Genomic DNA, 121,896 nt, shown 5'->3' with positions numbered 1-121,896 from the left:
TACATCTAACACCAATATAATGTTACATGTCACTTATACCCCAATAAAACAATTTTTTTTAAAAAGGCACAATGAGAATAAAATAATCATATTTTACAACAATCAGCTTGAGTGTTATGATACCAACTGAAGAAGCCAGTAGGGACTCTCCTTTATTCTCAGTGTGGATGAAAACCAGCCCAGAACCCGTGGAGGACAACTGGCATAACCCTGTAAAGTTAAAAGCATGACCTTATAAAGCCACCAATACCATTCCTATGCATTTGTCCTGGAAATGATTTAGAACAAGTGCCCAAGGAGACATTTCCAAGAACTTTATGAAGCTCTCCTTGTAAAAGCAGAAGTGTGGAAACAACCAGCAGTACACTAACACAGGAGGATAAATGAATACATTTTCTCATGGTACTGAATGCCATATAGCAGTTAAAACAAATGGATTAGAGCTGCAAATGATAGCACACACCTCGGAAGCACAATGTTAGGCAAATAATAAAAAGAAAGCAAAGCAATTGTCAAATATATGAACCATATGTTATTTATAAAATTTTCAAACATGCAAAATATTAGTAAATTGTTTCTGTATCTGTTCATAGGAACTAAGAAACAATATAGGCATCTTAATAATAAATATCAAATTTAGGCTCATAGCTCCTCCTGTAAAGGGAGAGATGATGGCATTCCAGTAAGGACCCAAGGTTTCAATAGGATCTGTAATGTTTAATAATACAAGGTCAGTGGTAGATATATATATATATATATTTTGTAATTTCTGGAATTCTTACATGCATGAAACAATTCAGAAAGGAAGATAAGGTACAAAAGGGAGTGGCTAATATTAACATATGGCTGTGATTATAATAAAAAAATTTTTTTAATGTTTATTTACTCTTGATAGAGAGTGAGAGAGAGACAGAGCATGAGAAGGTGAGGGGAAAAGGGAGAGAGAGACACAGAATCTGAAGCAGGCTCCAGTCTCTGAGCTGTCAGCACAGAGCCTAATGCCAGCTCAAACCCATGACCCACGAGATCATGACCTGAGACTAAGTCAGATGCTCAACTGACTGAGCCACCCAGGCACCCCCATATGGCTGCGATTACTAGAGAGGAGTGAAATCCTTCCAAATAAATGATTCTGATATTAAATATTTATCTCTGGGAGGAAAATTCTTAAAATACTGCACTTTGAAAGATTTCCTACATCAGCTTAAATCTATTTTTTTTAATCAACATGTCTACAGAGTAAATTAAACATCTAGTAACTTTTTTGGGGGGCATATATCAATAGACTGGCCAGCAAGCTACTGTGTATGTGTGTGTGTGTGTGTGTGTGTGTGCGTGCGTGCGTGTGTGTGTGTGTGTGTGTGTGTGTATGACACAAACGGGAAAATACATAGCCTTTAAAATACTTGAAATAAGGAAGAAAAAGGGGAAAGAGAAAGAGGAAGACAAAGAACAGGAGGATGAGGGAAAAAAAGATAATTATTCCAGGCTGGATAGAGATAACCTGCATAATATGATAATATTGCTATTTTTTTTTATTTATTTGAGTACACTTTATACATAATGTTACATTAGTTTCAGGTGTACAACATAGTGATTCAAGATGTGTGCATGAATAAACACACAGGAATATTATGCAGCCACAAAAAAGGATGACATTGTGGCCTTTGAGACAATGTGGATGAACCTAGGGAGCATATGCCAAGTGAAAAGAGTGATACTTCTATTTTAACAAGCACACTATTTCAAACATAAAAATGAAGGCTATCCCTTTCACAGTAGCCCCCTAATGACTTTTAACATTTATCCTGGAAATGCCACCAATTAGAATATTTTTGGAACTTCTCTTAGAATTACCTCTAGATTATATAGCACTCTAGTTTGAGTTTCTATAATTAGGATGCTATTTTGGAGGAAAATTTGTTTTGGGAGAAGAGCCAAGATAGTGGCCAAATCAGATGATATGATTTCTGGTCAATAACTAGATATGACCATATAGTAGTACTTCTCTTTATTTTTCATACCACAAAATGGTATTTGAATGGCACACTGGCGTAAAATGGACATGGCTGTTTATGACCAGTGTGGGTAACCTGGCAGGGGGGGGATGGTCCTCTCAGCTGCCATAATCTCTGTCTAGCCACCCTGGGAACTGAAGGAATTAGCATCTCTACATACTTATAACTAATGATCGCATACAACTTTGCCTCAGACACTGACTGAAAAGCTTTTTAACACAGGGCAACTGATCTTCCTCACATCCTGCTCCATGACTCTGTGTGGAGTCACTCCACCAATACTATTTCCTCTAGCTAGGCATATAAATTTGCTAGATCCTCAGAGTTAGCTTGGGGTCACTTGATTGGATTTTGGCCAGTGACATATGGAAGCCCCTTCCAGTGCTGATCATAGATCTCCTGGACAGTTGTCCATGCTCTTCTTAGCCCATAACCAAGCATTCCAAGATGGCAGATTCACATAATGGAAAGGGCCTTAATTCCTGGATCACTATTTGGAGCAGAGTCTGCATGAAAGCTCCCTGATTTACACTGGAATATGATGAGTGAAAAATAAGCTTTTGTAACATTAAGCTAATGAGATTTTGGAATATTTTGGTCACGCAACATAGCCTAATGCATTGTGACTAATGCAGAGGCAATTCTAAAGAACAAATTCCAAAACTTTTCTAAGCAATGGAACCAGTGTCATAAACATTGATGGTCAAGTATATTAGTGCTGGAAGTTTTACTTAAAACGTGGTATTATCATTTCGGAGTCACACGATGCAGTGTTGCATGGTAAAGTATGCATGTTCTGAGAGCTACATTTCTTCTGAAAGAGCTGGACCTTGAGGTCAGGTTACAATTTGGGTAAGAAAGACAAGGGAGGGCATTTCACATAGAAGGGAAGTAAAAGCACATGAAGAAAAGTATCTGAGTGAGTGCAGGGGAGACAGAAGCAGCTCATTAAAAAGAGGAAAAAATACTCCGCATTTTTCAACCTACACAAAACAATTAAAAACAGATCATGTAATCATCTCCTGGTTTTGATGAATATAGATTCCAGTATATGTCCATGTACTCCAAAATTCTGAAAGTATTTCAAACTGTTATTCAAAGCAAAGAGGCTTCTGGAAGTCACGATACCAAGAGCTAATGTTTACTATTTAACGTGTTCCAGAATGTAAGCTCAGTGCTTTAAACTGGGACACATTTCATTAGTATTCCCTGGGAGCTTGTTGGAAATGCCAAATGTCAGACCCTGCCTCAGACATACTGGATCAGTATCCGAATTCTAACAAGGTCCTTGGGTGATTTCTACACATGTTCAGGGTTATTTTTTTTAACTTTTAAAAAATGTTTATTTATTTTTGACAGAGAGAGAGAGAGAAAAAGAGTGAGGGAGGGGCAGAGAGAGAGGGAGACACAGAATCCAGAGCAGGCTCCAGGATCTTAGCTCTCAGCACAGAGCCCGATGCGGGGCTCGAACTCAAAGACCATGAGATCATGACCTGAACCAAAGTCAGACACTCAACCAACTGAGCCACCCAGGAGCCTGCATATTCAGGTTTGAAAGCACTGCTTTGAATGCTTTGTTACAAAACCTGCAAAAAGGTTGATTCCATTTATCCTACTTCAAATATCTGCAAGTATTTCACACCATAATTAAAAGCAAAGTACTTCTAGAAGTCATAATACCAGAAGGTAGTATTTTTTAAGTATTTTACATGTTCCTCAAAAAGTCTATGAGGCAAGCACAGGTGTTTTTCAGTAAATAGGAAATAAGGATTTCAGAGATTGTCATTTACTCCCAAATACAAGCTAGCGTAATATTATACATGGGGATGGCATTAAGCCTTGCTCAGCTAACTCCAGAATCTAAGCTTTTACATCTTACACTAGTGGTCTCTTCTTGTGCTGTGAAGAGCATCGTGGCCAGAAATTAGGTTCATCAGTGACCACAAGCCTGACGTGAAGAACATACTTAATTGGGAAGCATGGCAGAATAACCTGAGACATCTGGAAAAGCAAATGTGAAAGGAAATCTTTGCAAAGTGAACAAATGGATAAATACACATTTGCTCATATGAAACAACACACATTCATATACAGGCAGATATACCAGTACTAATATGTAAAAATGTAATTTTAAGTGTTGTCTGAGAGCTGAAGCAAGTAAAGTCTAAAGGATAATTTTGTATTTCTTTCTGAGGGAGAATTCAGTTATTTGGATATCTCCTCATTTAGTAAATTTATTAAGCCAGGAGATTAGAATTAGGAGTTGATTTAACATGACCCAATAGTGAATGGAATGAAAAGTGCTGTGCTCTTACTTATTGCTAACCATTTTTGTTGCTGAGGGCACCTGCTATAGTACTTCAATACAGTGCTTCTCAGATTTTAGGTTGCATCAGAACCACCTGAGAACCTTATAAAACAGGTTGCTGGGCACCATCCCCAAAGTCAGATTCAGTAGATCTGGGGAGGGGCCCCAAGGTTTTGCATTTTTAATTTTTTTTAAGTTTATTTATTTATTTTGAGAGAGACAGAGAAAGCATGAGCAGGGGAAGGGCAGAGAGAGAGAGGGAAGGAAAGAGAATCCCAAGCAGCCTCTACACTGCCAGGGCAAAACAGGACACAGGGCTCAAACTCACAAACCTGTGAGATCATGACCTGAGCTGAAACCGGAAGTCCAACACTTAACCAACTGAGCCACCCAGGTGCCCCAGGTTTTGCATATCTAATAAATCTCCATGGGATACTGCTGCTGTTGATCTGGAGACTACAACTTGAGGAACACTAGGTAGTATAATGTTCTAGAGTAAGCATCAGAGCCCAAGAGCTAGATTTCAGGTTGTGCACAGGTGGTGTATACCTTCCCTTGGTCAAAGAAAATAAAGAAGGGTGATTGGGAGTATTCAGTTTTCTCACATTGTAGACCTTCCTCAGGGTAAAATTTCTCATTCTCTCTAAGCCAACCTTTTGCTTTTAGCTAGATTTCAAGAAAAATATGAGAAACACAAAGCTTTATAAGGTTAAGGCAGGCCTAACTTGGCTTTGTAGGGCTCTCTCCTGCCTCTCTTCTCAGCTCTGGCTTCTTTTCTTCCTCCAGGTCCTCCCTCTGTCTTAGCCCTCATCCTGGCTCTCAGCCATTCCATGAACATTTACTGCAACGGACACCAGGCACTCATGGAGGCATCTTATCTCCAGTAACTCAAAAAGTAGGTGTTATTCTTACTATACATATGGAAAAACTGAACCCCAGAGAAGTCAAATAATTTTCCAAAAATGATGAAGCCAGTATATAGTGGAGTAGGATTCAAATTCAGGTTTACATGCTTCCAAACCTCATTTTCCTTCTCTGCATTGCTCACATAGAGACAGTGGCAGTCCGTGTCAGCTGCCTATTAGGATCATACTGATGCCTGGGCCCTGGGTGGTGGTGGTTTTAAAAGCTCCAAGGTTATTCAAATGTGTTGCCAGTATTGAGACTCACTGCTTTATGAGTATTGGTGTAATACTTATGGTTTATTAGGCATGTGTGTTTGAGTCTGTGTGTGTGTGTGTGTGTGTGTGTGTATGTATATGTATACATATACAGCAAAACCTTGGTTTGCGAGTAACTTGTTCTGTGAGTTTTCCGCAAGATGAGCAAACATTTCTAATAAATTTTAACTTGATAAATGAGTGATGTCTTGCAATATGAGTAGTATGTGATGCTGAATGTCACATGATCACAACTGAGCCCATGGTTCTTCTGTCTCTCTCTCTCTCACATGCACATGCTGCAGGATTGAGGGTGATCATATCCCATTTTTAGTTCAAAGGTCCACCTGAATGTTTTCCTGGAATTCCATACTCAGTGTATTGGAAACATGAATTTACCTTTCTCTTCATTGTTCTTCTCAATGTGTGGCATCACCATCACCTGACCCCCTCAATAGTGAGAGAGCTTGGAGTCAACCTCAATGCCTCCTGCCTTTTTCATGCCCTCTGCCCATCACAGAAGTGTTGTCAGTTCTCTGTCTCCTAGGCCTCTTAAACCCATCTTCTGGTTTCACAGGCAAAGTTTTCACCTTCTTTTACTTGGACAGACAGCAAGGCAGCAGCTAAGGGATACTTTTTCTCTAGCTTCTTTGCCTTTTGCTTAATGAGCCCAACCTATGAGCTGCTGACAAAGATATTTTTTTTTTGGTCACACATCTTTTAAAAAAATTTTTATGTTTATTGATTTTTGAGAAAGAGCATGAGTGGGGAAAGGGCAGAGAGAGAGGGAGACACAATCTGAAGCAGGCTCCAGGCTCTGAGCTATCAGCACAGTGCCCAATGCAGGGGCTCGAACTCATGAGCTGTGAGATCATGACCTGAACCGAAGTCCAACACTTGACTGACTGAGCCACCCAGGTGCCCTTTATCACATATCTTTGATGGATTGCCGTTGCTACAGAATAAAATCTAAACCCCATGCATGGAAATTGAGTAGCCTACAATCTGCCTTCTATTACTTTTAGCCTAATTTCCCATCAATCCCCATTCCTTGTCCTACAGCCATCCAAATACACTTAGTGATTCAGTCCTAAAAAATGAGTCCATATTCTTTCAAGGGACCCTTTAGCATTCTTCTCCACTCCTTTTACATACTTAGAAATTTTTTTCTTCTTCAAATATTCAACACATTCAAGTCCTACAAAGGTCAGTTCCATTACTATGAACTCGATATCTTTTCCCCACAAATTTCTAATCACAATGAATCATTCCATCCTCAATACATCTCTGTCACACTGTTTAACAATTGCCATATAGTGCCTAGCATGAACATTATCTGCACATGTTTATTTGTTCCAGTTTCAAGTTTCTAAAGGATTTTGAAGACCAAGACCTAGGGTTAATTGTCATCTTATTCCAGACATGATGGACTCCATATACTATTGGGATCCCAGAACTGGAATTCTGTCTGCCTTATTCACCCTTGTATCCACAGGGCATAGCACAATGTAAGTGTTCAAAAAACATTAGTTGAGTCAGTGAGTGAATAAATGGGGGAACAAGTCAGAAACTCTATACAATCTAGATGGTATTTACTATTTTCATTTGATTTTTATTGTCATTCCTAATTTTGTACAACATTGAATCTGTCTTCAGCAGAGCTAATGTTACTTTTTATGTCAAAAGCAATAGAATATAAAACCTTCTTCAAAAATTGGAATGCTGGTCATGCTGAAGATAAGGCGGCTAAGATCCAGAGGGATATATACACACACACACAGAGCTGAGCTGTGGTATCCTACAAATTGAAGAAGCTATTTTCCTATAACAAGTGATGAGCAGGAGAGCATTTTGTAAAACCCTTTAGAGAGAAGTTTTCTTAGCAAAAGAGAGGGGAAATTTTATGTGAACTAACAGTGAGAAGTGACACAGAGACTTAGATTTTCCTGTTGACAATATTGCAAGGAAGAAAAATCTCAAGTGAACTGGTGTAGGACATAGAAGCACACGAACAGAACGTGAATCATGAAAGAAGAAAAAAAAATCTCTTTCGTAAATAACTAAAACTATCCCTGGCTATGCTAAAGGTTCTTAAGTTCCTCATTGAGGACCTACTTTAAATTAATATCAGAAATTTGATAATGTCAAATTAAAATGGGATAGGCCCAAGAGGGGCCAGCTCAGAGATACTGGCTAGCTCAACAATATACCTTACCATGGGAACCATTGTCTAAGACTTCCTCTCCCTCACAAAGCACTTAGTGAGAATCACCAAGGTTCATCTCATTGACTCTCTCTCATCTCATTGACTCTCTTTTTGTATTTTAATGGCTGACCAAGTCTCCTTCAGAAGACATATTTTTTCTTTGGATAGTATTAATGCCCTTCAATAGTTTGTTTTTCCTTTTTCTTTTTAACCTAAAGAAACATCTTACTGGCATGTTAGCCTTAATCCAATTTAGTGTACCTTTTTTTCTCATCTCTGATAGACACAGTAGAGTGACATTGATATCCCAGGGGCCGTATCTGTGCTACCACATATTTCCCCTCCATTTGTAGTAACTGACATGACCATAAGGATGGGCACTTGATGCCAGCTAGGTGGGTCATAGTTCCTCACTTCCCTTGCTACAACAATTGGTTGTAGGAGTGAGCATAAAGGGCGATCAGAGTCCTTTCTTGGGCTTTTCAGACTGAGGTAGGAGGAAAAAAGCTCTAGATCAGGATGCTGTATGTCAGGTCAGAGCTGCCAGCATCCACGGTCCTAGTGGTAAGAGAGACTGAATTCAACATTCAAAGATAAGCAGACAAACAGGAGCCAGTAACAGAGTCTGTAGTTCCAGAATCCCCAGATACACCTGTGTCCTTTCTGATTATGAAAACTACTAAATTCCTCTCCCTCTCCCGCAATAAAACTTTTTTCCTCTTAATTTGGTTTCATTTAAAGAGTCCCAATAAATATATGATCCATTATGCATTGATTTCAAAATTTAAATCTCATGGAAAAATTTTATTCTTTTTATGCCCCCAGTCAGCAATGTTTAGAATCAAATACAACTTAACTTCATTCATTACATTGCAACTGCATTGTCCTTCAGTCTGGCCCTCAGACACACCAGACCTCTTTCTTCTCCCAGGCCTTTACGCTTGCTGATCCCTCGAATGACCTTCCCCAGCTACTTTTAGACCTGGTATATTCTCAGTATTTGAGTCTCATTCAGTGCCACTTACTCAGAAATGCTTTCCCTGACTACCTTTAACAAAGCCATCTTCTCCAATAAGCTTATTTCATGACGCTGTTTATTTCCTTGATAATATATATCCTGATGAGTATTAATCTTGTTTGTTATCCTTCTTGCTCCATAGAACACAAGCTTTATGACAGCAGGGCCTCTCTCTAACACTCACTGCCTCATTCCCAGTGCCTGGCATGGTGCCCAGCTCATAGTAGACACTTAAACATTTGTGAAATATTAAATTAAAATGTCATTTCAATTGCTACATAGAACTATTGCTAACAGTATGGCATTAGCTGTATACACTTTATATGCTTTTTATTCCATGGTACGCTTCAGCAATTCTCAACCATACTTTGCTCTCCCGTAAGGTTCTGAGTCAGACCATTCTTTTGGATATTCTTCCATATAGACCAGAGGGACCCTACCCGACTGTGACAGGTGGAATTTTGCTGTTCAAAATGGAGAAGACAGATCAGTAGTATTTTATCGAGAAAACTGCCTGCTATCAAGAAGAGTTTGAAGCTAAGTTCAAAGAGGATTTCAGAGGCAGCCCAAAAGACCTTGTCTAAGTGGATCATTACTGCAGTTTTCTATTAAGACACTAGGTGGCAGGTGACTATGCTCTTGGATACAAACAGGAGTAATTGGCAGGGTAATGCTCACCAAATGCTGGATAACTTTCTCTGTTGACACTAAATGTCAACAGGGATTTTAATCATTTGACAAAAGGGTGAGAATTGTGATAAGGGCTTTGGACTTGGTCTATGAAGCGTGAGATGTATTTTGAAACTTGACTTTCAGACTCACAAAGGATATGTGCAATGTGGGAACATTAAAAAACTAATCTAGTAGAAAAAATTAACATCAGCTCCAGAGCACCACCAAGAGTGATAACTTCTATGCAATGAAACTAAAATCACTATTTTCACTGCAATAACAGCTGTGTACATTTTGGATAAATAATCTAATTTAGTAAATAATTGATTATATACTTTTTTTCTTTTCAGCTTAAACACCAGGCAGATTTAAAAACATTTTTTTACAACTAGAAAGTGACCAGAGAATCTATTGTCTCCTTGGTAACCTTCTATGCAGAGTCCTGGGTTTGGACAGCCTTTATTTTCTGCCAAAGCCACAGAATATTGGAGAAAACAATCAACTGAGGGACACATGCAAAGCAGATTGTTTAGGTATTCCCTTTTGTTTAATAAATGTCGCTTGCTATTAAATAAAGGAAATAGAACATGGGATGTGATAAGCACAATAAATTCTAATGAATATATTTCTTTTCTATCTTGTGGTCTTTAACATATGATAGTAAGGAAAGTAATAAAAGGAGGATGGGAGGAGAGGCAACCAGATAAGGAAAAAAGGGGGAAAAGATGAGTAAGGGAATAAGATACTGAAGGGGAATGGGAGAGAGACATTCACCCAGAAGGGAGAGACCAAGGAAAGAGAAGAAACAGAGAAATCAAGGGAGAATCAAGATAATTATGCTACCATAATCCAAGATAAATGGTAGCGGGGGAGACAGAAAGTGAGTACACAAAAAGAAAAGCAGAAGAAACACAGACCAAAATCTAGAGGAAGAGGAGCAGACAGAGAGGGTTAGTAGTTTAAGATGTTTTCATTGGTGGCTATTTATCTGGGACTGCTTAATCTTCAAACTTCAGAATAAAAGTCTCTTATTTGCTGCCCTTTGAAATGTTTATTAATCTGTGAGTCATAGTTTACTGTTCTTTAAATGATCTAATCTTAAACCTTAGAAGGCTCTTTTCAAATAAATGTGAGTGAGCCTCTTTTAGGTCACCAGGACCAGAGAGTGGCTCAGGTTTGTTCAGAAAATTAGATTAGATTGTGTGGAAAAGATTCTCAGAGAAAGAAGGAAAACAGGAACAATATATAGCCAGGCCTTTCAAAAAAATAGGAACTGGAAGATATTTTAGGTGAGAACTCAGCCCTAGCCACCACCAGGTGTCCTGTCACTAGGTCAGCTCCAGAAATCTACTGTTCTTCCTTTGTTTTCTTTTTTTTTTTCCCATTGCTGTCACTTTACCTTTCATCTCTGCTTCTGCTGATCTTCCAATTATCAATGATTTTCTTCTGTCTCTGAACTCACACTTGGTAATGCAGAGGATCCATGCTTGGTCAATCATCATTTCTTCCCTTACAGGGGAGAGCTCTTGCTTGAGGCCATGTGAGTGACTGGCTAACCTTGAGTTAGTTGCCTACCCATGGTTCAAAGTCTGATCAGGAGTACAATGTGTATATGAGAGATCTTTCCTTTTTAGACCATATATATGGCAGGTATCTAGAAAAAGAGAATAAAACTGAAAGGCACAAAGGTTGGTGGGACCAATGCATTGCACCCTGACCCATTAGGCATATCACACCTTTTCTTCTTGGACATATGCTTTGGTTATAGCCACACAACCTAGTTAAATTACTACATGTATACTCACTTGCCCAAGGTCAAATTTAGTCACTACATCCAGAAGAAATATCAATTACTTCATATTTGCAGTCTGAAGTCAGTGGCCTTTGAGATTCTTTTTTTCTTTTGTTTTTGTTTTCTTATTTTTTGTTTGTTTTTAAACCCAAGCCCAATAAAGCACTAATGCATGATGCTTGGGGTAGAGAGGAAGGGGAAATGAAGGAAATGGGTAAGCTCTATGAGGGAAAGGAAAGAAGGAAAAGGGGAGGCAAAAATATTTCCCTGTGTTGAGAAAGGGAGAGAGGTTTGTGGGGAGTAGATATAACCACACCCAACTCTGTATGGGTGGCAATATATCAAAGATATGATGGTGAGGCACCTAAGGAAGGGGTTTGCAGCCTCTGCAGAACATTTATGTTCCTCCCATGTTACCTGACTTAAAGTTATCAGACTTCAGGGGACTACTGTGGGCTTAGGCAATGTCAGCGGTGTCCTTGACGGATTGAAGAATGGAGAGCCAGAAAGGCAGATGGAGGACAGAAATGTTCCCTGGACATATTGTAAGACTTCAAGGTTCTTATCAGACCTCAACAAGGAGTTCCAATATTACCTCAGATGAATTTCCCAATAATGTGGTTAGATGTATGCTTGAATTTATATTTCATCTGAGTTATAGAAACAGATACTGCTTAAACCTTGAGTTTACAGACTGGAAATCATACACTTGCACTGATTTCAGCACTGGAGACAGCAGTGAATGCAGTCAGCCTGAAGGCATATTGGGACGGTAACCACCCGAGCCCCCTTTTCTTCAACCTCATAAATTTTGTTTCCTGCAGTGCTTAGATGGGAGGAATGTGACTGTCCTTCTTGGTCCTGGTCATAGTAGAGGCTAGGTGCAGGGAACCAGCCAGTCTGTGGACAGATTTGGGGCCCTATTCCAACTTGGATGGAGAGAAGTCTATGAAAAAAAAAAAGGCTTAAAAAGTATCTTTTCATGCATTTGGGATGAAAGGAAATCAACAGCAGAGATAGATGATGTTTTCCTTCGGGGTGACTGTAAGCTCTCATTAGGCATAGGAGCCAGAGCTTATTTATGGAATTATACTACAGTTTTGCTGTCTGGACAGCAAGTTCAACCAATTCTAATCAATCAGGTTATACAAGTTCCTATTACAATAAATTCCCATAAAATTAGTCTCTGGGTATAGAGCCTCTGGGGCATATGAAAGGCCATGTTGATCCTGAGGGATGGCAGATGTAAGGCTCATCTGACTTTACTACTCCTATCCCCCACTCCTTCCCCCATCTCTCTTTCCTGTTTTCCTTCCCCTTCCCTCCGGATGCCCACTGTGATGATTCAATACTGGTGCCAAACCACGTAACTGCTTTGATACTCACTTTACCCACTTATGGAGGGATGATGTCTACTTAGCAGGATCATAATGAGGCCTGAATAAAACAGCATATATGAATATCCTTGCATGACAGAGACACTGAATAATTATCTGGTAGGAATTAGAGAAAGAAGAAAGAAGGCAGTGGTTTAAGTGCCACCCAGTACATGGAAAGATAAATCACTCAATGGAAGGTTTATTGGGTGGGAGACAGTGAGGAGGGTGAGTCAGAGCAGACTAATGAAGAAGTGTGATGTTGGAAGGTGCAGGCTGTCACTGCTGCTGCTGCTGCTGACGTTTATCTGAAAGAGATAGAAGACAAATCTCTAGTTGGTGGTAATTAGAGGAGCTCCCTAGGCACTTTATGTGGCTGGGATGGTAACCTTCGTGTCTTGCTTGAGACCAAATCCACTTTGTATAATTATATCCTGACAGCAGGCACCCAGCTACATGTTTTTTTTTTTTTTTTTGGCAAAAAGATAATATTAAATTCATTGTACTTTCTGTAATTAGCATTTCACATAGGTGAATGAGGAAAAGATGACAGTGTGCAACCTGGTTTCCTTCTCTTTCTTTGGGCAGATGGGCAAATTTCTGGGCAGATTGTGACATTAGGAAAATCTTGAAAATGCATGAAAATTAAAAGGTGTTCTGGAAGTACTTTCATAATGCTTCCTGATATAGTCTTCATAACATGATAAATATGAGGTCATAGAGCCTAAAGTTAAAAGATGGTGCATTCCTAATTGTCATCATCTGGTTTGGACTCAATTGAGTCCTCTCCAAATTCATATGTTGAAGCCTCAACTCCTAATGTGACTGTATTTGGAAATAGTTCTTTAAGGAGGTAATTTAAGTTCAATGATATCATAAGAGTGGTACCCTGATCCAATAGGACTGGTGTCCATATAAGAAGTGGAAGAGATCTCAGAGATCTCTCTCTTCATGGGCACACATAGCGGAAAGGTGAGGACATAATGATAAGAGAGCTGTCTTGTGAGGATACAGTGACAAGGCAGCTATCTCCAAGCCAGGAAGAGAGGCCTCATCCAAAACCAACTTGCCAGCACCTTTATCTTGGCATCTAAGGGCTCTCAACACAGTGTGGTGGGCTGACTGCTTTGGGCCTCCACTCTCCAAAGCTTATTTTTGAGGCACCCCACTGTGATGCATGTGGAGCACAGAAGAAGACAGCATCATGCATCGAGTTCTATCATTTGCTTGGCTACATCTGGTTTTTACTGACACATCCACAGTGGCCACAAATAGCTTTGCAGCTTAGACCATGTTTCCTAGTGCCTCTACAGGTTTCCTACTGCTGCTGCAACAAACCACCACACACCTAGTGGCCTCAAATAACAATTTTAACTCTCACACTTTTAGAGGTCAGAAGTCCAAAATCTTTCTGACTGGGCTTAAGTCAAGATGTTGGTAGGGAGGTTTCCGCAGGGAGGCTCTGAGGAGGAAATCTGTTTCCTTGTCTTTTCCCGTTTTCATGGTCGCTCATATTCCTTGCCTCAGGGCGGCTTCCTCCATCCGCAGACCATGTCACTGCAGTCCCCGCTTCCATTGTCATGTCACCTCTTCTACTGATTCTGACCCTTCCTGCATCTTTTTTTGCAAGGGCCACTGGGATTATAATGGGCCCACCAGGATAATCCAGGATGTGCTCCACACCTCAGTAATTTGCTATCATCTGCAATTCCTTTTGCTATATAAGGTAACATGCACAGGTTCTGGGGAGTAGGACATGGACATATTTTGGGGGGCATTATTCTATCACATTGTTCTGCCTACACACCACATTCCCAGGCACAGACCTCTTATGGAGCCCATTCCCATTTGCAGTATTCTGTAGGCTCATTATTATGACACAAAGTATCTCCTTCTTGAACATCCAGGTCTTATGCCATTTTGTCCAGGAATCCTTTTCACATTTCTCCAACTCACTATGACTCCTCATATTACTTAAAATATGAGCTCCATTATTTGTCTCTTGTATGTCAGGCTAACTTTAGTTCTATTTTGTTTCACAAGTATTTGTCTTGTGACAAAAACTTACAAATTTCCTAAGTTTTGTGTATCTTCCTCTCATTCCTCTGAAATAATTTCTTTGGCTTTGTAGCTCATATTCTTATCTGGACTCACTGATGCCCATGGGGTCTGTGTCACTCCCCAACCAAGTGACTGAGCAGATCGGTGTCCCTGCTTGTTTGTACCCATTCACCCTTGGCCTTGGTTGTGGGTCAGCCTCCTGCTCTCATCCTTTCTGCGGGCTTTTTTTTGAAACTTCTTTTATGCTAATGCCCTCCAGGACTGGGCTTCTTCCCTGGGGCCTGGAGTTCTTCTGATTCCTACTTCACTAATGAGCAGGGCCTAGGTCCATGCACATAAATTCTCCAGATAAGACCTATTTGATAGGAATCTGGGGACCTAGGCCACCTCCTGGCCTTAGGACCTTCCTACCTCACCTTGAGCCATTGGGGTTGTCCATGCAGGAATTTTGCTTTTGCTATCTAGATAAACCTCCAGTTTGGTATCTGTCACAACTCTTCCAGCCCCTGTTATGTCTCAATGCACATGTCTCCTGTGAGCATGAACCATCTTTACCTTTTATCCCGTGTTTCTGTGAGTAAGCAGTCATACCTCACAAATCACTCCAAGATATAATCCCTGTGAATTTCCCACAAAGCCTACTACAGACCTAGCAGGTATTTAAAACCAGTACCAATTGATTGGAGAATTGGTTTTATTCTCCTTACTCCATATTGGCACATTCAAGGCAAATATACTTTGTTAAGGACACAATATGGAGAGAGAACTGCTTCTTTTGTCTCCCTTTTCTGGAAACATGGAAGTCAGCTGCAATTGCCATGTGACATTTATCTTTTGCGAGCCTGCTATATGGAAACAGTAGGGATACAGAGATAAAAAACAAAGTCCCTACCTTTAAGAAACTCCTAATCTAATATGGTACACAGAGAAGTAAAACAAATTATAACTGGAGTGAACCACAAATTTGCAGTCTATTGCAAAATGAAAATGTGGAGCCTCTTGTTAAAAAATATCAGGAAAAAAAGTACCATTAGCAGTGCAAAAATTTTAAACTTTTTTTCTTCCACAAGCTCTCTTGATTTGGCATACTATTTTTTAATGTGATGTTTAATATCATTCTAAGTAAAGGAAAATTAGAAACTTAAATTGTTAGCATAAATTTTGTTATCCATCTTTATATGGTGCAGTACCAGCTTTAAAAAATCCAAATATGAAAGCATTTGACTCACAGGCAGAATCACTAAAATTGCATAATTGTAGTATCTTGTTTTTACCGGGACAGTAGAAACGTTGCACAAAACTAACTCAACTATTTTCATTTCACTTCTTGATATGCATGCATTCCACCAGCCCTTGCCACCTATAGGCTACTAATGAATAAGGAAGGACTAGAATTAAAGTGACTATGACTACTCTATCTTTCCCTTTTTTGTGTGTTATAATTTTCCATGTAAGGGTTTGGCTAACATGGGGAAATAATAAGAATAGGAAAGGATGTTAGGGTTCATTCCTCATTTTTAGAACATTACTGTTCTTTAAGAACATTACTGTCTTCTTCTTGTGTTCCAGGCAAGCTCCAGTTGGAATAGAGAGCATGTTCTTTGGGGTTGTAAATGTTGCTTCCTACTTAGCAGTAGATATAACATGCTTATCTTGTACTTGTTTTCAATCTTCTGGAAATCTCATGCATTGTGGGTCTACTGGAATTCTGTGATCTTGGGGCATTGCAACTGTTTTATGTGAAGGGGGCAGTCACAAATGGCTGACACCATTACTGAAAGTATCTCTTCTGCTCAAGTGCATGCTCTGCTGTCCCAGGTGACTTGATTTGCAAAACCCAAATTCAAAGATAAAATTAAGAATTTCAAGATGGTGACAGCAGAATATTTTTTTTTATGAAATTTATTGACAAATTGGTTTCCATACAACACCCAGTGCTCATCCCAAAAGGTGCCCTACTCAATACCCATCACCCACCCTCTCCTCCCTCCCACCCCCCATCAACCCTCAGTTTGTTCTCAGTTTTTAACAGTCTCTTATGCTTTGGCTCTCTCCCATTCTAACCTCTTTTTTTTTTTCCTTCCCCTCCCCCATGGGTTCCTGTTAAGTTTCTCAGGATCCACATAAGAGTGAAACCATATGGTATCTGTCTTTCTCTGGATGGCTTATTTCACTTAGCATCACACTCTCCAGTTCCATCCACGTTGCTACAAAAGGCCATATTTCATTTTTTCTCATTGCCACGTAATATTCCATTGTGTATATAAACCACAATTTCTTTATCCATTCATCAGTTGATGGACATTTAGGCTCTTTCCATAATTTGGCTATTGTTGAGAGTGCTGTGACAGCAGAATATTAAATAAAGTGTGGGGCCCTTCAGAGCAGAGCTCTATGCAACTGTACTGGTCCTGCATCCATGAATCTGGTCCCGATGACAATACTCAGTGAGAAATTCCATGATAGAGACAACACGGGGTTCCCTGGGAATACATTACTAGAAGGGGGGAAGAGAGGACTTTCTACAGGAGCTGATACTGGAGCTGAAGCTTCAGGAATGAGAAAGGTGTCGCCAAGTCAACAAGGAAGGAAAAGAGCATGATAGCAGGAGAAACAGCAGGTGCAGACAGAGATGTTATAAAGCACTGCATGTTTGGGAAACTACAGCTGTATGATATAGTTGCAATGCAGTTGGGTCTGGAATAGCAAAGGAAGTTGACTCAAGAAGTCCTAAGGGAATGTGAATGACAAATGAAGGAATTTGCTCCGAATCCATTGGAGCAGTATAAGCAGAAAAGTGACATAAAAGGATTTGTATTCTCAAGGGGTCTCTCAGATAATTATGTGAATAATAGGTTTGAAAGAGGGAAACTAGCAAGAGAAACCAATTTGAAGCCATTGCTTTGCTACAAGAGAGAAGCTAAGACTGTGGATTCTCTAATTTTGACCTTTAAAAAATGTTCATTGAGAAAGACAGACCCATATTAAGTAATAAGAGTTAAAATATTAAGTGAAAATTTAACTAAATAACAAGCCCATGTATAACAATAACAATTGCTATAGATTTGGCTTCTCATATCAGCTTCTAAGCCACTCTCTTCAAAGCACTGGACAAATGCTTTAACAAATGTGGATAAGAGAAATGTTTTTTGTTTTTTTTTTTTTCCTAGTTTGGTCTATGTTCCATTATTATTCAGTGATTCTTCTGTTGCCATTGCCAAGGGCTTACTGCTAAACAATTCTGTTCATGTTTTAGGCTATGCTGGTTTATATTAAAGCAAAAACTAAGAAAAAGAAACCTTGCCAGCCAGGAACTATTCTTCCAACATTGCTTGGTTGTTGTATAAACTCTACTTATGTAACTTTGCAAGGAATTGGGGAACTGAAGCAAATATCCAAGCTTATTCTGACTTCCTCACTTTTGATTTGTCTGCGTTCAAGAGCTTTGATTTCCCCTTTCTATTTACTTTCTCTCTTTAATCCTTCCCATCAAAATATACCATTAAATGTAATTCATCAGAGCAGTGCATTGCTACCTTTTTTCATGTAGCAGCCCACATAGAAAATGATGATGTGGATATGGCACACTGGGGTTAATGGATAAGACCACCTGCAACTGTAGCGACTGCTCTGGGGGTTCTGGCTGAGTCAGCCTCCACCCACCTGCTCTGAGGGCTGAGGGCTTGAGTGCACCTGTGATCCATTTCCAGCACAGCGGTCTACATCCGCATACAGACCCACAAACTGTCATGATGAGGTTTTGGCCCTTCCAAGAAGCAATGTTAACTAGTTCAGTGTTTCTTAAACCTTTATATGCTTCTGCAACACCTGGGGATCTCATTGAAAATGAATATTCCGCATCAGGTCTGACATTCAGTATTTCCAACATGACCCCAGACCAATGTCAGTGTGGTTCATGGACCATACTTTGTGTAGCAAGGAACTGGGTGATTCAATAATTTACCTTGCCCTGGAAAAATTACAAAATTCTTCAAAATTAACATAATTTTTAAAAATTATAAAACTCACAAATTTCGTGACTTTTAATATGGGTTACCAGAACACCAGAAACAGTATTAAACAGCCTCTTTCAAATTCCAGGAAAAGTCTGCCATTCTTATTTGACTAAATCTATCTTGTTTCAGTTTTACACTAAATCCAATATATTAGAAGCTTCAAATTGTTGTTCTTGGTAACCCTCTAACACCTATTTTGAAGTGATTATAACTGACAGTTCCTCTTATAAGAAACACGTGCTTGGAGTACAGAGCACTACTAAATTTGGTTTTCTTGTAATCAAAGACAGACCCTTGTAAATAGAGGTGAGAGCTGATGATTTAGCAAGACTTTTGCTCTAGATGGAACATACTCAAGGAAAAGCCATAGTTATGTTAAAAGTTATTATATTCTCCTGGTACTTGAGAAGAGAAGTTATGCTATTAGAATAATTTCTTTGTAGAAGCGCCTGGGTGGCTCAGTCTGTTAGGGGTTAAGCATCCAACTTGCTTTAGGGTCAGGTCATGATCTCAGGTCATGAGATGGAGCCCCCCACCCCCCCCCCCCCCTCCACATTGAGGCTCTGTGCTGGGCCTGCTTGGGATTCATTTTCCCTCCCTCTCTGCCCCTTCTTCCCCTCAAAATGAAAAAATAAAAGAATCACTTAACCTTAAACTAAATATTTTTTTTCCTCTCAGATTGTGACTAAAACTTTTTGCTCTTGAAATTGTTACTGTTTTTTTTCCAGTTGTCAGTATTGCAGACTAAGAGACAATAGGTGTTATGTCCCACTTCTAAGTAGAAAAAAAAATTTAAAGGCAAATGTAAAAATGACTTTCACATAAAGCTGAAAGTGGTATTTAAAATAAGCTCAGTGACATTAAACTTCTTGGAAAGAGAAGGTGAATCTTCAAGATTCAAAACATTTTGAAAATAAAAATTTAAGCTTTCTATTTTTATGTATACCAGTTTTTGAATAAGAGAAACCACAGACAAGATGTGAGATTGATAATGAAACATAGCTCTATTCAGATTATGAAAATTTTGGACATGTTTACACAAATATTTATTTCTATAAGATCCAAATACTTCTATTCAAACTGTTTGAAAATCTTATGTTCAGTAAGATTTTAGTCTAATTCTTGTAACATAAACATCAATGAGACATTTGAATGTAAAGTGATTGGTAGGGAGTGAATTTGGAATTATTTAGAAATCTACTATCTTTAAAGTAGTGTAAATGAAATCATTCTTTTCTGAATGAAAATGACATTGGAAGAAAGGGTGATTGCAGTAATAAGCTTGAAAATCTGGGAAAGTTGTCTAACTTTATAACCCAGGGAAGAAAACAAGATATGTGGAAAGACAAATTCATGATTCTGGAGGCCTAAAAAATTAGTAGGCATTGGAAGGAAATAAATTATGACATGAACTGCAGAATTCCATTAATAATTTATGGAGGTCTCTTTTCCAAGCAGAGTTTAAAAAGGTGGGCAGGGATTCTCTATATGGAGTCAATAGTTGATTAATTTCATATCAATACTTTCTTTGAAGATTGCATAGAGAAATCATGGAGCAAAATGCTTTGACTATGGATGAGTAGTTTTATGGCCAATAAATTGTAGTACATGATGTTTTACATTAGAGAAAAGGGCAATCAGATTTCATGCTTCAGAGTGTAAATTGATTACTCTCTTGGGATCAGAACATATATCATTTTTCTGGCTATCTTACTGTAATTTCATCCAGCTGGTTAAAAGCACCTTTTTTTTCTTCTTATCAGCATCAAAAGGATTAGACTTAGACCATGATAGTTAACAAATGACAAAGCCTGGTGAACTGATATCTTATTTTTTTGAAGGAAATATGAATTTAGCATGGGTTATCACATCTACTTTAATTGTATAGATTTTGGTTAATGAAAGAAACAACAATACCCAGAAGTTATTATTCCCTCTGAAGTGATTACAGTTCAGGTAATAGCACCTAAATGGAGGCTGGATCACGGAACAAGTCTGAACAGCTAGAGTTCCAATAAGGAAAAACAACAGCTGAGCAACACCTATGGCAGGCACAGTGCAAGGCATTTCGTATCTATGATCTCATACGAATGATTATCTGTAATAAAGACTATTTTTCATAAAAATAGCTCATCTGAAACAGCTAAGCAGAGCTTCCAGAAATATTCCTTATTTCAATATTATACACAATTAGAACAAAAATGAAGAATGCTCTCACCTTAGTAGTATTGGGAATTTATCGTCAATGTTTCTCAATCAGCTATTTTCTCCTGACTTGAACATAATTTTTTCTTGAAGTTAAATCTCTTGGACTATGTACACAGAGCTGAAATTGAAGTTGTAATTTATTATGATTATGTTCAAAATTCTTATTTGTTACCCATTTTCTATCCATATTTCTGCTTAAGACACAAATGCCTTTTAGAAATAGAAGAAACCAACATTTTCTTTCTGGGTCCCAACAATTCTTTCCTCACAAAGATGACACTCAGAATATTAATCTACTTACATGAGTAGCAACCAATCAAAAAATAATATTTCTTATTGTTTTCTTCCCTCTATACTTAGCAGAATGACTATCCTTTCGCTAAGTCTTTATCTGTTTTCTCCAGTGAATCACTTTTAATCCTAGCCCTTTACCTGTTGGACAATGAATAATGAATGCATTATTATGATATATGGGATTTGCAAACTCTAGGCACCAGCTATAGACCCTTCTGAGCTCCAGGAGTCAAAACCTCTGGCAGCTGTAATGGGTTACTGTTAAGCACAGGTCAATTTTGCTTTTCATACCTATTTTATATACCTTTCTAGCTGATGTGGTGAACTGAGAATGAGAGTCTTATTTTCTGAAGACAAAACTCTATTGCTTAAATAACCAGAGCACTTCTAGAAACAAATAAGACTCTATGTTCAGTAATAGCTGAATAATCTTCATGAGGTAGAAAGATCACAGGCTTAAACTCTAACCTAAAGTCTAAGCTTGACGGAAGTTTCATCACCTCGGTAATCGTGAGCATGTTACGTGGTCTAATGTAGTTCTATTGCCTCATCCGTAATACGGAGATAACGCTTCAGGGTGTTCTCTTGTGGTTTACATGGCATAACTTATAGACAGTGTTTAACGGAGTCACTGGCTAATACCTAGTAGGTGTCTGATGAATAGTAATATTGTTACTCCTCTTCTCCACCTTTTCTGAATTAATCCCTGATTAACTCTAGTCAGTACGTAATTTTTTTTTTTCTCAACGTTTTTATTTATTTTTGGGACAGAGAGAGACAGAGCATGAACGGGGGAGGGGCAGAGAGAGAGGGAGACACAGAATCGGAAACAGGCTCCAGGCTCTGAGCCATCAGCCCAGAGCCTGACGCGGGGCTCGAACTCACGGACCGCGAGATCGTGACCTGGCTGAAGTCGGACGCTTAACCGACTGCGCCACCCAGGCGCCCCTAGTCAGTACGTAATTTATACTGGAATTACTACTATGGATTTGCAGTCCTTTGTCCTTTACTTTGGTCCTAGTTGCAGGGTCAGAGCTATCACTGACATGGCTGTCTTTAGGAAATGGTTGCTTTTATAAATTATAGTCTTCTTTCAAGTGGTCACTAGATTCCCAATTTCTCAGATAAGCTGCCTTCCTCACCACACTGTTAGTGCATCAAGATCTTGTGTGTTTCCCCTAAGTACCTGGATTCTAATTGACATTGAACTCCCAGGTTAGGAAATGTGACTTTCTCTTCTACACTGTGGATAACTGTTTCTTGTTTAATCAGAGCACATTTTTGACTTATATTATAATAATTAAAAAATGTTTAATGTTTATTTTTTAATAACATTAAAAAATATGTTATTTTTAACATATAAATAGAAAGAGAGAGAGCGCACACGAGCAGGGAAGGGGCAGAGAGAGAGAGAGAGAGAAACACAGAATTTGAGGCAGGCCCCAGGCTCTGAGCTGACAGCATAGATCCCAGCCCAACATGGGGCTCAAACTCATAGACTGTGAGATCATGACTTGAGCTGAAGTCCGACACTTAACCAACTGAGTCACCCAGATGCCCCTTATAATAATTCTTGTCAGCCACTCAATTTAAAAGTCCCCTGCCATTGTTATATTATGGTATGACACAACCCATTGAAAATATTATTTTCTTAGACCTTAAAAAAGCCATTTAAAGAAAAAAAAAATTAAACCAGACATAAAAAATCATTTCCAGACACAGGGAAAAACAAAAGGTACTTCTCAAGAAGTTATGGGCCTGCCTTCTTATTGGCATTTACAGGGTTAGTGGTATTACCACCTGGTAGCTGTGTGAACTTGGGCAAGAAAATTAACCTCATAGTGCCACAAATTTCTCATCTGTCAAATGGGATAATAAAAGTGTCTACAGGGAGCTAGTGAGATATATCTGTTAAAACTGGGGTGATTTTGTTTTGTTTTCCTAACTGATCTCTCTTTGTAAAATCCTTTCCTCTTCTGCTATGCACAGTGTAGGCATTGCCAATGGTCTTACATGTTTACACAAAATAAATATTAGAGGAGTGAATGAATGTCAAGTGCTATCAGAATTCCATATCTACCAAAAATAATGAAGAGAAAAAAAAAATCAGCCACCCATTTAACTTTCACAGCTCTGTCTTGCAGCTATGAAAGAAGGCATACCATAGAAGAAAGGGTACCAGATTTGGATTAAAAATGGTAGACCTAGAATTTGAAACTAGGCAGTCAAACTCTGAATCCTGTGCTAGAAAGTTTCCAAGCTTATTTAATTTCTGAAAACTTGTTTGCAACAGAAGAAGAATTGAGTGTTATAAGAACTCTCTCCCTTGAATAGAAACTATCATTCAAGTCATCACATTAACCCTTATCACCAGCATTCAACTCAACTCTAGTCAGTTCCCAGTACTCACTTGCTCTCTCCACAAAATGACAAAAAAAAAAAATTAAAAAAATGAGGGAAGATGAGCCTGAGATTCTGAAAAGATAAAAATAAATTAAAATGTTTTAAAGTAGAATAAAGAGTTTTGTGTTTAAGGTGGGAAGTTTGAAAGGAGGTGAGGACCAGTTAAAGATTTGAGAAATACAGTAAAACCTTGGTTTGTGAGCATAATTTGTTCTGGAAATGTGCTTTGTCATTCAAAGCGCTTGTATATCAAGCGAATTTCCCCATAATAAATAATGGAAACTCAGATGAGTCATTCCACAACCCCAAAATATTCACATAAAAATGATTAGAATACTGTAATATAAGACAAAATAATAAAGAAAATTAAAAATATAAGAAAAATAAACAGATTAACCTGCACTTACCTTTGAAAACCTTTGTGGTTGGTGTGAGGGAGATGAGAGAGAGGTCATTGTGTAGGACAACTTTCATTATCACTATTGGAATTCACTGCTATCTATTGGCTCAAGGGAATCTTTTTCTGAATGGAGGCCATTTTATATGCTCTCATGGATGTTGACTACAATACAGTATTAATAAACTCTTGTCATATACTGTATTTAATGTAACTGGCAGTAAGGCATCAGAAGAAAGGGTCTATATCTGCAGGCAGCCTGACCTGGAATAAAGCAAAGAATTCCTAAGCTTACTTTTGTATGGAAAAGCAAAGGACTGTCCATAGGTGCTTTGAAGTGACAAAAAATACATAAGTGCCTGTTCTGGGCACCTGCAAGTCTGAAAAATCACTGATGGTTGCCAAACACTATGGCCTGAGACCGAGCATCCAAGCATAGGAGATGATCACCCACAGTCCCTCAGTAAGAGAGAGAGAGAAAACCATTGGCTCGGTTGTGATCATGTGACATTCGGCATCATGTACAATTCATATTGCAAGACATTAGTCAATTATCAAGTTAAAATTTATTAGAAATATTTTCTTGTCTTGTGGAAAACTCACAGAACAAGTTACTCACAATCCAAGGTTTTACTATATATGAATGAGCCATTCTAATAGTAATTTCTCAGGCTTTACCACTCTACATTTACTTTTCTATCTTCGTTAACTTGTGATCTGAGGCAGTGACTATTTTCCAATTGAAATATTATATTGCACTGTAAGACAAGCAAAAATATTTTTATACAAACCTATACACTGACATTTGTAATATTTACTTATTAAACAGACAATGATAATGTACATTAATATTTTGGTGGTTTCCAGTGTGTTAAAATTTTGGCATATATCATATTTTAATATGTTTTCTAGTTCAGTTTTTAATTACAATTTTAAAAATAACTATTTAAACATATTTTAAGCACTTGTAACAAGTGCTTGCTGGGCCCCAGAAGCACCTCTGAGGAAGTGTCACAGTTTGCAAACCACTGATGTAGGGAAATGCAGGCATCCAGCCGCTCACCCCCATCCCAGTACATAATAAGATGCTGTTCTCCCGTCCCTAAGTGCATTTATGCTGGTCCACGCTCCTGGCAAAGAAGCAGGCATCAGGCTCCATTGATTTTAGACACACAGAGAGTCACTTATCCATATGCTCAGGGTGTCTGACGCTGTGTTCTTGCCCAGTCACATATTAGTCACTTTCCGTTAGTGACTATGAATATAAAGGAGGAATTTTCTGAAATATGGATCTTGTTTCAATAACTAGGGATAGAGAACCCAATAACCATTTTTTCTTAATTTATTATGTATTCAAACAGATAACTTCAGTTGCTGGCCTCTATACATGCGAATGAAATACTCCACATCTTAAACCAGCTGCCAAAGTCCCAATTGTAAGCTGAGGAAAGCAGATAAAAATAGGATAGGAAACTTGCCTCCCTTCCTCTTCTTCCTTTCTTTTATTGAGGTTCACTGTACCCAATTTATAGAATCACAGAGTTTTAGAGTCAGAAGGAAACTCTGAAATCATACAGATTGTTGTCTCACCTCTACAAAAATTACACTAATAGTATTTCTGGTGGCCTATGATTGAACATTCTAGTGCAAGGAGCTTACTACCTCATCAGCCCACCCTTGGAAGGTAGGAATTTATAGAAAATTCTCCCTTATGTTGCATATGCCACAATTTGGTCAGTCACTAGTTGAGGACATTCAGGTAGTTTCCAAGCATTTTCCCACAACAACATTGCAGTTAAATATCTTTGTAAGTATATCCGTAATTTCGGATTTATTTCACTAGTGAACATGCCCACAAGTGGAAATGCTAAGTCAAAATATATTCACATTCTTTAGTAAATAATGCTGGATTACTTTTCAAAAAGCTTTTGGTAATTCATATTCCATCAGCGATGTATGACAAACCCTATTTTCCCTCTGGACTACATCAAGCTTTTAAATTTTTGTCTACACTAGCTGAAAAAAAATGGTATCTCATCGTTGTTTTATTTTGCACGCCATAATCATTGCTGAGGCCAAACATCTTTTCAAATGTTAATTGGTTATCCGTGTTTGGTCTTGTGAGATTTTTGTTGTTACTGTTAAATTGTTTGCCTGTTTCTGTGAATGGTTTATATTCTCAATGTGAAAGAGCTCTTACTTGATTAAGGGTTGACCTTTCTACTTTTTCTCATGAACCTTAGTTTCTAACTTCTAACTATCCTGCCTTATCTTCTCTAAGCAAATTTATTCTCAGATTCTCTTAAGATGTGCTGCTTGCCTATAAATTAATATCTCACCCTAGAAATTATCTGCATAGTATAGGGCCTTGCTCCTCAAAGTGTGGTCCACTGACTGACAGAACCAGCAGCACCTGGGGATGGTTAGATCATAGACTCTCAAGCCCTACTCCTGATCTGCTAAATCAGAATCTTCAGTTTTACAAGATACCCAGGTAATCTGCATGCACATTAAAATTGGAGCAATACTACAAAAGAGCTTGAAGGGATTTTAACTCTTGCTCCTGGCTCTGATATATATATATATATATTTTTAATGTTTATTTATTTTTGAGAGAGAGTGAGAGAGAGAGCATGAGTGGGGCAGAGGGGTGGGGGGACAGAGGCTCCAAAGTGGGCTCTGTGCTGAGAGCAGAGAGCCCGATGCAGGGCTTGAACTCAAGAACTGTGAGATCATGACCTGAGCCAAAGTGAGGCGCGTAACCAACAGCCATCCAGGTAACTCTGGCTCTGATATTTATATTATGATTACAATAGCTTTTCAGGTCACAGTAAGTGAGTCCTTTATTCTGCTTTCAAATAAACTGTTGTTGAACTGTTTCCCCATCTACATATTTATTAATGACCATTTTGTACCTAAGTAAAAGGTTTTATCCTTATTCCCAATAAATTTCATCATATTCATTTCAACTCATGATTTTGATTTATGGTTTGCTCTTTGAGTACCAAATCTACATTTTAATAGAGAGGCTCTCACTATTCAGTTTTGGGGGAAATTAATCTAAAACTTTAAATAAAGAGGTATGGTAAGACCCCATATAAGTCCCTTCAAAGTTGCTTTCTTTTGTCTTATGGAAATATTAAATCCAGTTAAGATTAATTTTTAGATAAGCTTTAAGGGGAAAGAGAAGGAAGGAGATTTCATAATATGCAACATTTAACTGAAGATAATTATGCATGTAGTGGTACTTGAGTGACTTTAAAAAAGTGACCTTTTTAAAAAACAATCTCCTGTTGACTGATTATCCTTACCAGTTGTTTCTCTGACAGATGCAGGCATCAAGTCCCAGAAGAAACTTGAGAGTTGTGCCACTGCCTCAGAGCAGCAATGCCTGGGAACTATTCTGCAATGATGACTTTTGCCTCTAGAATGACTAAGTTTCTAAACACACAAAGTAGACATTTGAGAACCAAACACAATTCCTCTGTTAAGAGTATACATAACTTCCAGTCTGGAAAAAATGGTGTAGACCTATTTCTCCTTGCTTATCCCCAGAAAGTGCAACTGTAAGTCCTGGAAATAACTCAACAGACAGCCAAAGGATATTCAGAAAGGTGATAAGAAGAAGGCAAACTGACTTGAGAGAAACAGCACGGTGGCAGGGTATTTTGCAGGCCCTACCCAACAGAAGAAGGTGACCCAGACTTGGTATTTCCTGGATACCAGCTTAGCAATAGAAGGGAGCCCTGGTCAGCTCATTTACTCCACTAGACTGAAGGAAAGTCCCTCTGAAAACATCCTTCTGAAACCAACCCAACTTCATCACAGAAGGAATAGAGCTAGAGGTAACTGCTAACACTAAGTGTCCAACAAGTGCTCTCTCTCCTTACCAGACTGGAGACCACATATGCCCCCCTTCTACCTACCGATACCAAAGCTAGTGGGAGGAACTGGCAAGGAGGACCCCACCAAAACATGTGGCCCAACCAGGAAGCTTCTTTGCTCCTGCCCAGAGACTCCGGGGGGGTATCTGTAGGGAGATTCTGTCACAAGCGCCTGACTAAGAAGCTCTCCACCTTCACATATCATAGACTTCTCTTCCCCACTGGAAGACAATGGGGCAGTTATCAAAATCAGGAATGAAACAGGGTATCACTATAAATCTTGGAATTATTAAAAAGATAATGCAATACTCTGAACAACATTATGATCATAAATTGACAACTTAGGAAAAATTAATTAATCTTCTGAAAAACCACAAATTATCAAAATTCAACTAAGATGAAACAGAAAATCCAAATAGTCCTATAATAATTAAAGGAATTGAGTTCATAATGTAATAGTTTATAAAAAAGAAATCTCCAGACTCAGATGGTTTAGCTGGAGAATTCCAGTGAACACTTAAAGAAAAATTAACATCAATTTTATACAACCTTTTTTTTCTGAAAATAGAAGGCACATTTTCCAACTCATTTTATTGGGATAGTATTATCCTAATACCAAAACCAGACAAAGACAGCACAAACAGGGAGACTTCAGACTAATATTTCTCACGACTTTACACAAAACAACAACATAAACAAAACTCCCAACAAAATCCTAGCACATCAAATCTAAAAATTATTTAAAAGAATTACAGGGGCGCCTGGGTGGCGCAGTCGGTTAAGCGTCCGACTTCAGCCAGGTCACGATCTCGCGGTCCGTGAGTTCGAGCCCCGCGTCAGGCTCTGGGCTGATGGCTCAGAGCCTGGAGCCAGCTTCCGATTCTGTGTCTCCCTCTCTCTCTGCCCCTCCCCCGTTCATGCTCTGTCTCTCTCTGTCCCAAAAATAAATAAATGTTGAAAAAAAAAATTAAAAAAAAAAAAATAAATAAAAAAAAAAAAATAAAAGAATTACATACTATGGTCAAGTGGATTTATCCTGAGTGTGCAAGGCTGATTCATTACTCCAAAATAAATCAAAGTAATCCATCATATCAACAAGGTTGATAAAAATCAAGAAAACTCATATAATCATATCATTTGACACAGAAAAAAACATTTGACAAAATGTAACACCCACTCATGATAAAATCTTTCACTAAGTTAAGGTACTATCCCCCCACAGTAAAAACCTTACATCACAGTTAACGTTGAAGGACTGAATGCTTTTTCCCTAAGATCAGAAACAAGGCAAGTATGTTCACTCTTGCCACTTCTAGCCACTCGCTGGATACTGGAACTTCTAGCTACTGCTATAAGTTGAGAAAACGAAATAAAACATACAAATTAGGAATAAAGGAAACTGTTTTTGCTTGCATATGAAATGATTGTCTATGTCAAAAGTCCCAAGAAATCCACCAAAGAACCTTCCTAGAACTAACAAGTGAGGTCACAGCATACATGGTCAACATACAAAAATCAATCTTATTTTTACATACTAACAATAGCATGTGAAACTGCATACAATACTATTATAATTACTCCAAAAAATAAAATACTTAAGTGTATACTTAACAAAATACGTATAGGATCTATAAGCTGAAAATTACAACTTCTGTGAAAGAAATTTTTAAAAAGACCTAAATAAATGGAGAGATATACCATGTTTTCATATTGGAAGACTCAACAGAGTAAAGATTCCACTTCTCCCTGAAGAGATCTATAGGCTTAATGAAATTTCTGTAAAACTTCCAGCAAGTTTGGCTGGTTATCTCTCTCTCTCTCTCTCTCTCTCTCTCTCTCTCTCTCTCTTTCTCTCTCTCTCTCCCTCTTATCTATCTATCTATCTATCTATCTATCTATCTATCTAACAAGTTTATTCTACCATTTGGAAAGGCACAGGCAGAGTGTAGACACATGTATCAATAGAACATAAGAGAGAACCCAGAAATAGACCTACACAAATATGCTGACCTAGTTTTTGACAAATGTGCAAAAACAATTTAATGGAGGAAGTACAGCCTTTTTAACAAATGATGCCAGAGCAATTGGACATCCACAGGCAAAGGGACAAATCTTGACCTAACCTTCACACCTTATACAAAAATCCACCAAAAATGGATCATGGACATAAATCTAAAATGTAAAATTATAAAAGTTTTAGAAAAAAACAGGAGAAAATTTTGGGAATCTGGGGCTAGGCAGAGTTCCTAGGCTTGACACAGGAAGTACAATCCACACCAGGAAAAACGGGTATGTTGGGCCTCATCAAAATGAACACTATTGCTATGTGGAAGCCATTGTTAAAAAGATGAAAAGATAAGCTTCATAATGGGAGAAAAATTTTGCAAACCCTGTATTCAATAATTGATGAGATAAATTCAACAAATTCTAGTACCTAGAATGTATAAAGAACTAACAAAACCCAACAGGACAAAACCAATCAACCCAATTAGAAAATGGGCAAATATCTTAGACAAAACAACTTGCTCAGGGCCTGGGGCCTACTTAAGATTCTGTGTCTCCCTGTCTCTCTGCCCCTCCCCTACTCGCACTCATGTCTGTCTCTCAAAAATGAATAAATGTTAAAACATAAAATAAAAAAAAGAAGCCAGAAACAGAGTACATACTAGGGGCACAAGGGAACTTTCTAAGCTGGTGTCAATATTTTCTAACCTGTTTGCGGTGTGGGTTACATGGGTATGCACCTTTGTCGACATTCATCAGATTGTGCATTTATGATCTGTGCTTGTTATTTTTATGTAAATTATACCTCATTAAGAAGCATAAAAAGACAAAAAAACAGAAAGAATTAAAATTTCAAGGCAACTGAAGATGTCTTAAAGTTCAAATTTTTGTCTTTCTGGGGACTCCCATAAAGATATAGTAGAAAACCATCTGGCTCTTACCAGTTGAGTCATCACATCCAGTGCACAGCTCAAGGGCATAAACCAGAAAAAGTTAAAAAAGAAAAAAGCACCTGATGGGATAGACTCAGCAACCACAGCAGTTACCCACATCACGTGTTGCTCCACCCTGTCCTTCAGGATCACAGCTTTTGTCCTTCTTCCCAATTAGTCATCAGGTAACCTCGTCTTGTCTCCACTCAACTCCCTACCTGGTTTATTTCTATTTTGTCCTGAATACGCTTGTTATTCATTTAATCCTTCTTCTCGTTGTCTCACCAAGTCCCAGTAGGCTGTGCACGGTGCTGTGAGCTATGGCCCCAAGGTTTGCAGACACTTGGTAGACAAATACAGAACTCCCCTCAGCCCTTGACAGGCTCACAGCTGTTCTTCTGGCTGGCACACAGTGAGGAAAGAATAAAACTGTCCAAGGAGCAGAGACTAGCAGCAGGTAAGCTTTATTTTCAGCCAATGTACCCATGCAAGTCTTGTTTTGATACCCAAGTCAAATGTAGCTGAGGGGATAGGGAAAGAGAAGACCAGATGATCCCAAACTCAACACAAAAGTGTTACTGATAGTCTCCCTTAAAAGCCCTTTCCACAGTTGTTATCTTTCAAGGCTGTGAAGCTACCTGACTATAGCTTTTGAACAAAGTGAAATGTAAAAAAAAAAAAATGGCACAAGTTGTGTAATCAGAAAGAACCAGGTTAAAATCTTGGGTCTGCAGCTTACTTGTGCATGTCTTTTGGGCAAATTATTTAACCTCTCTGAGCCTCAGTTTCCACATGTCAAATCTACAAAAGCAACATTTACCTTACAGGGTTGACCTTGGATTTAAGTGTTAAATATTTTATAAAGCATCTAGCTACAATTGCTGGCACAAGTTAAGTGTCTATTAATTAATTAATTAATTAATTAATTAATTAACTAATTGCATTCAACAATTCATTTACTAACTGATCCTATATTAATATGTTCAAAATACAAATTAAGCACTGAATATATGCTAGGCACTGTTTTAGGATGCATCAGTAAAGATAAAAATTTCTTGCCCTTATGTAATTTAAATTCCATTTGGATAGGCAGAAAATAAACAAGTAAGTGAACAAGAATATAATATGAAAGGGAGGAACAAGAGCTATGAAGGAAAGTAAATGAGGGTAGGGGTATAGAAGCTGGAACAATGCACTATCTTTTACCAATCTAGGCCACAGCTCCGTGATCAGTGAAGAACACTGCCTTCCACACCAGCTAGTGTGATGGGAAAAGCTGTGACTACATGAGTGGTATTATGTTATTGGTCTTGAAATTCATTTAGTAAACTTTTTTGAAGGCCTACTGTGTTTAGCATAGGACATTCAGTGGTGAACAAAACATAAGCCCTTTTCGCAAGGATGTTAAGGATCTCATAGTCTTGTGAGGCAGATGGACAAGTTTATAAACTTGAGGTTCTCGTCCACAGTACTGTTCAACATTCACAAAGGAGCTACTGATTTTAGATCAAGCTATAAATTCATCTTTGTTATATCTGAGGAGACAACCTGTCACTGTGATGTCAGTCAGATGGAATTAGACTTAGAAAGTCTCAGACTAAGAAATATGATTGCGAGCCAGGTGTCACCTGCTTCAGGCGAACAAAACAGGTGAGGTGTAATGTCAAGCCAGGGCCATAATCAGACGTCCAGTTCACCAGCTCATAGGAGAAATTTGTTCTGTGCACATGTAAGAGGGTAGGCAGGCAGTAAACAGTTCTATCCAAATAGTAAAACAGTGCTGAGGGCTGTCCAAATGAAGACTGCACTAACTATAAGTACTTTTACAGATCCAATGGGATATTGTTCCTCTATCCTCAAATGGCTGACCCAGAATTTGCACACAGCACATCTCACTTCCAAGCATGAATACTTGTCACTCGAACAAGAACTGTCTTCCTGATTGCCACATACGTCACATGTTTTGTGGCAGAAACAGATCCATGAGTGAGAAGGTCTCTCATTGTGCTATTTCTTTCGGCAGCAAGAGGGACAGGCACATTATTTAAACGTCTGTTTCTATAAAATGAAGTTTATTTCTATTGTTTGGTACCTAGGAACCCTCAGGGAGTTTCTCCCACTCATTATCCTAAAATGTGTAACAAAAACAGCTGAGGAGGTGGCAGCCAGAGGTCTGTGTTCCCGGTGCGCGGTGTCCAGAGAAGACATGGTCTGCACAGAGCGTAGCTGCTGCTTTGTGGCAGAGCACTCTTCTATTTTTGGCTCTGACACAACATCAAAGGCTGTGCTGATTTCCTGTGCTAATTACTCCTACATATATTATTCTCTTTCCATACAATTTCCACTGTCCCTTCCACTGTCCCTTCCATACAATTTCCACTGTCCCCAATTTCCACTGTCCCTTCCACTGTTAATGATATTCTCCATAGGTATCGATTTAGTTATCATACATGTTGACAGGCATCCATTTTAGTTTCTTCTCCAGTCCTTTCAAATACCTCCTTGTGTGGCAAAGTAAAGAACCTCATGAAAACAAAAGAAATATGCACAGAAAGAAGAGTGAAGAAGGAAGTACTTTACTTTGGGGTGAATGAGGGCAAAATACAATGCCAGAATACTCCCAAACCCTCTTAGTATTAAAGGGATTAATCAACCACCTTTACTTTCTGCCTCTTACTAGCAAACGAATAGTGATAGCACATCTGTCAAAGATGCATGGTGGTGTGAGAGCCTCTAGAGGACTAAGGATCCCTAACTTCCTGGTGTGGATTCAGTCTCTACTCAGAGGCAAAACCTGCTTGTCCCTTTCCATTTAACAATATTAACTGCTCTCCATTACCCAAAAAAGAAGTTTCCAAACTAAGCTCAGTCAAAAAGCGCCCTTTCTTCAGAAGAAATTTTAACCCAAATGCTGAGAAATCTAAATCCATAGGGTGGAGGAAAGCAAAAGTGCTATGGTTAAATCAGGGAAAAAAAAGTCACCCACCACCTTGCTGTCCCCTCCCCTCCATGGGACTCCAAAGCTCTGCCAAAGCAGGGTTTAATATAAATTACAAAATCCTTAGATGACTCTAAAACATCTGTATCAGCTGGGTCCTAACAATCTGTCTGCATCAACCCCTGTCTGTATGCCTGACACTGCATACTCTAAATGTCTACAGAAATTGCCTACAGGTCATTAGCTCTCCCACGGCCTAATGTTCATGGATGTTTATCGAATTAATGCATTATGGCATGACTGACTGTAAATGAATGGAGTATGTACATGAAATAAAGACACAATATAAAGCCTGCTCTCAAAGGGCAAGCAAGCAATTTAGTCAATAGAAAAAATAAGCACGTGTTAAGAAAATGGTGAGCAGTCAACTGAGTGAAAGCCCTGATTTACAAAAGCAAAAGCCAGTAAGAGGATATCCTTATGGAGGAAGTAGCATTTACAGTTTCTCAAAGGATGTGTTAGGATTGGATGTGCAAGGGGAAGACTATGGAGATGAGAACTGGTAATGCCGTTTTGTGGTCAGGGGGTACAGAGTCTGGCAGGAAGGAAGGGCTAGCACTGGTAGGAATAGGAAATATGTGTGGATAGAAATGCTGGGGCAAAACTGTAGAGGGCAAATCAGGGAGCAGAATTAGGTGTGATTCCATTTGCAGTAGGGAACCATCATCTATAAGAGCTAGGAGAGAGTGACATTGTAAAAGTGGTAAATTAAGATCTTGAGGAGAGGAATAACATAATTCAAGTCATAGGCTAAGAAAATTAGTTTAGCAGTGTTATGCTGATGAAAGACTAGCTAGAAGGCTGCTTTAATAATGAATGAGCTCTCCTCTTTCCTGCTGATAAAGAAATGTATATGCCTACACTCAAATTCAGAAACTCCCACATAATTTGCAGCAAATTCTGACACCAGTTCTCTTGGCCCTTCTTGTGCAGATGAAAGCAACTCAATGTTGGGCTTAAAACAGGTTCATATGTTTGCAAACAAGTACATGTGGAAAAAAATACATAAATAAAACATTCTCACTGTTTTACAAACCCAATGACAGTGTCTTGATTCATTTTATTTTTAAACTCCATTTGTATACTCAAAGTTATGGCAGTTGTACATTTTATCAATTTTAAGTTTTCAAACTTGCAAATACAAACATGCTGGTTTGTGTACCAGGTTTTGGGCAGTAGTAGGGGCCATGTGTATTCTATATACTTTTTAAGTTACTAACCCTTTCCACCCCTCCTTTAGTTTTAAACTTTAAATGACTTGAGGATATCTTTTGTAACACCCCGTGGTGCCTAGCTCAGTGCTCTGAATATAGTGACTAATAAGAGAATATGGATCACGAAACTCTCAGACCATATTTCCAGAAGATCCTCTCTGTCTTTGCAGAGGATGCCAGCTTTTTCGCTTAAATGCCTGTGGTTCATCCTGTTTGAAGAAGGAGCAGAAGCTAGTAGCCATAGTTGTGGCGAACATAGCATAACCAGAGAGTTGTTGAGTAACTCTTATATAGCTGAAACTAGTGTAACGTTGTGTGTCAACAATACTTCAATTAAAAAAAAAATAAAAAGAAAGAATAAGTACAGGAAAAAAAAAAAGAAGGGGCTTCTGGTTGTTTTCTCCAATTTCGTGTCACCAGTGATGGATTAGCACCACCCTGTCATGTCTTCTCACTAATTTTTGCCCTTCCTGTTTTGCTTTTGAGGCTCATCTGCTTCATTACCATGTTAATTTGAAAGAGAAGGGATTACATTAAAGGAACAATGGAATCAACAAGTCTAATATATGTATCAGACAAATTCCTAAAGTGCTTTTCTCTAAGGCAGAATTCACACACAGAAATTCACATTCATTAGGCTAAAGGCAGAGCGTGTCAAACCAGTTGCAGGTTTAATAGAGAGGTCAGACCCTTTCCACTCTGTCATTCCTACTGAAGACATCATTAGAGCTACAGTAAAATAAGAGAATGTCACAGAATGTCAGCCTAGTCATAGTGCAACTGTTCTTTTTTCATTAGTGACTCAGCTGGTTGCTATGGCAACGCCACTCTAGATTCAAGGATACTAAGGCTGATGCTTTCTGCCTCTATTTTCAGTTAGGATAAATTGTGCTCCCACCTCATGGGCTCCTGCCATGATATTTATATTTGGGTCATGATAATAAAGCCAGTTGGAAATATGTCTGTTGAAATTCTAGCCAGGAAGAGAGGCTTCTCACTAAAAGGGAGTGAATATAGGATTTCTAGGTTTGATTTGAGCACCAATTATCCCGTAGGTGGGTAGGTATTCCCTTTTGCCCTGTCTGTCTCATGGGGAGATTGCAGACCTCTCATGTACTTGTTCTGTGCATTCTCTAGGTTGGCTCCAGAAAAATTCGGCAGTCTATTTTCAATGTCCCTTTCTGACACCCCCCAGGGTTCATCTATTTAAATGCTTTTTTTCTGAGAGGGCTCAGTACCACTTCATTTATTCACTCATTTATCAATTACAGAGTAATTATAATGGATCAAGTATTGTGTAAACCAGTAACATTTAGCTGCTGTTTTATTCTAGCTATTCATAATAGCTAGACATGGGTCAGAGAGACAGGCAAATTTTATAAAGAAATGCCTATAACCTCATGTGATGCATATTTTAGTCAAGGTACAGGCATGTTTTGAAAGTTTAGAGGAAGGAGAGAATAACTCTGCCTGGGTAAATTGGTAGATACTTCACAGAAAAGGTGATGTTTAGGTTGGAGTCTTAATGAATGTGTTCTCTAGATGAATGCCTCAGTAATTCAGAGCTGAGTTTAGCCTGAAGGATTTTTGTTATGGCAAAGTGTTATTTGGTTTAATGTCTGCTTGCTCTTAAAAAAAATGAAAGTCTGCTTGCTCTTTAAATCTATCTTAAAACTCTTGAACACAAAATATTTTCTGGCAACCAGGATGGGGTTCTGTTTAAAATAGAAAAAAAGTCTGGAAAACCAAGCAAGCTTCAGAAAACAGTCTTTGGAATCAGAACAGACCCAAGTGAAAAAGTCGATTTGAAGATCTTGTTGTCAGTTAACCTTTTCCCTGGAATTGATACATTGTGAGAGATATCCATTATATCTCCTGAGCAAACAAACAAAAAGATGCTGAACAAAAGTGTCCTATGCTCCTTATAGTTGGAGAGGCATAAAAGGAGACCTCACTGAACCTATTTCCTGTAAAACTAAGGCATTTGGTGACCCTGTGTGATTAATAAAAGCATATTTCTCTCTTGCATATTAACCATTGTTCAGAAGTAGAGGTGACAGCCTAATAAAGTCATTATGTAGAAGACAGCATTCTTTATGAAATGTATCATGAGACAAAGCCCCTTGATGGAACCAAACTGATATTTATAATGGTCTGGGAAAGTCCTTTCCTATTGAGACCACATCATCACTACATAGCTCAGAAATTTACGTAGCACCTTCTATGATGAATACTCTCCACAACCTGCTGACAGCAAAGAGTGCTGCCAACATGGTCAGTGAAATACAAGAGACATACATCTCCATATCTGCAGATCAGATCAGGACACAGGTCTGTGTAAGCTCAAGAGGTCTCACCAATGTCCCTCTGCCCAAACCCTTGAATAGGGAGGGCAGGTTTGGTACAGGAGGAGCCTCCTGGACAAAATGTGTTCTTTAAAATCCAATTAACAGTGGGATCCAGTAATTGCCTTAGTGAGCATCACTAGTATATTTAATTTGAAAAAGATTATATGGGTTGCCTGTCTGGCTCAGTTGGTAGAGACTCTTGATCTCAGGATTGTGACTTCAAGCCCCACATTGGGCATAGAGCTTACTTAAAACAAAAATTTAAGAAATAAAACATATTTACATTTTTGTGGAGGTAATACATTTAATATGGTACAGAATTCAAAAGTATCTAAATGTAACATAATAACAAATATGTCTCACTCCCACTTCCAACAGTTCAACAGTTCACTTTCTTGGAGAAAACCACCATTACCAGTTTCTTTTGTCACCTTCCAGGGAACCCCATGTTCACACATACATATAAATATTTGCAAAAAAGTATAAAGCTATACAAATGGTCTGCACCTTAATCTTTTTCACTTAAAAATATTTCTTGGACATAATTTCATACCCCAAATGACCTTATTATTTTTTTTTTTTTCAACGTTTTTAATTTATTTTTGGGACAGAGAGAGACAGAGCATGAATGGGGGAGGGGCAGAGAGAGAGGGAGACACAGAATCGGAAACAGGCTCCAGGCTCCGAGCCATCAGCCCAGAGCCCGACGCGGGGCTCGAACTCCCAGACCGCAAGATCGTGACCTGGCTGAAGTCGGACGCCTAACCGACTGCGCCACCCAGGCGCCCCAACCTTATTATTTTTTTTAATGAGCCAAATGAATGGAGGTAGCATAAGCGTTTAACCAATTCCATTGTAATGGGTATTGCCTTAGTCCATTAGGGCTACCATAACAAAATACCACAGACTGGGTAGCTTATGAGTAACAGAAATTTATTTCTCACATTTCTGGGAGCTGAAAGTTCAAGGTCACGATGATCATGAAAGTGGAGAATCATAGCCTCTCACTCATATCTTTTTTTTCTTTTTTAATGTTTATTTTTGAGAGAGAGAGAGAGGGAGGAAGGGAGGGAGGGAAAGAGAGATACAAAGCATGAGCAGGGGAGGGGCAGAAAGAGGAAGACACAGAATCATAAGCAGTCTCTAGGTTCCAGCTGTCAGCACAGACCCCAATGCGTAGCTCGAACTCATGAACCATGAGATCATTACCTGAGCAGAAGTTGAACACTTAACTGACTGAGCCATCTAGGCACCCCTCACTCATTTCTGATCTATGTTAATTCATAAACCCCAAAGCTCTTCATTGGAGGGGAGGGTGGGTCTCATCTTATCAAATATTGGAAATACAGAATGTAAATCTTTCTCCAAGACTTTGCCAAAGGCCTTAAAATTATTGTACATTGGGTAAAAGGAAATACCCAGATTTGGGGGGAGTACTAGACATTGGCTCTGAATTAACTAATCCCCGGGATACCAAAATACTATTGTGACCAATGTAAAGTGGGGCTATGGTTGCAGGTATTAGATGGAATTTTAGCTCAAGTTTACTAACACTGTACCAAGTTGGCCCAAGGACCTTCCCTTGTGTTTATTTACTCAGGTCTTGAGTGTACAATGGGAACAGACATACTGGCCAACTAGTAGAATCCCCACATTGAATCTCAGACCCTAGAATTTCCTTCCACTTCCTACCAAGATAGTGAACCAAAACCAATATGGCATCCTCAGGGAAATTATTAACATTAAGACCATTGAAGATTTGAAAGAAGTAGGGTGGTAACCTATTATAACCCCATTTGATTCATCTCTTTTGCTTGTGAAGTCAGATGGATCTTGGAGAATAGCTATAGACCATTATAAACTTAATCAGGGAGTGACTCCAATTACAATTGCTGTCCCAGATATATCTTCACTAATAAAATCAATATGGTCTGTGGCACTTGCTTTCTGGCTTCAATCTGGAAAATCTCCTTTTCCCCATAGTAATTTGCAACGACTTCATGAAGCACTTTCCTTTTATATGGTATGGCATAGTTCACTTTCATAGCCTTGCCTTAGAGCTATGTCAGTTCTCCTGTTCCTTGCTATATAATACAGCCCATAGAGATCTTGATTAAATTGACGTTTCACAAAACACACTGGTCTACTATATTGGTGACATTATGCTAACTGGATCTGATAAGCAGATAATAGCAAACATTTCAGATGATTTAGGAAGGCATATGCAAACTAGAGAGTGGGAGATAAACCCCTCAACAATTCGAGAGCCCATTACTTGAGTGAAATTTCTGAGCTCAGTGATCTTGGGAATGTTGGGATATCTATTCCAAGATGAAATACAAGTTGCTGAATCTTACATCCCTGCCACTAAAAAGAGGTTACAATACTTTATAGTCTTTTTTTTTTTTTTTTGGATTTTGGAGACAATATATGTTGCTTTGGTCAATCTGGAATCACCTATAAGGCTTCTAGTTTCAAGAAGGCAATCTGCTCTGCCACTTAAGCCATATTATCTATTAGATCCAATAATACTTATAGTGTGTGCAGCAAATAGAGATGCCATATGGACCTTTGAGCAAGACCTAGTAATAGAGAATCACAATGAAGATGCCTAAGATTTTAATGATTGATTGATTGATTGATTGATTGATTTATGTACTGCATCATATACACACAGGCAGGGGCAGAGGGAGAGAGAAAATCTTAAGCAGGCTTCATGCTCTGCATGGACACAGGGCTCAATTCCATCACTGTGAGATCATGTCCTGAGCTGAAATCAAAAGTTGGATGCTTAACCAACTGAGCCACCCAGGAGCCCTGAGACTCCTAAGATTTTAGAGCAATTTTTTTCAGATAACTATTTTCATTTTGAGAAACAACTTCTAACTTTCTTATAAGCCTTGATAGAGAGATTGAATTCTTGACCATGTGACATCAGAAGACCATGTGTCCTGAGCTTTCCATCATGATCTGGGTGTTTCTGATCCACCCAACCATAAGTTTGAGTGTGTACCGAAGCAATATATCATCAAATAGAAATGGAATATGAGACCACGCTTGGGAAGATCCAAGTAAGCTAAACAGGTGGCTCAGAAAACTTTAACAGTGTTGCATGGTTTCCTCTCTCTCAATTCATGACTTTGGTCACATAGGATATTCTTAATGACCAACTATCTGAGGAAGCAAAAGAAAAAAAAAACCCTGGGTTTACAGATGAGTCTGCATATTATGTTGATATGACCCCAAATGGACAGCTGCAGCACCACAGTCACTCTTACGAAGACTTGTAGGACAGTAGTGAAGGAAAATCAGTAACGGTGGGCAGAACCATAAGCAGTAAATTTAGTTGTACAGTTTGCCATTAGTAAGAGATGGCCAGAAAAATGGATGTATTAATTGGCAGTAGCTATTTGGCCCATTATAGGCAACTTGGAAGGAATAAGACTGGCAGATTGGTGACACAAAGTCTGTGGAGGAGATATGTGGCTGAACTAAAAATAGTGAATGGGCCCAAACAGTGAAGATATAATGTCCCAACTAAATGGTTACCAAAGGAGGCTCTTAATGATCAGCTGAAGAAAATGATGCACTCTGCATGTCAGTCAGCCTCTTTCCCCAGCCACTTCAGTGCTTCCTCAATGGGCCTATGAGGTAAATGGTGGAGTGGCATGGGTACAGGCTATGCACAGACTTAACAACATCAACTTCCTCTTACTAAGGCTGTTCTGGTGAACACTATTGTGTTAATATATAGTTGGCAAGTAAGTATGTAAAAAGATGCCTCAACATCATTTGTCATTAGGGAATTGAAAATGAAAACCACTACACAACTATTAGGATGGCTAGAATTCCAAAACTGGCAACATGAAATACTGATGATGATATGCAGCAACAAGAACTCTCATTCATTGCTGGTGGAAATACAAAATGCAGCCCACTTTGGAAGACAGTTTAACAGTTTATTGCAAGACTAAGCATAGTCTTGTCTTAACATAGTATCCATCAATTACACTCCTAGGTATTTACCCAGTTGAGTTTAAAGCATGTCCACCCATGAATGTCTATAGCAACTGTATTCATAATTGCCTAAAACCAGAAGCAACCAAGATGTTTTTCAACAGATAAATGGATAAGCTTTGGTATATCTATACAATGGAATATTATTCTATAATATAATTGAAAAAACCTACCAAGCCACGAAAGACATGGAAGAATCATAAATAATATTGCCAAGTGAAAGAAATCAGTCTTAAATGGCCATATACTCTATGATTCCAATTATATGACATTCTGGAAAGACAAAACTATACAGACAATAAAATAATTCACTGCCTGCTAAGGGTTTGTAGGAGTAGAGAGGATTGAATAGGTGAAATGTAGGGGATCTTTAGGGCAGTGAAATTATTCTTTATAATGCTGTTATAGTGGATATGTGGCATTACGTGTTTGTTATATCAAATAGAAGTTTACAACATAAAGAAAAAAATCTTAATTTATAAAGGAAAAAAATCATTTAGGAGGTCAGGGGATTCCAAGATAGAATGCAGATTGTATGTGACAAGAGGATGTAGATACATTGCAAATGTATGAAACAACCTCCAAGGAAGGATTGAAGGAAAATGTGCTGACCTAAGAAACGTTGGAAATGAATGGTGTTTTAAAGACTAAAGGCAAAAAGAACTATACATAACTCATAACTGACTTGAGTCAACAAAATTTTCTTCATGGGGGTATGGATTAACAATTCTGTTACTGCTATATGTGTGTACTGGAATTAAAGAATAAGTAAATGGATGGCAGATGGTGGGGTCCAGGCTTTTCACTGTTGGACTAGAAATATACAGGTCAACAAGAGGAATAGGCTAGAATAATCCATTTGGTAATGGAAATATCAGTAAGAACTTTGTTTAATTTAATACAGACACAGATTATTACATATATTTATATATATGTGTATATACACATGTTAGTATATACACATAATTTCGTTGCTCTGTCAGCTGAAAGGATATAAATGAAATGACATCCCATTAACATGAGTACACCTAGCACCCAGATCTTGATTTCCAATGCTATTCTCCAATAAAAGGAAGCAGGGCTTTTGGGAAAAAGACTGTTTCTAGGACTGGGGTACAGAGTATACAAGAGGAGCTTAGAGCAGCTTGGCATCTCACAGTTCCAGAAATAAGGAACTACTCAAAATCAATCACATCGATATATGGTAAAGGGGCACAAGAGCCAAATGAAAGAGCACCTAGTAGCCAAAGCTGGAACAATTCAAGCTATAAAATAAATAAAGTACTACTGAATTATAACCCAAAATATTAAACAGGTATTAATGAGCCCATACTGATACAAATAGATGATTAAACAAATGAGAGAGAAGAGACGAATCTCTCATATAGAGAAATTCCAGATAAATTATGTAGATACTGCTTTCTAAAGCACATGGAGCAGTAGAACTCCCAATCTTTATGTGTGTTCTCTACATTGTGACTTCCTCCCAAAGAGTACAGTGTGGAAAGGGGACAAAAAGAGTAACTTTACAGTGGAGAAACCTGACAAACACTACTTCAGCCAGGTGATCAAAGACAATGTCATCAGTGATGAATAATATTGATAATATACAACTTTGGTATAATATGATGAAAATGTCAGTTACCTTTGTGCTCTTTTTCCCCAAAATGCATAACCCCAGTCTAATCATGAGAAAAATATCAGACAATTTCCAGTAGAGGAGCATCCAACAATATACATGACCAGTACTCTTCAAAACTGTCAAGTTCATAAAAAAATAAGGACAGTTTGAGAAAGTCACTAAACTGAGAGGCACCTAAGGAAACCTGAGAACTACAAGTTATGTATTACCTTGGATGAGATCCTGAAATAGGATAAGGACATTCAGGAAAGCTGAATAAACCATGGATTTTAGTTAATAATGACATATCAGTATGTTTTAATTAATTGTAACAAATGCCCCATAAGATTATAAGAGGTCAATAATAGGGGAAACTGAGTAGGGGGAGATATGAGAACTTTCTGTAGTATTTGCTTATTTTTTGTAAATCAAAAACAGTTTTTTAGACTTACAAAATCTGAATGAATCCAACATCAGACATGTGCTACAAAAAAATGCCAAAGATCTTTCAGGCAGAAGGAGAATGATACCAGATGCAAATTCAGATCTATACAAAGGAATGAAAAGCAACAAAAATGGTAACTCATGTGGGTTGAATTGTTCCTTATTATTTAAATATCTTTTAAAAATAATTGACCGTTTGAAACAAAAATAAAAACAATATATTGTGAAGTTTACAACATATGTATAAATTTAATGCCAACAACAGCATAAAGGCCAGAAGGGGAGAAATGAGAATGAACTATTGTAAGACTTTTATTCTATACATATTTAAAGTGTACTGTTATAAGATAAAGATGCATACTATAAATCCTAAAACAACTATTAAAATAACAAGAGTTATGTCTAATGAACCAAAAAATAAATTAAATAATAAAAATATTCATTTAATCCATGAAGATGCAGGAAAAAAAGAGAAAAAGGAACATAGTATGGATGAGTCAAAATAGAAAACAAAGTGGCAGATTTAAATCTAATGATATCAATATTCACACTAAATGTAAATGGTGTAAATACACCAATTAAAGGCAAAGACTCTCAGATTGTATAGAAAGGAAGTCCCAAACTTTTAATATAAAAACATAGCCAGGTTTGTGGCTCTTGGGTGGCTCAGTAAGTTTTAAACGTTCAACTCCTGGTTTTTGGCTCAGGTCATGATCTCAGAGTTCATGGGTTCAAGCCTCACATTGGGCTCTGTGCTGACAGCACAGAGCTTGTTTGAGGTTCTCTCTCTCCGTCTGTGTCTCTGCCCCTCCCCTGCTCATGCTCTCTCTGTCTCTCTAAAAATAAGTAGATAAATAATAAAAAAATTCATAAACAGGTTAAAAGTAAAAAGGTAGAAATGATATGACATGTTAACATTAATCAAAAGAAAGCTGGAATGGCTATATTAACATCAAGGTAGGTTTCAGAGCAAGGACTATCACTCCGGAAAAAGAATATCACTTCATAATGATAAGGGGGTCAATTAATCAACAATATACACAATTCCTAACATTTAAGAACCAAATAACAGAATATAAGCTATCACCATCCCACATTTTCATTTTCAAACAATGAGCATGATATAAGGATTTCATTGTCCATTCAAATAGGCATGTATGTTGTCCCAAGACTTTGACTTTCAAGTTTTGCCAGTTTCCTCAGCCATTCCATATATTTTACTTAGTTTTGAACACCATGAGTCATACTGCTGAATTTTAAAAGGGTGATATTTTGACATTTGCTGTGATTGTCTTCATGCATATTTTATGAGAAAATACAAATAATAGAGAACAGAGTCTACATTTACTTTAACTGAAAATGTTAGTGGCTAATGGGACCAATCTAGCAGAATCATTATAATGAAAGTTCTGTGGTCTTTTTCATATAAAATTCAAAATGATGTGGTGTCACTGTATTGACCAAATAAGAAGAGCTTCCTCTTAGGGTGACATGACAGCAGTAGAACCATTAAAACGGTGCCTCTATGAGTCACTTAATATTGATTTTTCATCTTCACTTCCTGAGGATTGTTTAAGGCCCTAGATTTCCAGAGTGCAGTAACCTAATATTTCTGTCCAATGTGGGAAACAGAGACAATATCTCAAAGGTTATTCGATTTCTGACCAGAAGACCATATAGCTGAAGGAGGTATGGGAGATCTTATATGTGACTGATGATGTAGTAATTCAATACTACCTTTTTTGTTCCTTTTTATTTCAAAATACCCATGTTGCAAAATGTCAGGTTGAAGTTAGTTTAGGATCATTTAGCTATTTGAACACCTTCTGGTTTGCCCATTGACTTTGATCATGTTATCAATCCAGAAATACAAGAGTTGTTCCAAAGTTTAATAATATTTTCCAATGTTTTTTAGGCTATTGGTCATATACTTTGATGGCCCTGTGTTTGCTATTATTAATATATATGCCTTTAAGTGAGTTCCAAAGCAGTAGGTTTCCAAAAGACTTTTCAACCATTATCTTTTCTGACAGATGAATATAGGAGAATAATTCTCCTTCTATAAATAGGCATAATATAAGGACCACATCCATATATCCTTATATAATTTTATGTTTGTATGAATTGCTATTCACTGACTTAACTTTCCTAAACACTTCAAATCAACTGGCAATTATATCCCTTGAAAGAGTCAAAGAATCCATCCCTAGAACCTGACACCACTCTTCTTAACCTCTGTGGTTGAAAGGAAACTACTCACTGGAAGGTTTGAAGGACACCAGGTGACCCTAGTTTGTCTAATGAAACCTTCTTTGGCTGGCTGTTGTTTAATCAATTCTTGCCTTGTGTGTAAGTTACATGATCTGGGTGGGCCTTGCAGAGGGCTGAGGGGGAGGACAGAGAGAGCGGCTTGCTAGAGGGATTAAGAAGAGAGATAGGAGAGATAAGAAGAGAAATAGGAGATAGGGCTGGAAGAATGAAAGATGCTACAGGAAGATATCTTAGAGGAAGAGCTGAGATGATGAGTGTGGACATAAAGGAAGCTCAGAGACAATCAGATTATTCCTGGAAGTGGCACCTCCAGAACAAAGGAAGAGAAAGTCATCTACCTGTTGGGGCTATTCTTTCATTTCCCTACTGCTTCCAAGATGGCAGAATCTATAGGTAACATGGAAGAAAGAGAAATGAGAAGAAATTAACCTCTTTGGAGAGTAAATAATGAGTCATTTGCTATGAGAGTTGAAAAGGAATTTTTTTAATTTTTCGCCTATTGCTCACGGAAATAAAATAATCAAAGTGTTTTAATTAGTTGTCATCTCAAGGCCATCAATAGATCATCATACATATATGTGACTCCAGTAGTAAAAATTAGATGGCTTTTTAAAACCATAGTACAGCTGAAGGGGAACAGAGAGTATTTAGAAAGCCTAAATGGGGGGAGGATGGCTTGCATATTGTTTTAATTAGAGAAAAATGTGTTTAGACATTTTTAGGCAATCTGTTAAAAAGAGACAGGTTGGTTTTATGTCCTTTTGTAGCAACGTGGATGGAACTGGAGAGTGTTATGCTAAGTGAAATAAGTCATACAGAGAAAGACACATACCATATGTTTTCAGTCTTATGTGGATCCTGAGAAACTTAACAGAGGACCATGGGGGAGGGGAAGGAAAAAAAAGGTTAGAGAGGGAGGGAGCCAAAACATAAGAGACTCTTAAAAACTGAGAACAAAGTGAGGGCTGACGGGGGGTGGGAGAGAGGGAAGGGTGGGTGATGGGTATTGAGGAGGGCACCTGTTGGGATGAGCACTGGGTGTTGTATGGATACCAATTTGACAATAAATTTCATATTAAAAAAGAAAGAATCCACTTCAAATCCAGTTCTGAGAGGGGCTTTTGGGGGAAGTGAAGCACAGTGACTGAGTTGGGTTTAGAGTATGTGGAACAGAGCTCAGCAAGGGTAGGTTTCAATATGACATGAAGCTAATAAACCAGTTGGTAGTTAGGGGAAGCTTGATTATTTTAGCCACCGTATTGAAACCTTCTCTTGCTTGGAAGCAGTCTCCATGTCTCAGTCATACTTCTATTTCCCTAAGACCTTTTATATGTTATACGCTAAATTCAAGCAATGGGTAGGTTTAAATTATCTGAGAGACTTCCAGTTCTAATGAAAGAAGGTAGGCTGATTTAGTAACTTTAATCAATGAGAAAGGGATTATAAGTTCCCATTCCAGCCCCATATCTGACTTAAATGTATAGTAAATCACTATATTTTTACTCATTTCCCCCTTTTTTATAAGGAATGTTCATATTGTTACAAACATCCCTCCACCAGAAAGTCAGACCCTTACTTACCCTGATATTTGGGGGTGGGTGGTTGGGGAATTTCCTGTGCAATTATCCCATATTATTGTTATAATTTAATATTCTTCTAATGTTGCACAGATTTGATATGACAGCTCAAAAAAGCATTACTTTTAGATGTGTGATATGCAGAAAGAAAAATGTAACAACACTCCTGTAATCCATGAACTTTCGTCAAATCTCATAACTGTGCCTTACTTTGCTCTTTTATAATTACCACTCCTTAATTCACATATTAATCCACAACAGTCCACTTCCAGCTCCATCACTCCACTAAATCTCTTCTTGTCAAAGATACCATTGCTCTCTACATGGGACCATATATAATAGACATGTCTACAACTTCATGTATTCAATTTTCACTGGCACTGGACACCGTTGGTCCATCCTCTTCTTCCTCCTCTGCCTCCTTCTCTTTTCAATATATGGATATTTAACATATGGCTAAAATATTTAAACATGAAAAAAGCCCATCATTAAAAACAAAAACCAAAAGACAAAAACAGTGTATATGGTTGTTAGATTTAATAAATACAAATACTGGACATCCAGTTACACAAGAGTTTCAGAAAAACAATGCATACTTTTTTAGTGTAAGTATATCCCATGCACTATTGATGACATATTTTTATTAAAAAGTATTTTTGGGGGTGCCTGGGTGGCTTAGTTGGTTAAGTGTCCGACTTTTGATTTTGGCTCAGGTCATGATCTCACGGTTCGTGAGTTTGAGCCCCATGTTGGGCTCTGCGCTGACAGTGTGGAACCTACTTGGGATTCTCTCTCTCTCTCTCTCTCTCTCTCTCTCTCTCTCTCTCTCTCTGTCTCTCCCCTGATCACTCATGCTCTCTCCTTCTCTCTCTCTCAAAATAAATAAATTAAGAAAAACTAGAAAAGTATTTTTGTTATTTATCTGAAATTCAGATTTAACTGAATATCCTGTACTTTATCTGGCAACCTATGCCACCATATCCCATGCCTTGCCCTGCTCCCCAGAGGCAACAGATTCTAATTTTAAAAAGCTGTTTCTCATGGTAGTTAGCTCATTCCTAAATGACATTTTAAAATTTCTTGATTTTCTCATTACTTTTGTGATAATAAATGAGAATTTACTTCCCTTGCATTATTCCCATTCCTCCCTCTACCATTCTTTCAATAGAATTATATTTGCTATGGTAATTGTCATTTTCTTACATGGGTTAGTAAAATCCAACACTTTCAAATTCTTGTTCCATCAACTATTGGTAGCATCTTTTGATACTCTGTAAGGTAAGGAAATTAGTGTTTCTGACCTATTCTTTATCTCTCCTTCCTACTTCTACCTTTCACTTTCTGCCTTCTGCACTTACTCTGTTGAATTGACGAGGCTAATACTATTTACCACTAGTTTTGTAACAATAATTAAGCCAATAAGTTGATTCTAAAAATTGCAAATCAATAAAATGTTTACATTACTGTGACTTTGTAAATGTTCACTTGAAGAACTAATAAGTCCCAATGAGAATATTTTCTTTCATATTTCACCAAAAAGGGCAAATAACATTTCTTAAAAGTTAATTATAATATGGATCTGACATCACACAATTGAAGTTTTTGCACTCTAGTATCTATTGATATATCTATACTTCAAACAGTTCTTTTACACATGTATGATGTTGTAACATTATGCATTAATTGTTTAGAAAATGCTGATTCAATGAATTATGAAGATCTTCCAAATGTTGAAACATTTTATATTATAATATCAACAATAACATTTGTTAATAACATCATTGATCTCATCAGGAAAGTTTGGGAATTTGTCAGGTTCACAGTAGTAGATAAAAGTTTGCCAAAATCTAATTTCTCCTTGGAAGTTTGTAATTTATCAGTGGCAATACAAAGTTTCTATTGTTTTCTTTGAAGTTATGGTCTCATTTCACTTATTTTAGGAAATGTCTGCCAAAACATTAACTTCAAATAACCATAGTTCGTCTATCAGTTGTTCAGTCAAGTAGAAATGGTGTTCTATGGTTAAAGCATCTAACTCAGCTCCCAAGTGAAACAGGTGTACAAGTGCTTATCACTAAGAACATCTTCATACTGGGGGAGACAGGATTATACACCCTTATTTGATGCAGGGAATATTAAAAAGACATGTACTCAAGGGTCAAGATGAATAAAATAATTTTTACTACTTCATCAATGACATCCTTAAATAAAAGTTGGCTTTTTTTCCTCTTTATAACCAAAGTTCAAGGCAGAGAAGAATTTAGTGCCTCACAGGTACCAAGTACTGCTTGGTACCACTGCATTGATCTATGGCAAAAGTGTCAGCACTTTTAACCACCATTGCTTATGCGTAATCAATGCAAATGTCAAAGACATGCAAAAGGCTTATTATATCTTAGTACCATTATGAAAACAGCCCTGCATTCCTCAGGGCTTGGTGCAGCCAGTTTGAGAGTCATTAAGCTAGTCTGGTCCTGGAGATTTTCCTCTGAGGACCCTTGTACTTAATTCTCTCTGGGCAAAAATCCTGAGACTTCTTTTCACAGTTGTGGGTTAGAGCTCCTGTTTTGATCCTCTATTATCTTTTGGTGTTGTTTACCCCTTGTTTTGTTACAATATAAAGATAGTTATATGGGAGGTAAATTTTTTTCTGAGTCCTTGCATATATAAAGTGTCTTAATTCTACTTTTACACATGATGGTTTAGCTAGATAGAAAGTTATAGTTTAAAAATTCATTTTCCCTCAAAATTTCATGTTGTTCCATTGTCTTCTAGTAATTAGTGTTGCTACTGCAAAGTCTGATGAGGTGATTCTTCTGTGTGTGTGTGTGTGTGTGTGTGTTTTGAATAAGTTGTTTCCTCTACACCTTCAATGTAAGAACATTTCAGATCATGTTTGTACCCTTGGTGTTTCTAAGTTTTAGCAAGATGTACCTAGGTCTGGATCCCTTTTTTTTTCCATTCATCGTACTAAGCGCTTAGTAGACTTTTAAAATCTGTCATATCCCTCAGTCATATTTGAAATATCCTTGCATTATTTCTTTGATAATTTATTATCTACCATTTGTTTTCTAGGACTTACATTAGTCAGTTGTGAAAATACCTTGATAGATTCTTTAGTTTTACTTTTACATTTCTAATTTAATTTGCCACACCTTTGACATTTTGTTCTAATTTCTATTTCTCCCATTTTGATTTGTTATCCTTCTGTTGAATCTTTTTATTTTGGTAGTCCTATTTATTTATTCAAGACATCTTTTCTATGTTTTGATTGTATCTTTTTTCATAGCAACCTTTTCTTGTGTTGAGATGTAATGTTTTCTCAAATCTCTCTGATATGAAATAAAACCTTTTGGAGATTTCTTCTATCTCATACATATTAAATTTTTACTTCCTCCAGTGTCATTTTTACCTTTGATTCATCTTGATCTCTTTTTTTTTCATGTTAGAGAATTTCTTTAAAAAAATCTAACTTTAACAGTCTATTCATATTTAAGAATGGGTCAATAAAATGTTAATTGGATGCTCTGGATACATGGACAGGCCTTATTAGCTCACATGTTTAGATTTAGATTAAGTTTAAGATACTTATTAGGAAGGTAGATGTTATCTATGTAGGTAATTTCTAGAAGCTGGAGAATGTAGGCCTTCAATTTCTATAGAGGTGATTTTTTTTTCCTTCAGAGATTCAGAATTCAGGAGTGAGTGTGGTGGCATAGCAACAACTATGTATACTTCCTTTCAGTTACTCTGTGTTGAGGCCCTCATCTCAGTCCAATTTTCTGTCATCCCTGACATATCCTGGGCTATTCCAGAATCTGGAGGGCAGATTGGGTCTGTCCTTAACCCTTCTCCCCTACATGTTCTCTGTGCTCTGGCTTCCTCTTGCCACATTCCATCACTCCTCCATTTGCCTTCATTCTCAAGAAATTATTGAAATCAAGCCAGCTATGGCTCTTCCTCATTTCTTTGTTGTTGTGGGTTTATGGTTTAAAATAAATTAAGTTTCCATCATTTCTGAAAGTCTTGGTATAGAAAGGGAAAAAAGTATGTGCTCATCATTCCACCATCCTTAACCAGTAACTCCCTCTTTTCTTTTGGCTTCTATGAGATCATTCTGCTTTCTCAGTTCTCCTGCTGGGCTCTTTTGCCTGCTCCTTTTCCGTACTGACAACACAATATTAGAGTTTCTCTTTGTACATTCTTTTTAGGCAATCTTATACACTGTATCATTTAAAAATGTTTATCTGCATGCTTGTAGTTCCCTAATTTGTATTTCCCTTCCAATCTAACTCTAGACTCCAGGCTCTTTATCCAATTTCCTGCTCGAATTCTCTAATTTGTCACAGATACTTCAAATGTTGGTTTCCAGTATCCCTCCTCTCCAATTTCTTTCCCCTACTCAGTCTTCCCTATCTTGGTTAAGGGCTCTTTCCATCTGCAGGACTGTTCTCTCTATCTGTATGGCTAGTTTCTTCTCATCCTTAGACCTTTCTTTACATGTCTCCTAGAGAAGCCTTTGGTAGTTACCCTGCATAAAATTGCTCCCTCCTTCCCACATTAATATTCTGACTCTAGGTACTCTATTACCAGTCCTCATGGAATTTTTCAAATTTGACATTATTATGTTTTTTTTAATTTTATTTTTTATGTTTCTTACTAGATGGTGAGGCCCACAGTGGTAGGAACTGTGTTGTATATTTATCACTGCTTTCCAGTGCTAAATACTCCTTGATGCATAGGAGGAACTGAATAAATGTGTGTAGAGTGGATAGATACAGTTTCAAGTGAAAACTAAAATCTCAAAAAGTTTTTCTTATTTACAATCATCTAGAGATTACCTTAAAAGATCTCAAAAATACTGTAGCAACTCCTCATTGCTTATTTAATTTTTCAAACTTCATTGAAACCTAAAAATGTAGTTCAATTAAAGCATATGACTCTAATACTTATGAACATAGTTTAGTCCAGAAAACAATATGAGTGCCTTTCAACTGGCATATATCATTTCCTGAAAGACTCTTAATCATCTATAGGCTTACTATTCCAAATAAATTTTCTTTCCATCTTCTCCTTTTATCCTTACTTGACCCAACTTTATGAAATTAACATGGCTTTTTCAATATAGGCCATGAATGTTCAGTTGAAAATGAATTATAAATCGTGGCACAACCTGAGAACACAGGAATAATAAAGAGGTAAGACTCCCTGCTAAACCTAGACAGCTTTCTATATTTTGCTCTTTTAAACCTGCCAAATAAAATGTCACGAAATAGATCAGACAGATCTAGAAGATCTCACTGTCAGGAAGAGCTGTATTCATCAGGTATATATCAATTGTCCTGCTACAGATTCTTGGCTTGATTCCCAACACCCATTTTTTTCAGAGAAGAAACAGAAACACAGAACTGGTTATTCAGAGAACTAAGCCCTGAGAACTGACAGACAGAATAAGATATTATTAATGACTATGGATGCGATATTTTTCCTGGTCTAGTCATCACCACAAGAGCCTTCTATTATCTCTTGGTACTAGAAATAATCACTCAGACTAGCCTTACATATGCTATTAGCTCTCATAGGAAAAGAATATCTTAATAAGCTATAATTCTTGGTTTTAATGGAAGAATTCTTAGAAATAATCATTTTACCCATTTTTTAAAAGTAAAGTACTTAGTTGGTGTAGTAATTCCTCTGGTCTCAAGGGAGGTGTAAAGGGAAGTAGGAAGGCCCAGCACAGGGGGTCAATGGTTGCCAGGAGAGGTGACTAGCACAGAACCACAAGTGGGGAGGAAGCTGCACTAATTAACTGGATCTGGCTCTATAGCTTCATTGGTCTCTGAAGCCCAGGATGACACCTGCCTCCCTTAGTGTAATCTGGCTAAGCTTAGAATTGCTTCCTAATGAGGAGAATGAACCAGTTTGAGCTTTGAAGTCCGACCACCTAGATTCAAATACCACCTCTGCCACTTCCTGGCTATGTGACTTTAACAAGTCACTTAGCCTCTGTGAGTTTCCATTTTCTCATCTGAAAATGTGCATAAAATTGGAACTTCTCTCTGTGGATTTTTTTAAGGATTAAATGAAAATGTTCTTAGAATTATAATGATATGAAATGAGTGCTCAGTAAATGATTACTGTTAGTTGCTGAGGCCATTGCAGCTAAATCAATAGTTCATCCCCTTCTCTCAGAAACTGCCTCATCTTGTTTGGGTTTGTATGTCCACTCCTGCAAGCCCCATGTATTTTGGGTGAAGCTCTACACACCTCTGGATCAATATCCCTCTGGCTCTAGATGTAGGGCTCCTGGCTCAGGCCTAAACTAATCAGCATTGCCCCACCTCCTGGCCATGGTTTCTGGTTCCAAGGTAGGTTTGTGATCTAATTCAATCCAGTGAGACTTGAGATGATCACTGGGACTTCTAGGAAAAGAAGCTTCCTTGCTTTCATGATAGAGGTTTCAGAAAGGAACTGGCATCATCATCATCACCATCATTGCTATTACTATTATTATCATTGTGAATGATAATTCTAGGTTTTCTGAAAGGTCCTGACATTGGCCTTTTATCACCTGTGAGCCTGCTATGGAGGGAGGAGTCAGCACTCTACACAAAACAGACCAAAGGGATTTACTGCACTTTTCCATGATAATAGGGAGCAGGGACAAGGTTAGAATATCCATAGGATTCCTCACAGGTTAGACCCTCTGTGATCAGGGTCAAAGAGCTAAGAAACTTGAGATCTAGTGTGGTGTCTCAAGAGCCTTTGAAAATGCCTCATGAATTTTTTATTGCAAGAAGGCAGAAAGTTATGTGATATCAACAATCCTGACAAAGTGAAGTCCCTGTCTTATATCCAATAACATAGAACAGGGAAATATTTTAATAGATTTTTTCAAATTTCTAGTAGCAAAAGCAATGGCATTTTGGAGAATACTGCAGTTGTGGAACTTAACTACTTGAAGCCCAGTTATGAAGTACTAATGCAGACACCAGCAGTCTATGGCTTGTGAGCCAATTATGACACACAGTTTTCATGGTCAGGGGGAATCACTTACCACTTTCTCCCTCTTTACCCTGGAACCAAAATTACCTCCGGTTGAGAGGACTACTACAGGGAATTAAACACAGTAGCTGACAAATGTCATCAGCCTCATGTTAACAGTTACGTTTATCTACCTTTGGGAGACAACCCTGGCATGCAAATTTTCAATGCTTGCCAACTTTTATAGCAAAACATAGTAAAACTAACTGACATTATATTTTGTTTTACCACTTGGTTCCCTGTAATGCTTATATTTTTCTTTAGCTTAACCAAGTGGTACCCAGGCCCAATGTTTGTTCTTGATTAAGCGAGCAGAGACATCAAATTATAATTCATTGGCAGAAATGAAGACCTCAAAAAAGGCATTTAATCATATAGATAACAAGAAATGGAAGGGAAAGAATGTAACTAAGCTTGATTCTAAGCAGCCTTTTGAAATGCTTCATGAATTTTTAACTGCAAGAGGGCAGGAGCTTGTCTTTATGACTCAGCTGAAGGATGGTTCCTCATAACCCACTGGTTTCATTGGAAATTCAGAAAAAAGAATGTTACCTACTAAATCATCAATAGCACTGGTTATAACACCTTGAGTCTCTCTTGGAGACTTGGTTCTGGCATATAAATCTGAAACAAGCCCCAGATTCAGGGAAAGAACCACGTTAAATACCAGTAGAAAGTACCCCCAGCCAGTACCACCCACGCTTTGTCAAGGGGAGGGCCCTCCATGGGTCTGATTTCTGAGCGATACAGCTCAAATAAAAAAAATCTTGGCTCATTTATTTCTATAGCCAGGGTGATCTGACAAAAGGTAGATCAAATGACAGGATGTGTGGGCAATGTAACATATATGTAGTCTATCATAGAATAGATTGAATACTTACCTCCAAGGAGTTTATAGCCTAAATACTATGTATGATTAAATTAGTGTGGGGACAACATAGCACACTGATGAGCCAAGAAAGCCAGATGAGGAACCAGGATGAATCATTCTTCAGTGATCAATATCATTCCAACTTACTTCTAAACTTGGCCCTCAGAGACAGCTAAGCTACACAAGAATACTGCAAGGTTAATGCCCAGGAAGGCTGAGTTCTACTTCCACCTCTACATTTTGTAGCAGGAATAAATATTAATAATATGTAGGTTTAAACAATACTATGTTGGAAAATAAGAAGCATCTCCCCAAGCTTAATTCTACTTGTGACGGTGGCAAATCATCCTTGATCTCATTTGGGGGAGATGCCTCTACCTTGCTAGGGTTAGATTATGGTCTCAGTTGACTTGTAAATTCAGAATATAGGGGAAGGATACTATTGGGTTCACCTTGGCCATGTTCTCTGGGAAATGCACAGCGTGAGCATAGGAAACATTTCCAAGGTTGTGAGGTGCTTCAAGACCCATATCTGGTTTCCTGAGACACAACACATAGTCAATATAAGGTAGGATGTATGTGTGTCCCAGAGAGCTATGAATGAGCATGGCACTAGTCCCCACTCCCTGTGGAATGGCCAAAGTACTGACCCCTTCAGCTCTAAGGACATTGTAATGCCTCTCTCCTCCTCAAATTGATCCAATTTTGCTTTCCCTACACTTTGCAATCATGTTCCTCTTTCAGACACTTTGCTGCCATTCTTTCTATGAGTTTACACATGGAGACTGAGTTTACCTGCCAGGCACCTGGAAACTTCTGCTTTTGGTTCTACAACACAAGAGTCTGTTAGTCACGTAGACAAAAGACTGAGCCAACTTTTCAGGATAGGAAAGGAAAATGTATCAACAACAACGAGAATGAAACATGAATTAAGTTATCTATAGGTGGTCGTGCCACACATTGATGTGGGTGGCACAAGAAATTCAATGATCTGTTCCATTTCCATGTACCAGTTTTAAATCCACAAAAAGAGGAGACAAAAGAAACCCATATCTTCCTTGCAGAGAGTCCAAGCTATCCCCAAATATATATTCTTGACTCCTTCCTTGGTAACACTACTGCTGATTTAGCTGAAGACCTGGATACTTATAATAAAGATCACATTTCCCAGCTTCTTTTGCAGCTAAGTGTGTCATTGTGGCCAACTTCTGGCCCATGGAAGGTAAATGGAAATGTGTGGCTGGAATGCAATCACAGTGTCTGAGGCTCCCATAGCAATCTGGGGTCCTGTGGTGTGCTGTGTGTATTGAGGATGGAGGAGCTGAAAGATGGGTGCTGGTGACCTTACAAAGCTTCATCACTAGCCCTTAACTGCCTACCTACGGACTTCTTCCACTCTACAAGGACATAACTTCGTGTCTTAAAAAACGTAAATTTATCTTGAGCTATCCCAATGGATACTCCTCAAGGTAAATGAAGTAATGCCAGCTTTTACCTTTTCAGAATAATTCCACACCACCAGCAATTTCATAATACCAGAGAAAAATAGAGAAACTTCAGAGTACCAGAGAAAACATATAAGTTTTGAGTTTTCTCTGATATTTTCAATAAGAACAAGTATGTATGTATGTATGTATGTATGTATGTATGTGTGTGTGTATGAATTGAAGCTAGCTTGAGTGTCTGTGATGCAACCATAGGCTGGCTTAGCATGTATATGTGTATAAGTAGCTATGGAATTTCTGGGAGTGAGACAGTCCTAAGCAAAGAATGAGTCAGGTGCACAAGATGGGTATGGTCACTGGATTAGAGGGGTAAGTATGAGGATACTGAAAATATGAAACTCAACTCACTTGCAAAATATAACTTGTTTGGATTTATACTCAAGTAATAAAGTAAGAAGGGTCTGAAAGTTAAAACTGAGAGAACTATGGCTCTTAAAATATTGGTGAGATTGGGAACCCATTCCACACAGCTTTGGGGCCTGTAGAACACAACAACAGGTGTCAAAAAGAAGCAGTAATAGTGGTGGCAAGAGGTGGTTATAGGTGGTGGCAGGTGTTGGTAGATTCTCATAGGTGGTGATACTAGGAGATGGCAGGCGGTTGTAGGTGGTGGCACACAGTGGCAGGTGGTGATAGGTGGTAGTAGGTGGTAACCAGCAGTGGTAAGTGATAGTAGGTGGTGGTAGGTGGTGGTAGCAGCACCTGGGGCAGCAATGGTGCAGTACATAAGCAGATAAGGCATGGCACCAATAACTCTTACAAAAGGAGGATGGTTTCAAAGGCAGCAGGAGGCAGTGCCACAGGTTAGGAGTTGGCCAGTGGCATCGGGAACCATGGAAGGTGTCAGAGTTGCCCTTTGATTAACAACTTGGACAATAGGAGCCAGGCAACAGCAGCAGCAGCAACTTGCAGAAAGTGAGAGAAGAGGCCAGAAGAAGTATGGTGGATACCACATGGTTGCCGAGAGGACTCACTGTTTTGAAACATTTGAAATATTTCTTAGGGCCCCTCAAAATATCTAAGGATGGAAGAGAAAGTTTTGCAAAAAGTTGGAGATCCTATAATACTAAGTGGGGGTCAAAGCAGAGCAACACTTTTTATTACTATTAATATGACCCCATTTTACCCTGAGGTTCATGTGGCCTGGGGAAAACATAGGTTACATTTCTTAAAAGGCTTTTTACAGCTATGGCTGTTTTTCACTGAAAACATCCTGTTTACCAATATATAGGCTTGAGACAGGTTAAAATGGTCCTTCCCAACAACTACCTAAATGTATTTTAAATTGGATAAGGGAGATTTGCCTTCAAGAAACTAATATTGTCTTGTATATGGAATGTGTAAGAAGTAGTAAGCAGGTGACAGTACTGATTTACTATTCTTCTAGAAATGGGACAAAACACTCCAAAGACAAATAATCTTTTATATTTGAAAACTAAGAAAAATAGAGAATAAGTGATCAGTCAATAAAGCATTTGAATATAAAGCTTTTGAATTTGGTTTGAGAATAAGACCTTGAATTCTACCTTCTGCAGAAACACTGGATAAGCTGAGGTTTGGTCCTTCTCCAGTTGTCCTACACAGAGGAGTGAAGGATACACAAGCCTATCCATTCATTAAATCCTTCAATCAAACATTACCTAATTAGCCCATATATTTTAGGGGCTGAGATATGTTTCATATGAACTTATAGAGAATTCAAAGATTAATAAAGTATAATTAATAAAATAGAATTCTTGCCCTTGAAGAACCCAAAGCCCATGGAATAAGTGTGTGTGTATGTGGGGGAGATAGACATACATAAATAGATCATTACAGTACAATGGGATAAATAAAACTATGTGACTATGTGGATATAGGAGTGACAAGTCCTAGGGGTGAATATGTAACACATGTGGATGTGTGATCTTTGAGCTGGTCATGAAGAACAAATGAAACTTTATGAAAGGTTGACAAGTCAGGTAGAGCATTTCATATTAGCACTTGAGAAATTATAGAGAACATTATTTTGGGAGCATGAGCAATAGTTTGGTGTGGCTAGAGCAATAGGAACATGACTGGGGACTGGGGAAGTTGAGGCCAGAAGGAAAGGTTGAGGCCAGCCTGCAAAGCATTGCCCGGCTAAGGAATTTGGACTTAAGCCTTTAGTAGTGGTAACTCATCAAAGGGTTTTAAGGAGAAGAATGACAAGATCAAATATGGTTAGTTTGGCAGTTGTTTCATTAACACTTAATTGAGTTTTTATTAGGTGCCCAACACTGTTCAGGGGATAAACGGAAGGGTCCGCTCAGGGACTTTACAGTCCCATAGCAGAGGCAACCACAGAAACATGCTTGGGCAATTGTCCATGCAGAACTTACTGGGCTGAGCTCAGCCTGGGTGATTCAGAAGAAGGTCCAAGAGGATGGAAGTTGAATCTTGAAGAAGTCATCTGGATGTGTGTCTCCTACTAGAAAGGAATCTCACAGACTTTTTGAAGTGATCCTGGCACACAGTGTTATAGAAGTGTTTGTTAAATTAAATACATTTAAAAAGCAATGGCAAAGACTAATTTGTTCAGTGTCTGGAACAGTGCCTTTACACAGTATGTGCATCACAAGATATTTTTTGAAGAATGAAAGAAGGCAGGAAGGAAGGATGAGCTGAGGTGAGGAAGAGTGTTCTAAGTAGAATGAACAATACACACAAAAATATGGAGGTACGAAAGAACAGAAGATGTGTAGCTGAGTATGAACTTTTAATATTGAGGAGCAGTGAGTACAGAGGCAAATGAGGTACTGTGTGGTACTATGCTAAAGGAGGTACTGTATAAAGTGTTGAGATTTATCCTGTCAGGCACTGGAAGCCAGAAGGATTTTTAGAAAGGTGATGCCCTTTAGGTATCTCATTTTGGATACAGTTTGGAGAATGGACTGAAGGAATAAAACCAGATTTTATCATGCTACAGCAATAAAAAGATGTCAAGGAATGTATGGATATGTGTATTCACGATGTGGAGTAACTAGAGGTTTGGACATTTATTGTGTAATAAGGATGAGAGAGGGAGTAGAGCAAGGATACAATGCATTTTCTTTCTCAGTTATTCAGGGAACGCACACATAGGCATGCATGTGTACATAGTGTGTGCCAGCATTTACTCACATGCATAGAAGCTGGTTGAGGTAAAGTGTTTATTTCAGACATTGTGAGTAGAGCCTCCTGTAGCGCATCTGAGTGTGCATGTTCAGAGGAGTATTGGCAATGCAGATTTGGAATGAAGAAGAGAATAGGGGCCAACATGGGAAGACGGCACACTGAGCACATGCTGCATCTTCCCTTTCTAACCTCTAGAAATAGCAGAAAAAACAGAAAGTAAAATAAATCCAAATCAGTGCTGGGAAATAGAATGGGATATTCTAAGGGACTAGAAATCATTCGAAATCTCTGAGAGATAAAAGCAGATGGATGACAGTGAAGAAAAGATTCCACAGCCAGTCTAAAATGTGGGCCAAGTGAGAATGGTTTTGAGGGGCTACAAGGACAGAGCCTTCAAAGAAGGGCACCAGAAGGGCCTTCTGGAGCCATGTAATAATGACTGGGGTATATCGGAGTGCCAAAGTGGTTTTAACACTTTTTTTTTCCAAAAATGGATTTGAGTACAAAAAGATGCATATAGTATAGTGAGATAAGATACAAATAGTTTTAAAAAGAGAAGAAGAGAAAATAACGATTAAAAAGCAAGATGAAGTGTGGTGTATAGTGTATCAAAACTCATGCTATGAAATCCTATGTATTTGCTAAATAGAGTTGGGTCACATATTTGACTACAAACTTTGAATCAACGAGAAAAGAGAAGTGGTTTCTTTACATAACTGACAACATACAAAGGGTTAAAAACAAATTACCTACTTCTAATCTGACTTACACAAGCCTAGCCCATAATTTGTTCATGTTTGCAGGAACCATTGGGTTAGATGTGTTGGAGGAAGTGAGCTACTAGTTATAGCACATCTTCTTGGTGCCAGGAACTACCCCATATGTTTAAATTTCATAATCACAACTTTGCTCTTAGTCCAAATTCATTGCGCTTTTCATTGTCCTTTGCTTCCTCTCAGGAAAAGGTCCTATATATTTTGCTCTCTGCTGAGTACTTATCTGTGCAAAATAAAGGCTAATTCTCATGGTGTGTATCAATAATTTGTAAATAAATCTTTCACAAGATTTGAGTCAAAGGACTTTATCCAAGATTATTGACATAGCTATCCTTTAAGATTACAATGAATTCTGTTGATCCTTGCTATCAGGCAAACCTCAAAATCTTTCTCAGATTGGCCCAACACAAAGCTTCCTGGGATCACTAGAAATTCCTGTTCCAAAGCTTTGTAACTGTTAGAATGCCTTGGCCATGGGATGATGCCCACAGGTGTTCTGTGAAGAATTAGAGCTTATAGAGATGAGCCAGTGTTAATCCAACTGAGTGCAACCCTTGAGTCAATCCACCTGCAAGCTTAAATGAACATTTTAAGGTAAATTTGATTTAACTGCCTAATAATACTGTGCATAGCAAAGGAAACTACAAAACTATAAGGCAACCTACAGAATGGGAGAAGATATTTGAAATGACATATCTGATAAAGGGTTAGTATCCAAAATATATAAAGAACTTATAAAACCCAACACCCCCAAGACAAACAATGCAATTAAAAATGGGCAGAAGGTGTGAATAGACATTTTTCCAAAGAAGACCTACAGTTGGCCAACAGACACCTGAAAAGATGCTCAAGATCATTCACCATCAGAGAAATACAAATAAAATCTACAATGAGAGATCACTTCACATCTGTCAGATTGGTGAAAATCAACAACATAAGAAACAACAGATGTTAGCGAGGGTGTGGAGAAAGGGAAACCCTCTTGCACTGTTGGTGGGAATGCAAACGGGTGCAGCCACTCTGGAAAACATATGGAGTTTCCTTAGAAAGTTAAAAATAGAACCACCCCATCATCCAGCAATTGCACTGCTGATATTTTCCCAAAGAATACAAAAATACTAATTCAAAAGGATACATGCGCCCCTATGTTTATAGCAGCATTATTTAAAATAACCAAATTACAGAAACAGATCAAGTGTCCATCGACTGATGAATAGATGAAGATGTGGTATACATGTATGTATATACAATGGAATACTTTTCAGCCATAAAAAGAATGAAATCTTGCCATCTGCAATGATGTGGATGGAGCTAGAGAGTATTATGCTAAGTGAAATAAGTCAGTCATAAAAAGACAAATACCATATGATTTCACTCATATATGGAATTTTAAAAACTAAACAAATGAGCAAAGGGGAAAAAAAAGAGAGAAAAGGGCAAACCAAGAAACAGACTCTTAACTACAGAGAGCAAATTGATGGGTTACCAGAGGGGAGGTGGGTGGGATAATGGGGATCAAGGAGTGCGCTTGTCATAACGAGCACAGGGTGATGTACGGAAGTATTCAATCACTATATTGTACATCTGAAACCAATATTACATTGTATGTTAATTAATGGGGATTTAAATAAAAACTTAAAACAAAAGTAAAAAAAAAAAAAAAACAAAACCCTAGTAACCCTGAAATAGGAAGATGGAATAATTTGGGTGCTATAGCTTTCAAGTATGACTCTCTGACCCTCCCAGATATCCCATGAGTAAATGGATACACTTTAATATATCCTTTTTCTCTTTTAGCTAGCTAATGTGGATTCTGTTTTTGCAACTAAGAACCCAGTGACATAATAACTGCAGAGTAAAAAAAAGGAAAAGTAGTAAGATTTATGTTACTACTGTGGACTACTACTACTAATGTGGACATTACCCTGTAATTAAATAATTACTAAAATGTGTATAAGTACTGGAAATCCATATTATTGCCCTAGTGATATTCTTTATTACTATGTTTACTTCCTTATTTAGATTTAAAGTGTCTCATAGACAAGGACATTATCTTCTCATCAGACAAGTATTTAGGAATATAGGCTCTGTTACCAGACTGCCTCATATGAATCCTTTCTACCCCATTTTTTAACTGTATGACCTTCTCTGTGCGTCAGTTTCCTCATTGGTAAAATGAGAATAATATTTTCATTTCCTTATAAATGTTCTAATTCAATGTGATAATAACCATAAAAGGCTTATTGCAGTCCCACCAATGTGGTAAGACTTAATAAAGACTAGCTGTCATTATTATCACATCACAGTACAGAACTAGTTATAATGACAGTGATAACCAGTGTGAACAAAGGAGTGGAGGAATGGATGGAAATCACCTCCAATTCTTTATTTTAAGATTTGGGGATCTTCCCTCAAGTTTTTTTCTTGTTCACTGGTGGAGCAGTGGTGAGCATAGAAACATTTCAAACTGTCAACTTACTTTAGCATCCCCCAGGCTTCTTACACAACTCATTCTGGCTGTACTTACTGCCAGCTCCATTTATATATCCTCCTTCCCAAATCTCTTCTATATCTCATTCCCCATGGAAATCATTACAGGCAGTGTTTATGCAAGTCTCCATGGTGACAATCCATTCTCTGGTCTCCACGGTGACACTTGCAAACCCTTATAACCTCTCAAATTCATTTTGTTTGTTTACTTGAAATGTCTACTGATTTGATTTATCAGCTTAAGCCATGCATAACAACATAAATCTACATCTTTCTAGGAATAAAAAGAGAGGAGAGAGAAGGAAGTGAAATAATATTTAGGGCATGTTTCATATGGGAATAATCCTTTAAAAGCTGTATGGGGAAACCAAAACCAAAATTTTTATCTCAGTCCTTAAATATATAAGGAATGCAAAATTAGCACGTAAACTTATTTGCAGATTGTCCTTAATGGTAGATCAACTAGAATATCAGTAAATAAAAAGATGTGTGATACAAACATCACTGAGTCGATAATCAGAAGACCTGAAATCTAGTCCTAATATTAGGATGACCAACCATCTCAGAACTGAGGGGTTTCCTGGCACATGGGACTCTCAGTGCTAAAGTCAGGACAGCCTCTGGTGCCCTAATTTTCTTCGTGTTATTGAGGGACTGGAAAGATGCACTGTTGTGGTAACTTCCAGATTGGATGTTTTATGGTTCTACAAAGCAGAGCTTGTTGTTTTCCCCAGGAGCATCCAAGTTCACCATGAGGATTGTATATCATGCTTCATTTCCCACTTATAAATGCATAGGGGAAGTAAAAGCACATTTTTGTTAGAGCTGAGTATGCTTAGATGTGATAGCCAAGCAGCTGGTCAAGTCATAAACTCTAGCCCAATGACTTAAGTCATACGTATTCTTCTTTTGTGGGTTTTTCCCGCATAACATTTTCACCAAATAAGGAAATCTGTTTTGGAAAGTAAGCAAAAGTGAGTTACATTTATTTTTCAAAGCAACTGTGTTGTTTAGGGGCCACTGTCCTACTATTGCAAAATACCTCTAACCCTCAATATGAAATTTGTGGGTGTGCAGATTTATACATTTTCCCCATCCTGCCTAAGAAAAGATAATAAAATATGCCAGGCCAACATATTTCTTTGCTTCATAGCAAGAGAACAAACAACATGCCAAAAATATAAAGAATTATTCAGAACAAATCTCATTTTTTAATTTTTGCATAACTGGAAGATTTCATCATGTTATTCAGGAATGTGGGAGATTGGGGTGCTAGGCAGAGATGTTTTGAACAAAAGTAATGTATTGGTATTTCCATTTCATAGCACTTGCATGCCCCTTGCAACAATTTCTGTGTGAAGAAATATAATTGCTTTTGCAGAAAGAATATGTACAAGATTACTTTTCCCTCTAAAATGCACATTCACCATGTTAGGAGAGGTTTCTTTCTTCATAGATAATTCTTTTGCAACTTGATGACTTTTTTTTTAATGTTCATGTATTTATTTTTGAGAGAGAGAGCATGAACAGGTGAGGGGCAGAGAGAGAGGGAGAGAGAGAATCCAAAGCAGCCTCCATGCTGTCAGCACAGAGCCCAATGCTGGGCTCAATCTCATGAACTATGAGATCACAACCTGGGCTGAAATCAAGATTCAGATGCTTAATTGACTATGCCAACCAGGTGCCCCTGCAGGTGAGGACTCTTATGTGAACCATTTCTCACTAGCACAGTCTCATCGTTGATAGGCTTGGGTGTATATTGCAGGTTTATCTTTGTTTATCTTGAAGAATATTATATATGAGACAATGATTATATAGAGAATGATTACAGAAAAAAAAGACTCCTAATTATAAAGATCTTTCTTAGAAGTCCTTTGGACTTACTCATCTCAGCTTATTCTGATTCAATTTTCCCTAAAACTTTTTCAAAATTAACTTTACTGATTTTTCTTCATTATTATAAAATTAGCCCATTGATTATTCTTTTCTGTACCACGATGATATCTTCTGTCACCCATTCTTGCCCTTGAAGGGGAGGGGATGTCTTCTAGAGCATAAAGACACTAAAATTATGTTACGAGAAGTGATTGATATTAGCAAACAGAGTTTTGTTTGCCTTATCTAGGTGCTACACGCTGAAGAATTTAAGGATCTATCTTTGTTTTCTTGGGCTAGAAACAGGGACAGATCTTGCTGTCCTGATCACAAGGGAAAACAAAGATATCCCGAGGACAGGACAGAGAGTGCAAAAGGAAAAAGAACTTTCCACTCTAAATGGCTGGTCAATTCTGTATGGTCTGAAAGGTAACCTCCATGACAAGAATAAATGAATATTTGGACCATCCTCTGAACCCTTTGTATGTTTGTGATCACCTATGAATAAAATTGGATTCATTCTTGTGATGGGTTACATCTTACAGATATGGGAGGGGGTGGCATTGTTATACTACAATATAGGAACTGGCCATCTAAATGAAATAAGCCCAGACCACTATACTACTGAAGATAAATTATATGTAGACCCAGTCTGAGCTGTCGGTGTACTTGGCAAATCCTCTCATGAAGAGGAACAACAAGGGGTGGGTGTGATCAAGCACTGAAATTTGCAGCATGGGGCTACAAGACAAGATTACAGATAATGTCTCAATAAAAATCTGGAACTATAATGTGAAGGCTTATAAGTATGATTCTACAGATTTCCTACAGAATATAGAAGAATGAGTGGTATGGACCTCTATGTTATACAATGCAGAATTTAAAGAAGGGTGAATTAGTTCTTTGCAGGATAGAAAGTGTACAAGTGAAATGCTAGAATTGGTGAAAGAACCCATCGCCAGCAAATCTGACCTACCACCTCCAGCATACACATTCCAGGATCCTGGTATGAGTGGTAGGAAAGCAATGAAGCTTGTGCTGCAGAGCATCAGGTCCCAGAGAGCACAAGCTGATGATGTTTGTGGACACTGTAGATCAAGTGCCAGAGAAAGATTTTGAACTGTTGACTGAACACATTTAGGAAATGCTCTAGGAATGGATTATCTCAAAGAGCAGAAAATGGGAAGATTGTGGTGAGATCAGAGGGTCCCATCCTCCACTTAGTCCATGTGGCAAAAGCTGAGAAGGATGCACATTAGATTGTTGGCTCACTCCAAGGCAAGTCTTTGACAGAGATGTGATTGCCAAGGGCATATGCTAAGCCCTGGCCAGCAAAGAGCAGATGAGATGCTTTTCAGTTTTATTTCTTAAATTGGTTCTGAAAACTCAGGGAAGGTTGAAATCTGGTTATCAGGAGCCATAAACACCCAGGATCTGGTGGCCTGACTAGGATATTGAAAGGGTTTTAACGCTTTCTTTCTGCTATCTCCATGTATTCTGAAGGGTGATACAGCAGTTGGACAGTGTGTTTATCTGAGAGAAGCAAAGATTCTCTCCCTCCTGCAAAGTTGAGTGGCTATATCATTTAAGTTCCACTCAGAAAACAGAAAGCAGTCTACATATTTCAAAAAGAGGGCATTTTATACAGGAATTTGTTATACAGATGATGAAAGATCTGGAAAGTCAACAGGATTCAGTGAGGAAACCTGTGGATTAGCAACTGGAGAGAGCCCCTACCACTGCCAAATGAGGAGATGAAAGGAGGACATGGTGATCCTGGATCCCAGGGGCTGGGACAACTTGGCAGAAAGAGGAGGTTTCTCTGTGGAGAGAAGGTTGTCTGATGAAAGTTAGTTACTCACTGACTGACAGAGTCTCTCTTGAAGCAGAGAGAAAGGAGGAGAAATACTCTGGCTTTTCCCCTCCTTTTGTCCTCTGGTATTCAACCAGAGCCTCTTATGGGCTGACTCACTCTGAAAAGTGGAAGGAGAAGGAGCCTGGGAAATGTCATTCCCTGGAATATAGAGCAGAAATGAAAAGGGAGGGAGTGGGTTTAAGATAAAACAGAAATATTACCTCCTGCACTAGAATTTAAAGGAGGGTTTGGTTTTCTTCTCACAGAAAGGAAGGAAGGAAGCTGTCCGATGCTGGTATAGTGGCTCAAGATATTAGCAGGAAGTCACACTGCTTGTTTTGCTCCACCATTCTTAGTGTGTAGCTTTCATTGTCAATGTCACTTTAGGCCCTGAATGACTGCTGTTACTACAGTTATAATATTCGCTTTTCAAGCAGGATGGTTGGACATGACATAAAGAGGTTTTCAGAAGTCTTGCCCCAAGACTGCCACTTACATCTATTTAGCTATTCCTGTTGGCTAACGAGGCTTTAAATTGTTGTTTTCCAGTTGAGCAAATTTGTCATAGCATTCTGCCTTTAAGGAAAGGGAAGTTTGGATATTGGGGAAATCACGGGCAATTTCTGTCACAGAAAAGGAAAAACTGGCATTTAATAATGAGTAAAAAACACATAGGATAGCTGGGAAGTATCTCAGACACAAGTGCAAGTCTTATGATGCAGAGAAATCCAAGGCAGAGGAAGGAGGGGGAGAGGGCTGGGGTTGATGTGGGAGTTACTATTTTATACAGCTCTGTTCAAATTTGAGTAGAAACCCGCAGAAAGTATTGCACATTCAGTATAGTTTTGACCAACTGTGTTCTCTCTCTGGTAATATAGAATAACTTTCTAGATATTTGGGTACATAAAATAAACATCACCATTCATTCATTCATTCACTTATTATTTTAGGAACTACTTGGTCAGGGACCACACTATATTTCAAGTTTATAGTCCTTTTGGTAGGCTCCTCAATCTCTGGCCCAGAGTTCATAAATAAATAACACGTGAGCTATGTATATGATTTATTTGCCCTACAGAGTGCTAATGCAGTATTTTTTTAAAAAGCATACCAACTGTATACTAACACTAACCCCTAACTGTTAATTGTTAGGAGTTAAATTGTGTCCCCCCCTGCAAAATATATGTTGCAGTCTAAACCCCCAATACCTTAGAATGTGACCTTATTTGGAAAAGGGGTTATTGGAAATGTAGTTAATTAAGAGGAAGTCAACTGGTAGCATGGGGCCTTAATTCAATACTGCTGGTGTCCTTATAAGAAGAGCTACAGACATGCAAAAGGGGAGTACCTGTGACAACAGAGGCTCAGACTGGAGTGATGTGGCTCCAAGCCAAGGAATGGTAAGGATTGTTGGCCATTACCAGAAGCTAAGAAGAGGCAAGAGAGGATGCTATCCAGTTTCAGAGAAAGCATGGCTCTGCTGTTATCTTGATTTGGACTTCTGGCCTGTAGAATTGTGTTCGAATAAATTTCTGTTTTTTAAAGTCACCGGTTTGTGGCACTTTGTTATGGCAGCCCTAGGAAACTAATGTAATAATTAACCCTTTAAAAAACCAGGATATTTTACATAAAAATTCAGATTTCCAGTTTCTCTTGGAAGAGAGCATATCTGTCAACACTGGACCCAGATCTTACATGACAGCAATGGTGGAGCTGAGTAACCACTATATTCTCCATTTACATCAATTGACTGGTTCACTTTTCCATGGGTCTTACAGGAATTTGTGTCTGTACCTCACTGTCTCTAGCTTTATTTTATGCTTCTGGCCACAGCCTTACTTGATGGACTTGATCACTGAATTCTGTGTTGTCAAGGGGCAATAGGCCTTTACCCAAATCTCAATGGAGATTTCTCTGCCCATCCTATTTAATTTACTATACCCACACACTATTCCCTGCTTAATTGTTCTCCATAGCATTTTATCTATCTATGTATCCATCAATCTACCTACCTGTCTACCATCTATCTATCGACCTACCTATCAGTCTACCTACCTACCTACCTACCTACCTATCTATTTATTTTAGCTTTCTTTACTTTTTATTATCTGTTGCGTCTGGCCAAAATACAAGTTCTCTAAGAGCAGATATTTGTTTCATTCACTATGGTAATTCCAATGTTTAGATCAGTGCCTTGTGTTTGAACTAAGAAAATGGAAAAATATTCCATGCTCCTATATAGGAAGAACAAATATTGTTAAAGTGTCAGTACTACCCAGAGCAATCTACATATTCAATGCCATCACTATCAAAATAACACAAGCATTCTTCACAGAGCTAGAACAAACAGTCATAAAATATGTATGGAACCAGAAAAGACACTGAAAAGCCAAAGCAATCTTGAAAAATAAAAACAAAGCAGGAGACATCACAACCCCAGACATCAAGCTGTATTACAAAGCTGTAATCATCAAGACAGTATGGTACTGGCACAAGAACAGACACTCAGATAAATGGAACAGAACAGAAAATACAGAAATGGACCCACAAACGTATGGCCAACTAATCTTTGACAAAGCAGGAAAGAATATTCAGTGGAATAAAGACAGTCTCTTCAGCAAGTGGTGCTGGGAAAATTGCACAGAGACATGCAGAAGAATAAACCTGGACCATTTTCTTACACCATACACAAAAATAAACTCAAATGGATGAAAGGCCTAAATGTAAGACAGGAAGCCATACAAATCCTAGAGGAGAAAGCAGACAAAAACGTCTTTGATCTTGGCTGCAGCAGTATCTTACTCAACATGTCTCCAGAAGCAGGGGAAACAAAAACAAATAAGAACTATCGGGACCTCATCAAAATAAAATCTTCTTCATAGTGAAGGAAACAATCAGCAAAACTAAAAAGCAACCAACATAATGGGAGAAGACATTTGCAAATGACATATCAGATAAAGGGTCAGTATCCAAAATCTATAAAGAACTTGTCAAACTCAACACCCAAAAAGCATATAATCCAGTGAAGAAATAGGCAAAAGGCATGAATAGACAATTCTCCAGAGAAGACATCCAGATGGCCAACCGACACATGAAAAAATGCTCAACATCACTCATTATCAGGGAAATACAAATCAAAGCCACAATGAGATACCACCTCACACCTGTCAGAATGACTAACTAAAAACTCAGGCAATGACATGTTGGTGAGGATGCAGAGAAGGAGGTTGTCTTTTGCACTGTTGGTGGAATGCAAACTGGTGCAGCTACCCTGGAAAAGAGTATAGAGTTTCCTCAAAAAATTAAAAATAGAACTACCCTATGACTCAACAATTGCACTGCTAGGCATTTATCCACGGGATACAGGTGTGCTGTTTTAAAGGGACACATGCACCCCATGTTTATAGCAGCACTATCAACAATAGCCAAAGTATGGAAAGAGCCCAAACGTCCATCGATGGATGAATGGATAAAGAAGATGTGGTACATATATACAATGGAGTATTAGTCAGCAATCAAGAGGAATGAAATCTTGCCATTTTCAACTATGTGGATGGAACTAGAGGGTATTATGCTAAGCAAAATTAGTCAGAGAAAGACAAATATCATATGACTTCACTCATATGAAGACTGTAAGAGAAAGAACAGATGAACACAAGGGAAGGGAAGCAAAAATAATATAAAAACATGGAGGGGACAAAACATAAGAGACTCTTAAATATGGAGAACAAACAGAGGGTTACTGGAGGGATTGTGGGAGGGGGAATGGGCTAAATGGTTAAGGGGCATCAAGGAATCTACTCCTGAAATCATTGTTGCACTATATGCTAACTAACTTGGATGTAAATTAAAAAATAATAAATACACTAAAAAAAGAGAAAATTTTTACAACAACAACAAAAAGCTAATGGTGAGATGTAAAAGCTGGGGAAAAACTCCCAGAAATCAACGAATTGAATCACCACTCTTTTTCGAACCCCTACCTTTTTTAGTACTGAAGGAAACTAACCAGGCAAAGAGAAGGGATGTGATTTGACAAAGGTCATAAAATTGACTAGTAGCTGAGTGAAGTCAGAATCAGTACCCAGGTTTTCTGCCCCCCCAGTCCAACGATTGTTCTGTGGTTTGGCTTCCTCCCTGCTCACATAGATATAGCGTTTGAATCTTAAGTACAGACGTATCAAAATGATGATAGAAAAGTGATAGCTTTTATGTATTCCATCTAATTTATTTATCTGCTAAATGCTTTCACAACAAAATTAAAAAAAAAAAATCTTAGTTTCTGTTCCTGATACCTGAAAAGGTGACACGAGATTTATTGCCTCTTTCATAATAATTAATACCAGTGATCTAATTGTTATGGTTTAGCAAATGCTTTTTCAAAAAATAATTCAGTTTTAGAAGAGAATGCAACTAAATTTGGGGTGCCTGGGTGGCTCCTTCAGCTCAGGTCGTGATCACATGGTGTGGTCATGAGATGGGGCCCCATGTGGGGCATGGAGCCTATTTGAGATTCTCTCCCTCTCCCTGTGCCCCTCAGCCTGTGTGTGTGCATGTGCATGTGCACTTTCCCTCTCTCTCTCTTTAAAAAAAACCAATACACACACCAAAAAACAGAAGACAATGCAACAAATTTTTTTTCACTGAAGTGTTACTGACATACAATATTCTATTAGTTTCATGTGTACAACATAGTGTTTCAACATTTGTATGTATTGCAAACTGATCACCACGATAAGTGTAGTCACCATTTGTCACCATACAAAGTTAATACAATGCTATTGACAGTATTCCCTGTGCTGTACGTCACCATGAATTATTATTTTATAAATTAAAGTTTGTCCCTCTTGATCCTCTTCATCCATTTTGCACATCCCCTATTCCCCTTCCCTTCTGGCAACTACCACTCTGTTTTCTGTATCTATGACTCTGAGTTTGGTCTAGTTTTGTTTGTTTGTTTGTTTGCTTAGATTCCATTTGTAAGTGAAATCATGTAGTGTTTCTCTTTCTGTCTGACTTATTATACATAGCACAATACCCTCAAGGTCCATCCATGTTGTCCTGTTGTCACAAATGGCAAGATTTCATTCCTTTATATGGCTCAGTAGCATTCCATTGTGTATGTGTGTCTGTATGTGTGTGTGTGTGTGTGTGTGTGTATGTGTGTATTCCATGTTTTCTTTATTCTTTATCAATTTCTGGATACTTAGGTTATTTACATATTTTGGCTATTGTAAATAATGTTGTGATAAACATATTGGTGCATATATCTTTTTTAATTAGTGTTTTTGCTTTCTTTGGATATATACCCATAAGTGGAATTGATAGTTCATATGGTAGTTCTATTTTTAATTTTTTAAAGGAACCCCCATTTGCACAAATTGCACATTCTCACCAATAGTCCAATAGGGCCCATTTTTTTCAACTTCCTCACAAAGATTTGTTATTTCTTGTATTTCTGATAACAGCATTCTGACAAGGATGAGGTGATAGCTCATTGTGGTTATGATTTACATTTCCCTGGTGATTAGTGATGTTGAGCATCTTTTCTTATGTCTGTTGACCATCTGTATGTCTTCTTTGTACAAATGTCTATTCAGATCCTTTGTTCATTTTTATTTTTTTTATTTTTTATTTTTTTTAAATTTTTTTTTTCAACGTTTATTTATTTTTGGGACAGAGAGAGACAGAGCATGAATGGGGGAGGCGCAGAGAGAGAGGGAGACACAGAATCGGAAGCAGGCTCCAGGCTCTGAGCCATCAGCCCAGAGCCTGACGCGGGGCTCGAACTCACGGACCGCAAGATCGTGACCTGGCTGAAGTCGGACGCTTAACCGACTGCGCCACCCAGGCGCCCCACCTCTGTTCATTTTTAAATTGGAGTGTAAATTTTTTTTTTTTTTGCTATTCATTTGTATGAGTTCTTTATATATTTTGGATATCAGTTCCTTGTCAGATACATGATTTGCAAATATCTTCTTACATTCAGTACGTTGCCTTTTTGTTTTGTTCATGGTTTCCTTAGCTGGGCAGAAGCTCTTTACTTTCATGTTGTCCCATTTGTTTATATTAGCTTTTGTTGTCCTTGCCTTTGGAATCAGATACAAAAAATACTGCTAAGATAATGTCGAGGAGATTATATTTATGTTTTCTTCTAGGAGTTTTATGGTTTTAGGTCTTGCATTCAAGTCTTTAATCTACTTTGAGTAAATTTTTGTTAATGGTGTAAGAGAGTGATCAAGTTTTATTCTTTGCTTGTAGCTGTCCAGTGTTCCCAATGCCATTTATTGAAGAGACTATCTTTTCTTCATTGTACATTCTTGGCTCCTTGGTTAGAAATTAATATGTATAGGTTTTTAGTGGGCACTCTATTCTGTTCTATTGATTTGTATATTTTAAATTTGTTTTAATGTTTATTTTTGAGAGAGACAGAGACAGAATGCAAGTGGGTTAGGGGCAGAGAGAGAGGGAGACACAGAATCCGAATCGGGCTCCAGGCTCTGAGCTGTCAGCACAGAGCCCAACATGGGCTCAAACTCATAAGCTGGGAGATCATGACCTGAGCTGGTTGGATGCTCAACTGACTGAGCCACCCAGATGCCCCTCTATTGATCTGTTTTTATGCCAATAGCAATACACACCTGATTTCTTGATACTTATATTCTGTATGCCTTGTTAATGAAGTACTAAGACACACACAGACACACACACACACACACAAACACACACACACAACTACATTCCCACCCATAAGGTTTGAAATATAGTATTCTAGAAAGTCAAATGATGGCTTTTCATTAATTAACCCATCTAACCTTTATAGAAAAATTCAGTCTCCTTGTTGAAAAGAGAATATCAAGTCACAAAGAGGCCCGCATGTATTCACCACTACTTGTTATTCATTCATTCAGCAACAATGTAATGAGGTTCCACTATGTGCCAGATCTCTCCACTGACTAAAACTAGATAAGGTGCTTGCCTTGTAGGGCTTAAGTTCTAGAGTTATGTTTGCCAAAGGTCCCTAATGGGAGCAATCTCCTTGGGGGTGGGAAGCACTTGCAATAATGCAGATTCCTAATCTGCGTCCTAGACCTACAGAATCAGCATCTCAGGCAAAGAATTGGAAATCAAGTGTTTACCAAGCACTGAAGTTCATTTTTATCAGGCAATTTTCATAAACAGTTTTAGAGGGAGATATTGACATTAATAAAGTATTTACACTAATAGATGTGTAGTTTGCAAAGTAAGTGCTATAGAGAACTGTATACAGTGATTATTCATCGACTATTTATCCAGTATGTATTTATTGAGCACCTAATGTGTGCCAAACACAGCTTTAGGTGCTAGGGATATAGCAGTAAACAAGTTATAAGATCCCTGTTCTCATGAATTTTCATTTTAGTGAGGGAAACAGACAATGAGGAAATACTCAAATGAGTATTTCCCTTTGGGAAGTCTTTCTGTGACAGGTAACCAGGCTAGGAGGATGGGAAGAAAGGAAGAAAGGGGCAAGAGGAAGGTGCTGAACTGTGTGGTGCTTCCCTGCCACATTGTGAGCCAAGCCTCAGGGTATAGACAAGGACTCAGATAAGTCTGGGTTGATTTCAGAACAAAGGTCTTGATTTGTCCTTCTCTAGACCCATTCTGGAAAAAATGCATGCTTCTCAGAGAAACCCAGAGGTTAGCACTATCCACTATATCCAACCAGACACTAAGAGAATATTAAAATTGGTGGAGTAAAGTGCTTAAAAGACTGTATGGGATGTCCTTTCTACTCCACTGATTCTCTATGGCTTTCCCCTGGGGTGTAGGGGAATCTAGAAGTTTCTACATGTCTGGGCGTGATGGTTGACATGTGGAAATAATTAAAGGTATCAGTTGGTAAACTCACCAGACAAGAGGGGTCTCTGTGGAAGAGACAATATGGCTCTGTAACTGAGAGCTAGAGCATGGATTACCCAAACCATTGGGAATCACAACCAGGGGTCTATTGGGAATCACAACCAGGCCTCAAAGCATCAGTATCACCTCCAAAAGCATAAATGAGAAATGAATGCGCAATAGGAAACCATAGGGCTTCATCTATGATGGGCTCAATTACTCTTCAGGGATAGACCCAATGAGGATCCAGGGATCTCATCCATGAAGATGAGATACTGTACCACCATTTACTCTAAGAGGTTAGACTGTCATCTTTACAAGATGGAAAAGAGGAGGGAGAGACTGTTTTAGGTTACAAGGTTGTTTTTTTCTTTTAAAATTTTGAATATTTTCAAACATATATAAGAATAGAATAGTGTAATGAACCTTCACATATCTATCACTCATATTGTGGAATTTTTTGTCACTTTTCCCCCTCTATAATCAATCCTCTTTTTTGAAAGAGTAAATTTTATAGCAAATCCCAGATAGAATGTCATTTTGTTTCTATGGACTTCAGTAGGCATGTCAAGAAATACAGGCAATTTCTACAGTGCTACAGACATTACCACAGTGCTATTATCACATCTTAAGCAATTAACAATCATTTCAGGGAAAGTCTAATATGCAGTCCATTATAAATGTTTTTGTTTCAAATTGCTCATTTTTAGTTGGCCTGTTTGAATTGGGATTTAATCAAGGGTGATATGATGTATTTGGTTGTTGTTTTTCTTAAAAGTCTCTTAATCTAGAGCAGCTCCTCCCCACCCCAATCACCCAGGGTAGGAATTTAAGAACAAAACAAGATCATCTGAAAAAAAAATAAATCAAGTTATCTGATTTTGTTCATGTGAGTCTGAGGGTGACCTCATGGTGCCAATAAGATGCATTAATAGTCATAGAGAATTTCATCCAACTTTAAGGTAACTTTAGGAAATCTTTCTGGATAAAGTGTATTTACTGAAAAGCAGGTAGAATCTACTGGAGCAAAGCCTCTTATTCAGAAAATATTTTAATGCACTATTTCCACAGGCCATTGGATAGACGTTCCCCTCAATTTCCTACTTGCCATCCAATAAATCCTGCAAGATTCATTGTTAGCAGCACCTACTCTGACTCATAGACTATTAAAGTTTATTAAGAAATAACTTGGACTTCCCAGAAGACTAATTTCTAATTTAATTCAGCAAGCAAAAGGATAATCATAACCATAAATTTTAGACCTATCCATGAGTACAGCTTGTTTAAAAAAATTCGGTAGTATTTTGTTACTTTCAACCCAAAGAAGACTTAGATTTCTTTTTATTTTTTTTAATTTTTTTAAATGTTTATTTATTTTTGACAGAGAGAGAGACAGAGCCTGAGCAGGAGAGGGGCAGAGAGAGAGGGAGACACAGAATCCAAAGCAGGATCCAGGCTCTGAGCTGTCAGCACAGAGCCTGATGTGGGGCTTGAACCCACAGACTGCGAGATCATGACCTGAGCCAAAGTCAGATGCTCAGCTGACTGAGCCACCCAGGTGCCCCTCTTTTTCTTTTTTAATAATCCACAATGTCTTAAAAGCTATCCAACTTTACTGATGTTCCTTTACTGCTACTATGCAGGGTAACATCATGTAAATTATAGCTGAAGGACCAAAGTTCATTGTTAGCTTCCCTTCGTTCTGTTTTATAGGTTGTTGGGAAACCAGAGAATAAATATTCTGAATGAAAACAACACAATTTAGATAATGGTACAAATAAGTATAGAGAAAGCCCTCACATGAAAAAGCATTATCAGTCTTCATTTGTGTAAATTCCCATTTTTAGAAATTGAATTCATTCCCTTTTATTGGTTTATTGGTTAATTGCTACAAAAGTGCCTCTGGGAATGACTCCTAAAAATGGTGATTAAAACAATCTCCTGATATGCAGACTTTCCCCATGGCCAACCCAACTAATTCCTCTCCATTCTCACATTAATATTTCTCTAGCTTGTGGTTCTGGCCAAAGATGGATTATTTATAGCAGAAACACCAGAGCTCAAAGCATCTCGCTTACCTTTTGTTGTCAAGGTAACAACTTAGATTTTTCCCCTTCCGTTGAAAGGTCAGATTTCTTATGATATGAGTCATGAAGCTCAGGGGGATTTTAAAAATTGAGACAGCACTTTTTAAAAGACAAATTAAAAACTAAGATTTTATAAAAACCATACAATTGAAAATGGAATTTAAACCACCAGGTGGTTTACAATAATTAACCCTGGTGCCTCCATGGTGGTGCTTTGAGGAAGTGAGGCTCGATCACTGCTCCTGGGCTGGCAACCAGCACAGACCTCCTCCACAGATGGCAGCCCTTTCATCCCCTTACTGAATCTGTGCTTCATCAACCAGAATTGCTATTTCTACTTTGTGTGAGGTGTGACAGAGTTTCTTTAAAACATTTTTTTCTTTAAATTTCCTACTTACAAACCTCCAAAATGACAATGGGGAAGAGTATTTTGAGATCGACTTTGAAGGGAAATTTTAGACCAATGATAATGATAGCATTTACCTGTGGCCTGATAGTATTTTAAGCACATCTATTAACTAACTTCATTCTCAAAACAATAGTTTAATGTAGAAAATATTGTCATCTCAAATCCTTTTTTAGCAACAAGGAGGGTGAGACACACATACCCCAGGTCACAGGACAAATAAAGGCAGAGTTTGATCCAGTTTAATAAGTAAGTCTGAACTCATAACACCTCTGCCAGGATTCCTTTTTATAAGTGCAGGCATCTACCTGAGAGAAGGAGGTCTGTAAGGCAACATTCTTCCCAGGAGGGACATAACAAGAGCGGTGCTACTTCCTTTCCTTGGACCCACCAACTCCCCAAACACCCTTGGTGCTGTTACCCCACTCCCCACCCCCTGCATGGGCCAACAAAGCCATCCATAGACCTTCGAGTGAATTTCTCTTTTCCAAACTGCATTTTCCTAATCACACACCTGGAGAAAGAAAAAACGTTGATAAATTTCCAGAAACTTATCTCCTGGTTTCACTAAAATTCAACTTGATGTTGCAAATTTGAAAGGGTGCTGAATTCCATATGCTTTGAGTTGCAGCCATGGCAACAGCAACCGACTTTACTGATAATAATAGCTACCATTTATTAAGCACATACTACATGCCAGGGACTCTAAACAAATTATCTTTTATCTTTACAACATCCCAGTGAAAGGTTGTGAATGCAATTGTGAAGAAACTAAGGGCCAAGGTCGCAAGGAAGTTGCCCACCTGAAGTCATGCAACTGAGAGGAGGTAGAGTCAGAATTAAAACTCATGTCTGCCTCACTCCTAAGTCTATTCTCCTTTCACAGCATAATATCCTTATTTTAACAAATAACAAATCATGGATATAAATAGCTCAGTGCTTCAATCCAATCTTATTCAAATACATCCTAAAAACAAAATAAAAAAAAATAGGTACGTCAGGTTAGGGTTTTGTGAAATGGATTGGCTCCTTTGAACTGACCGTAAACAATAATCATGAAAGGGAGTGGAATTTTTTTAGAAAGATAACTAATCTTGGACAAAAACAAGATTTATAATAACTGGTAGTGGCTTTTCACTATATGTAGATGGCCTTTCACAATTACCAAAAGGCCCAGCTCATTTTTGACAATGAACTTTGTGTCAGAGACTTACAAAGGACAGACTCGTGAGTACAGGGAACCCTCCAGAGTCCTCTGGAAAATAACCACAGACCCATCTCTCCTCCCTAAAGTCAAAAGTAACCATTGTTTTCTGTAGCACCTCCAGTCTCTAGTATTCAAAGAAGGAGCAAGATCACCAAGGAATTTTAGCTAAACCTATTATTTTGGTTCTTTCCATAAAGCTACACAATGGAGGTTCATCCAAATTTATCAAAGACTTTGTAGATACTAGGAACATCTGACTCATGTGTGCTTAAGATCTGTATTACCACAGATAGATTTTATTGGATGCACCAATTTTGTATATCAAAGAAAAAAATTGTTATAAACTGGTGGGCTGTACAGTTTTGAATGAGGCCCAGCAGAAGTCTCATGTGCCCCCTCAAGCATAGCCACAATAATTAGTTAAGGTTGATGCAACAAAAGGAGGAATGAATGAATATTTATTTAGCTTGTGTGCTTGACCTCTCCCAATTCCTCTCCCTGCCCTCAGTTTGGCTGGCTCCTTCTCATCCTCAGTTCTCAGCTCAGATAGCGCCTCTGAGGGGGCTAGATTGAGCACTCAGGCTAAGGTAGGGACATCTTGCTCATCTCCCTCTCTGGACTCTGGATTCTCCACCCCTAACACATACACACAGCAGGGCCCTCGTCATAATCCGTCAATTGTATATTATTTGTTTACCTGTTTACAGTGTGCCTACTCAACAGTCTGCATGCTTTTGTGAGGACAGAGACCATATCCACTCTAATAGCAACTTCGGGGAGATTGGCTCCTGGCCCAAAACCTGTGTGTGCTTTTTCATGCCCAACCATAGACATTTACAAAGGCTTTACCTGGCAGGCCTGATAGAGAAAAGCTGTCCTCCCCACATTAGTCTTGGTGCACAGCCAAGTACTGCAGTCTCTGAAGGGAGTGCAGTCTAGGACACAGGCCCCCTGGCTGGTCACGCTCTTACACACATCTCTATTCCTAGCCAGGAGACTACATTTGCAGGCCTCTTTATCAGTGAAGCCCTCAGGTAGAGGCCTTCTCAAAGGCCTCTGCAGGGACCTCCCAAGGAGAGGAGGGGAGACAAAACTTAAAGACTACTTTTCTCTACTCTACTCAGTACTCAGTACTTTTTCACTTCTAGCTCTTTCCCCTCTGCCTTCCCGCCCTCCCACCCCCATGGCTATCAGGTCCATAAGATGGCAGGAGTCTTTTGACCAGGACTCTCCTGATAGTGAGATAATACTTCATGTCTGTGCCAACCCACCTAACCCTCAATGATGTCATTCTTTGGGGGAAAACGGAACAGTGAGGAAATTGATGTTTTCTCCAGTGTAACTTCTTGTGTATTTTATCACAGTAAGTGATTAATGTTTCACTGTTTCATTTCGACTTGTCTTAATCAGCTACTCTGATATTTGGTGGCTCAGCTTAGCTTTTGACAAACATGTAGTAGGTGCTCAATAAATAATAAACAGAAGATTGAATGAGTGAATAAATGAATAATCTCTCCCGGTATTATGCTAAGTACTTTAGTCATTCTGTAAATGTTTACTGAACACCTACTATGCATCTGGCACTGCTCTAGGCTCCAGGGATCCCTATAAAGATTCCCTGGCATCAAAGAGCTTATATGAATCACATTCTATAATTATCTTAGTTAATTCTTATAGCCACCCTTTGAGATAAAAACTGAAAATTATAAAAGTTAATTTGCTTAAGGTCAAAAAACTTGTAAGTGGCAGAATTGGAACTGAAAATTGTCTTCCTTGTCTGAGGCTGTGGCCTTATCATCCTGAACTGCCAGGGTAGAGTCTAGCCTCATCTCTGCTCCCAGGGATCCAGAATCCACAGTTACCACAAGATCAGGGACATCCTGGCCTATCACTTTGCATGCATTCAAGAGCCCCAGAAAGCCCCTAGGTGCTCTGTTGATGAAGCACTTTCTAGCAGCTCCCATCATGCTAGTGGCTATAGGATTGGCAAGATCTGTGCATCCAGGATCCTCTGTTTCTGTCCCTTCAGAATACTCAACTGAGTTCTCTAGCTAAAGAAGTATGACAATGGCACCTTCAGCTGTAGCCCTTGGAGGTGGGGCAAGGGAAGGAGAGATAAAAGGACTAATAGTCAGTGGTGATACTGTACTTTTTTTGTTGTTGGCAGAGTTCTAAAGAAGGCCTCTTGGCTAAAGACAGTAGGAATGGAACAGGATTTAAGAATATTCCCTTTCCTTAGTTCTGTTACTTTTTTTTTAAGTTTACTTATTTATTTTGAGAGAGAGAGAAACAGTGTGGGAGGGAGGGAGGGAGGGAGAGAGAGAGAGGGAGAGGGGGAGAGAGAGAGACAGAGAGACAGAGAGAGAGAGAGAGAGAGAGAGAGAGAGAGAATCCCAAGGAGGTTCCACACTTTGACCACAGAGTCTGATGTGGGGCTTGAACTCACGAACCATGAGATCATGACATGAGCCAAAATCACGAGTGGGATGCTTAACCCGCTAAGCCACCCAGGCGCCCCTAGTTCTTACTTTTATTGCCCAGGATCCCATTTTTAACAACTTTGGCAAATAATTCTCAGAGTTTTTATTTATTTATATTTTAGGTTGGGTAATTTCATGGCAAATACAACCTTGAAAATGACAAGTAAATATTTTTCTTAAGAATTTGTAGCCCACTCTCACCGCTGTTGTTTAACATAGTGCTGGAAGTTCTAGCATCAGCAATCAGACAACAAAAGGAAATCAAAGGCATCAAAATTGGCAAAGATGAAGTCAAGCTTTCGCTTTTTGCAGATGACATGATATTATACATGGAAAATCCGATAGAGTCCACCAAAAGTCTGCTAGAACTGATACATGAATTCAGCAAAGTTGCAGGATACAAAATCAATGTACAGAAATCAGTTGCATTCTTATACACTAACAATGAAGCAACAGAAAGACAAATAAAGAAACTGATCCCATTCACAATTGCACCAAGAAGCATAAAATACCTAGGAATAAATCTAACCAAAGATGTAAAAGATCTGTATGGTGAAAACTATAGAAAACTTATGAAGGTAATTGAAGAAGATTTAAAGAAATGGAAAGACATTCCCTGATCATGGATTGGAAGAATATTGTCAAAATGTCAATACTACCCAAAGCTATCTACACATTCAATGCAATCCCAATCAAAATTGCACCAGCATTCTTCTCGAAACTAGAACAAGCAATCCTAAAATTCATATGGAACCACAAAAGGCCCCGAATAGCCAAAGGAATTTTGAAGAAGAAGACCAAAGCAGGAGGCATCACAATCCCAGACTTTAGCCTCTACTACAAAGCTGTCATCATCAAGACAGCATGGTATTGGCACAAAAACAGACTCAGAGACCAATGGAATAGAATAGAAACCCCAGAACTAGACCCACAAACATATGGCCAACTCATCTTTGACAAAGCAGGAAAGAACATCCAATGGAAAAAAGACAGCCTCTTTAACAAATGGTGCTGGGAGAACTGGACAGCAACAGGCAGAAGGTTGAAACTAGACCACTTTCTCACACGATTCACAAAAATAAACTCAAAATGGATAAAGGACCTGAATGTGAGACAGGAAACCATCAAAACCTTAGAGGAGAAAGCAGGAAAAGACCTCTCTGACCTCAGCCGTAGCAATCTCTTACTCGACACATCCCAAAAGGCAAGGGAATTAAAAGCAAAAGTGAATTACTGGGACCTTATGAAGATAAAAAGTTTCTGCACAGCAAAGGAAACAACCAACAAAACTAAAAGGCAACCAACGGAATGGGAAAAGATATTTACAAATGACATATCGGACAAAGGGCTAGTATCCAAAATCTATAAAGAGCTCACCAAACTCCACACCCGAAAAACAAACAACCCAGTGAAGAAATGGGCAGAAAACATGAATAGACACTTCTCTAAAGAAGACATCCAGATGGCCAACAGGCACATGAAAAGATGCTCAACGTCGCTCCTTATCAGGGAAATACAAATCAAAACCACACTCAGATATCACCTCATGCTAGTCAGAGTCACCAAAATGAACAAATCAGGAGACTATAGATGCTGGAGAGGATGTGGAGAAACGGGAACCCTCTTGCACTGTTGGTGGGAATGCAAATTGGTGCAGCCGCTCTGGAAAGCAGTGTGGAGGTTCCTCAGAAAATTAAAAATAGACCTACCCTATGACCCAGCAATAGCACTGCTAGGAATTTACCCAAGGGATACAGGAGTACTGATGCGTAGGGGCACTTGGACCCCAATGTGTATAGCAGCACTCTCAACAATAGCCAAATTATGGAAAGAGCCTAAATGTCCATCAACTGATGAATGGATAAAGAAATTGTGGTTTATATACACAATGGAATACTACGTGGCAATGAGAAAAAATGAAATATGGCCTTTTGTAGCAACGTGGATGGAACTGGAGAGTGTGATGCTAAGTGAAATAAGCCATACAGAGAAAGACAGATACCATATGGTTTCACTCTTATGTGGATCCTGAGAAACTTAACAGAAACCCATGGGGGAGGGGAAGGAAAAAAAAAAAGAGGTTAGAGTGGGAGAGAGCCAAAGCATAAGAGACTGTTAAAAACTGAGAACAAACTGAGGGTTGATGGGGGGTGGGAGGGAAGGGAGGGTGGGTGATGGGTATTGAGGAGGGCACCTTTTGGGATGAGCACTGGGTGTTGTATGGAAACCAATTTGACAATAAATTTCATATATTAAAAAAAAAGAATTTGTTTGAAGGTTGGCAGTATTTTGTTTCTCATTTTTATTTTTTCAATGTTTATTATTTATTTTTGAGAGAGAGAGAGAGAGAGACAGAACATGAACAGGAGAAGGTCAGAGAGAGAGGGAGACACAGAATCTGCAGCAGGCTCCAGGCTCTGAGTTGTCAGCACAGAGCCCGACAAAGGGCTCGAACCCATGAACTGTGAAATCATGACCTGAGCTGAAGTCAGATGCTTAACTGACTGAGCTGCCCAGGTGCCCGGGCAGTGAGTGTTTTAGTGAGTTAAACATATACTTACCATATCATATGATCCAGAAGTTCTACAACTTGCAGTTTACCCAAGAGAAATGAAAACATACGTCCACAAAATGACTCATATGCAAATGTTCACAGTGGAGACACCATAGTCAAAAACCTGACACAACCCCAATGTCCATCAGCTGGTAGATGGGTAAAGAAAATGTGCTATATCCACACAGTGGAGCACTATCCAACCATAGAAAAAGAACAAAGTACTGAGACACACAACAGTGTGGATGAATCTCAAAAACATTATGCTAAGTCAGAGAAGCTAGACACAAAGGACTACATATTGTGTGATTCCATTTACACGAAATTTCTAGAAAAGACAGACTATAGAGACAGAAAGCAGGTCAGTTGTTGCCTGGGCTGGAAGTAAGAGCAGGAGCTGACTACCAGAAGCAAGACAGGAGTTCTGAGGTGACTCAACTGCTCTAACACCAGGTTGTGGGGACAGCTGCCCAACTGCATACGTTTGCCCAAACTCTGAAAATTGTACACTTAAAATGGGTGCATTGTATGGATAACTTATCCCTCAATAAACTTATAACTTATAACTTATCCCTCTTACAGGAGGGAAAGAAAGAAACTGTTTAGGGAGTGATCTTCCCTTAAGATAAAAAAACAACAACAACAACAACACGTATTTGATTCAAGAAAAAGTTTCCTAAAGACAAACTATATTCTTAGGATATGATTTAAATTTAAAATCTGCTCCTGGAGAAATTAATATTTGCTCAAACACAGCTACCATCCGACATTTCCAGCTGGTCTGTGTGTGGGTGGAAATATGCACGCACATCCGTGTCATCCTCTCGGGGGAGTCTCGGGAGGACTTTGTGACAGGATCGGAGGATGAACTGCCACCACGCATGGGAAATGAGAGGAGACAAACAATCACTGTGCTCCACTGGATGTGCCACCGAAGTCTTTTAAAGAGAAGCCAGAGGGCCAGACAAAGTAGGGGAGAGGAGGGAGAGGTGGGCTGGGGGCCTTTAATCTCCTCCCCACAACTGGTGTGCTGAGGGTGCTTGGGGACAAAAAGCAGCGGAGCAGGGGTCATGGGTACTGCGTTTGAACTATAGTCAACCAGCCCTCAAAAAAGCAGGCGCTGGTCAAGGTGGCATTTTCATAAAGGCGGACAGCTGCCTCCTGCCCTGAGTGTCAGCCCCCCTGCAGCCTTAAGACTGACACTCTCTCTCTCTCTCTCTCTCTCTCTCTCTCTCTCTCTCTCTCTCGGAAAGCCTGCTACAGCCATATCAGCTGGCAAGATGAGATTTCTTTTCCATTTGTTTCCTACTTTTGAAAAACCAGCTTGAAGCTGTTAGGAATGTGCGTGAGGCACTCTTATGAAATATGAAAGTGGGGTGCAGGGCTGGGGAAGAAAAGCTAAGTATTGCGGAAGTGTTCGAAAGGGTGAGATAAAAGCATGGTTATGGGAGGCTGAGAGCCAGGCCGTTTGCTGCTACCCTTGGGGCTTCTATTCCCTCAAGTGAGACTATCAGAAGGGGTCCACGGTTTTCAACAGAGCAGCATGACACTGAGCGGATGGTTCCTGAACATTGGCACTCCAGACTGCCGGGTCTCTGCGGGTGGGTTTTATGCCCTGCTCTTTGGTTGCTGGAATAGAAATCCCACATGAATTGTGCAGCCGCAGCAGGCTTCACGGATAGCAAAGAGGATTATGTGATGTGGGAAAGTGCCTTCCTCCTCCTTTCTCTTTTCTTTCTTTCTTTCTTTTTTAATGGAAGCATTCAACTTCTCAAAGAGATGGACCCGTGTCTTCATAGCCAAAGTGAAAGGGAGGCTTGAGGCAAAACTCTATTAATACAGACCAAAGGGGACTTGTGCGGGCCACCCCTCCGCTTCCATTTCACATAGAAGAAAATATTGCCGATAAGTATTTTTTAAGACAAAAATAGAAAAATGGGCAAAGAATATAAACAGACAACTCACAGACAAGGACATATAAATTACAGTTAACATATAAAAAGGCTGCACACCCCTGTTAACTATGGAAATGTGAACAATGACATACCAGTTTTCACATTTCAGACTGTCAAAAATTAAAATGTCTGATAGTACTCCAAAGGCAGAGAGCAAGCCCTTCAATGTATTACTAGTGGGAATGTAAATGACAACAGCCCTTTAGTAAGGCAATGAAAAGCTCTTATTTTATTTTATTTATTTGGTAAGTTTGTTTATTTATTTTGAAGGAGAGAGAGAGAGAGAGAGAATAAGAACGAGCAGGGGAGGAGCAGAGAGGGAGGAAGACAGAGGGTCTGAAGCAGGCCCTGTGCTGAGAGCAGAGAGCCTGATGTGGGGCTCACACTTAGAAACTGGGAGATCATGACCTGAGCCGAAGTTAGACACTTTAACCGACTAAACCACCCAGGTGCCCTGAAAAACTCTTTTAAAGAAAAACAAAAAGACCCCTGAATTCCCACTACCCTACAGAAATAAAAAGCACCAGCATCTTGGGTGGTGGAAAAACTGGAAACAACCCAAAACCATCAATAAAGGAGGAATGAAGAATTATGCTACATCTATGTTATAAAGTATCATGCAGATATTAAAAGGAATTAGTTGAAGCCATATCTATTAATCTGGACAAAAATTTCCATGGTCTGTTAAGTGTGTAAAAGTTTCTAAGTAATGTATAGTAGATCAAATATTTAGTAATAAATATAAACTCCCATCCCTTCTCACCAAAAATATATGAGTAAATAAGTTTGGACAGACAGAGAGACATAACTAGGTAATCTTGACTACCTTAAGGAAGGGAGAGAGTAGGAAAGGATTAAATTTTCTTTGGATTATTCACCTGTAACAATGACTATCATTACTTTTTAATTAAAACAAAGAAATTTAATCTTAATTTAAATAAATGGATTTAATTAAAATGAAAGAAATTCTTCAAATTAAATATCTTTAGTTAAAAAAAAAATGAAATCAGTCCTCAGCTGAGATCTTGCTAAATTTAGAACCATATTTCTTCCATCAATCAATTTACAACCTAGTCCAAATAATACGAATGAAGAGGAACACAACCAGAGAAAAATAAATGAAAATACATGTCAAGATACTCCATCCCTTTGGAGGCTGGACAGCAATGTGAGTCAAGGCAAGAATGTAGAATTATGTGTTGTTTTTCTGGGTTGGGACAGGGATAGAGTAAGGGATTTGAAGAACAGGATTTGGGTTATGGGTACCGTGGTAAAGAAAAAGTTAAATTACATGATGGGATTATTGGATCAATCTCGCTAATTATGTTTTTCTAAATCTTCTAAGTCCTTACTGATGGTTTTGCCTTAAAAAATTACTGTAAGATTGTATTAACACTTCCATTCTGATGGTGGATTTATTCATTTCTTTTTTTTTGTTCATTTGTTCATTTTGTTCATTTGTTTATTTAACCTGTAGAGAAAACAAATTTTCTTCTGGAATATTTTTGCAGTTTTATGGCTATTGTTAGGTATTTTTATATATTTCTGGTGAATTAAACCTATTATGATTATGTGATTACTGTTTTTATTCATGGTAATGCTTTTATGCCTTAAAATAAATTGTCAGATATTGATGTTGTTACACAAGTGTTCTTTTGTGTTTTTTTTCTCTTTCTCCAGCTTTGTTGAGCTATAATTGACATATAGCATTGTGTAAGTCTAAAGGTATGCAATGTGATGATGTGATACACATATATCGCCAAATGATTACAATAAGGTTAGCTAGCATATGCGTCACCTCAAATAGTTACCCTATTTGTAACTGTGTGTTTTGTGTGTGTGTATGTGTGGCGAGAATATTTAAGATCTACTCGCTTAGTAACTTTCAAGTATACAACACAGTACAGTTAACTATAGTCACCATGTTGCACATTATACCCCCAGAATTTATTCATCTTACACCTGGAAGCTTATACTCTGGGACGAACATTTCACTTCCCCCCACCCCTCAGCACCTGGCAACCACCAATCTATTCTGTTTTTATGAGTTCTGTCTTTTTAGCTTTCCTATGTGAGCTCATACAATATTTGTGTTCCTCTGTCTGACTTACTTCACTTCGTGTAATGTCATCAAGGTCCATCTGTGTTGTCACAAATGGCAGGGTTTTCTCTTTTTCTAATGCCTGAATAATATTCCTTCGTGTATAAATAATACATTTTCTTGGGGCGCCTGGGTGGCGCAGTCGGTTAAGCGTCCGACTTCAGCCAGGTCACGATCTCGCGGTCCGTGAGTTCGAGCCCCGCGTCAGGCTCTGGGCTGATGGCTCAGAGCCTGGAGCCTGTTTCCGATTCTGTGTCTCCCTCTCTCTCTGCCCCTCCCCTGTTCATGCTCTGTCTCTCTCTGTCCCAAAAATAAATAAACGTTGAAAAAAATTTTTAATAAAAAAAATACATTTTCTTTATCCATTCATCTGTCAATGGACACTTAGGTCCATGTCTTGGCTATTGTGAATAATGCTGCAGTGAACAAGGGGGTATAGATATCTCTTATATAGATATCTATCTATATCTATATCTATATCTATATCATCTATATCTATATATATCTATATATATCTCTTATATAGATATCTCTTATGTAGTATATATATCCTTAAGATATATATCCTAAAGTAAAATTCCTGGATCATACAGTAGTTCTATTTTTAATTTTTTGCACTGGTGTTCTTTTGATTGGTATTAAAGTGGTATTAAAGTTTATGCCTTCATACCTACCATTTAGGCATGTCTCTGGTTAATTGTTCATAGGTAAGATTTTTTTTAAATTTACAATTCTAATATTTGTGTGTTTTTTTTGGAGGAGGAGGGAGTCCACTACTTTTAATTTTTTTTAACATAATTTATTGTCAAGTTGGCTAACGTACAGTATATACAGTGTAGTCTTGGTTTGGGGGATAGATTCACGTGATTCATCGCTTACATACAACGCCTAGTGCTCATCCCCACAAGTGCCCTCTGTAATGCCCATCACCCATTTTCCCCTCTCCCCCGCCCCCCATCAACCCTCAGTGTGTTCTTTGTATTTAAGAGTCTAATATTTGTCTTTTAAATGAAGAGTTTTTCCCTGTAAATTTACTGTGCTTACTGAGTTACTTAAGTTTGTTTTTTACTGTATTATTTTGTGCTGTATATTTTCCCCAGGCCTTTACATTCAGTAGTCTCTTTCTCTGCCTGATACCTCTGGTATCTGAGTTATGGCTTTTATATGGATCTAGGATCTCTGCCTAAGTTTTCAGGTTGACAGTTCAGTTAGGTATTTTACCTGACTTTATCTTAGTTATGACTTTGTTTAGTTTTTGTTTACACTTGGTACACCCAAAGGTTCGTTCATTCCATTCCTTTCCACGTTGTCTGCTACCTCACTGGGCTCAGGTCAGAGACCTGAGACCACTGTTTCTCTGGGAGGACCTTTAGGTACTTGTTGTCCTCTGGGCTCTAGTTATTGGATTCATCTTAATTTCTGCCTTTTGCAGACAACAAACTATGACCATTTTTCCTTTAAAATCTATTTCTCACGAGTCTTATAGGTCTCCCTTTATATGTGAGGGCACGCTTACCCCTTGCTGCTTTCAGAATTTTCTCTTTATCCTTGTATTTTGCCAGTTTCACTATGATATGTCGTGCAGAAGATCGATTCAAGTTCCGTCTGAAGGGAGTTCTCTGTGCCTCTTGGATTTCAATGCCTTTTTCCTTCCCCAGTTCAGGGAAGTTCTCAGCTATGATTTCTTCAAGTACCCCTTCAGCACCTTTCCCTCTCTCTTCCTCCTCTGGGATACCAATTATGCGTATATTATTTCTTTTTAGTGTATCACTTAGTTCTCTAATTTTCCCCTCATACTCCTGGATTTTTTTATCTCTCTTTTTCTCAGCTTCCTCTTTTTCCATAACTTTATCTTCTAGTTCACCTATTCTCTCCTCTGCCTCTTCAAGCCGAGCTGTGGTGGTTTCCATTTTGTTATGCATTTCGTTTAAAGCGTTTTTCAGCTCCTCGTGACTGTTCCTTAGTCCCTTGATCTCTGTAGCAAGAGATTCTCTGCTGTCCTGTATACTGTTTTCAAGCCCAGCGATTAATTTTATGACTATTATTCTAAATTCACTTTCTGTTATATTATTTAAATCCTTTTTGATCAGCTCATTAGCTGTTGTTATTTCCTGGAGATTCTTCTGAGGGGAGTTCTTCCGCTTGGTCATTTTGGATAGTCCCTGGAGTGGTGCGGACCTGCAGGGCACTTCCCCTGTGCTGTAGTGTATAACTGGAGTTGGTGGGCGGGGCCGCAGTCAGACCTGATGTCTGTCCCCAGCCCACCGCTGGGGCCACGGTCAGACTGGTGTGTGCCTTCTCTTCCCCTCTCCTAGGGGCGGGATTCACTGTGGGGTGGTGTGGCTCGTCTGGGCTACTTGCACCGTGCCAGGCTTGTGATGCTGGGGATCTGGCGTATTAGCTGGGGTGGGTAGGCAAGGTGCTCGGGGGCAGGAGGGGCAGGCTTAGATCGCTTCTCCTTAGGTGATCCACTTCAGGAGGGGTCCTGTGGCAGCGGGAGGGAGTCAGATCCGCTGCCGGAGGTTTGGCTCCGCCGAAGCGCAGAGTTGGGTGTTTGCGCGGAGCGAGCAAGTTCCCCGGCAGGAACAGGTTCTCTTTGGGATTTCGGCTGGGGGATGGGCGGGGGAGATGGCGCTGGCGAGCGCCTTTGTTCCCCACCAAACTGAGCTCTGTTGTCAGGGGGCTCAGCAGCTCTCCCTCCCTTTGTCCTCCAGCCTTCCCGCTTTCCGAGCAGAGCTGTTAACTTATGACCTCCCAGACGCTAAGTCGCGCTTGTTGTGGGAACACAGTCCGTCAGGCCCCTCCGCTTTTGCAAGCCAGACTCGGTGGCTGTGCTTGGCCGGCGAGCCGCCCCTCCGCCCCGGCTCCCTCCCGCCAGTCCGTGGAGCGCGCACCGCCTTGCCGCCCTTCCTACCCTCTTCCGTGGGCCTCTCGTCTGCGTTTGGCTCCGGCGACTCCGTTCTGCTAATCCTCTGGCGGTTTTCTGGGTTATTTAGGCAGATGTAGATGGAATCTAAGTGATCAGCAGGACGCGCGGTGAGCCCAGCGTCCTCCTAAGCCGCCATCTTGCCTAAAATCCCTTTTGAAACTTGGCAGGCCAGAAAGAATTGGCACGAGATTTTCAGGGTGCTAGACAGAAAAAATATGCAGCCGAGAATCCTTTATCCAGCAAGTCTGTCATTTAGAATAGAAGGAGAGATAAAGGTCTTCCCAAACAAACAAAAACTGAAGGAATTTGTCACCACTAAACCAGCCCTACAAGAGATCCTAAGGGGGACCCTGTGAGACAAAGTCCCAGAGACATCACTACAAGCATAAAACATACAGACATCACAATGACTCTAAACCCGTATCTTTCTATAATAACACTGAATGTAAATGGATTAAATGCGCCAACCAAAAGACATAGGGTATCAGAATGGATAAAAAAACAAGACCCATCTATTTGCTGTCTACAAGAGACTCATTTTAGACCTGAGGACAACTTTAGATTGAGAGTGAGGGGATGGAGAACTATTTATCATGCGACTGGAAGCCAAAAGAAAGCTGGAGTAGCCATACTTATATCAGACAAACTAGACTTTAAATTAAAGGCTGTAACAAGAGATGAAGAAGGACATTATATAATAGTTACAGGGTCTATCCATCAGGAAGAGCTAACAATTATAAATGTCTATGCACCGAATACCGGAGCCCCCAAATATATAAAACAATTACTCATAAACATAAGCAACCTTATTGATAAGAATGTGGTAATTGCAGGGGACTTTAATACACCACTTACAGAAATGGATAGATCATCTAGACACACGGTCAATAAAGAAACAAGGGCCCTGAATGAGACATTGGATCAGATGGACTTGACAGATATATTTAGAACTCTGCATCCCAAAGCAACAGAATATACTTTCTTCTCGAGTGCACATGGAACATTCTCCAAGATAGATCATATACTGGGTCACAAAACAGCCCTTCATAAGTTTACAAGAATTGAAATTATACCATGCTTACTTTCAGACCACAATGCTATGAAGCTTGAAATCAACCACAGAAAAAAGTCTGGAAAACCTCCAAAAGCATGGAGGTTAAAGAACACCCTACTAACGAATGAGTGGGTCAACCAGGCAATTAGAGAAGAAATTAAAAAATATATGGAAACAAATGAAAATGAAAATACAACAATCCAAATGCTTTGGGACGCAGCAAAGGCAGTCCTGAGAGGAAAATACATTGCAATCCAGGCCTATCTCAAGAAACAAGAAAAATCCCAAATACAAAATCTAACAGCACACCTAAAGGAACTAGAAGCAGAACAGCAAAGGCAGCCTAAGCCCAGCAGAAGAAGAGAAATAATAAAGATCAGGGCAGAAATAAACAATATAGAAACTAAAAAAACTGTAGAGCAGATCAACGAAACCAAGAGTTGGTTTTTTGAAAAAATAAACAAAATTGACAAACCTCTAGCCAGGCTTCTCAAAAAGAAAAGGGAGATGACCCAAATAGATAAAATCATGAATGAAAATGGAATGATTACAACCAATCCCTCAGAGATACAAACAATTATCAGGGAATACTATGAAAAATTATATGCCAACAAACTGGACAACCTGGAAGAAATGGACAAATTCCTGAACAACCACACTCTTCCAAAACTCAATCAGGAGGAAATAGAAAGCTTGAACAGACTCATAACCAGCGAAGAAATTGAATCGGTTATTAAAAATCTCCCAACAAATAAGAGTCCAGGACCAGATGGCTTCCCAGGGGAGTTCTACCAGACGTTTAAAGCAGAGATAATACCTATCCTTCTCAAGCTATTCCAAGAAATAGAAAGGGAAGGAAAACTTCCAGACTCATTCTATGAAGCCAGTATTACTTTGATTCCTAAACCAGACAGAGACCCAGTAAAAAAAGAGAACTACAGGCCAATATCCCTGATGAATATGGATGCAAAAATTCTCAATAAGGTACTAGCAAATCGAATTCAACGGCATATAAAAAGAATGATTCACCATGATCAAGTGGGATTCATTCCTGGGATGCAGGGCTGGTTCAACATTCGCAAATCAATCAACGTGATACATCACATTAACAAAAAAAAAGAGAAGAACCATATGATCCTGTCAATCGATGCAGAAAAGGCCTTCGACAAAATCCAGCACCCTTTCTTAATAAAAACCCTTGAGAAAGTCGGGATAGAAGGAACATACTTAAAGATCATAAAAGCCATTTATGAAAAGCCCACAGCTAACATCATCCTCAACGGGGAAAAACTGAGAGCTTTTTCCCTGAGATCAGGAACACGACAAGGATGCCCACTCTCACCGCTGCTGTTTAACATAGTGCTGGAAGTTCTAGCATCAGCAATCAGACAACAAAAGGAAATCAAAGGCATCAAAATTGGCAAAGATGAAGTCAAGCTTTCGCTTTTTGCAGATGACATGATATTATACATGGAAAATCCGATAGACTCCACCAAAAGTCTGCTAGAACTGATACAGGAATTCAGCAAAGTTGCAGGATACAAAATCAATGTACAGAAATCAGTTGCATTCTTATACACTAACAATGAAGCAACAGAAAGACAAATAAAGAAACTGATCCCATTCACAATTGCACCAAGAAGCATAAAATACCTAGGAATAAATCTAACCAAAGATGTAAAGGATCTGTATGCTGAAAATTATAGAAAGCTTATGAAGGAAATTGAAGAAGATTTAAAGAAATGGAAAGACATCCCCTGCTCATGGATTGGAAAAATAAATATTGTCAAAATGTCAATACTACCCAAAGCTATCTACACATTCAATGCAATCCCAATCAAAATTGCACCAGCATTCTTCTCGAAACTAGAACAAGCAATCCTAAAATTCATATGGAACCACAAAAGGCCCCGAATAGCCAAAGGAATTTTGAAGAAGAAGACCAAAGCAGGAGGCATCACAATCCCAGACTTTAGCCTCTACTACAAAGCTGTCATCATCAAGACAGCATGGTATTGGCACCAAAACAGACACATAGACCAATGGAATAGAATAGAAACCCCAGAACTAGACCCACAAACGTATGGCCAACTCATCTTTGACAAAGCAGGAAAGAACATCCAATGGAAAAAAGACAGCCTCTTTAACAAATGGTGCTGGGAGAACTGGACAGCAACAGGCAGAAGGTTGAAACTAGACCACTTTCTCACACCATTCACAAAAATAAACTCAAAATGGATAAAGGACCTAAATGTGAGACAGGAAACCATCAAAACCTTAGAGGAGAAAGCAGGAAAAGACCTCTCTGACCTCAGCCGTAGCAATCTCTTACTGGACACATCCCCAAAGGCAAGGGAATTAAAAGCAAAAGTGAATTACTGGGACCTTATGAAGATAAAAAGCTTCTGCACAGCCAAGGAAACAACCAACAAAACTAAAAGGCAACCAACGGAATGGGAAAAGATATTCGCAAATGACATATCGGACAAAGGGCTAGTATCCAAAATCTATAAAGAGCTCACCAAACTCCACACCCGAAAAACAAATAACCCAGTGAAGAAATGGGCAGAAAACATGAATAGACACTTCTCTAAAGAAGACATCCGGATGGCCAACAGGCACATGAAAAGATGTTCAGCGTCGCTCCTTATCAGGGAAATACAAATCAAAACCACACTCAGGTATCACCTCACGCCAGTCAGAGTGGCCAAAATGAACAAATCCGGAGACTATAGATGCTGGAGAGGATGTGGAGAAACGGGAACCCTCTTGCACTGTTGGTGGGAATGCAAATTGGTGCAGCCGCTCTGGAAAGCAGTGTGGAGGTTCCTCAGAAAATTAAAAATAGACCTACCCTATGACCCAGCAATAGCACTGCTAGGAATTTATCCAAGGGATACAGGAGCACTGATGCATAGGGCCACGTGTACCCCAATGTTCATAGCAGCACTCTCAACAATAGCCAAATTATGGAAAGAGCCTAAATGTCCATCAACTGATGAATGGATAAAGAAATTGTGGTTTATATACACAATGGAATATTACGTGGCAATGAGAAAAAATGAAATATGGCCTTTCGTAGCAACGTGGATGGAACTGGAGAGTGTGATGCTAAGTGAAATAAGCCATACAGAGAAAGACAGATACCATATGGTTTCACTCTTATGTGGATCCTGAGAAACTTCACAGGAACCCATGGGGGAGGGGAAGGAAAAAAAAAAAAAAAGAGGTTAGAATGGGAGAGAGCCAAAGCATAAGAGACTTAAAAACTGAGAACAAACTGAGGGTTGATGGGGGGTGGGAGGGAGGAGAGGGTGGGTGATGGGTATTGAGGAGGGCACCTTTTGGGATGAGCACTGGGTGTTGTATGGAAACCAATTTGTCAATAAATTTCATTAAAAAAAAAAAAAAAAAAAAGAAACAAGATACTCTACGGTACAGAACACTCAGAAATAAATATAAATAATAAAGACTGAAAAAAAAAATAAATAAATAAAATCTATTTCTCAGGGCGACTGGGTGGCTCAGTCAGCTAAGCGTCCAACTTCAGCTCAGGTCATGATATGGCGGTTTGTGGGTTTGAGCCTCGCATCAGGCTCTGTGCTGACAGCTCAGAGCCTGAAGCCTGCTTGGGTTCTGTGTCTCCCTCTCTTTCTGCCCCTCTCCAGCTCACACTCTGACTCTCAAAAATAAATAAACATTATAATTTTATTAAATAAATAAAATCTATTTCTCTTCCCTCCTCTATTTCCAAAACCACTACCACAATTGATCTTGGCCAAAAGGCCAAGAAGCAATACCATAACCACCATCACATCCTAAGTTTAGGTTATAGTGCTTCACAGTTACACATTTAATAGCTATTATAGTGGCTCTTCTAGACACAGTACTTTTTTTTCTCATGTCCCTGCCATCATGTTTTTCTTTAAACAGAGGATACAGTCATGACATGACTATACTCAAAAATTCCCATAGGCTCTCCAAATAAGTTAAAGGTAACTTCAGAGCAGCATTCCAAAGCAACCTAATCTACTACTTCAACTTTACCTAATTATTCTCTAATTAATTTTCTAGCATTGATCCTACCCTCCACCTCGACTATAAGCTTTCTCATCATAGTGAATTCTGTCATGTGCATTTTTTTATTTGTTGCTTCTTATCACCTTTATTGCTTGGTGATCTTCAACATCTTAATTATACCCCAACACTCTATTAGATGGTGAATTCATTGAGGGTTGACTGACCTTATCATTGTACTTTATTATGACAAGAACATAATGGCTACTCAGAAAAGAATTAATTACATACTACTATATATTGGTTGCTGCACTATGGGAAACAGGACTGTCATTATCATAGACAATGTTTATGTATACCTAGTTTCAATATCTATAATAATACCTGGTGATTTTTTTAAGTTAATGTTTATTTATTTTTCAGAGAGAGAGAGAGAGAAAGAAAGAGAGCAAGGATAAACAGGGGAGGAACAGAGAGGGAGACAAAGAATTCAAAACAGGCTCCAGGCTCTGAGCTGTCAGAACATAGCCCTACACAAGGCTTGAACTCACAAACAGCAAGATCATGACCTGAGCTGAAATCAGGTGCCTAATCCACTCAGCCATTCCAGCGCCCCCCTGGTAGGTTTCCTAATACAGAAATTTATGAATTGAGCAGGAGGTATTTGTTGTCATTCCAAAATCTGATCTTCCCTTTATTTATGTTAATAAAACCCTAGGTTTATCTAGATATTAAGAGGCATGGCACATAAGGAAAGCGGCTCAGCACCAAGGGACAAATTGTGATTAGTTTACACCACAATTGTAATCCCATTCTCCTTACCAACACTTAGACATATGCCTTTGTTGTGGCCAATGAGATATCGCAAGGTCTTTGAGTGATTCTTAGAAAAATTTCTAAATAAAAGAGACACCTGAGGACAAACTAGCCATCCTATTTTGGGATATAATTGGATACAGAAGTGATGCCTGAAACTGACATCACCATCCTGTGACCCTAAGGGGACAAACTTGAAGAAGAAAATTGATATGCTGGGAGGGGAGCACAAAGGTGGAGAGAAACTAGGTTATTGATGACATCAGTCCTGGAACCAGCAACACCTAGATCCTGTTCTTGCTGCCAATTATAGACAAGAATTCTTCCACCTGCAGGCTAAAACCAAGGCGCTCAGAATGTGTGAGCACTCACTGTAGATTATTTGTGAATATGTTATTATACAGTTAAAGTACTAATATAAAGAAAAGAATAATATCTATAAAAGAGTTGATGTTCATTTTGACACTGATTTCATTCAATTCTTCCACACTAAGGGATTGGTTAAAAAGGTTTAGCAGGTGTGGTTAAGAAGACTGTTTCTGGCTTCATTCTGTTCTTGCTGTTCCATGCTTTCCTGGTCATTGTGTTCTTACATTAGGAGTCTTACTACTTTCAGAAAAAAGATAAATCTCAACCCCAACTCATGTGAATGATTACTTGTATTTTATTTTAATTTCTGGATATTATCCAAGTGTGGATAAGGATCAGTCAATATATGCTGAAAACTACCCAGCACAAGTCACCATTACCCTTGGATTGTACTGCTACAAGGGAGCTCAGTATCCTCGAAGAAATCTGAGGCTCCTTTCTCATTCTCTTGGCAATGGTTCAGCCTCTTTGCTTGCCCTTGCTGTTCTTGGACTGCCCAATCCTGTTCTGTCCTGTAACTCTATGCCATGAGTGGTTAGCAGAAGTCCAGACACTGCTGAAAGAGGAAGGGAAGACATGTTTTATATTTTGACTTTTTTCTTGGTTAACTTCAATGAATTTTCTCATTGCAGAGTAACACAGATTCTTTGCTATTTCCTACTTCCTACTTCCGCTACAACATCAATAAACCTTTGCCCTGCCATATTTCAAACCCTGTGGCTCATAGTAAGGGTAGCATGAGGCTTGGAGTTTGTGGGGATACACATTAGTTTAGAATTTCCAAGGTACTGAGCTACATTTGAAAGTTTATTTTTTGCTGTTTGCCCAACTCCCAACAGGGGAGTTTTGATTTAGTTAGGAAATTAACCCTACTTTCCCTTATTCTTTCTCTGGCAGAAAGGCAAGAGAGGGAGTACAATTATATTGCAAGACAAAGGAAAACTTCACTTTATTTCATACCTGGGAAGGCACAGTACTTCCTCCAGGATGAAGAGGAGAAAAACTGAACAGAAGTTCAACCCTGAAGATAACTAAAATGGTATAAAAACAGTATGGTATATAAAAATGTTAATTTCAAACTAGAACTAAATCAGTTAGGTATTTTTACATATAGGGGTGTGTAACTTCTTGAATGGTGACTATTTTCTCTATGGGTTTTAAAAATAAATCAGTTTTTGTAAAGCTCTTGTTTCTACCCCTTAATTTAGGCAGAATATTTTGGTATACAGAAAATAAAATCATCTGTAGCTGTTATCTGTAACTTTATTGACCTTTGAAAGCATTTCTTAATTGTTTTTTTTTTTTTTTTGGTAAAAATAGGGCCATGTGTATGTGACATACACATTTAAAAATATATCTTTCCCACTCCTGAATCAATTGGCCTGTTATCTTGTTCTCTAAACCTGTGTCATTCCACTTCACTGAACTGCTTGGGGGCATCTCTACTGCTACACTCCCATAATTAATCATTTCCTTTTTGGCTGGTTTGGCTGAGGGCCTCTCATTAGCCTGACATCTAGTCTTCTCTTCTCGGCTCAATAGCCTTTAGTTTTATCAACTTCCCTATGTGCTCTGCATTGAAGTTTATATTTGTCTTTTAACCATTCATTAGGTGGTGACACTAGAATGGAAAAGAATGTAATTGACTGGTGGGCATCTTGACAAGAGAAAATAGTAACATCTTTATTTTCAAGGACAGAAAAACAGAATACCCAAGAGAGAACTCTTCAAAGATTCAAGTAACCAGGAGGAGAGCTTTCCTGCATGAGCAAAAAGCTCTGGTGACAATGTTTCCATAGGGGATTAACATATTAGAGTAGCAAGAGATCTACAGTCATTGCTGATTTGATTTGGATGCAAGTCAGGATTTATATTCCATTGATTTTTAGAAAAAAATCGCATTTATTATGGAAAATTTAAAACACATACAAGATTAGAATAATATAATGAAGTCATATGTATCTATGACCCAACTTAAACAATTATCACTCCAGGGATCTCTTTAGTTTTTTTCTTTTAAATAGGGTTTCCCTACAGCTTCCTTGGGCTGAGCTTTAAGAGAGTAGGGGCCTCCCTCAAACAAGAGTAGGCAGCAACTTTGAAGATTCCTTCCCAAGTCAAATTTTTAAAAAGTGAATTATTTTATCCAAACATTATATACATAAAGAAAAGTACACAAATCAAATGTATAGCTCAGTGACTTTTTATAAACTGGATACACCTGTGTAGCCAACAGCCAGTCAAGGCACAGAATATTACCAGCCTCTCAGACACCTCTGTGTCCACTTTGAGTTACTAACCCCTGAGGCGGTATTACCTGCACTCAGTCCTAATACCTTAGTTTTGCCTGTTTTGGAACTTTATGTAAGAGATCGCATTGTACAATATGTACTATTCTGTGTCTGGCTTCTTTCTCTCAATTTTGTGAGGTTCATTCACTTCGTTTTATGTAGTTTCAGTTTATTCATCTTTGTTGTGTATCGTTCCACTGTATGATTAGAACACTATTTATTTATCCACTGTATTATTGGTAGATATTTGGGTTGTTTTTAATTTGCAATTATTACAAAATGGTGTAGCTGTGAATATTCCTACACATATTTCCAATATGTTTATTCCTGTTTAGTATAGATCTAAGAATGGAATTACAATGTCATAGGTCTTACATATAATCATTTTAAATTGAAATACTTAAATATTGCCAAACAGTTCTCAACCTGGTTATTTCTATCTACATTCTCACCTCCAATACATAAAAGTTCAAGTTGTGCCACATTATCACCAGGATTTGGTATTGTCAGTCTTTTTAATTTTAGGCATTCTGGTAAGTGTGTATAGACATCACACTGTAATTTTAATTCACATGTATCTGATGACTATTAAGCTTGAGTACCTTTCCATGTTTCCATATTCTCTTTTTAAAGTGTCTCTGGGGGCACCTGGGTGGCTCAGTCAGTGGAGTGACCATCTGACTCTCGATTTCTGCTCAAGTCACTATCCCAGGCTCATGGGATTGAGCCCACGTTGGGCTCCCCCATGAGCGTGGAGCCTGCTTAAGATTCTCTCTCACTCCCTCTATCCCTCTCCCTGATTTGTGCACTCTCCCTAAATAAACAAACAAACAAAAACGTGTCTCTGAATCTCTTACTCATTTTTCAATTGTTTTGTTTATCTTTTACTCATTGAATTATGGGAGTCATATATTGTTGATACATATGCGTCTTTTGTTAGGCATTTGTACTGCAAATATTTCCCACTGAGTGGCTTGCCTTTTCAGTACCTTATTGGTGTTCTTTGATACACAGAAGTGTTTCGGTTTTGTTTTTAATATCAGGCACTTTTTGTGTCCTATTTAAGAAATTTTTGTTTACCCCAAAATAATCTCCCATAGTTTTCCTCTAAAAATTTTTATTGTTTCTCACTTTGTATTCAGATCTACAATTCCTCTGGAATTGATTTTTGCATACAGTTTGAGGTAGGGATTCAGGTACATTTTTTTCCTGTATGGGCAAGCAACTAATTTAGCAACACTTGTGCAATGACTATCTTTCACCACTGCCATGCAGCATGATTTTTGGTGTGTGTGTGTGTGTGTGTGTGTGTGTGTGTGTGTGTGTGTGTGTTTCTAGACTCCCTATTTCTCTTCCATTAGCCAATTTGTTTATGGTTATGCCAGTACCACACTGTTGCTATCATTTTTTAATATGTTCTGATAATGGGTAGAACACCTCCTCCAGCTTTATTCTTCTTTTTCAAGACTGACTCCGACTTGCTATTTCTGGTCTTTTACAATTTACATGAAATTTGGATCAGCATGTCAATTTGTCAGTTTATACACGTACAAGTGCACACGTGCACGCACACATACACACATGAGCACTTTTGCTAAAATTTTGGTTGAGAATTATTTGGGTAGTGGCCTGTTACAATCTCTATGTATAGCAGGTGGGAGAATGGGAAGATAGCAGGCCAGAGAAATAAATGGGCCTATGTAAGAGCCCAGAGCATAATAGATCATGTTAGATATTTTGAGCTTTGTTCCAAGAGCAATGAAAAGTCATTGCAGGGAAGCTAATAATCCTTTGGTGACACTTACCAGGCCCTCACCAGTGGTAGGTTCTGTGAGGACTCAGCTCTGTTTTGTGGATGTCTAAAGCACCAGAGAGCACATGTGTTCAGATGTCATATCTTATGAAGCCTGATCTACAGCTGCATTTTCTTCTTCATTACTGTCTGAAGTGACATAGAAGGACCTCTGGAAGTCATCAAGTCCATCTCAAAGAAGTAGATTCTTTCTTATTGAGAGCATCAAAACCATTGTTCCTGAACTAAGTGGCACTAATAAGCCACAGTCAGTTTAATTGCCTCTGTCTCTATGTGATAGAAATGTCACCTCAAATCCCAGCTGTGTGAAAAGAGGGGGGCATCCCCTGTGGGCTGTTGGGGCCTGTCAGTAAACAAGAGGGGCCACATTCCCTAGACACTGTTGTTATTGATAGTCTTGGGGAAGGGGATCAGGCTAGAAGGGCAGGAAAGGAGAAGGGAAGTATGCAAATAAAATCTTATGTCTGATTTCCCACTATCAGCCATAACTCATATGTGACTATGTTGACCTAACATATGGGGCATCTAGGACAGCCAGAAGTAATTATTACTCCTTTTCTTACTGTAGATTTCTGTGATGTGTGTGCATATGTGCATGTAAAATATTATATAATAATGGAAATGTAGTGAATTATATGCAATCTGCACCATCAACAGAACAGTTTCCTTTGTAATCAACGAAGACATTATTCTCTGTGATTCTGTACTACCCAATCTGCACATATGTAAATGGCAACCCTGGTGCCATTATGAGTTTCTTTATTCGTGGAAGAAGAGGGGCTTGACCTTAGTAAAACTGGACCCAAGTTACTCCTTATTCACCCTTAGATCTACTTCAGTCTGGCCTAAAAACAGAAGAGAAATTGTTGCACCTATGAGTCCCTGTTGAAACCTAGATCAGTGTTTGCAAATGCAAGACAACTGTTTGTAATTATCCTCTCAAAATTTGTCATTCCCTTACTTGATCGAAACAAAGGGCTTTGGATAGCTGAGCATTTGCCATATAAACTAAATGGGTTCTCCAGGAGTTTTGTGAATCCAATCATTGGGCCCAATTAAGTTCTTCTGAGGTCAAGTTTGTACAAAGGTGGTCATGTCTGATATTGATTCCAGGTCACCTATCATGCCCCCTTCTTTCAAGCCACGCTGCTCTTTCGGGTCCTTGGTGTCTTTTCCTACCTGAAAAATCCGTTTTGCCATTTCCATTCATTGTAGAAGTTCAAAGAAAGTTAAACTTCAAAAGGAGAATTTAGGGTCTTGTTCTTATTTCTCCCCAAAGGCACATTATTCTCTAAGTAAATATACTAAAGTTTTCCTAGTGCCAAGGATAGAGATAAAGCCTTTGTCAGATCACAGAAGGTTCTGCTGCATCCTTCTTCCAAGAAAATGGTTACCATTCACTGCTGTAAATTTGCATAACTTCAAAAATCTAGGAAACAGAGCCTATTCCAACAAAAATCTGCTCTAAGGGGCCTGCTACCTCTATCTTGAAACACCTGTATGCAGGCTTCTCTGGATTAAAATAACTATTACATCTCACCAGGCACTCTGTAATATGTAAAGCATCTGGCCAAAGTGCCATGTTCATATACACCACTCAAAAAATGGCAGTTATTATTAAGTTATTAAAGCATTTGGCCAAAGTGCCATGTTCATATACACCACTCAAAAAATGGCAGTTATTATTAAGCTGTTATTTTTGGGTCTTGCATTTTTTCACATTGGAAAAATATTGTAAGATGTGTAACAAAAATAAGAAAATGGGAGAAGTATGGTTCTTCAGTGTGTATTTTGCAAATACTCAGTTTTTTGACTGTTGCTTTTTAATTCTGGATATCATTAAACGCTGGTAATGACTTCTTACCATTCAGGAAGAAATACCTAAGTTTATTTATCAGAGAACACTGAATTCCCAGGAAAAGGGACTAAAATTCCCCAAATCTTTTACATTCACTTCAACCCTGGGTAAGACTATTGAGTTAAGGACAATCCTTCCCATAACACACTGAATTAGCAAACAAATAACTTTTCTAAAAGAGATTGCTTTTTCTAATCCCACTTGGTTCAGTTCTGAAGCATAAAGTTGCCTTTATAATTACAGTAACAGGTGATATTTTTAGCCATGTGTCCAATTTTATTAAAATTTTATGAGTTAGTCATATTGTATAAAATTCTCATTAGTTACATAAAAGCAAAAAGGAGATTATTAATGGTTAGTAGAATGCTAGAGAAAAATCTTACATAAAAGTGTTTGCATTTTTGTTCCTAATGTATAATGTCATACACCTCAATCTTCTGTTTAACATTTTGTGGTCAGTGCCATATTCTGATGCCATCCTGATTCATAGCAATGACAGAATATACATTGAGTTTCATTCATATGCTTTTAAAATTCATACTCCAGAATTAAATTTTGAATTTGCTCCTTGGCTAAGTATTTCCTTCAAGAGAATTATGTATACTATAGTTTAAAAGGAGTTTCATATTAAGGCAGAGATGTTATCAGGCTACCCAGAGTACCCTAAAATGGCTTAAACTTTGTGACTTACCCATGATATAGAGTCCTTTGTTCTACAGTCTCTAAGGCCTGATAATATTAGTGTCTGAGAAGAGATCTGTCTCAAGGACCAATTCACATTAACTCAAGTTCATGATATACCAAAATCTAAGAACCAGATAGCTAATGCATTAATTTGTGGTAAGACAATAACTGATGTTGGAAATGGAACAATCCACATGGGCTTCCAAATGATACTGAGAAAATATGAAATTAGGAAATGGTGATTTAATTTTAAGTTTAATGTTCTTATGCTTTGACAGCATGATGTATCCATTTATATGAAAGACAAATATCAATCTTCTCTAATCTCTAGGAAGAATATTAGGAGCATTCCTGTGATTTTGCTATGTTGGAGAGTAGGCCATGGTTCTGCAATGTTTTTGAATAACTATTTTACTGGCATTCTGGTGAGGAGGTACAACCTCATTATATAGAACTGTCCCACATTTTACAAAAGTTTAACATTTCTGGCCCCTAGTAAGGATTACAATGATACTCTAAAATTATTATTACAGCCCCCAAACAGCCTCATATACTTTCCAATGCCCCAGTGGAGGAAGGGGTCCTCTCCTGGTTGAGATCTACAGGTTGGCCTTCAATGGAAAGGGTCAAGAAGTAAAAAACTACCTTCTGTACAGTATGCCTACTTTTTGATTGGCTAATTTCTGATATTTTATGGTCTTATGCTTTTCTTTCCCAAGGTAATCTTTTAGAGGTCCATGTCATAGCTAGAAGATACCAAGAGATAGTCACTGGACGCCACCTGGGGACCAGGGTAGAGTCCATAGGGAAGAATCCAAGGAGCAGACTCTAAGGGTCAATTTTATCAATGCCAATGAGGCATTTACACTTTTTAGTGACCAAATCTGTCCCCAAGAGATCCTACATAGAACCCAGTGTAATATACAAATGGAAGTGAATACTCTGGTGGGAATTTGATGAGGTACAAGGGGAAAATCCACCTGTTCAACTTTCTAATGCTCCCTGAGGCAGCCCATGAGATAACTGTATGAAACTCGAGGGATGTAAGGAATGTAACTTCAAGAATTCTGTTTGTCTAGGCCTTTGCATGGTTTGGTTATACTCATTGAGGTAGATAATCACACACGGATTTGAACCAAAATCCCATCTTATAATGTAGTATGTTTCTCCCCAGAATGTGCTCTCAGGAGTCTACAATATCAGATGACAGCTGTTCCTTCAACTCGGAATTCAGAGTGCTGGCTGCCTTTTTCTCAGGAGCATGGATTACTAGTGATCCTGCCTTCCTGAGATGGTAATTCTGGGCCATACATCACCACTACAAGACCCTGAATTTCCACTGGCACTCAGCTCCCATCTTTCCTTGACTTTGGCAGAAGATATGATGGCATCTTTACTTATCTCTCTCCTATCTTTGGAGACGTTGTCTATCTTTATGATGGCCTTTTAGGCTCTGCCTTGATCTAGTATATATTTTTCTTGTTAGTTTTATAAATACTATTTATGTTAGACTTCTCTAGGAGTCTAGAGGTGCTCTTCAGTGGTCCTAGAAACCACCTATATAACTTCTGCAACTGTCTCCAAGTAAAATTAAAGGAAAAAAATGCAAGAGAATTCAAGAGATCAAAAGGAAATCCTAAGTTTTAGTCGTAGTGTGCTCTTTGTTTATCCCCAGTGATTAGTAAGATGGGTAGTTCATAAATGAGGATGCTTCTGTCAGTCCTCTGTCTTCTATTTCAAATACAGAAAGGAAAACCTTTGAGTTGGAACTGAGAGAAGATGGAGTCTCTCTGGGCTCATTCCCTACCTCCATGAAATAAGTTCACTGTTACACAGCTAGTAAGATGATTATTAAGAAGATTTTGTTACACCTTATCTGACTTCTAAGGCCAGCCCAAAGCAAAACATGTTCCTCTTCAATGATTCTAGTGTTGAACTATTTACATTTGGGTATCTCTTCTCCCCTACTCTCCCTGTACTCCCACTTTGGTGCCCATTTTTTCCCCATATTCTTTTCTTTAGGCCACCAAATGAGCTTTGATAATTTTAAAATTATATTTCATTAGCTATAAAAATATCTAAAATAAAATGTTGAACAGATTATAGTAGAATTCTAGGCACTATGGAATTAAGTAAGAATTATGGATGTGGCACTAACTTTCTAGAACTCTGGATATCACTCCATGTGATAACATCCATGTAGTGGGTTACCATCTTGTCTTTCTACACAAATTCTACCCCTTCCTAGATTCTTTCCCATTTCCAAGGGAAGAGGGTTGATGATTTGATTGGTCAACTTGGGCAGCATTAACACGAGAGTGTTTGTTCTGTCCATGTATATCACCAGTTTAGCTCTCACCCTTCCATCCATGAGACTAGGTAAGAGGACCCATGGGCTATCTTCAGTGACCCTGTGACCATTTCTCTCAAGATGAGGAAGAAAATCCACAGAACTAGAAAACTCTCCTTTCTTCCCTTGTTTTCCTTATGCCATGCATGTAGCTGAAGATTTCAATTTCAGAAGTGGTAGAAGTCCCATTTACGACTTATCTCTAACTTGTTTACTTCACCCCTGCCTTTGTAGAGAGATATATTTGGATATTGGACATTTATTAAGCTTTTAACAAAAGTGTACTTATTACCATTTGGCTGCTTTCCTTTGCGATGAGTTCCCCCAAGGAATTTAGTTGACAGTACAGAATAGGAGGAGGCACAAGGGGGAGGGAAGAGGGTACCATTAATTAACAGAGCAGGGATAGAAAAATCCTAGATCTGTGGCCATAAAAACAATGATGAATCTCTTAGTTCTACCATAATATCATGAGCTCATTGGAGTTCATTATTCAACACCAGGATATCTTGAGGGCTTGAGATATTCTCTGAGCAAAGGGAAAAATTCTTCTTTTATCCTCTTAAAACCATATGGATTAGTAAGAGGAATTTAGAAAACTGAGTTAAACCAAAATTGTAAACTTATCAATAGAAAACGAGAATTAGGAATGGTGGAAAAGTTCAGGCTTATCATTATTTCATATCAATTTACCATCTGTTCCAGATTGAATAACCCATCTGGTGTCTGCTGCCAACAACTATCAACACATCTTCCAGATGCCTCTGCTGAACGTAATTATTAAAGTTTTTACTTGATTTAAAAACATGTAGAAGAGCAAAGTATGTATGTTTCATCCCAAATGAAATTGCAATGGCTTTCACTTTTCTGATGACTGCAATCTATTCACACTAAATCATTAGCTGGGCTGAAGTTCTGCTTAAGAGTAACAACCGGTATGTGTCGAGCAAACTTAACAATTATGATGGCGAACACAGCTATGGGTAATGGTAACCAAAGGCCTACGAGCGGAAAAGATTCAGAGAAATTCCAGCCTCTTATAAGAACCAGAGAGTGCTAGAAATGTAAAAAGACTGACAAGAGTTCTCACAATCACATGTACTGACTTATTAAATATATATGTATGCAGGTGTAACTCCAGCTGCTGCAGTTTGGAGCTTAAGAAGATGGATGCCACACTAAGAGAATTAATTGTCAGTAAAAGTTGAGTCTGCCTAAAATAAAGCCGGGCATTGACTTTAAGCAGGCAGCCGAGAGGCTGTATGGTGCAGACAGAACTTAGTACTGAACTTGAAATCGTATGATTTGGGTATGAGCCTTGAGTCTGCTAGTTGTCTGACTTGTGCAAATCACTTAATCTCTCTGGCCTTGTCTGCTCATTTTTCAAGTGTCACAAGAAGAATCCTGATAAAGCTCTTTGTAAACTATAAATCAAAATAGAGCTATTTTACACTCTTTTGTAATAAATCAAGATACAAATGGATTTTAATAATCAGTCAGTAAAAATACGTTTATTACGTAAAGTATCCAAAGTATGTTTTTTATCCAGAGTAAAATAATGAAATATAAAATTTAAGTCAGACACATACACCCAAACTGATTCACAAAGACTGAAAAAACTTCATGAGGGACAAAGTTGGAATAATTCTTTTACAAATCATCAAATTAATCTTTGTTAATTCAAATTTTTCCCTACTTACCCTCACTTTTATGAAGTGACCAGCTTAATACAGTGTGAATTTAATTCAATAAATATTAATTGAGTGTTTACTATGTGCAAAGGTTAATGTCAGACTCTAGAGACAAGTACAGAATTGCTAATCACCTAGCAACTGACACAGCTATCTTTCTTGTCTATACTCAACACCCTTTCTTATTGGTTGATACTTATTCTGCACTGACTATTAAAGATTTGAAGATCACCTCTGGATACATATATCAATAAAACACAGTTTCTCCTAGCCTTTGCCCATGCCTGAGCTTCATCTCAGTTTTCCAAATGCACAGGTGGTATAGGACACTAATTAAAGCATGGAGAGTTAAAGCACCAGTTAGTTTTATTGACTAAAGTGTACTAATTGATTAATTTGGTTGACATTAGGAGTTTGGCCATTAGAATCTAACTTAAGTTTACATTTTGCTGGGGAATCTGTGGCTTCCTATCTTGACCCACAATTTCTTTAGTGATATTTTTATTTTCCTGTTGATAATAGCTTCTCCTGATAAACTAAAGTTATCTCTATTATCCTGACAACTCTGTAAAATCAATACTGTTGTCACTTGATAGGTTGAGTTTGGATTTTAGATGTATCTAGTGTATTTCCTAGGCAGTGGTGACTAGGTAGTAAAGAAGTTGACTCCAGATCTGTCTGATCTCACATGCAGTGCTTTTTTTTTGTTTTTTGGGTTTTTTTTTTTTTTTGGCTATTCTCTACTGAATGATTAGCAGGACTTCATCCTCATCATGGGCCCCATTTTATCTTGAGTCATACCCTACTTCTCTCCAGTATTTCTATTCCTTATCCATCAGATTATATTTCAAATAGGAAACCCACATTCCCATGGTGAAAAGGGGAAAGTTTTCTCTCTCACCATAGCAATGAAGATAAATAACATTTATCCTATGACCAGGCAGGAATATCTCAATCATCACAACTGAGTGGGTAGTGAACTCCTGGTACCATTAATAAAAAGGGACAATTTCTTCATTGCAAAATCTTCTGCTACAGAATGCACAGAATTATAGGGGTTATGGGACAAGAAGGCTTACCATGAATTTCTATACATGAAGACTCTCAAGACTCTAAGTGTCATCCAAAACAAAATAGACACAAGGGTAATTCCCAGAAGAGGGGTGGGGGAATGGTAGGCAATTCTCCCTTATCATGCTTTTATTATATGTGGGCACCAGATCAGTGGCTTGCATCCACTGCTTCATGTAGTTAGGTGGAGTATCCTCCTTAGAGAAACCTTGTGACTCTGGTTTCATCACAACTAACTATGCGCTAAGCTTTGTAGGTTCTGGTTTTTCTCATTTCCTTTCTCTTCTTCTCCAGTACTATCAGGATTGTACTTGAAAGATCACATTGACAGATTGCTTCCATGGGATATTTTTAGTGTTGTGGATAAGAAAATCTCCAGCAAAGGTCAGATCTTTCACTGTTTTAATTAAATTGCAGTGGAAGGAGATTATATCATAAGGGTGGCCAGCCAGCTAACTCTGCCGCAATATACACAAAGCCATCATAAGTCTCTTTTGTTACCATGTGTGCGTAAGAGTGACGTGGGGCACCAGGGCCAGGTTTTAATTTAAAATGAGTCTTGATAATTACTTCGATTTTTTTTCAAATTGTTGTCAAGGGATATTAAATAAGGTTTTGTAGATTCACAGTGACTCTGATTATTACTTTTTATTAGTATGATATTTTATTACTTCCCCTTCAGACATAAGCGGGCAATTTTTAGCCATCAGTTATTTGATACCACCAGCTTAAATCCTTTCCATCACTTGTAGAAGATATATGCTTCCCCTGGAAGTTTTCAAAAAGTTTTTCCCCCATTTATTTACCTTCTTGTGTATTCTCCCAATGAGAAAATTGAGTTCATTTTGAAAACAAGTATCTTACACATATCTCCTTAAAGGATTCTTTGTTCTAAGAGAAAGAGAATGTTAAGGGCTGTTTCTGAAGTGCTCTATGATGAGGTTGAAATATTGCTGCTTTGAAAATGAATACAGACAGTTTCACTTATAATATATGTGCTTCTTACTGGACTCCAAGCAAGCAATAACCAGCTCCACAGACGATTCAGCTCAACATCCCTTTTAGTCTAAGTGAGTGGGCAATGAAGAATTTTAAATTGACTTTCTTGGGTTACAAATCAGGTATCAGCATATTTATTTAAAATTCTAGAAAATATCCTGAAAACTACTTTTAAAGGATATAAAAGAAAGCTCTTATCTCAATTAGAACTACCTATCACTTGGCTCTGTGGGTTTTATAGATTCACAATAAGTTTGACTTATTAAGCAAAGAGAAAAGCCATTGTGCAGAATGTAACAAATGAGAACTGGTTATCAAGACTATGAAAACACGATAGTGCTATGGTAAATTACTATTACTGATTATCTCTTGTGATGAGTTCCTTTTTTGGAAGACTAGAGAAGCTTCTTACATGCAATATATAGGGATAGAAAGGCTCAAGGGAGAGGGAGAGGACAGAAAGAGACAGGGAAAGAGATGGGGCACTAATCAAAATGTATCTCTATTTGACTTTTTCTGCTTATAAAAAAATGATGTGAAGGATCCCAACATCCTTCCTCTGCTTCTTCCATACACATTCCTTTTTTAAGATTGATAGCTTTCTCTCCACCTGCCAATTTAGCTGTAGTATCTCTCCTGAGAAGACTATGAAAATTATCCATTAGATCCAATGAATGCAACTTCAGTGGCATTCTTGTTCTTTGGGTAGCTATTTGTGATCTAAAATCTGGTCCCACCCTAACTACTGCCCTAATTAATTTTTCCCCTTCATGGCCAAAGCTCTTAAGAGAGGTATTCCCACAACTTCCATTTGCTCCACACCCTCTCTAATCTGCTCTCTTTTAATTTGACTTATGCCTGTTCCATTTCACCCAAAGTGCTTTCAAAAGGTCAATGATAACTTCTCTGTGAAACTTGAAAGTTTAGACCACCCTGTCCTTTCTAAAATACCCTCTTCTCTTGGTTTCCATGGCACCACAATATTTGTTTTTCTTCCTACCTCTTTAATTACTTCTTTGTCTTCTTTGTGAAGTTCTTCACCTTTGCTCATTTCATACATGTAATTATTGCTCAAAGTTCATTCCCAGGATATTCTCTCACTTTCTCTGGGTGATCTCATCCATCCACATAACTTTCATTCCCATTAAATGTCAATAATTTCATATTTTTATCTCCAGTTAAGCCTACTTGCTGGAGTGCCAGATCTATTGGTACAATGGTCTAGAGCACATATTAACCTAGATGTATTGCAGGCACTAAAAAGACAACTTTGTCCAGAATTAAATTCATCTTTCTTCTAACCTCAACCACTCCAAACAGATTCTTCCCATGCTCTGTATGCATAATGTTTTAAAACAGTTTACTAGGATTCAACCTGGATTTCTCCTTACCTGGTTTCTAGATTCAATTCCCTTCTTCCCATTTCCATTGTACTACCTCAGTCCAGGCCAGCAAATTTCTCTGGATAGACTCCCCATGAGTTTCCTAGTTGTTCTAACTCCTGTCTTAATTCCCTACAACCCACACTCTGCCCTGCAGACAGAGTCAACTTTCTTTCCTACAAGTCTGATCATGTTATCTTGCACACTTAAAACCATTATTGTCTTTCAGAAGCCCTTAGGACAAAACGCAAACTCTGTAATATAACTTACAATTGGCTGCTTGTTTTAGTGGCTTCTTAATTTTCCAGCCTCTTCTAATAACTCCAACACCCACTGACCACCCTTGCCAGAGTTTTCCCCCAGCTCTCCCTCACCTTGGAGGAACTGTACATGCTTCTCCTGCTGCCTGGAGTACACTTGCCTTCTTCTTTCCCTGGTAAGCTATTATTCTTCCTTTAGGCCTCTGCTATATTTTTCCTCCTATATTTTATTATAATTTTCCTCTACCTCCACAGGATATAAGGGTCTCTGGCAAATGGTAGTTACTCACCAAATCTTTCCTTTTTTCTTTTTTAATATGTATTTATATTTGAAAGTGAGAGAGAGAGAATGAGCGCCAGTGGAGGAGGGGCAGAGAGAGCTGGTGACAGAATCTGAAGCAGGCTCCAGGCTTTGAGCTATAAGCACAGAGCCCAACATGGGGCTGGAACTCATGAGCCATGAGAGCTATCTGAGCTCAAGTTGGACACTTAATAGACTAAGCCACCCGGACACCCCTCTTTTTTTTTTTTTCTTTCTTTATTTAATTTGAGAGAGACAGGGACAGCATGTGTGGGGGAGAGGCAGAGAGAGAGGGAGAGAGAGAGAATGCCAAGCAGGCTCCATACTTCTAGCACAGAGCCCAACGTAGGGCTTGAACCCATGAAATTGTGAAATCATGACCTAAGCCAAAACCAAGAGTTGGACACTTAACTGACTGAGCCACCCAGGCATCCCAAATCTTTCAATAATTAAATTTCAAAGGCTAACTTCACAGCTACTTTCTCCAAAAATATCTTCACTCATATGGGGAATTTAAGAAACAAAACTAATAGGGGCACCTGGGTGGCTCAGTTGGTTAAGCATCCGACTTCGGCTCAGGTCATGAGAACAGTGAGAACTGTTCGTGGGCTCGAGCCCCGTATCGGGTTCTGTGCTGAAATCTCAGAGCCTGAAGCCTGCTTCAGATTCTGTGTCTCCCTCTCTCTCTGCCCTTCCCCCTCTTGCACTCTGTCTCTCTCTCAAAATAAATATACATTAAAAAAAAGAAACAAAACAAATAAACAAAGGGGGGGAAAAGAGAGAGAGAGAGACAAACCAAGAAATAGACTCTTAACTGTAGAGGACAAACTGATGGTTACCGGAGGGGAGGTAGGTGGGGGGGGATGGGTGAAATAGGTGATGGGGATTAAAGAGTAAACTTATCATGGTAAGCACTGAACAATGTATAGAATTGTTGCATTACCATACTGTACACCTGAAACTAATAGAATATTAACAATACTGGAATTAAAATAAAAAACTTAACAAAATAAAAAAGAATAATGCTAGGTGAAATAAATCAGAAAAAAATATATCCTCACTATGCATACTTACTTTCAAGGACTTCTGTTGAACTAGTGTAGATAAGTTGACTGGCTGGTGATTTAATAAAATAGACAATCAAATCCAGAAGCAGCCACCAACAATATGAGTTCTTTTGTCAACAATGACCCCTGAGCTTTCAGTCCACTAAAGAGATGAGGTCTCCAAGACACCAGGAGGAGATTACAATAGGCAGATGTCTGTATGTAGGCTTCTAAATGCAGTCTTCCCCCAGGTGGCTTGAGAACTTGGCTTGGGTTCCATAGACGGATATCCTACACCATGTGGATCCTTCCCAGTGCTCACTTCTTACTATGATTTCTACTATTCTCCTGTTACCACAGTTACACCCAATTAGCATTTTATTTCCCTTCTTACCTCCTTTATTATTATCACCAATCATGCTTTATGTATTACTTCATGTGTTCAGTTGGTTCTATCAACAATCCCATGAGGTAATCTTTACTCCCCCTGTTTAATAGGGAAGAAACTGAAGCCTATCTATGGTCATCTAGCTATTCAGTAGCCAACTTGGGCTTTAACTCCAATGTCAGTATTTATTTTATGATTTCTGGAGTGTGAAACCCTTCTTAATACATCATTGTCACCTGTCATGCTCAATGGCATGTGTTAATTATTCAGTGAGTACATTCTTATTGGATAAATGTTTTAAATAAATTAAGATGTTGGAAATAAGAATATTCTTTCCACTTGATGTTAGTCTGTTTTACTGTAGTTTCTTAATGACTATGTGTAGGTATATTAAGCACAATATGCAACACACTCAAATAATTAACCAACTAAAACAGCAAAGAGTAAAAGGATGTGAAGGTTTGCCTTGGCCAATAGTAGGAACCACTCACTTTCCAGAAAAGAGATAACACAGAAAACCAAGTGAGCGTGACAAGAAGACTAGAAACAAATAACTGGGTAATTTTCATTTTGTACCTCAATCCTACAATTTGGCCAATGTGTATTTTATATCAAATATGCTTCATTTCAATTGATGTGTAATTTTAAGATACATAAATTTAGTAAAGTAAAATGAGGCACAAAATATAATGATTTTTTATTAGTTTTTCACATTAGTTTTTTATTTTATGTTACTGGAGATAATATATATTGAAGTCTAGCTGGGATCTCTGGATATATCTCTCTCTCTATATATATATATACATATATAGAGATATATATGATATTTATATTATTAGTTCCTATCCTTATGTTTCTAGGATAGATAACATACTCATTTATTTAGAGATAAGGAGGTGAGGGGGGAATTAAGGACTTTATTTTGATAAGGCAAATTACAGTAAAAGTCATAAAAATGTGAGATTTTAGACAATATTAATGATTTAACTCTATTAAGAAAAAAGTGAAATATTTGCCTGCCTAAAGTAATCAATGATCTGGGAAATACACTTGTATCATTGCTTAAAAAGAAATGCTTAAATTAGCACTGTGGATCAGGGGCATGGAAATAGGTATTTAAACATTTGGTTTGCGACTCTGGGGAGTACAAATTCTTTGGATCCCACTGTCTTCTAGCCTAGTTATTAACTCCAACTTCTTGTCTGAAAGTGCCATCTTACAAGCCTTGCTTGATGAGAAAAATCAACAAGCCTTTCTACCCTCCCACTATCACATCCTCTCTGATGCCCTTTATAGAACCCTTTTTAGAACCCTTGATTATATGTTCCAATCTGGTACTTGCAACCTGGATAATTGAATCAAATTGGTGAGAGAAAATGAATATTCTCACCTGCAAAAGAAATGATCGGATAATGATGACTAGGGTAAAAGGACATGCAGATTTTTGTGCTAACATCTCTAAAAATAGCCCAGAAGTTGCACTGAGAGCATATACATCCTGTACCACCAGCCTAGGAACACTAAACACCATCATTGGATGTTGAAACACTATGGATCAAAATATAATGGTGGCTATTGTGGGAGTAATTGCTGATAATAATGTCTGTGAAAGCAAATTGTGAAGATGGTTTCTGACTTATCCCAAGAAGTAACTATTTTATAAAAAGACACTACTTAACCTGGGTTGATGAATCAATTAAGAAAGTAAAAAGAAGAAATGAATGGGCTACGCACACAGAGTGGAGTCTAGAGATCCTCACATTGTGTCTCTGTGTGCATATCTCTATCTTTATCTCTATCTCTATCTCTTTCTACCTCTACATCTCTATCAACTGATAGATGATAAAAAAACTCATTAAACTGATAAAATAAGTAACCCATTTAGATTAAATGAGTCCTACAAATTATCAGCAGACTTTGTACAAGCTTGCCTTATGAAACACAAAAAGTAGTCTTTTGCATTTACTAAGACTAAAAACTTTTGGGTTTTGGACACATTGATCTTTCAGTTACTAGATTAACAACTGTGAAGGAAATAGAGAATTAAAGTCTAGCTGGGATCTCGACATAATTAAAAGGCCCTGAGAAGAGACTTCTTTTCAGCTGTCCACATCACGACTGACATTAAAAAATGTTTCTTTCTACACTAAGACAAGTGCTGTCCAATTATTTTCAGGAAACTATGAAGTGTATATGCAGGAAGATGTGTTATCAGAGTGTGTGCATGCATTTGCATGCTTGAGAGAATAAGAAAGGAAAGAAAGGTATAAAACTGCATAATTATCTTCTTGTCTATTGGAAGTTGGACTAATTTGCCATGGATATAAGATTGTCTCAAGGGATACCCACATGGGTAGTCTTTCAGAGTAAGTATAGAAAAGTGGCTAGTCAAAGAAATGATATTTTTGAAATGTGTTTATAATTTTCCTTGGAGCTTTCATTTAAAAATGTTTCAAGTGTTTGGGAACAATGTAAAGAATAAGAAATGGGGAAGTAAAGAGTGATACTGTTCTGTCTCTGGCTTTAGGAACTCTGGACCATGGCTCTGACTAAAATATCTTTCTGGATAATTGCTAACATTACTTCAGAAGTGTTGCTAGGAGTGATGATAACTGGTCAACTTGGCATCATGTAACTATGATACTTTCTCAAGTTAACATTGTTAAGAGATAATCAAGTCACACAAACAAGCATAAACATGGGGGAAAATAAATTTGGTGCCATCTATAAATAAAGGCAAAAAGCCCTAGGCATGAAATCAATCAACAAAAATAATTTTTAATGCAAAATGTGTTTATATCTAAAATTTACTCACTCTAACCTTAAATGTGCACCAAAAATGCAGTTTCTTTATTTCCTATGGCTGACCTGATTTTCCTTATGAGGTTCTCACCACCTGGGAAAGGACTTGCTAGTCATTAGTATTTTAGCTCCCTGTAGTTTAAAAGGCCTCTTTTCTTAATGTTCAACTGCAGGAAGAAGGGTTTAAAAAATGGCCACTTCTGGATGACTCATTTTTCTTGCCCAAGATGAAGCAATGGAGTTCTGTATATGAAGGGAAACTACCTGTGTCCCTAATGCATGAGTAGCCAGAGTCTTAGATCCACTGACTGTCCACTGGATCCTCACTTCCCTCTGCTATAGCTCCTGTTCTGCTCTTTACCTACACCGGTGACCCCTGTGCTGCATGCAACTGGTTCAGTTTGGCCAGTCAAGAAGGTGAGCTCCCAGTTACTCATGGAGTTATAGTCCTAGGCACAGGCCTCTTGTTTTACACTCTTTTTTGCAGCAGCATCTTATTTTATTCCCAAATCTTTACCAATCCATATCACCTCCCTGGAAGGTGCAGGAACTTCCAGGACCCCTGCTTGTCATACAGAACCCAAGTGAATATGTCAAGGTATTCTGTATGGTCAATAGGGTGACCTCCTGACCTCTTCTGCAGGTGCTCCTCCACCTAGCAACCCTGGAGCACTTGGCCCTTTTAACCTTCTTTACAGGTTAACAGGTTTACTGTTTAACGAGAAAAGCTGCGGGACCTGAAAGCTGCTAAAAAAGGTATTATCCAGGTTACTTTCTTAAGATTTGGTGTGAGATGGAAAGGAGAATATCTAGAGATTTTCTTCCTGCAACTAGAGCTGGGGCTTAATCTTAGTGGGATTTAGAGACTTCAGTTCCTTAGGGGCAGAGGGAGCAAAGTGCCATGGTAATAAATCCTCATGAACTCATGTGAGATGCAGATGCTGCTATGAGAGATAAAGCCTGGGAGGTGTGATCCAGGTTATGTCCCCAGCTACTCAGTCCTGATGCTTCGTTTCCCCACAAACCAGTTGTATTTAAGACAACTTTGGGGACAAGGACAGAGATGGAGTACTGAGCATTTGTCCTGCCATGGGGAGTAAATGTCTGCTGCTTTTGGCCCAGTAGCACCAGCCAAAGGGCAGAGAGCAGGTGAGGGCTTACCTCCTGGTCTCTTCTCACCCAACAACACAGATTTTCTTCTGTTTTTTTTTTTGTTTTTTTTTTTGTTTTTTTTTTTTTTTTTTTTTTAATCAGGCACAGAAAGAATAAATATCATAGCTATTTGTCTCATTCCACAAGGCAGTCTGGTGTGATCCAGACCATCCAGTTTCTGGTCTCCTTTTTAACACCATCTCCTATTCAAAGTCATTCCCTGAGAACAAGACCCTAGCTATACCTCAAAACTATTCCTTGTCTTAAATTCAAATGTCCCCCTTTTTGACCACAGTCTTCTTCCTTTCTCTCACATACTCCCTGTACTTTCTTTCTGTTATTTCATAGAATCCCTTGGCCATTTTGGTTGCCCAGCACATGAAGCTTCTTCCTACATTTGGGGGAGTATCTTGGGGAGAGAAAGAGGCACTTCTTGTGTCAGAAATAAAACATGCCAAATATTTAGCTTCCTTGCAAGCTAGAATTTAGACACATGACAGCCTGAAACTCAAGACCTTCAAAGAATTTGAGTTGGGAGATGACACAGCTGCGGATAGTAAAGAAGTTCCAGGTGGGGGGAATTTTCAGGGCCCAGAAGCAGGGGTTTTGGTGACAGTATCCTGTGTCCACTGGGGTTGATGCTTAGCAGTGGTGGCAGTGGCAGCATCAATGATCACTTTTGCATCACAATTTGGACTTTCTTCCTGACAGTGCTGCACTACATGGTCCTTTAGGTCTGGAAAGTTCTGTGAGCTACCCAAGAACATTTTAATGCTTTCATTTTCTGCTTAAAGCTTCTGCCAAAGCTGGTTTTGAATTGTATCCAAGAGCCCTTCATGATACATATGGCTTACAGGAACTTTTAGGATTTGACCATGACTTTCCTCCCTAGATTCATCTCTTAGTGTGACTTCCCACCTTGTTTCCTGCAGTTCAGACATAATTAAAGTCTTTCATCTTTTCTTTCTTGGCTCTCTCACTTCCAGACCTGTATAAATATTCTACCCTCTGTCTGGAGAACTGGTCTTTTGCAAAGACCAGTGTGTTCCCAGTTGGTACTAGTCATCTCCTTAGACTCTCTGAAACTATGAATGGCTATGTGATTCAGTCCTGGCCAAAGAATTATAAGTAGAAGTCTCCCAGGTAGGGCCTCCAGAATATAAACGGTCAGTCTCAGTTCACAAATGCTTCTTTCCCTTCTCCTTCCCTTTTTACCTGTAATGAAGACCTGACATCTGGCATTGAAGCAGACATTATGTAGCCATGAGAACAAGAGCCACACTGGAAGAGAAAGAAACCAGAGTGAATCTGGGTTCTCAATGACTTCATGAGCAGTTGCACCAGATGTGAATTGCCTACTTCCAATGTCTTATATAATATGAATAAATCTCTATTTAGTTAAGCCTTATGTGCTATTGAGTGCAATTTGGAGCTCCTTAGGCAATTTGGCCTTTTGCTTCCTTTATGAAAACACATCATCTAGTTGTAATTTTCTATCTACTTATCTGTATCTTTACTCTTAGTTGTAAGCTCCAAGAAGACAGTGACTAGAGTGGGTTGAATTGTGTTCCTAAAAAGTCATGTTCTAATCATGACCCCTGGTACCTGTGAATGTGACCTTATTTGGAAATAGGATTTTTGTAGATATAATCAAGTTAAGATTTGGGCAGGCCCTAAATCCAATGACTAGTGACTGTATAAGAGAATGGAGAGGGAGACTTGGACACAAAGACACAGGCAGGGAAGGAGGCCTGTGATGATGGAAGCAGAGATTGGAGTTATGCTGTTACGAGCCAAGGGATACCTGGTGCCTCCAAAAGCAGAAAGAAGCAAGGAAGCATTCTCTATTAGAGCCTTCAGAGATAGTGTGGTACTGCAGACATCTTGATTTCAGATATATAGTCTCCAGATATGAGATAGTATACACTTCTATTGTTTTAGGCCAGATGCAGTTGGTGGTAATTTATTATGGCAGTCTCAGGAATGCAACATAGTGACCAGATCTGAGTTGTTTATATTTGCAACATGCCCTCTTATATTAGAATCACCAACCTTAGTATTTCTCTAGAGTCATCATGTGGGGTAGATTAGAACCAGAAGAGATACTAGAGATATCTGCTTTGTGAGCTAGCAATTTGCTGATTCCATATTCTGGGTCCTGGCATACAGACACAGTATGCAAGAATCCAGAATCCAAGGATAGTAAATAGATTTCATCTTGACTGTCTAGAGTGTTGTGTTGCATAAAATTCTGAAGCTGCATCTGAGTCATTCATTCCATTTATTCAACACTTATTTATAGAATTTACATTATGTGAATACATCAGGTAATATTCTGGGTCCTAGAAATCCACCACACACAAAAGAGCAAAATCAATCAATCAATCAATCCCTGTCTCCATAGAGCTGGCAATGCAAAGAAAGGTGTGATGGATTAAAGATGTCTTCTGTACACAGGGGAGGGAAGAATTGAGGCAGGTTCCCTTATATCTGCTATCCTTCTAGATTGGATCTAGTCATAATATTGAATTTTCTGGCAGTTCTGCAGTTATGTGTATCTCTTCTTTAGAACTCATATAAACAACTCATTCCACTTATTGGCAGCTCTTTCTTCTTTCCATGTTGAAAGAACATACTAGTGGCAGACCCTTTTGATAAGGGGGGCTGTGTAAGCTTCATTGGTAGACCTAACAGACTGCTAAAACCAGGGGAAGAGTTAAAGACATTCTCCTGCCTTAATCAGAGTCTCTAAAAATTCTGAGTGCACATCAATGAAGCAAAGAATTTTATTCTCCATTAGAGGTTGGAAGATATTGCAGACAAGTAAAATAATAGCTGAGGATAGTTTATCGAGAATAAAGCTGGTATAGGGTTGAACGTGTCCTTAGCTAAACTTCTGAGAAACAGTAGAAAAAAAGTAAGCTAAATTTAAAGACTTAACCACTCTAATATGCAAATACAAATTACACACGCACACTCAATTTGAAAGGTTAACTTAAAGTGCTCCCTTGATCTCAATCAAGCCAGCTCTGAAATTTGGTGAGAGTCAGGAATTTACTGGAAACAGATGCTGTGTAGCCAATCTGTTTTCCAGATTAATAAAATTTCATTGCCTGTGACAATCCTAAATTCTCCAGTCTATGTAGAGCAGGCATTTTTATATCAACATGTCAGACACCTCAGTTCCTGTTATACCAGCTCCTCTGGCCATACCTGAGGTCTCTTTTCAGCCACTTAAAGCAAGATTATTTTCTGTATGGTAACTCATTTGCAAAAACAGGAAATAGATCACAATTTTGGCTGGAGACTGAGGAAATCTGGGATATTATGGCAATCTCACCTTAGGTTTAAAGTGAGGTGTGGTTTCAGTGTGAATTTCCTGCTAAATATTTTGGCAAATATTCTATTCTCCGTCAGCTGATATCTGAGGAATATGATTCTGGGAATTACTGATTTGGTATTTGGAAGTGACAGAATGGTGCCAATTTGACCTGTCTTCAATTCGGCTGTGACATCAGTCAAGTCACTTAGAGTTACTGTAACTGTAGGGTCCTAATACAATTACAAAGACCTCCGAGTGTGTTTAATCTAGCTGCAAGGTTATTGGAAGGAAAATTCTCTCTAGATGACCCAAAAGCCCTTCTCAACTTCATAATGTTTTTTTGTATGAAAAGGCCCTGAGGTCAGCCTACCCAGTGATACTGGGCACTGAATCTAAGATCTTACAGTGTAAAACTGTCTAGACAAACAATTTGTGACATATGCATGCATTAATTTATGGCTATTTTAAAAAGTATGCAGTTTTCCTTTGGGCATGTAACCAATGGCTCTTAAAGTAAGCTCCAAGGACATAGGCTACCAATATACTTCACAACTCTCTCAAAATGCAAGACCCTTCTTTGTTCTTATATGAAGGGAAATGCAAATCCAAAGACTCTTATTTTCGCTTAGGACTTAAAGCTATTTATGATTAAATTAATGGTGAGCTATTAGAGTTATTTAAGTTTGATACTTGCAAAATGAATTAGTGTTAAGAGAGCATACTGGGCACTTAAATTTGGTATCCTACTCTGAAGACCAGATGACACATTATGCTACAAAATGTGGTAATTTTGACTATTTCATTTATATACATAATTTGAATGCCAGAACTCAGATATTGATATAATATTGTGTTAAAATAGACTTCATTTTTATATGTTGCTCATTTGGTCTTTCCATTCTATCTTATTATTATTTTAGCTACCTTATTATCTATTTATTGTGATAGTGTGGTAAAAGCCATATATAGTGCATGGTAATGTGTATGGGCATGAACACTATTTTTGACCTATGACCCATAATTTCTGTAAGGACTAGACTGTACATGTCTATTTATGTGGTTTCAGTATGATTTTACCATTTCTAAAATCAGAGAGCCTCTCTATATCTGTGTGTCTGTGATGTGCATGTGTGTGTGCGTGTATATGTGTATTTACTTATATGATAATACTTCCTTCTCTTCACCTAGTTTTTTTCTCCTTTGGGAAGTGGGATATGGGTGGAATGCTGGACATGGTATGGAATTTGGGGCCCTGCCAAAGAAGGCCATGCTAAAGAAGCCTGAGATATAATGATACAGACTTGGATATAATGAAATAGAACAAGAAGATAGATTCATAAAAGACTGATACTTGTGTTTTTCATTTTAATTCACACCTTCTTTTTAATAATGTTAAAGTTACTTAAACATTATCTTCCTTGAAAATTTTCTACAAACATAAAATACATATATTTGTTTACCCTCGTCTCCCTTTCTATCATGTGAGATACGATCCTTCACAGAGATATTTTTCAAGAGACTACAATATGATTGCCAAAGTAGAAAATAGGACCTGATGTAAATCATATGTATATACATACGTGTGTATTATTTGTATGGTTTTTTTCTTTTTTGGTTTTGCTTTGTTTTGTTTTGTGTAGAAAGAACCCTAAGAGGATTTCTACTTTATTTTTTTAATATGAAATTTATTGTCAAATTGGTTTCCTGTATGGTATTTTCAAACCATTATATTTGCTCCATTAGAATCAGATAGGGAGGTTCTCATCTCAATTTACATTTGAATCCTCAAAGTCACCTATATCAGAAATCATCCAACTGGAATAAAATGACCAAGTTTTCT

General features: G+C 38.4%; 1 long non-coding RNA gene across 2 annotated transcripts; it reads right to left on the bottom strand.

Annotated features, from left to right (window-relative positions):
• Nucleotides 1-12,751: 12,751 nt before the first annotated feature.
• On the bottom strand, nt 12,752-63,157 carry LOC125167944 (uncharacterized). Of its 2 annotated transcripts, XR_007153005.1 has the most exons (4): nt 63,050-63,157; nt 43,400-43,494; nt 20,846-20,953; nt 12,752-12,858 (listed from the first exon to the last, which is right to left on the bottom strand). It is a non-coding gene; the product is annotated as an uncharacterized LOC125167944 (long non-coding RNA). The 2 variants fall into 2 exon arrangements; XR_007153004.1 differs by lacking the exon at nt 43,400-43,494.
• Between the last annotated feature and the right edge of the window lie 58,739 nt (nt 63,158-121,896).

Source organism: Prionailurus viverrinus, chromosome A1 (genome assembly GCF_022837055.1).
Source record: "Prionailurus viverrinus isolate Anna chromosome A1, UM_Priviv_1.0, whole genome shotgun sequence".
NCBI classification, from domain to species: Eukaryota; Metazoa; Chordata; class Mammalia; order Carnivora; family Felidae; genus Prionailurus; species Prionailurus viverrinus.
This window is presented reverse-complemented; position numbering and strand designations above follow the sequence as displayed.